The sequence below is a fragment of the Podarcis tiliguerta genome (genome assembly GCF_965153285.1).
Source record: "Podarcis tiliguerta genome assembly, chromosome: 13".
In the NCBI taxonomy this organism is placed as follows: domain Eukaryota; kingdom Metazoa; phylum Chordata; class Lepidosauria; order Squamata; family Lacertidae; genus Podarcis; species Podarcis tiliguerta.
In genome coordinates, this window is record NC_139546.1 from 42,078,999 (window position 1) to 42,223,177 (window position 144,179).

Genomic DNA, 144,179 nt, shown 5'->3' on the forward strand with positions numbered 1-144,179 from the left:
GGTCAAGTCTTTATTATGGTAGCCCAGATGGACTTCTCATCAGTTGGACATCAAAGTAGATGGAACGTAAACTTCATTGATGGCTCTTTATCCTTTGCAGTTCATTCCCGAGAGTTGTTAGGATTCCAGAAATTCCTTCAGATGAGAAATCCAGTTGTAGACTCAGAAGATGGCTTTATCAGGGATATCTGGCAATATGCATTCAAATGCATTCTCCCTGACTCTGATATAGGTGATCAAGATATGGAAGCATGCACTGGAAACGAGAAGCAGGAGACTCTTTCTGAGCCTCTTTTTGACCCAAACGTGAGTGGCAACAGCTATAGCATCTACAATGCTGTCTATGCTTTGGCCCATGCTTTGCATGCCCTGCATTCATCCCAAGTTAAACACAGACCAATGGTGGGTGACAGTAACTGGAAGCTTCTGAATCACCATCCATGGCAGGTAACCTTTTGAACAGGTGAAAACAAGAGAGCTCACTTTATCTATTGGTATAACTGTGTCTGTCTTATATTACTGTTTCTCTCTGTCAAATTTGCATGTTATGATGGAAAACTGTTGCCTTTGGTTTATCATCCATTTTACGAGTTTAGATTTTCTCCAGCTAATATCATTGTGGATTTGATTAGCTTGTCATTCCGGAAGGGCATAACTAATGGCGAAGTTGTATGTCATTTCAAACATTTACAATTAGCTATCTTGTTTTGGCAAATTATCAAAAGTTTGGGATCAGGTTGGGATTTGCAGCGTGTGGAGTGGGCTTAATCCTAAATTTGTTCCTAAGTATTCCCTGCCTTCTTGTGCATAAAAAGATCCCTGCTGCATCAGAACAGAGGCACATGGAAATCAGCATCCCAGATCCCACAGTAGCCAATCAGATGCCTACTAAAAATCCACAAGTAGATCAGTAGTTCACTCCTATTGCTGCCTATGATATTCTGAGTCACTGTGACTCTGGACCCCAAAGTAGTCTTGTCCCCTTTTCAAGCTTTTTCAGTTGTGTCAATTCCCAAAACATATGATTATGAATTCCTTTGTATTCGCGGAGGAAATACTTCTGTTTATCTGTCCTGAATACAACAACATTCAACATCATTAGTTGACCTAGGGTTTTAATGATATTAGAGAGGAAAGGAAAAAAGTATCTCTAATTGTTTTCACATCTGTGTAATTTTAAAATTTTATTACTACCTTTTCTGTTGTCCAAGATTCTCAAGGAAGTTGATTACAAAAAAAAAAAAAAAAAAAAAAAAAATGACAGCACTGTGACTAGTCAAAGTGTACTCACACCACTTGGTACGCATGGGTTTTTTTTTTCCTTTTAATTTTTTTAAAGGTCCACCAGTATCTCAGGAGAATTTCATTTAACAACAGTGTGAATGAAGAAGTTTATTTTGACCAAAATGGGGAAATAGGAGCTGGATTTGATATTATAAACTGGATTGTATTCCCCAACCAGTCCTTTCTTAAAGTCAAAATTGGAAGGATAGATCCACAGGCTGCTCCTGATAAAGTGTTCAACATTTGTGAAGATACTATTGTGTGGTCTAAGAGTTTCAACCAGGTAGGGTCTATGTGTCTTTTGGGGTGCATTGAACCATTGAATATTCAAAAAAATATGTATCTGCTACCAAATATTGCCCACAAAAGTAATCATTGCAAAATTGGGTAAATAGATTATGTAAGATTCTCTTTCCCTGTATAATACACCCAGAGAAAGGGAGAAACACATGGTTGTTTCCAGCTACAGACATCTATTCTGCCTTCAGTCCTAGCTTGTTTATTACCTTGTGGCTATGCAATAGAAAGCTATGTCATTCTGCAAACTTGATCAAGCCTACTTTTTTTCTGGAAATGGTTGTGATTTGCCAAATTGCTTCAACCAAAAAAGAGGCTGTGTGTTTTCCCACTTTTAAGACTGAAGTACAGCATGGAGAGGGAAGATCTGTCATTGCACTGGCTGAGAAAGTGCTACTACACATGTCCTTCCACCGATGGATACAATCAGAGACACTCTGCCCAACACATGGAGCATCACTAGAAGGGTAGTGGTGGTAACAAATGAGGCTGTTAAATTTCTGAGTTGATTGCAACTCAGATACATCAAGACATTCTTGAGACCCAAGAATGTTAAGACTTGTCAAGACTTAGTCAGGCCCTGACCTTCCTCTCTATGCATAGAACAATTCCTAATATATATATTCTGAATCCTTACATATTTATCTCTTTCCTCTATGGCCAGGCAGTACCTCTTTCTACATGTAATGACAATTGCCATTTGGGCTATCGTAAGACCAAGAAAGAAGGTGAACAATTTTGCTGCTACGATTGCCTCCCGTGTCCAGAAGGAAAGATCTCCAATGAAAAGGGTAAGGGATGCCTTTACTAAGATTATCAGCTTATATTCCTTTCCCTTTTGTCATAAAAGTGGTTTAGAATCCTAAAGGGGTAGAGTTTACTGATATAAGGTTATAGTTTGATACACCTAGGCTGGATCTACACTGATATGTAAAAAAGCTACAAAAAGCAAACCACCGTAATATAGCTCTGAATGCAATTTTCCATTGAGGATGGATTGGTGCTCTACAGCACCCTCTAGTGTCACATTTTTATAACACATTTTTAACATTTTAACTGCCCAGTGTAGATGAGTCCCTAGTGATATGTTCATGTTTAACTATTAGTGGTCAATTCAACAGCTTGGTGGAAATAATGAAAAATATTATACTCAGTATTATTTTTCCAGAAAAAAGGTGCCATAACTCACCATGAATACCTCCCTTGTTCTCTTAGAATTGCAATGATGCCCACCATTGGTTGCTTTTGGAACACACTTGCTTGTAGAGCCCTATTGAGATGGCACACGTCTCTTGCAGATTTTGACCAGCCAGGTTGATTAGTATAGTAAGCTACAATTTGGGGTTCTATGTACAATAAAGATTTCTATCTTTTTCAGACATGGAGGACTGCATTCAATGTCCAGAAGGACAATATCCAAATATCAACAAAGATTCCTGCATTCCCAAAAGTATAAGCTTCTTGTCTTATGAAGAACCTTTGGGGACCAGTTTGGCCATTCTGGCACTTTCCTTTTCTTTCATCACAACTTTGGTGCTTTGGGTCTTCATTCAGCATAAGGACACTCCCATAGTCAAAGCCAACAACCGGGACCTCACCTACACTCTCCTCATCTCCCTCCTGCTCTGTTTCCTTTGCCCTCTGTTTTTCATTGGGAAACCTCAGATGGTGATGTGTCTGCTTCGACAAACCATGTTTGGTGTCATCTTCTCAGTTGCTGTCTCTTCCGTTTTGGCCAAAACCATCATAGTGTTTCTGGCTTTCATGGCCACCAAGCCTGGGTCCAGGATGAGGAAGTGGGTGGGCAATAGACTGGCTTTTTCCATTGTTCTTTCCTGCACTCTTAATCAAGCCACAATGTGCAGTGTATGGCTTGCAACCTCTCCTCCATTCCCAGAATCTGACATGAACTCCATGCCTGAAGAAATTATAGTGGAATGCAATGAAGGGTCTGTCACCATGTTTTACTCCGTCCTGGGTTTCATGGGTTTACTTGCCTTTGTCAGCTTCACTGTGGCTTTCCTAGCCAGGAAATTGCCAGACAGTTTCAATGAAGCCAAGTTCATCACCTTCAGCATGTTGGTCTTCTGCAGTGTTTGGCTGTCCTTCATTCCAACCTACTTGAGCACAAAGGGAAAATACATGGTGGCAGTTGAGATCTTCTCCATCTTGACCTCCAGTGCTGGGTTACTGGGCTGCATCTTTTCTCCCAAATGCTATATCATTATCCTGAGGCCTGAGCTGAACAGCAAAGATAAGTTAATAAGAAGAAAGTAGCATATGCTAAACAAATTCTAGTAGTTGACTTTACCTATGATATAAAAACCTGCCCAATTTCTTTGTAAGTTTCCCAGAAGCTGAGGGGTTGAAGAGGATTCCACAGAAGGTGGATTCTACAGTGGATTCATCTGACTCAATTGGATCCTGAGTCCACTTCAGAAATCAGAGCCCTGTGGATCCATTTATGAGATATCTGTGGCCTGCCACACTGCCTGTGCCTGATAGTGCTTCTTTTCTTTACGTTGCAAATTTCTAGATTCAGGTAGATAGCTGTGTTGGTGCAATGCAGTCAAAAGAAAGAAAGAAAGAAAGAAAGAAAGAAAGAAAGAAAGAAAGAAAGAAAGTCCAGTAGCACCTTAGAGACCAACTAAGTTTGTTCTGGGTATAAGCTTTCATGTGCATGCACACTTCACCAGGCCCTTATACACTATATAGTGGGAGGGTGGGGTGGGGTTTTTCTCAGAAGGGTAGTTGGAGATGGGTGATTGACTCAATAGGTATGGTAAACCTGTTGACAACTGTTCATGACTGTAATTAGTCCTATGGGAAAAAGCATGAGATAGTATGCAGATAACCAAAATTAGTTTTAGCATATGTAATGAGACAAGAATCCAAAACCTCTATTGAGACCAGGTCTCTCCATAGTTTTCAGTTTAGTAATAAGTTGTGATTCAGCAACTTCTCTTCCAAGTCTATTTCTGAAATTCTTTTGTAACAAGACAGCTGCTTTGAGATCCTGTATTGAATGTCCTGGGAGACTGAAGTTTTCTCCTACTGGCTTCTCTGTCTTGTGATTTCTGATGTTAGATTTATGTCCATTTATCCTTTGGCGTAGGGTTTGGCCTGTTTGTCCAATATAGAGGGCACTGCTGGCATTTGATGGCATACACAAGGTTAGAAGATGAGCGATTAAATAAGCCTGAGATGGTATGTTTTGGGGCCCAGTGATGCTTTTGGGCCAGTGATGGGTGTATGTGGCAGCAAAGTTGGCATCTGGATTTATTGCAGGCCAGTCTCCATGTTAAGTCTGGTTGCTGTATTATTGTGGGTGAGGAGTTGTTTGTAGGCAATGAAAGGTCTTCCTCCCAGAGCTTTTTCTCATTTGGGTCTGTCTTACAGCAAGTTATGACAGACTCCAAAGAGAAAGTAACAGAACACCACTAGAAATCACATACATCTCCCCAGTTAAAACAGTTCAACACAACATCAGAGATTTACATCCTCTCCTAGCCAATGCCAGTTCTCTTTCTCAAGCTCTTTTATTGCCTACAGACAGCCACATTCAGATGATCACATTCAACATTTTGATAGCTATGTTCTACATATGCAATTGCTGGGCCTGGCACAATCACATGGAATGCTGGGTCTGTGCTGCTTGTGCATTGGAGGAGACCATTGCCCCAGTGTCCTTCTCTAGTCCTATTTGCTGAATGGGTTTTTTGCCTCCAAAATCTCCACTTTCCAAAAATGCATTGCAAACAATATTCTGGTTCTGATGCAATCTGGGTAAAAAGAAGTTAGCAATGCAAGTTCCTGTATCACTTGCTGCCCCAATGAGGAAAATGGGAAGCAACGTCCGCTGGGATGTGATAAGCATGTTTTCCTCTGCCATGTCTCAGAGAACCTGCAATTCTGAGTAAGATGTTATCTTCTCCGTAATGATCAAGTTCACCACAATTTATTCCACTTCATTTTCAAATCTCAGAGGACCTCTGATAACCACAGGAAAACAACTAGCAGGACATAACACAACCATTAATACAGACTTTTCCATGAAGAACCAGGGCTAGTGCGAATCAGCATTCTGTAAGACAGACTATCCCTGATACTTTTCACGGAATAAGCCTTCACTGCAATAAGTCCAATGGATCTCCATTCAAATCAGACTGTGCTGCTCAAGGGCATGTGAATGTTGATATGGAAATAGAGAAGATGACATTCATTAAGACATTTTCATGGGTGAAGATACTGTTCTTTGTGTGGCTGTCAGTTTTGCTGCCTCTGTTGTCATGCAATACTCCTGTTAATAAATGCAACATCAACAACCCTCCCTCTGTTCGTCACAAGTATTATCAGTCAGGAGACTTCATCATTACAGGCATCGTTTCTCAGTTCTATATTTTTTCTGATGAAATAACCTTTGAACAACATCCTTCTGATGAACGCTTTAATGATTATTTGTAAGAATTTCATTTCTTCTTCTTTTTTAAAAACCAGATATACGTCTGTAAAAATAATTCTTTTTTTACAATTCCACCTTTCCACGGATGCAATCTAGGTTCCCAGTATATCAGCTCTGCCATCTCCCTTATGAATGGTCACTTTACCACCCCCCCCCTTGTTAAAATCAAACAGGAGCATCCGATTCTGATATTTTGTAAAGCAGCAAAAGCATTTTTAATTGTATTTATATATTTGTAAGAATACTTATAAACTGCCAACTCATAAAAATATAAAATGTAAAATTGTACACTGTAAAATTTGGATATTATCAAAATTCAAATTATGTCGAGTTTTCAGTCCATATACTGTTTTGGAAACTGCAGATTAGGTTTAAAAATAAGAACAGAATTGAATTCATTCCCATTCCTTATAAGTGTTTCTTCACATCTGAACTGTGGCCATATAATATTTTTGTGCCGTACACTAATTAAACGTATTGTTATAGATTTAGGGGGGACCCCCCACTAAACCCTAAAATTATTAACTGGTATGTTTATTATTATTTGGGATGTGAAGCAAGAAATACAAGCTGCAGAGGAATTCCTAAACCAGCCTATGCAAAACGACCTGGCCAAGTTAGGGTCATTAAGGAAGAATACAGGGTCATTGGCAATACAAGAGAACTGTGTCCCCATCTCCCCACCCTGAGGTGTGAACAAAGACAGGCTGTGTGTGTTGGAAGGTTGTCCGGGTAACTGGGTGTGAGGTGACAGGAAAAGAGAGCTTTTAGCAAGGTGTGCTGTGAAGAAGAAGGCAGAAAAAAGGACTGGGGTCCATCTTGGGGAGGCTGGCTGAAGGCCGGCTTGGAAAGATGCCTTGGACTCCAAGGCTGCAGTGTTGTGGGGGACAATCCCCTCTGCAAATGACCATGCTGTAAGATCTGGACTCCTCAGTGCACACTGAAGGTTTAAATAGGGGAGAATAAACCATATTTATGAAAGCTATGACATTCTCCTCCATATTTCAGTTCTCCAAAGGAACACAGACCGTGGGTGAGGGCATGTTGTTGTTGTTTAGTCGTTCAGTCATGTCCGACTCTTCGTGACCCCATGGACCAGAGCACGCCAGGCACTCCTGTCTTCCACTGCCACCCACAGTTTGGTCAGATTCATGTTTGTAGCTTCGAGAACACTGTCTAACCATCTCATCCTCTGTCGTCCCCTTCTCCTTGTGCCCTCCATCTTTCCCAACATCAGGGTCTTTTCCAGTGAGTCTTCTCTTCTCATGAGGTGGCCAAAATATTGGAGCCTCGGCTTCACGATCTGTCCTTCCAGTGAGCACTCAGGGCTGATTTCCTTAAGAATGGATGCGTTTGATCTTCTTGCAGTCCATGGGACTCTCAAGAGTTTCCTCCAGCACCATAATTCAAAAGCGTCAATTCTTCGGCGATCAGCCTTCTTTATGGTCCAGCTCTCACTTCCATACATCACTACTGGGAAAACCATAGCTTTAACTATACGGCCTTTGTTGGCAAGGTGATGTCTCTACTTTTTAAAATGCTGTCTAGGTTTGTCATTGCTTTCCTCCCAAGAAGCAGGCGTCTCTTAATTTCGTGGCTGCTGTCACCATCTGCAGTGATCATGGAGCCCAAGAAAGTAAAATCTCTCACTGCCTCCATTTCCTCCCCTTCTATTTGCCAGGAGGTGATGGGACCAGTGGCCATGATCTTCGTGGGTGAGGGCATGGAACCCCCTTTAATCTTCCTACCGCTTGGCAGAGAAAGAGGGAGGCACCCAACGTTTGTAACAAGAAATAGATATGATACATACTTTTGAATGCCTTATTCTGGACAAGATGATCTATGACGTACACTTTGCCTTTCTTTCCAGAATGTTGCTTCAGAGCTACCAGCACATTGTAGCCTTGGTATTTGCTGTAAAAGAGATTAATGACAATCCACAGCTCTTATCTAATATAACCCTGGGATTCCACATCTACAATAGCTATTTCAGTGCAAGCTGGACTTACCATGCCTCAATGCAACTTCTTTCTGCACATGGAAAATGCATCCCTAACTTCAAGTGTGACCCCCAGTACAATCCCGTAGCAGTCATTGGGGGACCGAGTTTTGATGTTGGTGTTCACATGGCAGCTAATCTGTGTATTTACAAGATTCCCCAGGTAAGATGTGCTCATGGATCATGGGAGCTTATTAATACATCTCTTTTTATGGTTTGCGGATACAAAATTGTATTATACAAACAGAAAGGCAGAGCTTTCCAAATTTTCCATGTTGGAAAGTTCATCATTTTGCAACAAAATAATTCAGTTTTACTAGGAAACCGGAGGTAAAACCAACCTCTTATAAGAGATATGGACACATATCATGCAACACACCTACACCATGCAGCCAACTCACTAAGCTATTGTGACACACAGTTTGGAAAGCTCTGCAGAAAGGCATAACTTGCATGCTGCAGTTAATCATGAAATAGGGGGAAAGGTTTATTGATTCATATGATTTTATTATTTAAAAAATATCCTGTATACATATGCTACTGTTTAACAATGGTCAAACAGTTCTGTCTACAACCTTGGGTCATCTTACTGTCATATGAACATCCCCATTCACTGACTTATTTGGAGGAACCCCTCCTGGTGGTTACATGTTCTGCAATTGTCTATCTTCATGTTCTCCATAGTAGAACCTTTGTTATGGAATCTATTTCATTAAGGTAAAAACATATGGGTAACTTTTTACACAGTGTATGATCCGGAATCATTGTTGATATGGGACATGTGCAGCCAACCATAATTTTTTTCTGCTTTTGCTGTTATCAAGAAATCATATCTGTATAATTTAATGTGGAAATAAATGCACACGCTTTCCTTTTCGGCCACACTTTTTCTTTTACTTAGCTTACCTATGGTGCTACTCCAGAAATAAATGATGTAACTGAAGCTGTTTTCTTCCACCGGATGTTTCCAAATAAAAACCATCAATATAGGGGAATCCTCCAACTGCTGCTGTTTTTTAGGTGGACCTGGATTGGAGTGATTTGCTCTCAGGATGATGAGACTGGAGAAAGATTTGTAAATGTCATACTTCCCCTCTTTTCCTTGAATGGGATCTGCTTTGACTTCATAGTAAGATTCCCCAACCTATCCTTTTCCAGTGGCATTATAAATATGTTGAAAGAGGTGAATAAGGGTAATCAAGTTATAATGGAAAGCACTGCCAATGTGTTTATCTTGCATGGTGATGTCAAGAATATTATCATGTTGACAACACTACTTTACATGTTTGAATTGAATATACCAGTGAAGTTAAGTGGTCAAGTCTGGATTATGCTAGCCCAGATGGACTTCTCATCAGTTGGGCATCAAAGCAGATGGAAAGCAAACTTCATTGATGGTTCTTTATCCTTTGCAATTCATTCTCAAGAGTTGTTAGGATTCCAGAAATTTCTTCAGATGAGAAATCCAGTTGTAGATTCAGAAGATGGCTTTATCAGGGATATCTGGCAATATGCATTCAAATGCCTTTTCCCCAACTCTGAGACAGATGGTCAAGATATGGAATTATGCACTGGATACGAGAAGCCGGAGACTCTTTCTGAGCCTCTTTTTGACCCAAACATAAGTGGCAACAGCTATAGCATCTACAATGCTGTCTATGCTTTGGCCCATGCTTTGCATGCCATGCATTCATCCCAAGTTAAACCCAGACCAATGGTGGGTGGAAGTAACTGGAAGCTTCTGAATAACCATCCATGGCAGGTAACCGTTTGAACAGGTGAAAACAAGAGCAGTCACTATTATATTGATAGAACTCAGTATGTCTGTCTTACATATATCACTCTTCCTCTCTGTTAAACCTGCATGTTATGGCTGAAAACTGTTACCTTTGATTTATCACCCATTTTACAACAGTTTGTATCGTTGTGGATTTGATTAGCTGGTCATTCTGGAAGGGTAGAACTTAATGGCAAAGTTGCATGTTATTACAAACACATGATAACATTTACAATTAGTGTTTGTTTGTTTGTTTGTTTGTTTGTTTGTTTTAAGCAAGTTATCAAAACATTGGGATCAAGTTGGGAGTTGCAGCATGTGGAATGGGTTTAATGCTAAATTTGTTCCTAAGTATTTCTAGTCTTCTAAATGCAAAAAATGAACTTTGCTGGTGTATGTAGTTCAGCATCCATTATCCTACAATAGCCAATCAGATACCTACTGAAAGTCTGCCAGTAGATCAGCAGTCCACTCCTACTGCTGCCCATGATATTCTGAAGCACTGTGACTCTGAACCCCAAAGTAGTATATAGCCATTATGAGAAGACTTATTTGAAACCTTATGCACCGCAAATTTGCTGTGTCCCCTTTTAAAGCTTTTCCAGTGGTGTCAATAACCAAAATTTAAGATTATGAATTCTTTTGTATTTGCAGAGGAAATACTTGTGCTTATCTGTCCTGAATATCACAACATTCAACTTTATTTGTTGAGTCGGGCTTTTAATGATATGAATGAGGAGGGGGGGGGGAGAAATAACTCTATCTTTTAAAAAAAAATACACTACTGTTTCTGTTGTCTGAGATCCTCAATAAAGGCTGATTACAAATACTAATAAAAATATTAAAAGACAACACAGTTAGTGGTCAAGGTATATCACTTGGATCATAATTATGCATGTGTTTTTTTAAGGTCCACCAGTATGTCAGGAGAGTCTCATTTAATAACAGTGTGAATGAAAAGGTTTATTTTGACCAAAATGGGGAAATAGAAGCTGGATTTGATATTAGAAACTGGATTGTATTCCCCAATCAGTCCTTTCTTAGCGTCAAAATTGGAAGGATAGACCCACAGGCTGCTCCTGATAAAGTGTTCAACATTTGTGAGGATTCCATTGTGTGGTCTAAAAGTTTCAACCAGGTAGGGTCTATGTTTCTTTTGGGGTGCATTGGACCATTATTTAAATATTCAACAGGATCTGGTTGTTGTTGTTGCATTTTCAAAACAGAAAGGCAGATACATACTTTCTGAATCCTTAAACCTTTATCTCTTTCATCTATGAACAGGCAGTGCCCCTTTCCACATGTAATGACAATTGCCATTTGGGCTATCATAAGACCAAGAAAGAAGGTGAACAAGTTTGCTGCTACGATTGCCTCCCGTGTCCAGAAGGAAAGATCTCCAATGAAAAGGGTAAGAGAAACCTTTTCCAAAACTTATCAGCTTATAGTCACCTGTCTTCTATCAAAAAGGTTGTTCAGAATCCTAAAGGGGTAGTGTGTGCTGACAAAAGGTTACAATAGGATACTCCTAGTGATATGTTCATGCTTAACAAATAGTGGTCAGTTCAACAGCTTGGAGGAAATAATGAAAAATATCATACTCTAACCAAACTAAGTGGAAATTTATCTCTTCAAATCCCTATATGAAATTATCTGACACAGGGTTTCAAACTAATGAACAACTATGCATAGATTCTGGGTGTTAATTTTATTTATTTTATTTGCATATTTATAACTACACTTTCAAAGAAAATATAACAAATCAGTGTGCAGCATACAACACATTAATAAACACCAGAAACATATTAATAAGAGATGGTTGGATTGAAAAATAATAATAATATAACAATAATAATTTATAAATTATATCCCACCCATCTGGCTGGGTTTCCCCAGAAACTCTGGGTGGCTTCCACCAAGAGATTAAAAATACATTAAAACATCAGTCATTAAAAACTTCCCTAAACAGGACTGCCTTCAGATGTCTTCTAAATGTCAGATAGTTGTTTATTTCCTTGACATCTGCTGGGAGGGTGTTCCACAGGGTGGGCGCCACTACCAAGAAAGCCCTCTGCCTGGTTCCCTGTAACTTTGCTTCTCGCAGTGAGGGAGCCGCTAGAAGGTTAGTCTGAAACATATTTGTTGGTGTAAGATAACTCAGTGAGCTTCAAGGCTGATAGGACATTTCTTTTAGGATAGCCACAGTTCTAAACACCTCTAGTCTAGCACGTCTACAGTGCATTTGCTCTCCAATAAGAAAGGCAGCTTCAGTGCTTGGTTGAATTTCCTTTGATTGAAGGAGATCTACACCATTGGTTGCTTTTGGAACACACTTGCTTATAGAGCCCTATTGAGATGGCACATCTCTCTTGCAGATTTTGACCAACCAGGTTGATTAGTACAGTAAGCTACAATTTGGGATTCTATGTACAATAAAGATTTCTATCTTTTTCAGACATGGCGGACTGCTTTCTATGTCCAGAAGGACAGTATCCAAATATCAACAAAGATTTCTGCATTCCCAAAAGTATTAGCTTCTTGTCTTATGAAGAACCTTTGGGGACCAGTTTGGCCATTATGGCACTTTCCTTTTCTTCCATCACAGCTTTGGTGCTTTGGGTCTTCATTCAGCATAAGGACACTCCTATAGTCAAAGCCAACAACCGGGACCTCACCTACACTCTCCTCATCTCCCTCCTGCTGTGTTTCCTTTGCCCTCTGTTTTTCATTGGGCAACCTCAGATGGTGACGTGTCTCCTTCGACAAACCATGTTTGGTGTCATCTTCTCAGTTGCTGTCTCTTCTGTTTTGGCCAAAACCATCATAGTGTTTCTGGCTTTCATGGCCACCAAGCCTGGGTCCAGGATGAGGAAGTGGGTGGGCAATAGACTGGCTTTTTCCATTGTTCTTTCCTGCACTCTTAATCAAGCCACAATGTGCAGTGTATGGCTTGCAACTTCTCCTCCATTCCCAGAATCTGACATGAACTCCATGCCTGAAGAAATTATAGTGGAATGCAATGAAGGGTCTGTCACCATGTTTTACTCCGTCCTGGGTTTCATGGGTTTACTTGCCTTTGTCAGCTTCACTGTGGCTTTCCTAGCCAGGAAATTGCCAGACAGTTTCAATGAAGCCAAGTTCATCACCTTCAGCATGTTGGTCTTCTGCAGTGTTTGGCTGTCCTTCATTCCAACCTACTTGAGCACAAAGGGAAAATACATGGTGGCAGTTGAGATCTTCTCCATCTTGACCTCCAGTGCTGGGTTACTGGGCTGCATCTTTTCCCCCAAATGCTATATCATTATCCTGAGGCCTGAGCTGAACAGCAAAGATATGTTAGTAAGAAGAAACTGGCACACAATAAACAAATTCTAGTAGTTGACTTTGCCTATGATATAAAAACCTGCCCAATTTCTTTCTAAGTTTCCCAGAAGCCGAGGGGTGGAAGAGGATTCCACAGAAGGTGGATTCTGCAGTGGATTCATCTGACTCAATTGGATCCTGAGTCCACTTCAGAAATCAGAGCCCTGTGGATCCATTTATGAGATATCTGTGGACTGCCACATTACCCCTGCCTTGTAGTGTTTGTCAGATTTAGTACATCTCCCCCACACAAGACACAGCACACTGACAGCTTTATTACTTTCAGATTTGTTCAGCAATTACAGGATTCAGCAGTCAGAGCATCCTTAACTCATCTGTCACTGTCAGAGTCAGTTGACTCGGCTACCTTCTGTTTCCTGCCAAGGCAGGGTACTTTCCTCTTGCTACTCCACCTTCTTCCAGTCTTACGCTGTCCTCCTCCTGGTCTTAGGATGGCCAGTCCTGGAGTGCAGTCTACCCCCACCTGTTCTCCTCCAACCAGTTCTGTTATCTTCGTCAGCTCTCTGTTGCTTTGAGAACTGACAGGCAACATTTCAGAGCAAGAGAGGCTTATTTCGATCTTGCTGAGTGAAAGGCTCAAGTTTCTACTCCCCTCAGCTTGCCCTTCCTCCTCTTTAGAGCCCTCACTGTTTGTCAGAATGGGAACGTCCCTGACATGTTTTTTCTTGTGTGTGTTTTTTTTATTTAAAAGATGCCGAAACAGGTCATCTAGACATTCATAGCCTGAATCAGTTAGTGCACAGAGGTCCATGCCTTTATGCCCAGGCCGGAGCAATTTTTCACTGTGGAGGAGAGAACAGAGTGACACCTCTTGTGCTTCCCCACCTGAGGCAAGTGCTTCACCCGGCCTCATGGGCTCTGGTCATCAGCATACTGATTTAATAAAACCCCGTGAGGTACGTTAATTTGATAGGAAGTGGCTCCCCAAAGTCACACAGTGAGCTTCATGGCTGAATGGAGATTTGAATCCTGAACTCTCCCAGGTTGTGTTCCAAATGTACACCACACTGGCTTTATTAAAATAAAATAAGATAGTTTGATGTGTTTGAAAGCTTGCTTCTCTGTCTGTTATATTAGCTTGTGCAGGGATGGTTAACCAGAAAGGCAAACTAAGCATGCATTGGGTCCCAGGGTGGGGTATCTGTGTTGGGCTTGGGCAGTGCACACCCTTGAGTAGCCCCCCCCCAAAAAAAAGCACAGGGGATGGGGATTCTGCCTGCAGTTTTGGATAAAGTGCCTAGGAAATCCAGGGATTAGGTCAAGCCATATAAAACTGGTCCTGAGACCTGCATTGGCTCCCAGTATGCTTCCGAGCATAATTCAAAGTGTTGGTGCTGGCCTTTAAAGCCCTAAATAGCCTCAGCCTGAAGGAGCGTCTCTACCCTGACATTGAGGTCTTCTGGCGGTTCTGAGACCTGCATTGGCTCCCAGTATGCTTCCGAGCATAATTCAAAGTGTTGGTGCTGGCCTTTAAAGCCCTAAATAGCCTCAGCCTGAAGGAGCGTCTCTACCCTGACATTGAGGTCTTCTGGCGGTTCTGAGACCTGCATTGGCTCCCAGTATGCTTCCGAGCATAATTCAAAGTGTTGGTGCTGGCCTTTAAAGCCCTAAATAGCCTCAGCCTGAAGGAGCGTCTCTACCCTGACATTGAGGTCTTCTGGCGGTTCCCTCACTGCGAGAAGTGAGGTTACAGGGAACCAGGCAGAGGGCCTTCTCGGTAGTGGCGCCCGCCCTGTGGAATGGCCTCCCATCAGATGTCAAGGAAATAAACAACTACCTGACTTTTAGAAGACATCTGAAGGCAGCCCTGTTTAGGGAAGTTTTTAATGTTTGATACTTTATTGTGTTTTTAATATTCTTTGGAAGCTGCCCAGAGTGGCTGTGGAAACCCAGCCAGATGAGGGAGGAATTATTATTATTATTATTATTATTATTATTATTATTATTATTATTATTATTATTTACAGTTGGGTGAAAGCTGCCATCATAAATTAAGAAGTAGGAAAAATATATCCTAGTTAATTCCGTATTTCTTTATTTGTTATTATTAAAGTTGCATCATATAAGAGCTAAGATGGTTTTTGCCTAGGTCATCAAAATAGAGTATGCCATAGATATGCAGATTTAAGCATATACAATTTATTATGCTCCAGAGTCTGGCCAGATATGTATTTCGGTTTTGGTTAACAAAACTTGTATCTCTACTATTCTATTGACTCCTTCCCACCATATGCTGATTTTCAGAGCTTTCCTATTTTGGGGCCAATAGTGGCTCTTCCAGGATGATGGTGATAATTGTTGTTGTTGTTCTACTACTACTATTGCTACTGCTACTACTGTAACAGAGTTGAATGCTGTGCAGTTCTTGAAATGGCTGTACAGCATGAAAAACCTTCAGTATGACATAGAATCATTGAATTGTAGAGTTGGAAGGGATAAGGGAGATCATCTGTTCCAACCCCTCTGCAATGGAATCTTTTCCCAACCTGGAGCTTTTTCCAGCCTGGAGCTTGAACCCACAACACTGAGATGCTGTACCATCTGAGCTACCCCAGATATCCCATGACAATTAAAATTGATGACTGAATGCAGAAGCATTCTAGATTTGAAAAGCTGAATGACAATCTGGAATGTGGGACCACTGCTGGGTTGTTGTTTTTTAAAATGTACATTCATTTGCTAGTTTTATTAGATTTTTATGTTACCTGATTATATAGTTGTGACCTGCCCTGTGAACCTAAGGTCAAGGGCAGCCAAGAAATTTCATAAATTAATAAATAAATGTTTTACGCCACCCCCAGAAATATAGCTCTTGCACACTGTTTTCTATTTTGGTCTCTCTGCATACTGTTTCTGTTCCTCTAGGTGGAGACCAGAGGAGAATTTTAATGAACTATGAAAAACATGTTTTGTCTGGCAACGTCTATACAACTGGGTGGGTCTAGCTGTCCTTTTCATTTCCTACAATCCTCTTACGCAGTGTTTCTCTGAGGCCTTGTAGGTTAAAATGGTGTCCCATGAGATGGGTTGTAACAGTGTAGGACGATAGGCCCTGCCCAACGATAGGCCCTGCCAGAGGGCTGTTTGCCAAGGAACCTTCCAACCCAACCACACCCTTCCACCACAGGGATGAGATCAGCATCCTGTTGAGATATGAGAGTTCTGTGTTGTCTACAATGGCTCATAGAGCATGCTATAGCCAAGAGATGATTATCCTCCCTGTAATTATTCAATCAACTAGGATTGTGCCTAATCTTCTCCTTAGATAATTCCACTAGCAACTAGCAAACTATAAGTAATGAACTGATGCCTAGAGGCAAGATTTTCATGCAAGATGGTGGGGCTTGTGATGGTTGCGTTAGTGCTGATGCCTCAGGTATCATGCAATATTCATCTTGCTAACTGTACCATCAGCAGCCTTCCTATACTTCACAAGTATTATCTGCCAGGAGAGTTCCTCATTGCCGGCATCCTTTCTCAGATCTACGTTTTCTCCAACCCGATAAGCTTCACTATGCATCCCTCTGAGGAACTGCTTGATCAGACTGTGTAAGCACTTATTTTGATTCTTTCACCATGTCATCCTTCCAGATACTATTATCTAGCAAGCGAATACTGGCTTTACTTTCAATGTGATGCAAAAACACTTTAAATGCAATGCTGCAGCTCATTGTCTCCTCTTACCAGTAAAACAGTGCCTTATAGCCAACTAAGTCATAGAGCAGAGCATCTGAAACCAATAGAGTGAAGTCTACTCTTATTATGACTAATGTTGGCTATTAACTTATTCCATCCACCCTGAAGCTATATCACTGTTATTATTACAATTGCTGCTAGTAGCAGGAGTACTAGTGCCACCAGTAGAAGTAGTGGTAGTAGTAGTAGATTTAGCTAGCATCCTGCAATCATAGATCAATTTACCCCATTGATTCCCTTGAAACCCTGCAGTCCATAATTACATTCCATGGTAGTGTTCTTGCTCAGTGCAGGTATGAGGTTTCCTATAATAAATGATATATACTGAGTTCTAACTATCGCACCAAAACATGCCGGACACACACACACACACACACACACACACACACTTAGCCTTGGATAGTAATATTTATTTATATATTGAATTGAAATGCGGCAAGTAGCATATTCTAAAAGTGATGCGGCCTGCAACTCTTCATTCTAGGATCTTGATGCAGAACTACCAGCACATCTTGGCCTTGTTATTTGCTATAAATGAGATCAATGAAAATCCCTTGATTTTACCAAATGTCACATTAGGCTTGAACATCTTCAATAGCCATTTCAGTCCAAGCTGGACCTATCTTGCCTCACTGGAGCTGCTCTCCACACAAGACAGGTCAGTCCCCAACTATAAATGTGATGGTCGGGACAATACAATAGCAGTCATTGGTGGACCTGAGGCTGAGATAGGTTTCCATATGGCAACCATCCTGAGCAACTACAAGATCCCCCAGGTAAGATATGAAATGTGGGAGCTGAACAAGCCATTGACTTTTCTCTTTCCTTTTAGTTATGGCTCTGTAACACTGAGCTGGTTAGCTTTGCTGGTTAGAGTGTGATGTTACATGTTCAGTCTCATTAGGAGCCAACTGAATCTTAGGGGAAGGATGCCAGCTTAGTATCTGTTTTCAGGCAGAAGGTTTCAGCCATATCCAGGTAGGGATGGAAAAGGACTTATGCCTGAAACCCTGGAGAGTTGCTGTCAGTCAGTGTGGACAATACTGTCTATTACATTATTGGGCACTGAGTTGTAAATTAATTCCAAGCAAGCAGCTCTGGTTTTATCTATACTGTCATTTAACGTGGATAGTAAGCTTTCTGTACCTTCATTAATTCTCTGTTGTCCATATCACATTCTCCTCCAAATCACTGCTTTCCCTACATTCATATTTTCTCATGCCCTCTCCTTTTGGAGTACACCTTGTGTGAGAAAATATGGACTAAAGGAGGGGAATGTGTTGCAAGGAGAAAGTCATATGGACAGCAGAGGTTTATTGGAGGTACAGGAAGTTTGCTATCCACAATAAATGACAGTATGGATGAGCCCTCAGTGGTGTTAGGAAATTATTTTGACTTTGTGTCTGTGGAAAGCTGGCTGAAGAAGTTCCATGATGATACAGGATTCAATCCCCTTGGGTCTGTACCATCTCATCAAGCAGACCCTGAATGCAAGTATTCTCAGAATCTCCTACTGTAAACTTGTAAGAACCACACAGAGATTTTATGAAAGGCAGTACAGAAATGTTTTAAGATAAATAAAATAGTCAATCAACACCTGGTGAGCACTGATTTGGGGATGACTGTTCTGTGGAGTAAAGGACATATTTGCCAAAAGTGTAGTTTTGGGATCTCATCACAATAAGAGAGATGAAGAAATGTTTGAATTCTCCTTATTGCATAAGTTGTTATTAACCCAAAGAAAATATAGCCACGTTCCCTGCTGTGGCCATCAAAACAAGGGAACAATTACTGAAGGCAGTATGAGTGCTGAATCAAAATAGTATGCACTTCTTAACTATAGTTGTTCATGGATTTTGTTATAATCCCATTTTAAAAGGCACAACGTGTGTGCTTGTACCTTATATTTTTTCTCTTCTGTGTTCATTGAAATGTGGATTGTAGCTTTGCTGGCGTGTGGGGACAAACACTGCATTACTGTTTGGCAATTTTATTGGTTAGTATGCATTCACAGAGAAACTTCAGTATGGAAATAAGCTTGTCATCTTTCCCACCCTCTGTTATTTTCTATAGTTCACATATGGTTCTGCTCCTGCGATAAATGACCAGAATCAAGGAGCTTTCTTTCACTGGATGTTTCCAGATGGGTCCTATCAATATTGGGGCATTCTCCAGGTACTGCAGCATTTCCAATGGACATGGGTTGGAGTGCTTTTTCAGGATGATGACAATGGAAATAAGTTTGTACAGAATGTGCTTCCCGTGTTTTCTCAGAGTGGTATATGCTTTGACTTTATAGAAAGATTCCCAGCAATACCTTTTTACTGTGATTTTTCTCAATTGGTAGATGAAACAGTTGGAACACTTAAGGTCATCATGAGAGCAACAGCCAATGTATTGGTCTTACACAGTGAAATCCAGGGCATGATGACTTTGAGGATGTTGCTCCAGTTTTCAGAATATGAAGAGCTGCCAACAAAGACCAAAGTCTGGATCATGACAGCCCCAATGGATTTCACATCAGTCAACATACAAAGACTGTGGAATATAGACTTCCTCCATGGTGCTATGTCCTTTGCAGTTCACTCAAATGAGGTGTTGGGCTTCCAGAAATTTATTCAGAACCAAAGCCCCACCTCAAGAAAGCAAGATGGATTCATCCAAATCTTCTGGGAGCAGACATTTAGCTGTTTGTTCCCCAACTCGAGGACAGATAAGCAGTATGAGAAAAATTGCACTGGGGAGGAGCAGCTGGAAACCCTTCCTGCATCGGTTTTTGAAATAGGCATGACTGTCCACAGCTATGGTATCTACAATGCTGCCTATGCTCTGGCTCACGCTTTTCATGCCATGCAGTTATCCGAATTTAGACATAGAAGACAAGGAAAGCAAAAGCTTCTGAATCAACAGCTGTGGCAGGTAACATCATGGACAGATGAATGCAAATGAGCTCATAATGTTTGTGGGTTCATGGACAGTCAAAGCCAAAGTAGTGCCCTGAAGGTGTGGTTGAACTCTAGCTTCCATCAGCCCCAGCCAGCATGTCCAATACTCAGGGATGGTTTGTTAGAGTCCAACACCATCTGGAGGGGCACAACATTGGCTACCTTTGTCTTGTAATGTTGTCTACCAAAATGTACTTTTGTCATGAGATCCCTTTCTCATCAGTTTATTGGCATTCCTCTTCACAGTAAGACGACAGTGATGATCATGGTTGTTTTGGTTATCATCCCTAATCAGTATATGCAAATATTATAAAACTCACAATTTTGGGAAGATTTCAAAATTGTGCTATGTTGATTGTTCTGTCCGGGCAATCATTTTGGCTTGCCAAATGGGACTATCATCCATCTCCTCTCCCCTTGCACTGCTCTGAGGGTTCTCCTGCCCTCTAGAGAAAATTTGGGGACATGGAAGAGGAAAGCCCTGTTACGCAAGCAAAAGTCCTTGTGTCAGCTTCTGATGATGGAACTCATTAGTTGAATCCCACCCATTATTTATTGGTAAGAGATATAACATTATGTGATTAGTTAATGAATATGTATTGCATGAAGGGAACCACACTGTTCTTACAACTCACTAAAAGTGGTCTCAATGGTAGAGCATCTGCTGGTGAAGATTTAAGATTCAATGCCCAGCATCTCCAGGTAGGGTTAGGAGACACCCAAATCTGAAACTTTGGAAAGCCATTGCCAGCCAGTGTAAAAATGCTGAACTAGATGAAGCAATGCTCTGATACAGGCAGTTTCCTGTGTTCTTATACGCTCAGCTCCTGAGCCTCCATTCATTTCTATATTGCCTCTTTTTGATGAGAGAAAGAATTCTGTGCTTCTTTACTGACTCTGGATTTATTGATTTTTTTTTTAAAAAGAACTCTTTCTGTGTGTTTAAGTTTAGAAGCCAGCTTTTTTAGGATAGCTGTGCCATGTTTTATCTTTTGAAGCCATTTTTTTATGCTATGGTAGCCCTTTAATTCAAAAATGGAATCTCACTACTTCAAAGATCAAATTGTTCTTCTGGTGTACTAAAGAGTGTGCCGGTATGTATGTTATGCCATTGTTGTATATTGGAACTGAGTATGTAACTATTACTACTAGTAGCAGCCTACATATAACTTTTAAAAAGATCAGAAATAAATGTATTCTCTCTAATTTTGTGTCCTGCTCCCATGGCAGCCATTTTGTGACTGGCACTCATAGTAAATCCTCAAAATTAGAAATGTGTGCTAGTCCAAAAAAGGTTGGTTGAGAAAAGTTGCTGAGTTGAGTTAAGCACCCCTTTTAAAAACCTAATATATTGCATAAGCAAACCTAAAAGTCAAATCAATCTTTATTCCGGTCCAGAGACCCAACAAATCATTACAAAGCAATGCACAATTCATACAGCCTACCTCCAGGTTTTCAAGATGGCGTCATTAGTGGTAGCATCAACTTGAGCTCTGCATCAGTTGATGTGGTTTTTATTATTTTTATTAGTCTTTTATTAGCTTTTAACAGCCGTAGTATTTTATCTCTGTCATTTGGCAGCTATTATATTCACAAAGCTTGAGTTAAGGGCTTGAGTTAAAAGTCCTAGAGAAAGTCTCGGAGAAAGCCTTAATTAGCTCCAGCTCAACTAAAAGAGTAAGCCTGAGCATTATCTTGTTATGGCAATGGTTTACACACACACACACACACACACACACACACACACACAAAGGCTTCTCCTTTCAAGAAACCCATTTGGTATTCTGCCTTTTCTATTTCTGTTCTTTAAGAAGTGAGCTTAGTTGGAAAAGCTGTTTCCCTCATTCTGCTATGCTAAGGGTAGCCAATGTCATGCCCTTCAGATACACACATAGATTCATTTTAAAAAATGAAATTAGAACTTACGGAAACTTTCCTAGAGTATTTCCAGAATGATATTTTAAAAATATTGTTATATCACCAGTGCCAGGGACAGAAGTGGCTTGTCGGGTGAAGTGGAGCTGCTACTCTAGATTCCCAGCAAATAGGTCACTGCTGCTTACCATGTGAGAGGGTGAGAAGGTTGGTGTGGTTCAAACACATCAGCAGGAGCAGTTTGTACCATAATGACCTCTCTGCTGCCTTCTGTCCCCACCTCCTGCTGAGCAAGTGTTTTCACCTGCCAGGAAGCAGGTAGAAGCTCTGTCCCAGCTGATGAGTCAATTCCAGGTTAAGTAGATTTGAACAGAACTGAAGTTTATCCACTACCAATTGGTAGGCTATCAGGTGATCATAGGTACTTATTTGACATGCTATCAAAGGAGCAGATAGGACTAAAATATGTGGTGCAATAGCACGATTGTATAGTGAAATGTATTTTATGTATTTATTTGTTTTCATCATAGAACGTCATGAAGTTGAGAACTGTGTAATACTCTTTTTCTTTTTTAGCTCCACCACTTTCTGAAAGGTGTCTCATTTAACAACAGCGCAGGGGAAACAGTGTCCTTCAACCAAAAAGGGGAATTAGTAGCGGGATTTGATGTTATAAACTGGATCACTTTCATAAATAAGTCTTTCCTTAGAGTGAAAGTGGGTAGAATAGACCCGAAGGTTCCCCCTGCCAAAGTCCTCATTCTTCAAGATGATGACATTGTATGGCCCAGTAGCTTCAATCAGGTAATGACTGTGCATATTTCAACTTGAAAATATGTTTTCAGTAATAGAGCTCAACTGCCTATTGCCTGCTAAATGCTTTCAAGCATTATACCATTACAGGAATTAGGAATCTACAAACCTCCAACTTCCCGGGGCTGTTGGTAGCTGAAATTCAGAAATATCTGGACATTGATAGGTTCCCAATCCATAGCACCCACCTATTTTTAATCAATCAATCAATTAATCAATTAATTTTGTGAACTTCATCCAAAGATCATTGGGAGGTTCACAACATGAAAAATACAAAACGAAAAGTCAAAATACATAATAAAACAAAGCACAAGCAAAACAAGCCATTAACCCCACTAACCACTAACATTTAAAAGTCCATTGAATGATAATCAGCCAAAGGCCTGGTTAAAGAGGAACGTTCTCAACTGGTGTCTAAAGATATGTAATGAAGGCACCAGGCGAGCATCCCTTGGGAGAGCATTCCACAAATGGGGAGCCACTGTAGAAAAGCCCTGTTCCTCTGTTGCTATTCTCTGGACCTCTTGTGGAAGATACACACAAATAAGGGCCTTAGGTGATGATTGCAGGGTCCAGGTTGGCTTATATGGGGGGACGTATTGTAGTCCTAAGATGTTTAAGACTTTATATGTCAAAGCCAGTATGAATGGGGCCTGGAAACTAATTGGCAGTCAATACAGTCAGGCCAGGATCAGTGTAATATGCTCAAAGCACTTTGCGTGTCAATACCCCCCAGCCACCCCAGGAGAATAAAGACACAAGGACACATAATTTTAGGTTAAATGCTAATGGGCAAAATTTAGGCCACAACTTTATTGGTTACAGAATGTGAGTGGTATTGGCTTAGGCATTGGCATCAACAGACTACCGTATTTTTTGCTCTATAAGACTCACTTTTTCCTTCCTAAAAATAAGGGGAAATGCGTGTGCATCTTATGGAGTGAATGCAGGCTGTGCAGCTATCCCAGAAGCCAGAACAGCAAGAGGGATTGCTGCTTTCACTGTGCAGCGATCCCTCTTGCTATTCTGGCTTCTGAGATTCAGAATATTTTTTTTCTTGTTTTCCTTCTCCAAAAACTAGGTGGGTCTTGTGGTCTGGTGCGTCTTATAGAGCGAAAAATATGGTATATCTGACTCCTGCCCAACTTGCAGGAAGTCTGGAAGGGTAAACCACCAACAGGGGGAGCCCTGCCAATGCGGATCAACTCGAGCCCCCCTGGGTTCCCGCTGGGGTTGTGGCATGGCCTTAGCCCCTCCCCGGGCTTCAGATGAGATCCACACACCCCGGATTCCTTTAACGGAATACCCTTAATCAAGCCCGATTGAAATGGATCAAGAAAATTAGTTTCTTCCTAGTGCCTGATCTGCAAACACCTGCTCAAGAACCCTGCCCAAGACCTGCAGTTACCATATTGGCCCGAATATAAGCCATCCTCTCTTTTTTTCCAAATTCTGATTGTGAAATGTTAAAGTGTAGCTTATATTCGCAACCATACACCACTGGCAAAGTGGTGCTGTTCCTCCCAGAAAGCAGCCCTGGAGCATGGGGCAACAGCACCCATCCCGTCCAGGGCTCCCAAGCCTCCCCCAAGCCACCAAATTTTAAAGGTGCAGCTTATTTGTGGGTGCGGTTTATATTTGGGCCAATACGGTACTTATATTTTCTGAATCTAAAGATGATTTCGATGATTTCTTGAGGAGTGGTTTAGATATTGCAATGCAAACCCCATAGAAGTATTGTATTATAAATTACTCTCTCCTCTTTTATGCACAGACACAGCCGCTTTCTTTGTGTAATGACAATTGTCGTTCAGGTTACAGAAGAAAAAAGAAGGAAGGGAAACAATTTTGCTGCTATGATTGCATTCCATGCCCGGAAGGGAAGATCTCAAACGAGAAGGGTAAGATTAGTCGTGTATAAAGCTTTTGAACTTTGTTGACAGTGATCCTACATGTGCGTATTGCACATCATGCTGTACTGTAACTTTTCCCAAGCTGGTGTCCTCAGCATATTTTGTACTACAACTTCCTTCAGTCACCTCTCAGTCTCCCAGCTCTCACCCAGGACTCCTCCCATGGAACCTGGCTTTCACTCAAGGCACAAACAAATCCAGATATAATCCCCAGAGTTCACAGTGACAGGCAACAGGGTTGATGGAGCTCCATCAGAATGCCCACATCTGAATCCCATTCAGCTTCTCTACACACACCCTCTTTCAAAGTACAGCAAGTTTAGATTGGCAGGGTTCCCAGGGGCAAATAGGATGGCAAATAGGACACCCCTCAACTCATATTGCCCTCATAATTTCCTGTTCTTTGTCAGGCTAGATGCACAGCTACCTACACACCCATACCTAATCAACAAGATGGGGAACAGGAACTACACATTCTAACCAGATGGCCCATGTTAGAATTCCCAGTTAGTGATAGTGAGCGGAAAACATATTTCTTCAGTTATGGGATTCTGTTTCCTATAGTCACTGTGGGCCATCAATATGGCTTGTTTGAAATACAACTGAATGTGAATGACTCACTAACATATTTCAGATTTTAACCGGGGGAACAATAATGCAGGGCTTTCAAATAAGAATCCTTGATTATGCTTGTTTAAGAATTGTACAATATACAAGGCTGTAGAGAAATATTTTTTCAGATATGGATGACTGCATACTGTGCCATGGTGGACAATACCCAAATAATGACCGGGATTTATGCCTTCCAAAAGATATAAGCTTCTTGTCTTACGAAGAACCATTAGGGATGAGCACCTCCATTTTTGCTCTTATCTTTTCTTCCATCACAGTCTCGGTGCTTGGAATTTTCATAAAGCACAAAGACACTCCTATAGTCAAAGCCAACAACATAGACCTCACCTACACCCTCCTCATCTCTCTCCTGTTCTCCTTCCTTTGTGTATTCCTATTCATTGGCCAGCCAGAGAAGTTGACGTGTCTTCTTCGACAACCTGCTTTTGGCATAATCTTCTCCATGGCTGTTTCTTGTATTTTGGCCAAAACTATCACTGTGGTGCTGGCTTTCATGGCCACAAAGCCGGGATCGAGTATGAGGAAATGGGTGGGGAAAGGATTGGCCATCTCCATTGTTCTGTGCTGCTTCATGATTCAAGCCACTATCTGCACTGTGTGGCTGGCAACTTCTCCTCCATTTCCAGATTCAGACATGCACTCAATGGCTAAAGAAATTATACTGGAATGTAATGAAGGCTCAGCCACCATGTTTTACTATGTTCTTGGTTTTATGGGTTTACTTGCCTTCGTCAGCTTCACAGTGGCTTTCCTAGCCAAGAAGTTACCCGACAGTTTTAATGAAGCCAAATTTATCACCTTCAGCATGTTGGTCTTCTGCAGTGTTTGGTTGTCCTTTGTTCCAACTTACTTGAGCACAAAAGGAAAATACATGGTGGCGGTGGAGATCTTCTCCATCTTGGCCTCTAGTGCTGGATTACTAGGTTGCATCTTTTCCCCCAAATGCTACATCATAGTTTTGAGGCCTGATCTGAACAGCAAGGCACAGCTCATTAGAATAAAGCATTAAGGAACATAAAGGTCCGTGATCCTCATCTAGATAAAGTTATCTGTGACTATGTTGTTCCCCATATTGTTGGCGAGAGGGTCCCCTAACCCCTATGAATAATGGGGCATTTGGTAATAGTTATATTACTTACATTTCTTGGTAGAGAATTGGCATGATGCAGCCACACCTCCTCTTAATCTGGCATTTCAAGATTGCAAAACTCTGCCCAACCTTTCCCCCCCTAGCTGTGGAAATAGAGCTGTTGTTGTTGTCATTCCTAAATTTGCCACTGGAAGGGAGATTGTTCACACATTCTGAAGCATCATAGTGGTTAATGCAGAATTAGCCAAGCCAAAGTCTCAGTGATTTTTTTTCATCCAAGGTGAAGCAGAACAGAGAGTCTCCCACTCCTTTAGCCTTAACAGTCTCAATGGCTGTTAAGTTTAACAGCTGAAGAGTTTATGGAACTGACAGGGCCCCTCTGTACACTGTTCATGAGAGCAAACATGGTGCACATAGTTAATTTTAGGCACTTTATGTATTGAACTTAAACACACCCACCCCTTCAGATGTTAATCTATTGTATACTACTTTACCCATTTCAAATACCAACTGTATCTGAAGGCTGTTTGCTTATTTGGCTGAGTGGGGGTCTACCAGCACCACTGATGTCACCAATCTGATGCATAAAGTCACAGGTGAGGTCACCAACACATTAGTAGCAGGAGATATTATCATGAGTTTGGGTGATTGACTTCAGCTAGTTAAGCATGTTACAGATGTAAATAAATAAATATTATGGCTCATAGTTCAACCCATTCATTGTCTCATGTCTTTCTTCATTTTGCTGGTGTGTGTGTGTGTGTGTGAGAGAGAGAGAGAGAGAGAGAGAGAGAGAGAGAGTGCACAGTAAACACCAGGAGAAAACTAGACTCTACAGAGATAGAGTGGGAGATCCCATTGTAAATGTTGGGAGTTCATTATTAAGTATAACTTGTTCCATGGTTTTAAGTGAATTGAGGCATGCCTGACTTGTGCTTAACAGAAGCTTGTTTACGGTGTGGGTTTATATTCTCAAATGCCATGAAACAGTGTACTGATGCTAGGAGAGAACCCAACTTAACACAGCGGAGATACATTCATGTCTTCTCACCAAAATAAAACCTATGGAACAAGGTTTCTGTGGCCATTTCCCAAAGCAAATCTATCCATTCCATTACCCAGCTGATTTGCACATCTCAAATCATTATTACTTAGGCTTGAAATCATACAGTAATACAAGTAAATTGGTGCACTGCTCAAATATAACTTACAACAACAATAACTATAAATCAACACTAACAACAGAGTCAATTGTCTTCTGTATTGCAAATATTATTTGAGTATTAATCGCTGCCAGTAACCGGAAAACAACATAAATTCAAGGTATGCTTTGTATGTTTTTGAGGAGGGGGTTTGGCCTCCTTAGGACAGATGTTTAAAATATTGATTGCATACTTTTACAAACCCTGGGGTGGCCTTGAGCATGATACCTCTCTCTTGTTTATCAGGGGCCCTGCTTTCATTACAGTCCTTTTGGCTGTCACAACTGAGTTTTGATAGCAGAAGTTCATAACTTATTCAAGACTTCATGCCACTTTTAAAAAGGCAGACCTTGCAAACTACTCCCTCTTTACTGTTGGTATTCATTTTTGAATACATTACTTCAAGTTTGTTATTCCTTACTACGGGTCATTACAAACCAGCTGGGTCCCACTGAGCATTTCCAAAGGAGACTCCTCTCCAGTTGTGTTAAATAATTTTTCTTCTGCAATATCTCACAGAACCAAACTGAGCTGGTTCCACTGAACAGGACTGGGGGAGACTTCTCTCAAGTTGTGATAAACATGTTTTCTGCTGCTATGTCACACAGATCCAGCAATGCTACATAGGCGACTGTCTCCCTTGTAATTTTCAATGAGCCATGATTACATCTAGTTATTCTGCTAGTCCCCAGAGAATTCAATGACCATTCCCACAATTGTGAACCGAGACTAAGGATGCTGTTAAAATCCCATCTGTCACACAGAGCTGTGAATAGAGATGGTTTCATGTCTGTTTTCTGATACCTTCCGTTGTGTGTGTTGTTGTTGTTTTTGGCTTCAACTGCATGCAAACTCAAGTCAAGTTGTCCGAGTCAAAGACACTCAGATGGCAATATACGTAGAAGCCAATGAGCTGATATTTAAAAGGCAGAGTTTTCATGCAAGATGGTGATATTTGTGATACTGGTGTTAGTGTTGCTAACCCAAATGATGTCTATTTCTCCAGTGGTTAAACACACCATCACTCGCCCTATTCTTACTCATCACAAGTGCTATCATGTAGGAGATTTCATCATTGCTGGCATTATTTCTCAGATATACGTATTGCCTAATCCAATCAAATTTAAAGAACATCCTTCTCACGAAGCATTTGACAATATTATGTAAGGAATCATATTATTGTTGTGTTGTTTTCGTTCTGTTCTGTTGTTTTGCAAAATGTACATTCTCAGGCAAGCCAATATAATCAACTTTATTTTCAGTGCATTACAAATGGTTATTGTCTCTACATCATCGTATAGATTTGTATCATACTACCCTACCCTGTTTCTATGTAGACGGTGATTTTCAGCAGTGCAAATTCAGGGAGAGAGTCCATCTCCTTATCCTCTTCCTGTATAATATATTTAAGGATTTTTTCAAGAGCAGTCTTCCCTATCCTTCTACTCCACCTAACTAGCCTTTTGGCCTATAACTTCCATCATTATACACCATCACAGCCAATGGTGGGAGCTATGGGTGTTCTAGTTCAAAGCATCTGTTTCACGCAGGGTTGGGAATTCTGCTATAGAGTGGCAACTTTCTTCATTGTGCTGAATAGGAATAATAATAGACCAGGTAAACTACCAAAAGGTCAAACAAGGTGAGAAACCATTACTAACTGCATGAATAGCTCTCAGGCTGTTTAGCTCTCAGGCTGTAATCCAAATCACAGTGTTTCATAAGCACACAATGCTTGAAACCACAACATCTCATTAAAACCTGCATGTCAGCAGTTAGATGTTCACTTCCAATTCTTTTCACTCAATATGCACAGTGCTAAACTTAGATTTACTTTACCATCCATTTTTAACTTCTTTATCTCTTTTTTCCCATCAGCTGTTCTCTGCTGTTCAGTTCAGGCCTCAGTAAAATAATATAGCATTTGGGGGAAAAGATGCAGCCTAATAAACCAGCAGTGGAGCCTAAAATGGAGAAGATCTCCACAGCCACCATGTATTTACCCTTGGTACTCAAGTAAGTTGGAACAAATGACAACCACACACTGCAAAAGACCAGCATGCTGAAGGTGATAAACTTGGCTTCATTAAAGCTGTCAGGCAACTTCCTGGCTAAGAAGGCCACAGTGAAGCTGACAATGGCCAGGAGACCCATATAGCCCAGGACGCAATAAAACATACTGACTGACCCTTGATTACATTCCAGTACAATTTCTTTAGTCATAGAGTGCATGTCCAAATCTGGGAATGGGGGAAAGGTTGAGAGCCACACAATGCAAAGAGTGGTTTGAATCATGGAGCAGGAAAGAACAATGGAGGTGGCCAGTTGTTTCCCCATCCATTTTCTCATGCTGGATCCTGGTTTGGTAGCCATGAAAGCTAGGACCACTATTGTTGTTTTAGACAACACACAAGAAACTGCAATGGAGAAAATGACACCAAAAACAGATTGTCGAAGGAGACATACTACTTTGTTAGGTCGACCTATGAATAATAAAGTACAAAGGAAAGAGAGCAAGAGGGAGAAAAGGAGAGTATAAGTGAGGCTCCGGTTGTTGGCTTTGACTATGGGAGTGTCCTGGTGCTTAATGAAAATCTGAAGTACCCAAACTGTGATGGAAGCAAAAGAGAGAGCAGCAATTGTCAAACTGATCCCCAATGGTTCTTCATAAGACAAATAACTTATGTATTTCAGAATGCATGAATCCTGGAGGTTATTTGGATACTGGTCTTCTGGGCATTGTAAACAGTCATTCATATCTGTAAAAGAAACATCTTTTAAATGTCTTTCATATTTAATAACAAGGGTGCACATTGGCTGTATGTGGGGGCCAAATAATGAAGAAAGGTTCTGTCCCTCCCTTTTAAATCAAATGTAATGTCAATATCCCACCCCAAATGCACACTGGCCCTTATCATCTTTTGGTTTTCCTAATTGCCTATCTTTCAGTAGATCCATGGGTTTTGCTAGAAAACAAAAACAACAAAATCCTCCTCATCCTATTTGTCTGCAAACTGACAGGCTAAATGCACTCTGAAGGGGCTGCTGTGCCTGTATCCACTTTGGCAAAATAGGGGGAAGGTATAGCTATTTTTATCTCCTCCATTATCATGAATGGGAAACCACAGATATGCTTTTTAAACAAAACAGCTCAGAACTCAAATCACAGATCAAATTGAAGAGAGCAGAGAATGGCTCAGGAACAGAACGGAGAAAATGCACACACTTGCAGAAAACCATATGGAGGAAGCAATTCATCTCCTAGAAAACCATTTCAATCACAACCAGATTCTTGGAGTTGTTGTCTCTCCAAGAATTTAGAAACATACACAAACAAAGTACTGATGAGACCCTCCTAAGCTTTTTCTTGAGAGCTGTCCAAAATATTTGATTGCCCTGGCAGGTGCATTATGTGACCCATAAGAGCAGCAAAATAACCAAACTGTACAATGGTGATAGGATAAAACCAGGCCAAATATTTATTGACAGCAGCAGGCAGGGCATGGGCTGGCATGGCATTGGGTCCCAGGATCCATTCATCATTCCACAAGCCCCATGTTGATGGAATAGATCCACCAGGTTTTGATTGCTCCAAACCTGTACGACAGGAGTCAGCAATTGTTGAACCTTGCTGTGGTGTAAGCCAAGCAAGCAAAGTCTCACTGGGGGACCAGGGTGCAGATTCCAACCAGGCAGATGCCGAACCCACGCTTGGGTTTGCCGTGGTCAATCCTCCCCTCCTGCCCTTTATGCCACCCCATACTATGTTGATCCTGACAAATGCCATTTCTGTCCTCATACAATGTTCTTCTGCCTAACAAAGGAAAGCCATAATTTCACTGAGGGAAAGGCAAAATAAAACCACCACCACCACAACAACAACAACAAAACCAACGAAGTGCCAGTCAGGTTGAGGGGGAGGAGAAATCCTTTCCAGCCCTGTCAACCAATGACCCAAAATTGCTAGTGAATGCTCTGTGGAGGTGGGCGAATTGGAAACTCTCAAAACAAAATGGCTGTGAGCTCCAAGGGAAGCAGTCTTATATAGGCTTTCCCCTCCCCTCTTCAGCAAGGGCTCATGGGACAGCTTTTTCCCCATGAGCACATCACACAGAGAAGATACTGGCCAAACCTTGCCCTCTATTTTGCTGCAATCTATGGGTCACAGTGCCACCGGGCAAAGGCGTCCCATGCTTATCCGGCATGGAACAGGGCTAAATGCTATGTCCTGCATTTCTTACCTGACTGGTTTGAAATTTTCCCAGCTGGACAGGGAAAGCAATCATAGCAGCAAAATGGCTCCCCTTCCTTCATTGCTTTACTATAACCCAAATGACATTTGTCATTACACAGAGAAATGGGAAGTGCCTGTGCATAAATAGAAGAGGCAGAACATTAAGTCTTTGGACTTTGTACAGTGGTACCTCACAAGACGAATGCCTCTCAAGACGAAAAACTCGCAAGACGAAAGAGTTTTTCGTTTTCTGAGTTGCTTCGCAAGACGGATTTCCCTATGGGCTTGCTTCGCAAGATGAAAACGTCTTGCACCTTTTTAAAAAAATCGCCAATGCATTCCTATGGGAAACCGTCAATACACAGTGGTGCTTCGCAAGACGAAAAAATTCACAAGACGAAAAAACTCGCAGAACAAATTAATTTCATTTTGCGAGGCACCACTGTATATTACTAGTGAGCTAAAAAATAATAATGGGTTGTTGGTATCACAGCATAAAAGATAATTGGTTCTAGAGCAGTACAGTGGTACCTCGGGTTAAGAACTTAATTCGTTCTAGAGGTCCATTCTTAACCTGAAACTGTTCTTAACCTGAGGTACAACTTTAGCTAAAGGGACCTCCTACTGTCGCTGCACCGCCACCATGCGATTTCTGTTCTCATCCTGAAGCAAAATTCTTAACCCGAGGTAGTATTTCTGGGTTTAGGTAAAGAGTAAAGGGACCCCTGACCATTAGGTCCAGTCACAGACGCCTCTGGGGTTGCTGCACTCATCTTGCTTTACTGGCCAAGGGAGCTGGCATACAACTTCTGGGTCATGTGACCAGTATGACTAAGCCGCTTCTGGCGAACCAGAGCAGCTCATGGAAATGCCGTTTACCTTCCTGCCGGAGCGGTACCTATTTATCTACTTGCACTTCATGCTTTCGAACTGCTAGGTTGGCAGGTTAGCAGAGTCTGTAACCTGAAGCATCTGTAACCCGAGGTACCACTGTATTCTTCAACCCTGCGTCTCCAGATGTTGTTGAGTTGCACCTCACCTCATCACTGACCATTGGCTCAGTTGGCTGTGGATGACATCTGGGGGCTCAAGGTTAAATGATACTATTCTAGAGAACACCTTCTTTCAGTGGACTTTTGGAACAGCTCCAACCCACAAGAAGAGTCATGCATTGCAGGAGGTTGGGCTGGATTCCCTCAGGGATCCTTCTATTATTCTATGTATCAGCAGGTTTAGGAAAAGGCCAACAATTGCAGAAGTACCAAAAAGTACCCTTTTCCGAAGGGAGGAGGGAGAGTTGAACCTAGGGAATAAAATTATGAGTTCCAAGACAACAGAATTTTAAAGATAGGTTTTATAGCATTTCTAACATGTAGTTAAACTTCAAGTAATTACATACTGACTTTTTAAACTGCAATAGCAGATGTCTTACGTGGAATCATTGGCATTTTGTTCCTTTTGAAATCTATGGGACCTGAGGACCATTAACTTTATGCACTTTGTTAGATTTTGGAAGAATTGTTGAAGAATTATCTGCCAGTATCAAGGCATATAATAAAGGCTGGAATAACTTTTCATTAAGCTGAAACTGAAATATTAATCAAAAATGGTTCAGAAGATGAACCAATTATTCTGTGATTAACATTTTTGCTTCCTTGGATCCATGGGACATTTATTTCTTTTTTGGTCTATTGAAATGTTATTTGTTTATTGTTTCTTATATGAAATCTTAACTGCAACTGATTACTTACATTGAATTCCCATGCAAGTCCAAGGTTAGTTCAACTGAAAGAAAGGGATGCAAAGTTTATAGGATTCTAGTATTCTGAGATCTGAGATCTTGATACTGAAAATTGTAGTCTGAATTGCTTTTACCAGAGATAAAAACAATTTGGGCCTCTGAGCACTGAACCCTTTCACAACTAGTGTTTATACCACCATCTGTGTGCCCAAGAACTTACCTGATTGAATGTGCTGGGCCACACAATCACATCTTCATGGATGGTGAATACTTTATCTGGGAGAGTCTTTCCAACCTTGACTCTGTGGAAGGACTGGTTTGGGAATGTGACCCAGTTGATAATATCAAATCCAGCTTCTAAATTCCCATCTTGGTCAAAAGAAACCTTTTCTCCAGCGCCGTTGTTAAAAGAGACAGATCTCAGAAAGGAATGAAGCTGAAGAGGCAGAGAATGATAAGGATGCAACTATACGACAGGATGGTGATATTTTTCACTACAGGAATGTAGTTAACAGCTTTGCTAGAAGCTATTGGAAGGCTTATCTGTCTAGACAAATGGTGGCCAAACTTGGCCCTTCAGTTGTTTTTGGACTACAACTCCCATCATCCCTAGCTAACAGGACCAGTGGTCAGGGATGATGGGAATTGTAGTCCCAAAACAGCTGGAGGGCCACGTTTGGCCACCACTGGTCTAGACAGAAGATGTGGTTGAAGGGGCATTAGCTGTGATAATGAAGCACCTAAAGATTATACAAAGTCTATGAGGGAAATGAAACCACTGAGTCTGGGGTTCCTCTGCTGTTCTTAACTTCTGATGTAATATGTAGGGAAGGTGACAATCTTTCAAATATTGAAGGATTATATCATTTAGAGGTTTAAACACTAACACGGACACTTTAAACCAGGTCCAGAGATGAACTAGCGATCCATTCATTTTTTGAAACAAGGGTTATATGAATTCTAAATAGAACTCATGACAGTAACCTAGCCAATGCATTAGGTAATGGTTCAAAAATGGAAATTATAAAAGAACTAGAACTGAGATGGAATGGATGGCCTTAATAGCGGATTAGACAAATCAATGGAAAATAAGCTGTCAGTGGCTGCTAAACAAGATGACTGTTCTACCACTGTCAGAGGCAGCCTTTTAAATGTTATTAGAATGATATTAGATATATTGCTCTATGTTTAACATGCAGTTTCCCTATTGTCCTATTGCTGCTCTGCAGAACCCTTTGTAGTCACATTTTAATAATGCATTATTAACGTTATAAACTACAGGTGTAGATCTGCCCTCTGTCTCTGAATACCAGTGAGATTGCCCTATAACCTGATGCAGCAGAGCCCTTCTTATGTGAAACCCAGATCCTGGGCATAGTATAAACCGAAGTTTTGAGGTGGTATTTGGACTGTTGGTGAGCCTTAATCTGTATTAGTCTGTTCCAGACATTACCTTCCATGGCTTTTGAGTCAGGAGCATCCACTTCGTTTTATCTGCCCTTGCTCTATGTTTGTATTTGGATGTGTACATGTTATGTAAAGCATGTGCCACAACATATACTGAAGTGTACATGTTGTAGCTGTGACCAGTCATGCTCATTTCAAAGACAGAAGAAGGAAGAGTCTCCAGTTTCTCCTCCCCAGTGCAGATTTGCCCATCCATTATTTCTATATCGGATGTGGGGAAGAAGCAGCCAAATGCATGTCCCCAGAAATGCTTGACAAAGCCATCTCCTTTTTCTGAGAGGTGGTTTCTGATCTGAAGAAATGTCTGGAATTCCAATATGTCCTTTGAAGGAATGGCAAAGGATAAAGAGCCATGAATGAAATCTATGCCCCACCCTGCTTGAAAGGGAAGAGATGAGAAATCCATTTGGGCTGTCATAATCCAGACTTTTCTTTTGACTGGTATATCTTCAAATTGCGGTAGCTGGATCAAGCTTCTCAAACTGATCATCGTGTGGATTTCACCATATACGACCACAGCTGTTACGCTGCTTCCCATAATGCGACGAGACACTGGAAACCAGTCTGAGAGTACTTCACCAGTGTCAGCAGAAAAAGCTTTCTTGGAGCATCTTTCTATGAACTCAAAGCAGATACCATTCTGGGAATAACTGGGAAGCACATTCTGTACAAACAACTCTCCATTTTCATCTTCTAGGGAAATGACCCCAATCCAGATCCAACTGAAATGCAACAGCAGCTTGAGGATGCCCATATACTGATGATTGCTATGAGGGAACAATTGGTGGAAGAAAACATCTTCGTTGTTGTGTTTCATCATTGAATGTGAACCATATCTGAGCTATAGAAAATAAATGAAAAGGGAGACATGACATTGCCATGATAAATCTCTGGACAGTATTTTCCTTGTAACACTGTTCTAATAATTTGTTCATAACATTCTCTGAAATTCATCAGGTTATTGGCAAATAAGGTCTAGTTGTCTTCTGTCCTGCCCCCTAGCACAGTTATTATATGGGGCTCAGATTTCGGCAGGCACTCACCTTGGATCTATGGAAGCTGTCCAATCAAAGTTCTTAAGGCAAATGTTCTCGGTACCTCCCTGTGTCCCAAACGCATCATTGCACCTAGAGGCTAATCTTTTCTCAGTAGAATTACAGATCTGGCATAGGACACTTAACTATCGGCTTCACCTTCATGCCAAAACAGCAAAGCACATCTTATAGGAAAGAAACTTTTGAAGAGCTTCTTAATGTTACAGATGCAACTCTTACCTGTGGCATCTTGTATGTGGACAGTGTAGCTGCCATATGCAAGCACGTTTCAGAGTCTGGACCCCCAATGACTGCTACTGGGTTGTTCTTGTTGCCACATTTATAGTTAGGGGTGAATCTACCTTGTGTGGAGAGAAGCTCCATTGAAGCAAGGTAAGTCCATCGTGCCCTGAACTCACTATTATAGATGTCGAAGCCCAGGCTGACATTGGGCAATATCCAGGGATTTGCATTGATCTCCTTTACAGCAAATACCAAAGCCAGGATGTGCTGGTAGCCCTGAGTCAGTACCCTGTAGTGAAATCATCATGCAGTGTCACAGTGCATTAGTTCAGAATATTTTATTCGCAAAAGCCCTCCTCAAACATTCAGTCTGAACACACAAGGGCACAAAGTGTGCAACTGGGGAGAGTGGCATCTCCAACACCCACAAGAACCACCCATGACTCCTCCGCTCCTAGTTTTCATGGCTGTACTATAATGGTCTGAGTGATGTTTCTAAATGCATGCAGCAGAACATGCTTAGCTTTGGAGTCAGGAATTCTGCCTCATCACCAAACACACTTAGAAGTTAACCCTCCTCACTCTGTACACACAGAGTAGCTGGGGTGGGAGCATACAGTCCCTGGTTCGCTACAGAGTTTTCACCTTCACCTCTTCCGGCTGAATATGATATTCACAAAGAAATTTAATCTTCACCAGACCCCTCTTCAGATGTTCAGCCTGATCATTATGAATTAGGTTTAGATAGCCCACTTCAAGACATGTTTGGGAAACAATGCACCAAATAGACCGTACAACTCCCGCCTCAGAAACTCTTAAGCACCTATCAATGGTCAAATAGGTAATCTTAACTCTCTCTCTCTCTCTCTCTCTCTCTCTCTCTCACACACACACACACACACATTCATGGGATTCAGAATGAAGCATACATTGATGTATTTACATTGGCTTGATGGTTAGGGACAAGTAAATTGTATTGCATTTATGTATTGGAAAATGAGGAATAAGAAGCAGAAAATGTGTTATCTGCAGGGCTTTTTTTCCTAAAAAAAATGTTTAGGGGTGTTCTCATTTTCCTACTCATATTGAAGCCAAACTTAGATTCACAAAATGTTTAGGGGTATGCATCTCCCTGCGTCCCCCAAAGGAAAAAAAGCACTGATTATTTTCATATTAGAAAAGAACAAAGAAAGAGAATTATTTACTACCGGCGATCTGCTTGATAACATTATCTGTAGTGAGATACAGTTTTTTTTAAAAAAACAAAAACAAAATCTATTTACAGGAGATCATCAACGTCTTCATCAAATGGTGGTTTCTGAAAGGATAAAGTACTTGAAAGGATGTAGATCTGAGGAAGGATGCCGGCAGTGATGAGGTCTCCTGGCTGTTGGTACCTGTGAAGATGATGAACACGTTCCCTGGCAGTGCACTGAGGAAAAGGAGCATTGCACTCCATCTGAAGGACCACTGAGAGCACCATAATGAGAACCATATTCCATGGAGATCTTTCTATCAGCAACCAGCTCATTTCTTCCAAAATAAAGATTTGAATTAAATGGAGACTCATCAGACATATTCAAAGACAGGAGTGTACAATGTAAAGAAACAGCACTCTCAATGCTGCGGCTCTCTACTTCTAAATGGCGCATGGAATATAAACGCAATGCTTCAGGCTTGGTTCATTGTTTTAGTGGTCACTGGAATTCCCTGAAGACTATATGAAGAGACAGAAATAATCCTATTTCATTTGGTAATTAGAGAGGAGATAATCACCTACTCAGAGATAAAGGTTCCCTGAGACATTTCAGGAAGGACTATATGAAGAGACAGAAATAATCCTATTTCATTTGGTAATTAGAGAGGAGATAATCACCTACTCAGAGATAAAGGATCCCTGAGACATTTCAGGAAGGAGGAAAAATAGCATGTTTTTCCCTATCTCAGCAGAAATCTTATTTGGCCATCCTCGACAGGCATGTACACAGTGCCAAACGGCTTTCAAAAAAATGAGGCCTTAAGAATAAGACAAAAGAAGAATCACATTTTAAGTTATTTATCTCTAGAGGGGGAATGCAATTTAATATCTTTACAGTGGTGCCTCGCAAGACAACATTAATCCGTTCCGCGAGTCTCTTTGTCTTGCGGTTTTTCTGTCTTGCGAAGCACGGCTATTAGCGGCTTAGCGGCTATTAACAGCTTAGCGGCTTTAAGAAAAAGGAAACAAACTCACAAGAACTTGCAAGACGTTTCATCTTGCGAAGCAAGCCCATAGGGAAATTCGTCTTGCAGAACGACTCAAAAAACGGAAAACTCTTTCGTCTAGCGAGTTTTTCGTCTTGTGAGGCATTCGTCTTACGGGGCACCACTGTATATCCAACAAAATATCAAATACAGTGCCATTCACCAGACACATTTGAAACTTTTGAATAATGTTTTCCAATATCTTTATTATTCCTATTATTATTTCTTAAATTTGTTTACCACCCTTCATCCAAAGATCCCAGGGCGGTTCACAAAAGAAAAGTACAAAATTTGAATACAAAATACATAATAAAGCACAAACCAAACAAACCAATAACCACCCCTCCAACAAACACATTAAAAAGTCATAGAGTGTTAATTGGCCGAAAGTCTAGTTGAAGGCAAACATTTTCGCCTGGTGCCTAAATATATCTTCTTCTTTGGTGATCCTTCATAGCCGATTAAGATTGTCTTCCATAAACACGGTTTGAAGAATGAGTTCGTAAGTGACTGTGGAGGCCAATTCTGGATCCACACTTCTTTCCACAGTGGGGACATTGGTTCCCGGGTGGGAGTTGATCACGGTGTGGATTTGCCAAGTGTGCCTTCCTCTTAGCACGTTTCTCCCTTGTGTTCTGATTGTCTTCAAAGTCCATGACACCTGGAGAACATCCTAAATATATATAATGAATGTGTCAGGTGGGCCTCCACAACTGGGTAGCACCACAGAAGAGGCCCATTCTTGTGGACCTCTCATGGAGGAAGCACTCAAAGAAGGGTCTCAGATGATGATTGTCACATCCAGGTCACTTCATATACAGTAGAGAGAGGCAGTCCTTGATGCATTGTGGTCCTGAGCTGTTTAAGGCAATATAGGTCAAGACTAGCACTTTCAACTGGGCCCAGAACATAATTGGCAGCCAGTGCAGTCAGGCTAGTATAGGTGCAATATGCTCAAATCATCTGGCCCCAGTGAGCAACCTGGGCACTGAATTCTGCATCATCTTCAGAACCGAATTCAGAGGCAACCCTGTGTATAATGCATTTGTCACCTACGTTCCTTCACTGACAGGGAATGAGAACACTGGCATAGAGAGAGAGAGCAGATAAGAATGGAATGCGGAGGGAAGGGAGAAGTGGCAGGGAGCAGCCGCAACTTGATCTCTGGGCACAGGGATAACGGAAGAGAGAACCAGAGTGAAAGAATGCAGCTTGTCAGCCCAGACAGTGACTCAGACCCAGGAATACCGGCAGTGCCCTCTCCAAAATCTTGTACAATCACGAGACTTTATGAGAAGCCCCTTTTCCTGTTGGGGGAAAAGGGGACGGAGCTTAGTTCTGACAACTGTGCTACCTGAGAATGAAGAAGATTAGATGAACTGCGACCGGGGCTTGTTATTTGGCTAATAAATCCAAAATAATTAACTGACAGAGTTGTCTTGCGTGTGTAGGAGAGACCCAAGCCATTACAGCATTACAGTAATCTAACATATAGGTTGCCAGAGCACAGGCAATCTTAGTTAGGCTATCTCTGTCCAGAAAGAGGAGCAACTGCCCACCAACCTAAGTTTATGTAAGGCACTCTGTGCCACTAAGGCCACCTGAGCAAAGGATCCAGAAGTACCCCAAGCTACATATTCTCTCCTTCTTATGGAGTGTAACCCCATCAAGAGCATGTAACCTCCCATACATCTAGTCTAGGGACACACTCACTAGCAGTTCCTCAGTTTTATCTGGATTGTGTTTATTGGATCTCATCCAGTCCATTACTCAAACAAGACTTTGGTCCAGCACTTCCACTGCCTCACCTGCAGACGTAAAGGAAAAGTAGAGTTGTGGGTCATCAGCATATTGCTGAAAATGTACTCCAAAATTCTGGATGACCCCACTCAGTGGTTTCATGTAGATGTTAAACAGTCTGGGAGATAAAATTGAACCCTGAGGAACCCCACATGGAAGGCTCCACAGGGCTGAAGAGTAGTCCTCAAGCATCGGCCTATGGAAATGACCCTCCAAGTAGGCCCAGAACAACTGCAAAGTGGCACCACCTGCTCCTAACTCGGACAGCTGCTCCAGAAGGATACCAAGGTCACTGTTATCAGAAGCTACTAAGAGGTCAAGGGGTATTAACAGGGACACATTTTCCCTGTCTGTCTCTGGACAGAGGTCATCATGCAGGGCAACCAAAGATGTTTCTGTGACAAAATCAGAGATTGATCTGGAAAACCAGTTTCCTCCAAGTCACCTGGATCTGGTCCATGACCACCGACTCAAGAACCTTACCCAAGAAATGGAGATTGGCAACTGTCTGGTAGTTACTTAGATTTTCTGACTCCATGGCCACAGATTGTACACCCCTGGCCTGGAAGTATGCCCTGCAATCCTGTACCTCACTATGCCCTGAAATAAGTACCATCAGGCTGTGACCTAAACCAGTCAATGGATATACTTTTCTTTTCTTTTATTAAATCCCAAACCTTATTCAGATCCACCTGGAGGAGGAAGAGGAGGAGTTTGGATTTGATACCCTGGTTTATCACTACCCTGAGGAATCTCAAAGCGGCTAACAATCTCCTTTTCCCTTTCTCCCCCACAACAAACACTCTGTGAGGTGAGTGAGGCTGAGAGTCTTCAAAGAAGTGTGACTAGCCCAATGTCACCCAGCAGCTGCATGTGGATGAGCAGGGAATCAAACCCGGTTCAGCAGATTACAAGTCCACTGCTCTTAATCACTACACCACACTGGAGAGTTCCTTGACCAAACAAAAACTATTTGACAGAAGTCCCTCTTCTCATATTCATGCAGATCATTTGCAGAAGATTATTAATCCCTCTCCATTCATCAAATGACTGACCAGATGACTGGGGAGGGAGAAGCTGAACCCCCAACGGATTGAAAACCTGTGTGCATCCCAGGGTTGTCTTATTTAAGCTGGTGTCAAAATGGTGGGTTCTTGGAAGAAAGGGGATTAAAACACTGTGGGCTGGGTAGGCAGGTACTGTGCTAACAATGAAAGAAAGATCAGGAAGAAAGGGCCATGCTTGTAAGTCACTCTGTTCATCACCCTCTTCTCCCGTATTATGAGCTCCCAGGACCAGTTCCTCTATGAGACACTGTGAAGTGGTTGCCTCAGGGCAGCAGGCTCCCAAATATGCCAGGTGCTTTGTTCCTCTGCTAGTGCAGTGGTGCCCCACTACCATGGCCTTGCCATGTCTTCTATTGCAACTTGCCTGTTGCTTGTCTGTTGCCTGTAGCAAACTGGCGACAGCAGGCAGGCCATGGTGAAGCCTGCAGGAATGATAGGGCCTAGAAGCAGTGGGTGTGGGGGTCCACAATGGCCGAAGAGCAGAAAGAGGTGGCAAGTACTAGGTAGAGGCAAACACCCAGTAGTGGTGAGTGTTGGATGCTCAGAAGCAGGTGTCTGGTGGAGGCAAGAAAGAAGACATGGCAGCAGGATCAGGGGTTGGGGGCACTGCCACAAGTTTTGTCTCAAGTGGCAAAATGCCCCTGCCTAACTCTGCATACTCCCATACAAGGGGACATGGCAATTGAAGTTCCCATTTGGATTTGGATTCTTTCTCACTTTTTAAATTCAGCCCAAGTTTGAAAAAACTAACAATCTTTCTTTCTTTCTTTCCCTCCCTCCCTTCCTTCTTGCCTTATTTTTCTGTTGGCCTCATCTTGCTTTTTCTTAGCTCACCTGCCTCTTGCAGTCCCATAAATGACCACAGGTGGCTTCTATTAATAACTACATTTTCCTCTGTACTAACACAGAGAAACCACAACAGTATTGACTCATGCAGCCCATAATCATCAAAATTGCCATGGTTAATTCTACTTCTTCTCAAGTCCCTATAGATTTCCTGTGAACACGGAAAAACAATGAAGTCTGAATAATGTTGTATATAATATTTCTTGCTCACTTTGGAGCTGGGTCTTGAGACAGATTTATAGCCTTCCACCCACCTGATTTTTTTAACTGACAGGTGCTTCCAAGTCAACCTATGGTGTGATTGTTCCTGCCACTTCAGTAATCATGTTAGAAGAATCAGATTGGTGTCTGGAAGGTAGATTTTCATTCAGTGTGGTACTATTTGTGCTCTCTGTATTTATATTCCTCCCCGATTTGGTATGTGACACTCCTATTGCCACATGTACCATTGGTACTCCTCTTTCTATTACGCACAAGTATTATCATTCAGGAGATCTCATCATTGCTGGAATTATTTCTCAGATCTACATGACATTTTCTTCATCGAATTTCAAAAAACATCCATCTCAGACACTGATTGATGAGATCATGTATGAAGTAGCTGCTTTTAATCCTATCATAATATCCACAGGCATGGTGATCTGAGGTCTTTGGGTTTATATGGGTGGAAAGTGATTGTTGAAAAGACAGCCAATCTGCTCTTAGAGTCTTCTTGGATGAGGCTGTATCTCAGTTTTTTATGTTTGCTCTTTCCATGCAATTTCATTGTAGGGCTCAGGATTTCCATGCCACATGTTATAGTTGATGGAGGTTGACTGGAATGAAACATTAGTGAGGTGTAGATAGGCAAAACTTTGATCAGGTTTTATTGCTGTTTGAAGTATTTAATTTAACAATGGAATTCTGTTGTTGTTGTTGTTAAATTAATTTATACACCGCCCTATACCCAGCGGTATTAGTAGTAGTAGTAATAGGAGTAGAAGTAGTTCAGCAGCAGCAACAGCTGATATAATATTCAATTTGATAGCAAAAGCAAAAGCAAAAATTCTTACTAGCCATCTACCCTTACCCCATGGCTCTTCCCAGCACAGGAACTCTGACGGCTCATCATTCCATTACCAATGACAGTTTTCTTGCTTTCTGCTGGAGTGCTGTCCTTTGCTGCACAATATGCTATAAATCCTTCTCAAACTTTTAGAAAAATCTGGATGCAATAAGCTACTCTTGTACCAAATATTTAAAGTAAAAAAAGTAAAGGTGCTAGCGAATTAAAATCATTAAAACATTACCTGTTCCAGTAAACTGGAATTTTCAGGCTTGTTTGCATTTTACCCAATATTTTTCACAGAGGCCTAAAGAGTGTACTCCGTTCCTTATATTTAATGAATTGTGTGATATACTGCATATGTAAACAATATATCTACAGTAGGTAGGCAACTATATAAACATATATGTATATATGAATAGCACTTTCTAAAATTACAGCAAGATGAATCTCCAATACAGGATTGATCACGAATGGTATCTTCACAATTCTCTTCACTGGAAATATATTATCTTTGTTTGTGTTTCTTTGTGTCTGAACATGCAAGCAATGTTATTAGCAAGCATATATTGAAACTGAATGTTACACGTTTCATATTCAGAAGCAGACTCCCTTTGACACAGAATACCAATCTCATTGCAGACCCCTCTTCCAAAACTATCAGCATATCTTGGCTTTGGTATATGCTGTAAAGGAGATCAATGAAAATCCACAAATGTTGCCTAATATTACCCTGGGCACGCACATCTATAATAGCTATTTCAGAGCAAGCTGGACCTACCTTGCTTCAATGGACCTTCTCTCCACACAGGGAAGATTTATCCCTAACTTCAAGTGTGATGCCCAGGACAATGCAATAGCTGTTATCACAGGACCAAATTCTCACATCTGTCATTTCATGGCGCACATTCTTAACATCTACAAGACGCCACAGGTAGGATGTGCATATCTAACTTGGATTTATGAATAATTTACTCCTCAATGCTCTTGTATGTGGATTTTTGTGTTTGCAGATAGAAAGCACCAGGATTGAAGGGAACAAAGACATAACCTTGAAATATGCTCATAGGTCAAAAATGAATGTAATCAAGGAAAATAATTCTTCTCTTTTTTTCATTTGGGTGGGGATATTATAATAGATGAATATGTATTCCTCTTGAGTGAGTAGATCCCAACAGGCTTCAGATGCTCTTCGATATGATTCATTTTCTAGATCTTCATTTAGGGTTCAGGTGCAGTTGTGATACTGAAACCCTCCTATCTCCTCTTTATGTGTCTTAGCTTGTATATGGCTCTGCTCCAATGACCATTGGCAACCCTGAAGCTGTTTTCTTCAACCGAATGTTCCCAAATGAGGACCATCAAACCTGGGGGATTCTTCAGTTGCTGCTGCATTTTAACTGGACATGGATTGGGGTGGTTTATATAAGTAATGACAGTGGAGAGAAATTTATGCAGAATGTGCTTTCCATGTTTTCACAAAGAGGTATATGCTTCGATTTCATACAACAACTGCCGAAAGAATCCTTTTCCAGTGACTTCAATGAAATAGTGAATGGCTTTTCTCGAGTAAACCGAATAATTCTGAGGAGCAGTGCCAGCACTGTGATCATACATGGTGATATTCAGCTCACAGTAATTCTTAGAATGAGTCCAATGTTTGCTGAATTACAGGGCATAAAAATGAACAGTAAAGGTAAAGTGTGGATTATGACAGCCCAGATGGAGTTCACATCAATTCCCTCTCAAAGAATGTTGGGTTTAGAGGCCTTCCATGGAGCTTTATCCTTTGCAGTTCCTTCCAAGCAGGTAATAGGATTCCTGGAATATCTTCAGATGAAAAACCCTACCTTGGAAAAGGAAGATGGTTTTATCAGGGTCTTTTGGGAAAATGCATTTGAATGTGCCTTCCTCATGAATGACACCACAGATAAAGAAATGTGTACTGGAGAAGAGAAGTTGGAGACTCTTCCTACCTCTGTTTTTGAAATGAGCATGACTGGGCATAGCTACAGTGTCTACAATGCTGTCTATGCTGTGGCGCATGCTTTGCAAGCCATGCATACATCCAAATTCAGACACAAAGAAATGGCAAATGATGGGAGAGGGATTCTTCTGAATCAGCAGCAGTGGCAGGTAATATTCTGAGGGCCTTAATGCAGAATAGGACATCATACCTATCTAACAACAAGCCAGGATAGTGCCATAGGTCAATGATAGAGCATCTGCTTTGCACATAGAACATTTCAAGGTCAATTTTTGACAACCTCAGTTAGAATGGTAGGATCTCCTTTATGAAATTCGCGGAAGAAGCTGCAAGTTCATGTCAATAGTACACAGAGGAAGATGGTACAGTGGTCTGACTCAGTCTAAGTCAGCATCATTATAGAAACCCTGCCTCATAAAACTTTATCTGTTTGGAACAGCATTTCATTGTCCCTTAACGCAACAATCTATGTAAAAAAATAGGTAAGTCAGCAGTAGTAAGGAGAAGCTAGAGATTCGGCCTACTGTTAGAAATGAGCATGACTGGACAAAACCACAATGTCCGCAATGCTGTCTACACCCGGGCACATGATTTGACAGCCATACCTTTATTTATCAAAATTCTAAAGAGCAGTAATGGATTGGAAGAGGTGGATATTTCGGACTCTACAGCCATGGCAGCTAATGTCCTGAGTACATTACTACAGAGGAATCCATCATAAATCCATGTTCAACAGAAGGCCATTAAATGTCTATCTATGTCTTAAAGCTAGAGTGTTGACATCTAAATGCTATTTTTGACATAGTTTTCCTTCTGAGCCAATTTGATACTGCTCCCCGGAATTGAGTTCCCAGTGAAGACTATGAAACAACTCACCATTGTCAGACTTCTAAACTTATTTACCAGTGATGTGTAAAAGAGAGCTGTATTTTCCATTCTTCCAATTCACTTTGCTTGTTCCTTAGATTTGTTTTCAATTGGCAAGACCACTAACCATAGTTTCCGAAAGGTCATCTGCCATTGGTACATCTGCCTATTGTTGTGCATTCTTGATGGTGTTCCCTTGCCTCCATTTAGATCCACCACTATCTGAGAAGTGCCTCGTTTAACAACAGTGCTGGGGAACAAGTTGCTTTTTATCAAAGTGGACAAGCTGTCGCTGGGTTTGATATTGTAAACTGGGTCACATTCCCAAACCAGTCCTTTCTCAGAGTCAAAGTGGGAAAAGTAGACTCCTTGTCTGCCAAGGACAAAGGGTTCACAATTTCTGCAGATGACATTGTTTGGCCAAGCATGTTTAACCAGGTACGTCTTGTGCACATTTGAGTACTCAGAAACATTTCCTCAACCTGGGGGAAAGAACCAGAATCATGTTTTGGGGGGGGAAATACATGGGTCTAACTGTGGCTTTAACAGTGGAGACAAAGCACAGGAATCATGGCTAGTAGTCGCTGCTAGCTTTATCCTCCATTAATTTGTCTTACCCTCTTTGAAAGCCATCAGCATGTCCTGTACGAATGAGTGTCACATGTTTAGCTAGCAATGCAGATAGACAGACTTCCTTCTCTGTGTCCTGAATGTTTCAACATTCAGCTCCATTGAATATTCCTGAGCTCTAGTGTTATGAGAGCAATGGATTTGAAAATTATTTGAAATGGTAATTTTATTTATACAACTCTCTTGCTTTTATTATAGATCCAGTTGTTCTTGATCTGTTTTTATAGTATAGCAAATTTCTCCATGAACCCTCATGAGAAGCAATTCATAAATAAAAAAGATAAATAAATAATGACAATTCGTTGTGTCTTTATCTGCACTGGTGCGTATTAAGAGGTGTTAGCTGTCATGGGATGAGAAATAGTGAGAAACAGGATGCAGAACTTCTTTAGTAAAGCAAATCAGTAATAAAATATTTGGTCAAACCATTTGTAACTGTGAAGAAACCACCGAAATATAAAACTCCCAAAATAGAATTTCTGGACGTGAGAACATTTCTGCTTTTATTTATTGACAGGCACAACCCCTTTCTGTGTGTAATGACAATTGCCATCCAGGGTATAGTAAGATAAAGTTGGAAGGGAAGCCATTTTGCTGCTATGGTTGCCTCCCATGTCCTGAAGGGAAGATTTCAAATCAGAGTGGTAAGAAATGCAATGTAGAGCATTTGTTCAAATGTAATGGGCAGTATCCAACTATTCAGATGTGCCAGGACAATGACTTTTAACCTAACCCTGCCTCGTCTCTCTATTATTATTATTATTATTATTATTATTATTATTATTATTATTTCTATACTGCCCTATACCCGTAGATCTGTTCAAGAACAGCCCTGGAACCTTCTAAATCTACTCTGGGTTTTCCCCTCTGCTCTCCAGAGCAGGTAAGAGGTAGATGTGGAGAGAACACAGAGCGAGAAGAGATCCTTGGATTTCATTGCACAACCAGAAATTCTTGTGCCACTGCATCTAGTTTGTTGCTGACTGCCCATTGGAATTAATGCAAAATACTGATGTGTATATCAGGCTCCATTGGTATTGATTGATTATTTATTTAATTAATTTTTGCTAATTCAAAGGTGATATAACCATTGCTGATATAAAAAGTCACGGCACTGTACCTTTTTCTAACAATTTTTGTAAGGGCTTTATGTGGGTGGGTGGGTGTGTTTTTTTAAAAAAACGTTGTTAACTTTTAAAAACGTTTTTAAATGTAGTACTTTATTTTGTTGTAAGGCACCTGAAAGCTTAGGGGGAAGAGTTGATAATAAAGTGAAATAAAACTAATCAAATCTAATATAGCACATGATTTCAGAGAAATATGGTGGATTTCATTATATCCAATCTGGTGATTGTTTTTTTTTTAAAAAAAAAGATATTTATTAAAGGTTTTATAATTACAGAAAAAAGTGTAACAGAAAAAAGAAACAATGAAAAATTTAACAAACAATACATCAAAAATAAGAAAAAAAGAAAGAAAAAAAAATACATAGTAAAAAGGAAAAAAATAAACACATCCAAATTCCATATCATTATCTTTCATTTACTTGTTTCCTCGACTTCCTCACACCTCCCTTTTTTGTATTCTTGTTCAAATGCTAATTCAGCAAATCCTTTCCCTCTTTCTCAATTTTTGTTCTATAAATTATCTTAACTCAATCTAACTTTAAATTTTCCACTTTAGCCCATTAACAATCAGTTTTTACTTAATTCTTTACAACATTTCTACTAAAACCATATAGCTTCATTCCAGCATTCTTCTAACATTCATTAATTTTACAGTGTTTCTGTATATATACTTTAAATTTTTTCCAATCTTCTTCCATCGACTCTTCTCCCTGATTTCGGATTCTGCCAGTCATTTCTGCCAATTCCATATAATCCATCAACTTCATCTGCCATTCTTCCCTGGTGGGTAGATCTTGTGTCTTCCAATACTTTGCGATGAGTATTCTTGCTGCTGTTGTAGCATACATAAAAAAAGTTCTGTCCTTCTTTGGCACCAATTGGCTGACCATGCCCAGGAGAAAGGCCTCTGGTTTCTTCAGAAAGGTATATTTAAATACCTTTTTCATTTCATTATATATCATCTCACAGAAAGTCTTAATCCTTGGGCACGTCCACCAAAGGTGAAAGAATGTACCTTCAGTCTCTTTACATTTCCAACATTTATTATCGGGCAAATGATAGATTTTTGCAAGCTTGACTGGTGTTATGTACCACCTGTAAATCATTTTCATTAAATTCTCTTTTAAGGCATTACATGCCGTAAACTTCATACCTGTGGTCCATAACTGTTCCCAGTCAGCCATCATAATGTTATGTCCAACATCTTGTGCCCATTTAATCATAGCAGATTTCACCGTTTCATCTTGAGTATTCCATTTCAGCAGCAAGTTATACATTCTTGACAAATTCTTAACTTTGGGTTCTAACAATTCTATTTCTAATTTTGATTTTTCCACCTGGAAGCCTAATTTTTTGTCCAAATTATATGCCTCCATTATTTGATAATAATGGAGCCAATCTCGCACTCTGTTTTTCAATTTTTCAAAGCTCTGCAATTTTAGCCTGTCTCCTTCTTGCTCCAGAATTTCCCAATACTTTGGCCATTTGGCCTCCATACTGAGTTTTTTCAATGCCTTCACTTCCATTGGTGATAACCATTTGGGGTTTTATTTTCTAACAAATCCTTATATCTTATCCAAACATTAAACAATGCTTTCCTAATAATATGATTTTTAAAGGCTCTGTGAACTTTAACCTTGTCATACCACAAATATGCATGCCAACCAAATACATTGTTAAATCCTTCCAGATCTAAAAGATCAGTATTTTCAAGAAGCATCCATTTTTTCAGCCAGCAAAATGTGGCTGATTCATAATAAAGTTTAAGGCCTGGCAGGGCAAATCAACCTCTTTCTTTCGCATCTGTTAATATCTTAAATTGTATTCGAGGTTTCTTGCCCTGCCAGACAAATCTAGAAATATATTTCTGCCACTTCTTGAAACAGTCCATTTTGTCCACGATTTGCAATGTTTGAAACAAAAACAACAACCTTGGCAATACATTCATCTTTATAACAGCAATTCGGCCTAACAGTGATAATTTCAAATTTGACCATATTTCTAAATCCTTTTTCACTTCAGACCAGCATTTTTCATAATTATCCTTGAACAAGCTCACATTTTTCACCGTCATATTAACACCCAAATATTTCACTTTCTTAGCCAATATTAATCCTGTCTCCTTCTTAAACTTTTTTCTCTCTATCGCAGTTAAGTTTTTCTCTAAGACCTTGGTTTTCATCTTATTTAACTTAAAACCTGCTACCTGACCAAAATCTTGAATTAATTCCAATGCTCTTTTAGTACTAGATTCTGGCTCCTGTAAAGTCAATACCAAATCATCCGCAAATGCTTTCAATTTGTACTGTTTAGCTCCAACTTGAATACCTTTAACCAATTGGTCCCTTCTTATCATGTTTAACAAAACCTCTAGGACCGATATAAAAAGCAATGGAGAGATTGGGCACCCTTGTCGTGTTCCTTTTTCTATCTTAAATTCTTCCGTCACCACATTATTCACAATTAATTTAGCCTTCTGTTCTGAATAAATTGCACCTATACCATTTCCAAAACCTTCACCCACCCCCATCCCCTGTAAATTCTTTTTCATAAAACTCCAAGAAATGTTGTCAAAGGCTTTCTCCGCATCCACAAATATCAAAGCTGCTTTAGTATTGATCTTCTCTTGTAGTTTTTCAATAATATTAATTATGTTCCTCATATTATCAGATAAGTGTCTACCCGGGAGAAAGCCCGTTTGATCTTTATGAATTACTTCTACTAATTTTTTTTTAAATCTTTTGGCTAATATATCTGCAAAAATTTTGTAGTCCACATTGAGCAGTGATATGGGGCGGTAATTCTTAAGTTGTGTCTTTTCAGTCTCTGTTTTCAGTATAAGTGTAATATAAGCTTCTTTCCACGACTCTGGTGCCCTTTTCCCCTCCAATATTTCATTACAGACTTCCTTTAAAGGTTGCATTAACCATTCTTTCAGAGATCTGTAATATCTTGAAGTCAGTCCATCCGGTCCTGGAGATTTACCCAGTTGCATGTTCTGAATGGCCACTTCTACTTCCTGCACTGTAATTTTATGGTTCAACATTAACTTATTTTCCTGAGAGATTTTTTGTAGTCCATTAATTTCCAGAAATCTATCAATATCCATTTCTTTCTGCTTCTCCTGTGAATAGAGTTGTTTAAAGTACCTCTGGAAGCACTTTCTAATTTCCACTGGATTCTGTATATTCTTTCCTTCCACTTCCAAGTTCGTAACTGTGTTGAGTTTTTGTCTTTTTTTCAGTTGCCAAGCCAGAAGTTTTCCACATTTATTTGCTGATTCAAATTTTTTTTGTCTCATCTGTCTAATCTTCCATTCTATTTCCTCATTCATCATTTTCATATATTGTACTTGATATAACTTTATCTCTTTCAGAATCTCTTGCGACTTTGGCTTCGCCCTCAGTTTTTTCTCTCCTTCCTTTATTTTTTCCAGGATTTTATCTTTTTTCTCATTTTGTGTTCTCTTCTTGATTGCATTTTGTTGTATCAAAAAACCTCTCATGACCGCCTTACTTGCATCCCAAATTACTCTTTTTTCCACTGTGGTATTCATATTTATCTCAAAATAGTCTCTCAGAGTTTTTTGGGCCTTCTTGGTCACTTCTTCATTCCTAAACAGGGCATCATTCATCCTCCATCTAAAGGAACCAGTTGGCAACAGTTTCATTTCCATCTTCACGGCATTGTGGTCGGAGCAAGTTTTAGGGCTGATTTCCACTTTATTGATCTTCGGGACCAGTCCTCTGGTTACCCAGATTTGGTCAATTCTTGTCCATGTCATCTTAGCCTCAGAAAAGATAGTTCCCTCTCTTCCTAAAGGATTCTTTGTTCTCCAAATATCAACTAAATCCATATTTTGAGTTATGTCAAAAAATGTTTTTGGTAGTCTACCATCCTTGGTGACTACCTGTCTCTGTGCCTCGTCCATATTTGTAGAAACTACTCCATTCATATCTCCCATCAAAATCATATTGTAATACATATTGTCCATCAGGATCTCATGTAACTTCTTGAAGAATTCTGATTTTCCTTCATTTGGTGCATAAATGCCTACTATCAAGAATTTCTCTCCTTGTGATTGGATTTCAATTGCAACAAATATTCCTTGTTCATCTTTAAACATGAATTTTGGTGATAAGCTCTCTTTTGCATATAGGACTACTCCTCTTTTTTTAACTTTATCTGATGAAATAAATTCTTGGCCCAATCTTTTATTTATTAATATCTTCCTGTGTAGCCTTATCACATGTGTTTCCTGTAAGCAAATCAAGTCCAATTGTTCTTTTTTAAGTAGATGAAAGACCATTTTCCTTTTCTCAGGGGAGTTAAAGCCATTAATATTCCAGCTTAATATTTGCAATGCCATAATGTAGTTACTGTATTTTCCCTCCAACTGCACCAAGTGCTTGCTCTTCTTCCATCGGTGGTGTGCTCGTTAAATCCAGACCAAAGTTTAGTGTTGCTACGTCCAGAATTCCTGGTGCTCCTCTGTCTGACGTTTTGGGCCCTTTTCCAAGTTCCTTCTGCAGATCTTCCTCGTGTTTGTTCAAAAACTTAGCTTTGTCTTCTTCTGATCTAATTTTTATTTTTCTTCCTTTAAAAGTGAAAGATAAACCTTGAGGAAATTCCCACCTGAAAATGATTTGATTCCTTCTCAACAGGGCAGCCAGTCCACCGTAGTTAAATCTGAGATCCAAAAGATGTTTCGGAATATCTTTAAATATTTCCACTCTTGACTGTTTTATTACTAAGGTCTTCTGGTAATGCCGACTCAAGATTAAATCTCTCTCTTCTTTGGTTCTGAGGGTAATCAGACAGTCTCTTACTCTGTTCTTCTCTTTCTTCCCTCCTCTTCCAAGCCTGAAGGCCCTCACGATTCTAAATTCCTCTTGTTTCAACTCCCAAAATTCTGCAAATTCTTGCGTGAGGAAGTCTGCCAGGCTATCCTTTTCCACTTCAGGTACGGCCCTGATCCTCAGATTTACCTGTTTTTCCTTGAGCTCAATCATAGAAAGCTTCAACTTATGATCCTCAAGTTGTCTCACCAGGTCTGGAACACTTTCTGTTTCCAATTGAGTTAACTTAGCTTCAACGACAGCAGCTTTTTCCTTGGCCTCCTCTGCGGTCTGTCGTGTCAAATTAGATTCTTTAATCAATTTTTGAATAGATTCTGTATTACTATTAACTTTTTGTTCCAGATTATTTAAACTTTCTGTATTCTTATCAATTTTTTATTTGCATCATCTACTTTTTTATTTGTATCGTCTACCTTTTTAGTAAGTTGTTCCAATGAGTCATTTATCTTCTTTAATGCAATTGCCAGAGCTTTGTCTGTTGCCATTCCTTTTGATTTAGGCTGAGATGGGACAGCCGCAGGTAGAGTAGAAGGCCCAGATACAGAGGCTCTTCGCTGCCACGGCTTCCCAGACCTTGTTGTTGATGGATTTAATTTTTCTTTCCCATCTGCCATAACACTTCAACAGCTCAAGGTTAAATCTCACAGTCCCACAGTCAAGGTTAAATATCACAGTCCCAGAGTCAAAACACACAGTTGGAAAATTCCAGCACTTATGGCACTTGTAGCAGTTTCAGAAACTTCCTCTAGAGGGACAAAGTTACTAATTGAATTTATATTGAATCAAAATGTCTCTTTTTAAAAAACATAACTGCAACAATAAGACTGGTTTTGCAATTGTTTCTAGTCCCTTTGCCTTTTTTTATAGCAGAGAAAGATAGTTGAATCAATGTATCACTTTTGCTTGGATAGCTGTCAGGGAACATTTCAAGTACAGCCGATGCGCATTCCAATGGGAGCCCGATTTCAGGGTCTGAGTGATGGAGCTTTAGCCCCTTCCTCTTCGCAGGCAGGCAAATTCAGTCCCAAAAAAGCCTCCCCCCCCCTCTTCTCCTGCTTCCAAGGGGGGGATTCACTATTTTCAATACTAGAAATGTATATTTTACTGTTAATTTTCCAAAGCTTTAGCTCAGTCTCTTTGCTTCCATCTATTTACAAGAGGGGAAGGCGGACTTCCTGTTTCTAACCTCCCCCCGTTCGTTGCTGAATTCAATAATTTTTCTCCTTTTAAATAGTTCCAAATTCCACTTTACTCACGGGTTGTTGTTTAATGTCCCAAATTCTCCAAGAAAAAGTCAGCGCTCTCTGGCGATGGCTTAGCGGCTTCACTCCACAGAAGTAGCGGTCGATTCACAGCACCGCGCCACACACCCCCTCTAAAAAAAAGGGGGTTCCTTGCGTTTGGGGGGGCGCTGATGGTGCCTGCCGAATCCCAGGCTCACAGGCTTCACCCGCCTGTGATTTCTAAAGGGTCTCTGCCTTCGCCGCGGCAGCCAGACCCGATTCCTGTGGAGCGGGTTCCTCCTTGTCAGAGGAATTCCTCCATCGCCGATGGTGCTAACCCAGAAGTCCCATATCCAATCTGGTGATACTTACCTGACAGGGGAGACACCTTGATCATATCCAATCTGGTGATTGATGGCATTCCTGGATCACTACTAATTTGAAGTTTTTCTCAGACATAATACTAGGTAATGAGATAATCCATAACTCAGTGTTAGGGCACCTGATCTGCATGCAGAAGATCCTAGATTTAATCACAGCAACATCTGTCTGAAATGCTGGAGAGCCATGGACAGTCTGCAGAGAGAATTATGAGCCAGAGAGATCAATTGTCTAATCTGGTATAAGGCAGCTTCCTGTGTTCCTATGAGATGATTTCCCCAAGAGAAAGACACTACTTAGTTATAATGAAACAGCTTCCTCCAAGGGAGAACAGTGAATGTTTGATAGAAACTCCACTGAATTAAATACTTAATATTTTGAAGAAAAAAGCATGGCTTGTACATTTATGTGAGCTTCCTTGATTCAGGACTTTATTGTTTAAATACTTTAGTGCACTATGTATTGCTGTTTTTATTTTAAAGAAAACCATGTTTTCCTTTCCAGACATGGATGAGTGTTTTCAATGTCCAGAAGACCAGTATCCAAATGACCAACGTGATTCCTGCATTCCAAAATATATAAGTTACTTATCTTATGAAGAACCTCTGGGAATATGTTTTGCTGTTTCTGCTCATTCTTTATCTGTTATCACGTTCTTTGTACTCGTAGTCTTCATTAAGTACTGGCACACTCCCATAGTCAAAGCCAACAACAGGGACCTCACCTTTGCACTCCTAATATCCCTCCTGCTCTCTTTCCTTTGCGCTCTGCTCTTCATTGGCAAGCCTAATAAGGTGACCTGCCTCCTTCGACAAATTACTTTTGGTCTCATCTTCTCAGTGGCGGTTTCTTGCATATTGGCCAAAACCACCATAGTGATTTTAGCTTTCATGGCTACCAGGCCAGAGTCCAGTATCAGGAGATGGGTGGGGAATAAATTGGCCATTACCATTGTTCTTTCCTGCTCCCTAATTCAGGCCAGTCTTTGTTGTGTTTGGCTGGCAACATCTCCCCCTTTCCCAGATCTAGACATGCACACGATGACTGAAGAGATTGTGCTTGTATGCAACGAAGGTTCCGTCACCATGTTCTACTGTGTCCTGGGCTTCATGGGCTTCCAGGCCATAATCTGCTTCATTGTAGCTTTCCTGGCTAGGAGGTTGCCTGACACATTCAATGAAGCCAAGTTCATCACCTTCAGCATGTTGGTCTTCTGCAGTGTATGGTTGACCTTTATCCCAACCTACCTGAGCACAAAAGGGAAATACATGGTGGCTGTGGAGATCTTCTCTATTTTGACTTCTGGTGCTGGGTTACTGATCTGCATCTTTTCCCCCAAATGCTACATTATTCTGATGAGGCCTGACTTGAACAAAAGAGAACAGCTGATAAAGAGGCCAAACTGAATTCTTTACTCATTCCAAACCTGTGTCTCCATAAACATATTCTAAACACTAAATCATGTTTAAATGAAAAGCCCATCTGGGGCATGTTGATTAGTCGGGTACCTTCACTCTCTTGAGTTTAGTGACTGGTAAACAATGTTTTGTTTCCTGGAGCTTACCCAGACATGGAATTTTAAGGATGTATGTGTATTTTAAAAATATTGTTTTTGTTCATAAAGTGATAAATTTCATGTCAATTGGCTCTTAATGTGGTTTTTGGGGGGAGTGTTTATGCAAACTGCATAGAGGTTTTAGTTGATTAAGTAGTATATACATTTTGTTAAATTAATGAATGATTGACGGGTAACATCTGAACTCAAGGGACCTATTCCAATCATGGTCCGGGTTCTTTCTTCCAGAGGACAGGCTGTTTTCATTCTGTAATAATGTTTTATCAAAATACGCAGCAGCACATTGCTCTTCATAGAATATCATCCCCAAACTTTAATTTGGTGTGCGCTTTCCACACCCCAGGAGGATTAAGTAACTGATTCAAGTCAAGTGACTTGCAAGAACCAGTAGGATCTTAAAAGTGGGTTACCAGGAAAAGACTTCCCCACTCTTTGTCTGGTGCCAAACAGGGAGAAGATCTGGTCAAAAAGAAAGATTTGCAATGCAAAAGTAACTCAAAAGCAATATATTCCATTTGGAGCAAAGCAGCAAAATAAAGTGCACAAATGTCCTATTATTGGCCTGGTCCTTATGTGAAAATTCAGTTTTCTGAACATAAATAATTATGCCTAAACCTTGGTATACGCACTAAAGTTCCAGATATCCACACAGGTGGATTTTGTCTGTTTCAATTCTTGTTTTTGTTTTGTTGGTTGGTGGCAGAAACCATGAAGAGAGGGAGGGGAAGGGAGAGCTGGATATCAGGCAAATCAGGGAGCAGAAGACAACAGACAAATCCGTTGTTTCTTTGTCTCTTTTTTGCTGGTTGGCTGCTGCCATTTTAAGAAGAAACCATGGTAGGGTTAGATGGACATCACATGTTAGAAATGCTCTCATAGGAAAGAATAAACTTGTTATGTGAACACTCATCTAACAAATGATTACCTTGGAACTCATGTGTTCAGAAAGTGGGTCCTGTATGTAGAATAAAACACCATTCACTTTCCTCGGATTAACCAGTCCCTCATCTCACCACACTTTCAGGACAGTTTTACTCTCAAGGAACAACCCTTTTGTCTTTCTTTGCCTCTCAAACATTTCTGTCCATCCTTGGACTTTAATGTGGCTGCAGAGCAGAATGTCTGATAATTCACTAGCTGAATTCATTGAGATACTTGTTCCATTTGAAGGAGCAGCTTGTATTCTTTGAAATCCCACTTGATTAGAAAATGCATTCATTCATTTATGTGTGCAATTCAAAAGTTGGTTTGTATTCTTATTAGTACACCCATTGGGAGTGTTACTCTTGGTTTGCTCCTATATTCTTCATGTAAACACCATATAGTTTTTAGGTGGATATTAGAGAAAGATCAAGGTTAAAACATATTTTTGTACTGTGATATGTCAGGAAATGTTCTGTGTTTGAATTTTGCTTTGAAAATTTGTAGATATACATTGGTTGTTTTGAGCAGAATTTCAGCTTTCAAATTTATTAATCATATTTTGAAACCATCACTTTCTATCCCTCTTTTCATGGCTTCATTTTGTGGCAATTTATTTCCTTTGTTGCTGGTGCATTTCCACTAATTTGAACTCCCCACCTCCCCAAAAAATAAAAACCCTACGGTGCCAGATAGTCTCAGTTTTTCTCCACATTTTCTGAATCCTGGCTGCTAGAAATGGAAAAGAAACACAGAGTTGAAATACAATAGATATTCAGGCAAGGATTAAGTTTCCTGCAATAGAGAACTTCAGTGTTGAAGAGTGAGCAGCCATCAAAAAGGTCTATTTCATTCTTCTCCGGGCCAAACTTGGTGTACAAACAACATTGTAAAAAAGTTTATCAAAGTATTATTAATACTTAAGAAGCAGGATGAAAACTTGGATGGATGTTGTTGGTATCACCTGTGTCCCCCTACCATGACAAATGAATTGTACCGGCTCAGGCGGCCCATAATCATCAAAATTGCCATGGTTAATTCTACTTCTTCTCAATTCCCTATAGATTTCCTGTGAACACAGAAAAACAATGAAGTCTGAATGATGTTGTTAATATTCCTTGCTCCATTTGGAGCTGGGTCTAGAGCATTTCTAACCTTCCACCCACATGATTATTTTCATTGTCAGGTCTTCCAAATCAACCTATGGTGTGATTGTTTCTGCCACTTCAGTAATCATGTTAGAAGAGTCAAATTGTTGGCTGGAAGGTAGATTTTCATTCAATGTGGTACTGTTTGTGCTCTCAGTATTTGTGTTCCTGCCCGATTTGGTATGTGACACTCCTATTGCCACATGCACTGTTGGTACTCCTCTTTCTATTACGCACAAGTATTATCATTCTGGAGATCTCATCATTGCTGGAATTATTTCTCAGATCTACATGACATTTGATGAAATGGATTTCACAGGACATCCATCTGAGACACTGATTGCTGCTCTCTTGTATGAAGTAGCTGTTTTTAATCCTATTGTAATATCCACAGGCATGGTGATCTGATGTCTTTGGGTTAAATGGGTGGAAAGTGATTGTTGAAAAGACAGCCGATCTGCTCTTAGAGTCTTCTTGGATGAGGCTGTATCTCAGTTTTTTATGTTAGCTCTTTCCATGCAATTTCATTGTAGGGCTCAGGATTTCCATGCCACATGTTATAGTTGATGGAGGTTGACTGGAATGAAACATTAGTGAGGTGTAGATAGGCAAAACTTTGATCAGATTTTACTGCTGTTTGAAGTATTTAATTTAACAATGGAATTCTGTTGTTGTTAAATTAATTTATACACCGCCCTATACCCAGCGGTATTAGTAGTAGTAGTAATAGGAGTAGCAGTAGTTCAGCAGCAGCAACAGCTGATATAATATTCAATTTGATAGCAAAAGCAAAAGCAAAAATTCTTACTAGCCATCTACCCTTACCCCAAGGCTCTTCCCAGCACAGGAACTCTGACGGCTCATCATTCCATTACCAATGACAGTTTTCTTGCTTTCTGCTGGAGTGCTGTCCTTTGCTGCACAATATGCTATAAATCCTTCTCAAACTTTTAGAAAAATCTGGGTGCAATAAGCTACCCTTGTACCAAATTAAATATTTAAAGTAAAAAAAAGTACAGGTGCTAGCGAATTAAAATTATTAAAACATTACCTGTTCCAGTAAACTGGAATTTTCTAAGCTTGTTTGCATTTTACCCAATATTTTTCACAGAGGCCTAAAGAGTGTACTGCGTTCCTTATATTTAATGAATTGTGTGATATACAGCATATGTAAACCCTATATGTACAGTAGGTAGGCAACTATATAAATATATATGTATATAAGAATAGCACTTTCTAAAATTACAGCAAGATGAATCTCCAATACAGGATTGATCATGAATGGGATCTTCACAATTCTCTTCACTGGAAATATATTGTCTTTGTTTGTGCTTCTTTGTGTCTGAACATGCAAGCAATGTTATTAGCAAGCATATATTGAAACTGAATGTTACACGTTTCATATTCAGAAGCAGACTCCCTTTGTCACAGCATACCAATCTCATTGCAGACCTTTCTTCCAAAACTATCAGCATATCTTGGCTTTGGTATATGCTGTAAAGGAGATCAATGAAAATCCACAAATGTTGCCTAATATTACCCTGGGCACGCACATCTATAATAGCTATTTCAGAGCAAGCTGGACCTACCTTGCTTCAATGGACCTTCTCTCCACACAGGGAAGATTTATCCCTAACTTCAAGTGCGATGCCCAAGACAATGCAATAGCTGTTATCACAGGACCAAATTCTCACATCTGTCATTTCATGGCACACATTCTTAACATCTACAAGATGCCACAGGTATGATATGCATATAAAACTAGGATTTAGGAATAATTTACTCCTCAATGCTCTTGTACATGAATTTTTGTGTTTGGAGATAGAAAGCACCAGGACTGAAGGGAATAAAGACATAACCTTGCCAGCTGTTCAGAGGTCAAAATGAATGTAATCAAGGAAAATGATTCTTCTCATTATTTCATTGGGGGGGTGTGTGTGTTGATATTATAATTGATGAATATTTATTCCTCTTGATTAGGTAGTTCCTAACCAGCTCCAGACACTCATGGATATGATTAATTTTCTAGATTTTAGTTAAGGGTTCAGATGCAGTTGTGTTACTGAAATTGTATATTAGACACAAACGCTCTTATCTCCGAATTTTCTTTATTGTTCTAAGCTTGTATATGGCTCTGCTCCAATGACCAATGGCAACCCTGAAGCTGTTTTCTTCAACCGGATGTTCCCAAATGAGGACCAACAAACCAGGGGAATTCTTCAGTTGCTGCTGCATTTTAAGTGGACATGGATTGGGGTGGTTTATATAAGCACTGACAGTGGACAGAAATTTATACAGAGTGTGCTCCCTGTGTTTTCACAAAGAGGTATATGCTTTGATTTCATAGAAGAATTGCCAAAAGAATCCTTTTCCAGTGAGTTTGATGAAATAATGACTGGCTTTTCTCGAGTATTCAGAATTATGCTGAGGAGCAGTGCCAGCATTGTAATCGTACATGGTGATATTCAGCTCACAGTAATTCTTAGACCAAGTCTAATGTTTGCTGAATGTGAGGGTATACAAATGAATAGTAAAGGTAAAGTGTGGATTATGACAGCCCAGATGGAATTCACATCAGTTCCCTTTGAAAAAATGATGGGTTTAGAGGCCTTCCATGGAGCTTTATCCTTTGCAGTTCCTTCCAAGCAGGTAATAGGATTCCTGGAATATCTTCAGATGAAAAACCCTACCTTGGAAAAGGAAGATGGTTTTATCAGGGTCTTTTGGGAAAATGCATTTGAATGTGCTTTCCCCATGAATGACACCACAGATGAAGAAATGTGTACTGGAGAAGAGAAGTTGGAGACTCTTCCTACCTCTGTTTTTGAAATGAGCATGACTGGGCATAGCTACAGTGTCTACAATGCTGTCTATGCTGTGGCGCATGCTTTGCAAGCCATGCATTCATCCAAATTTGGACACAGAGCAATGGCATATGATGGGAGAGGGATTCATCTGAAGCAGCAGTTGGGGCAGGTAATATTCTGAGAGCCTTTCAGTGTTGTTCCCCAACACCACAATATTTGTTTAAAAAATACAGAAATCAGCACTGGGAAGGTTAAGCTTGAGAATCGGCATACTGTTTGAAATGAGGATGACTGGGCAAAACCACAATGTCAGTAATGCTGTCTACACCCTGGCGTATGATTTGACAGCCATACATTTATTTATCAAAATTCTAAAGAGCAGTAATGGATTGGAAGAGGTGGATACTTCTGACTCTACAGCCATGGCAGCTAATGTCCTGAGTACATTACTACAGAGGAATCCATCATAAATCCATCTTCAACAGAAGGCCATTAAATGTCTATCTATGTCTTAAAGCTAGAGTGTTGACATCTAAATGCTATTTTTGACATAGTTTTCCTTCTGAGCCAATTTGATACTGCTCCCCGGAATTGAGTTCCCAGTGAAGACTATGAAACAACTCACCATTGTCAGACTTCTAAACTTATTTACCAGTGATGTGTAAAAGAGAGCTGTATTTTCCATTCTTCCAATTCACGTTGCTTGTTCCTTAGATTTGTTTTCTATTGGCAAGACCACTAACCATAGTTTCCAAAAGGTCATCTGTCATCAGTATATTTGCCTATCATTGTGCATTCTTGATGGTGTTCCTGTGCTTCCATTTAGATCCACTGCTATCTGAGAAGTGCCTCGTTTAACAACAGTGCTGGGGAACAAGTTACTTTTGATCAAAGTGGGCAAGCTGTCGCTGGGTTTGATATTGTAAACTGGATCACATTCCCAAACCAGTCCTTTCTCAGAGTCAAAGTTGGAAAAGTAGACTCATTGTCTGCCAAGGACAAAGGGTTCACAATTTCTGCAGATGACATTGTTTGGCCAAGCATGTTTAACCAGGTACGTCAGAAATATTTCCTCAACCTGGGGGAAAAGAACCAGGATCACTTTTTTGGGGAAAAAATACATGGGTCTAACTGTGGCTTTAACAGTGGAGTCAAAGCACAGGAATCATGGCTAGTAGTCACTGCTAGCTTTATCCTCCATTAATTTGTCTTATCCTCTTTTAAAGCCATCATTGTGTCCTGTACAAATGAGTGTCACATGTTTAGCTAGCAATGCAGATAGACAGACTTCCTTCTCTGTGTCCTGAATGTTTCAACATTCAGCTCCATTGAATATTCCTGAGCTCTAGTGTTATGAGAGCAATGGATTTGAGAATTATTTGAAATGGTAATTTGTTATTTTATTTATACAACTCTCTTGCTTTTATTATAGATCCAGTTGTTCTTGATCAGTTTTTATAGTATAGCAAATTTCTCCATGAAGCCTCATGAGAAGCAATTCATAAATAAAAAAGATAAATAAATAATGACAATTCATTGTGTCTTTATCTGCACTGGTGCGTATTAAGAGGTGTTAGCTGTCGTGGGATGAGAAATAGTGAGAAACAGGATGCAGAACTTCTTTAGTAAAGCAAATCAGTAATAAAATATTTGGTCAAACCATTTGTAACTGTGAAGAAACCACCGAAATATAAAACTCCCAAAATAGAATTTCTGGACATGAGAACAATTCTGCTTTTCTTTATTAACAGGCACAACCCCTTTCTATGTGTAATGACAATTGCCTTCCAGGGTATAGTAAGATAAAGTTGGAAGGGAAACCATTTTGCTGCTATGGTTGCCTCCCATGTCCTGAAGGGAAGATTTCGAATCAGAGTGGTAAGAAATGCAATGTAGAGCATTTGTTCAAATGTAATAGGCAATATCCAACTATTTAGATGTGCCAGGACAATGACTTTTAACCTAACCCTGCCTCGTCTCTCTATTATTATTATTATTATTATTATTATTATTATTATTATTATTATTTCTATACTGCCCTATACCCGTAGATCTGTTCAAGAACAGCCCTGGAACCTTCTAAATCTACTCTGGGTTTTCCCCTCTGCTCTCCAGAGCAGGTAAGAGGTAGATGTGGAGAGAACACAGAGCGAGAAGAGATCCTTGGATTTCATTGCACAACCAGAAATTCTTGTGCAACTGCATCTAATTTGACACTGACTGCCCATTGGAATTAATCCAAAATATTGATGTATATATCAGGCTCCTTTGGCATTGATTGATTATTTATTTATTTGTTTATTTATTTATTTATTTATTTTTGCTAATTCAAAGGTGATATAACCATTGCTGATATAACAAGTCCCGGAACTGTATCTTTTTCTAACAATTTTTGTAAGGGCTTTATGTGGGTGGGCTTTTTTTAATAAAAAGTTGTTAACTTTTAAAAACGTTTTTAAATGTAGTACTTTATTTAGTTGTATGGCATCTGAAACTTAGGGGGAAGAGTTGGTAATAAAGTGAAATAAAACTAATCAAATCTAATATAGCACATGATTTTAGATAAATATGGTGGATTTAATCATATCCAATCTGGTGACAGAGGGCATTCCTGGATCACTGCTAATTTGAGGTTTTTGGCAGACATAATTCTGGGTAATGCGATCATCCATAACTCAGCGTTATGGCAACTGATCTGCATACAGAAGGTCCCAGATTTAATCACAGCAACATCTGTCTGAAATGCTGGAGAGCCATGGACAGTCTGCAGAGAGAATTATGAGCCAGAAAGATCAATAGTCTAATCTGGTGTAAGGCAGCCTCCTGTGTTCCTTTGAGAAGATTTCCCCAATATAAAGACACTTTCTTAGTATAAGGAAAATGCTTCTTCCACCAAATTAAACAGCTTCCTCCAAGGTAGATAGTGGGGCTGTTTGGAGGAAACTCCACTCAATGTAACACTTAATTTTTTTGAAGAAAAAAGCATGGCTTTTAGATTTATGTGAGCTTCCTTGATTCAGGATTTATACTATTACTGCTTAAATACATTAGTGCACTATGTATTGCTGTTTTTATTTTAAAGAAAACCATGTTTTCCTTTCCAGACATGGATGAGTGTTTTCAATGTCCAGAAGACCAGTATCCAAATGACCAACGTGATTCCTGCATTCCAAAATATATAAGTTACTTATCTTATGAAGAACCTTTGGGAATATGTTTTGCTGTTTCTGCTCATTCTTTATCTGTTATCACGTTCTTTGTACTCATAGTCTTCATTAAGTACTGGCACACACCCATAGTCAAAGCCAACAACAGGGACCTCACCTTTGCACTCCTAATATCCCTCCTGCTCTCTTTCCTTTGTGCTCTGCTCTTCATTGGCAAGCCTAATAAGGTGACTTGCCTCCTTCGACAAATTACTTTTGGTCTCATCTTCTCAGTGGCGGTTTCTTGCATATTGGCCAAAACCACCATAGTGATTTTAGCTTTCATGGCTACCAGGCCAGAGTCCAGTATCAGGAGATGGGTGGGGAATAAATTGGCCATTACCATTGTTCTTTCCTGCTCCCTAATTCAGGCCAGTCTTTGTTGTGTTTGGCTGGCAACATCTCCCCCTTTCCCAGATCTAGACATGCACACGATGACTGAAGAGATTGTGCTTGTATGCAACGAAGGTTCCGTCACCATGTTCTACTGTGTCCTGGGCTTCATGGGCTTCCAGGCCATAATCTGCTTCATTGTGGCTTTCCTGGCTAGGAGGTTGCCTGACACATTCAATGAAGCCAAGTTCATCACCTTCAGCATGTTGGTCTTCTGCAGTGTATGGTTGACCTTTATCCCAACCTACCTGAGCACAAAAGGGAAATACATGGTGGCTGTGGAGATCTTCTCTATTTTGACTTCTGGTGCTGGGTTACTGATCTGCATCTTTTCCCCCAAATGCTACATTATTCTGATGAGGCCTGACTTGAACAAAAGAGAACAGCTAATAAAGAGGCCAAACTGAAGGAACTTAATTTTTCTTTCCAAACCTGTGTCTCCATCAACCTCTGAAAATAGTAAATCATGTTTAGATAATAAGCCCATCTGGGGCATGTTGATTAGTCAGGCATCTTCACTGTCTTGAGTTCGGTGACCAGTAAACAATGTTTTGTATGCTGAAGCCTACTCAGACATGGAATTTTAAGGTTTTATGTTTATTCTAAAAATGCTGTTTTTGTTCATATCTTGATAAATTTCCTGTCAATTGGCTTTTAATGTGGGTTTTTTGGTGTAGTTTTTAATGCATATTTTATATTATACGCAAACTGCTTAGAAATGTTAGTGAACAATCAATAAATACATTTTTGCTAAATGAATGGTTTACTGATTGATTGGTAGCATCTGAACTCTAATGATAAAGGGTACTTATTCATAGCATAGTCATAGTGCGTGTTTTTTCAGAGGATCGGGTATTTTCATTCTGCAGAGGTAGCCTCAATACAAGAATGTTTTACCAAGATATGCAGCAGCAGAATGCTCTTCAGTGAATATTGTCACCAAACTTTAGTTAGGTGTATATTTTCCACGACCCAAGAGCAGGGAGTTAGAGCAGCACAAGACGTGTCATGCAACAAGCAATGGACTCGTGAAAGTGGATTGCCAGGAAAAGACTTCCCCACCCTTTGTCTGGTGCCAAACAGGGAGAAGATCTGGCCAAACAGAACGAACCCCTCAGCATGTACACCCTCCACCCCTGTTAATGAATTTACAGCAATCAGATAAAGTGGAGACATTAAATGAAATTTATTGCTTCTAGGTATGAGAGTGTTAATCCAGAATGCGGCAGCTAGACGGATGACTGTGAGTGGCCACCAAGACCATATAACAACCTTCCTGAAAGACCTACGTTGTCTCCCAGTATGTTTTCAACCACAAATCAAAGTGTTGGTGCTGGCCTTTAAAGCCCTAAACGGCCTCAGCTCAGTATACCTGAAGGAGTGTCTCCACTCACATTGTTCAGCCTAGACATTGAGGTCCAGCGCCGAGGGCCTTCTGGTGGTTCCCTCCCTACGAGAAGTGAGGGAACCAGGCAAAGGGCCTTCTTGGTAGTGGTGCCCAACGTGTGGAACGCCCTCCCATCAGATATCAAGAAATAAACAACTATCTGACTTTTAGAACACATCTGAAGGCAACCCTGTTTAGGGAAGTTTTTAATATTTGATGTTTTTGTGTTTTTCATATTCTGTTGGGAGCCACTCTGTTGGGTATAAATAATTTTTTTAAAATTTTTATTTTATTAGACTACAGAGGATAAAAAAGCAAGTACAGAGTTTACCGGGGGGGGGGGGAATGGCATTTTAAGAGAAAGATCTGCAATGGTTGGAGTCAAAGAGGGAAAGAAACAGCTCACTAAACTATCTTTCGCTTGATGGTCAACTTTCGCTTGATGTCAACTTTACATCCAAAAGTGCTGAATCATCCTGATAGCACATGACAACTCCATGAAATTCATATTTAGCTTTGATTACCACTTTGCAACTGAAGTTTTCATTTGGATCGTGAAGTATTCTAGCTTCGGAGGAAACAACACCTATTCTCCTTTTAGAAGTTGTGCAAAATATATTCCACCTCTACAAGCCTTTGGCTAATTAAGCTATCTAAGGCCTTTAAACTGGGGTGGGGCGGTATTGTTTTTGCTTGCTACTATGTTATGTATTTTGGTGTTTTTATATTGTAAACTGGCCTCTGTGGTGTAGAAATTTAATAATAAAAATAATAATGGAACATCAAAACTTTTCTGTTATTTTCTGAGAGGTGTGTATTTAAAAGAAGGTAGCAATATGAAACACATGTTTTTTCCCTTTTGAAGTGTTGTTGAAAACTTAAACCCAAAGCAGTCAATTATCTCACATGTAATTACCAAATTAACCGCAATCTCTTCTGCTTCTGCTTCCCATCCTTGGGGGTGGGCAGTGTTCCAGAAGGGGCCACTTGCAAAATGATGAACCAAGTTTGGAAGATGTTGTTAACATCCCCTGTGATATTCAGAGCTTGGGCTATACATAACAGAGAACTCTGCCCATCTGGATCAATGATTCCTTTTGTGTTACAAATCTGGTGTTGAATGAGTTGTCATTCAGGTTAGGCAGTAGAAATTAGGAATTCTTGAATGGCAATGTTTGAAGATCTGAACTGTGGTCTGAACTTCAGAATTTCCTGCAAGATGGCAGTATTTGCAATGTTGGTATTAGTGCTGTTGCCCTGGACTGTATGCAAGGTTCCTATTGCTCAATGTTCCATCAGAGACCCTCTTCCCTTTCTTCACAAATATGATCGGTCAGGAGACGTCATCATTGCTGGCATTATGTCACAGGTGTATATAACTTCTAATATACTAACTTTCCATAGACTTCCCTCTTCTGACCTCTTTGGAGAAATTCTGTAAGGAGCTGTATTTCTTTGAATCATAATGTGCATCTGTACTGAATGTATAGCTATATTTGGTGTATCATTGTCACCATCACCCTTTACCTTCTCAAAATTCTCTTTTTCTAGGGAAGCAGATCTAATTCTGAAACCCATTTTTCTGTCTTCTAAGTCATTGTTTTCTATTGCCCCTTGTTCAAAGAGACATTAACAGCATTTTTGTTTGTTTTCGCATTATTATTATTATTCCACTGTTCTTCTTTTGAGTCGATATGTTTATGGGGGACTGGGAGATCTGATGAATTACATTGCTTTCTGAAGGAAGTGTCATTTATACTATCAGTATTTATTGTTATAAGGTGCGGTGTATTCCATGGTTTTCAGTTAAATTTAATATTTAATAATTACATTTAATGGTTTACCATTTAGCACACCCATTTCCAGTTTCTTTTGCTTCAGAATATTTTATCAACTCCTGTAGCTCATAGTAACAAGTATTCTACAATATGCATGACTTGAGATTCTAGCAACAGTTTAAGCAGGATGTTCATATTCAACCCCAGTTCTCCAGAAGTTATATATGAGAAAGTAGATGTTTCAGACTTCTGTTCATAGGAATGAAGTCTGATCTACTGCTAGTGACTGATCTTTCCACTGTAGTTTTAATCAGCATTAACCAACATATAGTCACGACAAAACCATTATGAGGCAAAGTATGATTACAAATAAATAAATAAATAAATAAATCACAATTAATAAATCACAATTAATAAATGGCCAAGGGGGGCAGGGGTGGTTTCTGTTAAACTCATCATTATAAAAGTAGAAAAGCATGGGGGTTTTTTTCCTTTGTAAGAAAATAATTTCCCTAGCATTATTGACAACTTGTAGCTTCTGTACAAAATCATTATTCCACATATTTACACAAAGGAACCATTAATTCTCATGTACCCCAGACTTCTCAAGAGGGACCTAGATGAAATTATGCCTACATGAAAGATACTTGTGTGATTTTAGAAAAATCTGGACAATGGGGTCCACCATTGTCAAAATAGCGTTGAAATAATACTGTCTTGGGCAACTGATGATCTTCTCTACGACACTTAGAATTCCTTATGATTATGACACAGAACTAGCATTTTATTATCTTTAACCTGGAGACAGCTCTTAATACATTTAAATTTTAATAGATTATATTATTCTTATGTGCAGTTCAAACTTCACTATTTTATTTATATTTTATTTTTACCTGTACCATTTTTCTCTTTTGATAATTCTGTTTCTTATATGGCGGACACCAGATTGATATCTAGCAACACACATCTAAAGCCATAGGAGCATCACTTTGTATCGGTAGCTCTCTTCTTCTCTTAAACTAAAATGCCATCACTTAGTACAACTGAGATTGTGTAGCAAACTTTTTAACTAGAGAGCTGAGTGTTGCATTCAAGTAAAGTTAAATTGAATAATACTAAATCTTGCATACAGAAACCCTTGCATATAATAACAACCTTATTGTTTCTTAGATTTGTCTTTCCACAAGAATTGTTTTTTGCTTTTGATTTCTCTTTAATAAAGCAAAATGGTTTCACTTGCCTTATACCAATGTATTTAAAATAAATAGGTCCAATTGATTGTAGTCTCTTGGGTCTTATCTGATCACTCGAATCTCAATCACTGGAAGAAATTAGGAGCCTCAACTTTACATGGAACTTCTATATACATTCTACATGTATCTGTGCGTAAATGGTATTAGTTAATAACATCATTCAGAACCAAGGGACACAGGATATGCCAAGGCAAAGCCTAGGAAAGGTTTGGATTATGACAGCCCAGATGGATTTCACTTCATATCCCTTTCAAAGCTGTTGGGACATAGGTTTCCTCCATGGTGCTCTATCTTTTGCCATTTACTCAGAGGGTATCCTAGGATTCCAGAAATTTATTCAGAGAAGACGCCCTGCCTCAGAAAAAGAAGATGGCTTCATCAGAGTTTTCTGGGAAGAGGCATTTAACTGTTCTTTTCACAAACCATCTTTAGATAGGAGACATGAGGAGTCCTGCACTGGGGAGGAGAGGGTTGACACGCTTCCTGCGTCTGTTTTTGAAATAAGCATGACGGCCCACAGCTATAGCATCTACAATGCTCTATATGCTGTGGCATATGCTGTGCATTCCATGCATTCCTCCAAATTCAAACATGGGACTATGGAAGATGGAATAAGATCAGCCGACGTGGACCAACAGCCATGGCAGGTAATGTTCTAATCCAGGCACGTTCGCCTCCCAAGAGACTGTGATCTACTCCCTGTATGAAAAAAAACTGGCAGTGATCTACCCATTGCCGTTGGAGGGAGGAGAAGCGTTGTGGGGTGGGTGGGTGGGTGGAAGGGGAGAATTCCCCAGAGTTGTTGAGTTCTAATGCAGAAGTTTGCAATAAACTCTGAAACTGAGTGAAAGGGGAATAGCTCCTGACAACACAGAAAAAACACACCTTTCTTCTTTGATTGATTTTTTTGGAGGAAATATGATTATCCAGTGGGGTTCAGAGCAGGGGAGATCACAAAACAGCAAATTAAAATAAATGGTGGACCATAGTCAGAGAAACATCTACGAAACAGTCTTTCATTTCTCTAGGCCTTTCTATGTCCTTTTAAATGTGTTTGTGGGAGGGGGATTACTGATTTGTTTTTGTTCTTGTTTTTATTATGTCTTTTGTGTTCTCATTTTGAATTTTGTATAATTATTTTGTAAATAATAATAATAATAATAATAATAATAATAATAATAATAATACAGGGTATGTAATAGCAGAGCAGGCAGCAACAGCAGCAGGAGTAGGTATGTTGTGGTGGCAGAGTTGGCAGCAGCAGCAGCCGCAGCAGCAACAACAGGACATGGTGGCATTCTCATTTCTCCTCAAACAGCAAAATGGGATGTGCCATCCCTGACAAGAACCATGCCGACTTCCTGCCCTTTTCTCACGTGAGCCACTCCACCAGCACCAGCCATCTCACTAGTGCAACTTGAACGCCACTAAGGGGCTTTAACCTACTGTGACATTCTCCATAAGTATTAAAAGCAACAATTCCTCACTATGATACACTATCACCCTGTCCCATATTTGCATTTCTTTATTCATCCTTAGGGGAAAAGATAATATTTGGTTCTAACCAGTACGTGTCGGTTTGCAAGCCCCCTCCATAGAGGCTGGCCCCTCTCACTGTCCTCAGAGCTTGCTTACAGGTAACCTCCTCTGGCTGATATCCAGACAGACCAGGGAGATTTTGATAGGCGACATTTTCCCAAGCATGGGTAAAATGCACAACCCCTCCCTCCTGCTTCTGCAGGGGAAAGAAAATAAGTCAGAAATCTATTTACATGATGTTTATTTCTGACATTACAGCACTAGAGAAAAACACGTCCTTTCAGTTCAGTTCTTCTAGCAAGTCAGATAAACTTCCTGAACATGCGCACACAGAAGGTTTCAAGTTACACTCTTCACAAAGACTTATCCAGCCTGTGAACGTCTTGGGAAACTCTTCTTTCCCACAGATAGGCGCGTCATGTGATGTCAACAATCTGTGTGTCTGCAGCGGTGATGTTTCCATATACTGACAGTACCTAATTCAAAAAGGACAAAAATAAAACTTCATACTGTTATGAAGGAGTGATTCTGTAAGCAAGTATCACTGGGTAAGGCCCCTCAGGCAGATGTTATTTAGTCCTCAAAGTGGGAGCAAGTGATTGAGCTGACAGCATTTCTCAGCCTCTATAAATCTTTGAGTTAACCTGCTAAGAGGGGGAGAGAACATGCCATAGATTAGACTGCTGTTTGATGTCTGTAGCTGGTGCCAGAGAAGACACCAATAAAGCCTGATAACCCATTCAGTGCTTACGTGTGAGTTATTAGAAGCTTGGAGGGAGGACTTTGGAAAGTGACCTCCTCCTTGGCACATACTGCTTTTAAGTACCGTAGGTGATAATCCAAAACCTTCAAATGTAACCAACAACCACCATTTTGTAATATTTCAATTCTTTGGATACTATATTAATTCCTTCCCTCCTCCCACAATTTAGCTCCACGAATTTCTGAGAAGGGTCTCCTTTAACAATAGTGCTGGGAAAGAGGTTTCTTTTGACCAGAATGGGGAATTAAAAACTGAATTTGATATTATCAACTGGGTCACCTTCCCAAATGAGTCATTTCTTAGAGTCAAAGTTGGAATGATGGACCCACTGGCTCCTCTCAAAAAAGGGTTGTCCATTTATGATAATGCCATTGTGTGGCCTAGCAGGTTCAACCAGGTAAGGTCTGCTTCATGTGAACTTCAGACGTGTATGCAAAACTGCTTCAGTGATTATATATATATATATATATATATATATATATGCAGGTTTTGGTGTCCTCGGGTGTCTTCCCGTGTAAAAGTTGGGGTGTCTAGGCGACGTTTCGACGAGGTCTCACTCGTCATCTTCAGGCTGGTGCTTTCGGCTTCTTGTTACTGGAACAGAGCAGGATCTCAGTGTTTGAGTTCCTATAAATACTGTTGAGGAGGTGTGGTGTATAGCCTCCAATGTTCTGGGCAGAGAGGAGGTTCCCAGGCTAGTGTGCCTTTTCTTCTTTTGTTCCTTAATTACTTGAGGGATATCTTGAGTGATTTCTTGAGTGATTTCCTGAATCCCACTTAGGTGGGTCATTAGGTGTGGATTAGTTGCTAAAGCCTTCGTGTCTTGAACTCTTGAACTTTGTGAAGAGTTTTTCTGAGAAGATTGAACTAAATTGAAAAATATAAAGATAGTAAAGCAGAGGCTAATTCTGCAAGGATGCAATATGGAGAGATTGCATGAAAGGCAGAGAATTTTGGAAAATATCATTGAGATGTGATTGATAATACACTGTGGTAGCTTTGAGGGAGTTGTTGTATAATCAATATGATTATGATAAAGGTTTTTATGAGGGCACAGTTGCTGGAGAAATGACAAAGATTCCAATATGGCAGCTTTTACTGGAGGTGAAAGGGATCACAGGGCAGTCTACAACAAAACACACAAAAGCAATAACTCTAGCCTTCACAAACAAAAGCAATAACTCTAGCCTTCACAGTATCAACCAATAAACTATAGTTATCTAAAGATGGGTCAGTGAGTGACACACTTCAACATTATTTCCTCTTTCATTTATGGACAGGTACAACCTCTTTCTGTGTGTAATGAGAATTGCCTTTTAGGTTATAGTCGGACCAAAAAGGAAGGAGAGCCATTTTGCTGCTATGGTTGCCTTCCATGTCCAGAAGGGAGAATTTCTAACCAGAAGGGTAAGATTTGTTGTGTACACTATTTATAAATTATGCCAGATATGATCTAGTAAATTTACACCAGAAACTAGTTTCCTTGATGTTTTAAGTGTAAGAACAGGGGAGATAAGATGTTGTTGTCTCATATTACTGTTGACGTGGGTCCACTTTGGTGCAGAAGTTTTCAATTTCATGATAGGTCTGGGGGAAGGATTTCAGCAAAACTAGAGATGAGAAAGGAATTGATACCTTTTGTTTAGTTATATCTTGGGAAAGAATCTTTATTGTAAGACCAGTAGGTCTCAATAGGTGTATTACTGTAAGGGCTGCAGCTTGTTATGGTTCTCTTGAACACAATGTCCTGAGAAGAAATCAGTCGTGTAGTTCAATAGCACTATAGAAGCAGTCATTTAAAGCTATCATAATGTTATGCTTGCTTTTAACCAGAGTTTCCATGCATAAAAACGACTCTTTTCTTTTCCAGATATAGATGACTGTTTTGAATGCCCAGAAGATCAATATCCAAACAATGGCCAGTATGAATGCATTGTGAAAGCAATAACCTTCTTGTCTTATGGAGAACCTTTGGGGGTTAGTTTGGCTGTTTGTACTCTACTCTTGTCATTCGTCACTGCTTGGGTGCTCTGGATCTTCATTAAGCACAAAGAAACTCCCATAGTCAAAGCCAATAACCGGAACCTCACCCATACTCTCCTCATCTCACTCCTGCTCTCATTCCTTTGCCCTTTGCTTTTCATAGGCCAGCCTGAGAAGTTTACATGCCTCTTTCGACAAATTGCTTTTGGCATGATCTTCTCAGTGGCCGTTTCTTCTATTCTGGCCAAAACAACCACAGTGGTTCTAGCTTTCATGGCCAACAAACCAGGATCTAGGGTAAGGAAATTGGTGGGAAAACAATTGGCTACCTCCATTGTTCTTTCCTGCTCGCTTATTCAAGCTACAATTTGTAGTGTGTGGCTGACAACCTCTCCTCCGTTTCCAGTCCTTGACATGCACTCGATGACTGAAGAAATTGTGCTTGAATGTAATGAGGGTTCAACTATCATGTTTTACTGTGTCTTGGGATTTATGGGTGTCCTTGCCGCTGTCAGTTTCACAGTGGCCTTTTTAGCTAGGAAGCTGCCGGACAGTTTTAATGAAGCCAAGTTCATCACCTTCAGCATGTTGGTCTTTTGCAGTGTGTGGTTATCATTTGTTCCAACCTACTTGAGCACAAAGGGAAAATACATGGTGGCAGTGGAGATCTTCTCCATCTTGTCCTCCAGTTTTGGGTTACTGGGCTGCATATTTTCTCCTAAATGCTATGTCATTTTGATGAGACCTGAGTTAAACAACAAGGGGCAGCTAATTAGAAGAAATGACTAGAGAATCAATGGGTCCAATGTTAACTAAATATTTTTCCACTCAAAAGAATGCAATTAATAATGAGTGATACATATAAGGAGATCACACACATACTGTTCTGTAGAAAATAAACAATTTATTATTAAATAAACAAATAAATAAATAATCATAAGAGCTTGTCTGTCCATTTATGTCAACATCCTCCCCGAAAGTATTATATTCTCTCTGATTACAAGCCTAACCTGTGAGCTACATTGCAGTTTTCCTACCCTGGCATTTTCTATATTTTCTCCAACATGAGAGGCAATATGTCCTCCTTGAGGGCTTTTGAGGAGCAGGACCAGTTTTCAGGGATGATGGGAATTGTAGTTCAGAAACAGATGGAGACTCAAGTTTGAGAAGCACTGGGCTAAATGATTCTCAGGGTCCCTTCCAACTCTACAATTCTACGATTCGTGAAGATGTGCTGTTGTTTAATATGTAGTTCTCATTACAGGCCAATGACACATCTCTACCAGCATATCCTGGCCATGGCATTTGCTGTAAAAGAGATCAGTGGAAATCCCCAAATCTTACCCAACGTCACTCTAGGATTTCACATTTATAATAGCCATTTCAGTGCAAGCTGGACCCATCAAGCCTCTCTTTCTTCTTTAAAAAGTCCTCTATTTTCTTTTTATTGCATCTTTCCTTTTTCTTATACAAATCTCTATAAAAGTCCACAGATCCCCTTCTTATTTCTCTCGGGTTTACAATCTCTTGATCATCAATTTTAATCTTATTTATTGTACTCTGTTCTTTCCTTTTTTTTGATTTGCCGAGCTAGCCACTTCCCTGATTTGTTCGCCCATTCAAAGTTCTTTTGTGTCAATCTTTTTATATTCCATTCCACTTCTTTATTAATCATCATTGTGAACTGTGTCTGAAGCATTTTTACACTCTGTTTAACTTTTTCATCTCCAGGTCTAGTAATCAATTTTCTTTCATTTTCCATAATTTGTTTCAAGATTTCTTTTTTCCCTTTTTCTCTTAATCTGTTTTTAATAGCATTTTGTTGTATAAAGAAACCTCTAATTACCGCTTTACTAGCGTCCCAGACAGTGCTCATCTTGGTTCCTTTATTTACATTATTTACAAAATAGTCAGTTGGACATTTCTGAGCTCTTTCAACAGTCTTTTGGTCATTAAAAAGATTTTCATTTATTCTCCACCAGAAAGATTTTTCTTCATAACCCTTTAATATACCTTTAATCGGATTATGATCTGATAAAACTTTTGGTTGAATCTCTATTTTTGTAAACCTCAGAGATAATTCATTAGATATCCACATTTGATCTATTCTTGACAATGATTGATTTACTTCTGAGTGAAAAGTAAATTGTTTTTCTAATGGGTGTTTCAGCCTCCAAATGTCAATCAGATTGCAATTTTCCACCATGTCAAAGAAAGTTTTTGGTAGCTTCCCCTCTTTTGTTTTACTTTTGACACGAAGTCTATCCATTTCCATTGAGACCACCCCATTCATATCTCCCATTATTATAATTTTTTGATCCAGGTATTCAAACAGCCTTTCCTCTAAGTCTTTGAAAAATGCAGTTTTGTTTCTATTCGGTGCATATACTCCAATAATTATCGGTTTTTCCCCTTGCCAATTGATTTGGACTGCGATTAGTCTTCCTTCTTCATCTTTAAATAATTGTTTTGCCTCTATCTTACTTTTAATATATAGTACCACTCCTCTCTTTTTGCTTTTATCAGATGAGATGAATTCATTTCCTAATTTCTTGTTCATTAAAATTTTTCTGTGTGTTTTTTTAACATGAGTCTCTTGTAAACAAATAATGTCCAAATTCTTTTGTTTCAAATATTGTCCAATTTTATTTTGGGTTTTTTTTATCATTCATTCCATTCACATTCCAAGTCAATAATTTCAATGCCATATTGTCTGTCAATTAAATATTCTTTATTTTATATTAATTTACTTCTCTTCTTCTTCTTTATCTTCTTCTGTCTTTTCCTCTTCTTCTCGTTCTTCTTCTTTTTTCCCTTCCCCCTTCTTTTTCCTACTCCTTTCTTCTTTCTCATCCTTTTTCCTTTGAAAACGAAAGTGAACAACACTGCAATCTCCTTCGCCTTCACCTTCACGCTCCGTTCTTTCTCTAACTTTCCCAGCAAAATCCCAGCAACTTCACCGATAAACTGCCAAAATTATTGCTCTCCAATATATCCACAAAAACAAAGGCTCCCCGTCAGGGACAACTTACAGTTTTTCCGCTCTGCAAATTCTTCTTGTGTATAAATAAAATTCCAGGCAAGGCAGACCTCCTTTTTCCCACCTTGCCTCCTCGAATTAGTTCTAATTATACCTTAATTTCGATCTTTAAAGTCCAATTCGATTTCTTTTTGTTTGAGAATGGATCGCTCTGTGCGCAAGCTCGGAGCTTTGCTATTGAGAGACAGCAATGGCTTCCCACTGTCGGCTTTTCTCAACCCCGCCACACTCGTCGCCCCCAAAAAGGGGGTTACCTGATGACTGGGGAGTTGCAAATCGACAGCGCCGGGTTCTCTGCCTCTTGAATTCCCTTCCAAGAGTGTTTGGGGGCTGCGGCGCTCTTGCAGAACCCCCGTTTTCCCTCAATAGCTAGATGCCCTCCGGAGTGAGCAATCTCGCTTGCTTCCACTTCGCGATCCGCCGGAAGTCTCCCAGAAAAGATTCAAAAACTATTATAGTAGTTTTGCCTAAGTTTTGTCTGGTCCGCTTCCTGAGACTAATTGCATAGATGTCACAATTGCAAAATATAGCTTGCTGGTTCTGTGAGATTCAAACAAGACAGTTGATTAGAATATTTATAAAATGCTTTTTAAAAAATTCAGAAGATCCTTCTCACTGTTACCCTGTGTTACGACCAACATTCAAGTCTCATTCCTTTACATCAGTCTCTCAGTTACCGTGATCCAAAGCCAGTGTTTAAAGAAGCCTCAGTTGAAAAGTCAAGTGTTTTCTAAGAGAATGCATAAAGGGCAATGAATGTAAACAAAACAAACCTTAATGGTTTCTCTATATATAATACGATGAACTCAGTGCTTTTCTTCTAGAAAAAAATGGTTCTGGTACTGCGTACCCTTGAATACCCCCAGGAAAAAAAGCATTAGCTGAACTATTAAGCTTTCACTTGAATGTTTTCTAGTTCATAAGACTCTGAACTTATAAAAGTTGGTGCTTTTGAAACATTTACCAAAATGGTTTTCATGAAAACAAAGGTGTAGGAGAAATGGTAGAGGTACTGATTCCAGTACTGGAGTTTGTTGCAAATGAAGCACTCTCACATTGCCATATGGCAAGCTACCTATGGCAGAAATGTAGATTTCCTAGTATGGGGTTGTTATATGAGCTGCAGATTACCAACCCTTCTTTTCTTTCATTAATGGACAGGTAAAGCCCCTTTCTGAGTGCAATGAGAAGTGCCTTTCAGGTTATAGTAGAACCAAGAAGGAAGGGCAGCCATCTTGCTGCTATGATTGCCTCCCATGTCCAAAAGATAAGATCTCAAACCAGACGGGTAGGAGATTTATTTTATGCTATGTAGCTATGTTACTATTTCTTAGGTGCACACCAGAACTTAATTTCCATAATGTGTACAGTGTATGGAGGTGGATTATATACTGCCTGATATTACCATTGAGAAGTATGTCATTTACTTCTTAAGTCAAAGTTTGCTGGGTGGGCACTTACTTGTATAGAAAACAACATTTTCCTTTTCAGACATGGATGACTGTTTTGAATGCCCTGGAGACCAGTATTCAAACATTTACCAGAATGGATGCCTTCCGAAACAAATAACCTTCTTGTCTTATGAAGAACCTCTGGGGAGCAGTTTGGCTACTCTTGATCTCACCTTTGCTTTCATCACAGCTTTGGTGCTTCAAATCTTCATTAAGTACAGGGATACTCCCATAGTCAAGGCCAACAACTGGAACCTCACCTATGCTCTCCTCATCTCCCTCTTGCTCGCTTTCTCTTCTGCTTTGTTGTTCATTGGCCAGCCTGTACAGCTAACGTGCCTCCTTCAACAAACTGCTTTTGCCATGATTTTCTCAGTGGCAGTTTCTTGCATATTGGCCAAAACCACCACTGTGGTTCTAGCATTCATGGACAGCAAGCCAGGGTCTAGGATGAGGAAATGGGTAGGCAATAGACTATCTAGCTGCATTGTCTTTTGCTGCTCCCTTATTCAGGCTGGTATTTGTATGATTTGGCTGATAACTTCTCCCCCATTCCCAGATTTTGACATGCATTCAATGACTGAAGAAATTGTACTAAAATGTAACGAAGCTTCAACTATAATGTTTTGCTGTGCCCTGGGATTCATGGGTTTCCTTGCCATTGTCAGCTTCACTGTGGCTTTTCTGGCTAGGAAGTTACCTGACAGCTTTAATGAAGCCAAGTTCACCACCTTCAGCATGTTGGTCTTTTGCAGTGTTTGGTTGTCCTTTATTCCAACCTACTTGAGTACCAAGGGGAAATATATGGTGGCAGTGGAGGTCTTCTCCATCTTGTCCTCTAGTTTTGGATTACTGGGCTGCATCTTTTTCCCTAAATGCTTTGTTATTTTGCTGAGGCCAGAGTTGAACAGCAAAGAGAAACTGATAAGAAGAAAGAATTGAAGAATCAACATGTCTCTGTCATGCTGAGGTGTTATGTACTGTTGTTATTCCCAGTAAAGAATCATATATAACCATGATATGGAACATCAGTTTGGGGACCAAAACAATCCTCCAGGATTCTTTCCCTGCCTTGTGGATCTCTGCCCAGACTATACCTGTGTCCTGCCACACACCACTCAGTGACCTTGTTTAACCCTCCTTGACTTTTTTGCTAGGTTGCAGTGTGTCCTTGAGGTCTAATAATGCTTCTCAGTTTTCTAGATAGAGGAAAGAAAGGGTTGCGTGAACATGTGTATAAACCACAGTTCTGTAGAAAAGTAAAATTTAGATTTGCAGCTCTTCCCTCTTCCCACTTTTTTGAAAATTTTATTTATTTATTTTTATCATTCAAACCGTTTGTATAATCATTTTGTGAGTTTCTCTGAATCTCATGACCCCCCCCCCCATCCCCTACATGGGTTGGGAACTTAAAACAGAATTTAAAACTACATATCAGTACATTCTCCACAATTTCCATTTTTCCAAATTATCCATAATCTTCATTACTTTACAAGTGTTCCTTAGAGTCCAATTAGGGTTTTAATTTGCTTACAGTGGTCTCCTAGGCAAGCTATAAATAGTTCTTCCCACTTTTGCCCGTGGCCCTGTCCACAACTGCAATTTGGCTCCCAGGAGGTTGTCCAATGGTTATGTGGCCTATCCCTGCTTTACAACTTTAAAACAACAACAACTGCATTTGATGAAATTGGCTGTAAGATTGGCTGCAGTGCTTTTCCTGTTTGACGGGAGGGAGGTTGACTGCTGTTTGAGGAGGTTTTCCTATTCTGTTCAAATGAAAATATATTTTAATAAAAGGTAAAGGTACACCTGACCATTAGGCACAGTCGTGAACAACTCTGGGGTTGCACACTCATCTCACTTTAATGGCCAAGGGAGCCGGCGTTTGTCCACAGACAGCTTCCGGGTCATGTAGCCAGCATGACTAATATGCTTCTGGCGAACCAGAGCAGTGCATGGAAACGCTGTTTACCTTCCTGCCGGAGCGGTACCTATTTATCTACTTGCACTTTGACATGCATTCAAACTGTTAGGTGGGCAGAAGCTGGGACTGAACAATGGAAGCTCACCCCATCTCGGGGATTTGAACCACTGACCATCTGATTGGCAAGCCCTAGGCTCTGTGGTTTAGACCACAGCTCCACCCGTGTCCCTATTTTCCCTCATACTGACTACCAAAGATCCTTTAAAGAACCTGCAGAGTTAATTGGCAAAACAGCTGGCTAAAAGTAAGCATGTGTAAATCTAAAACCCATTTATTAGCATTGCTACTGCTCTGGCTATCCCTGGAGGAGGGAAAACAGGCCTTTGAAATAAAGTTGGAATAGATTACCCTTGTTGGTTCCTTCCAACTCTACAATTCCATGATTCTAAGTTTTACACAGAGTTCCCAGATCACCAAACCAAGCTGAGCAGGCTACCCATGCAGGCTAATTACCCTTTATTCAGTCCCACAAATAACAACAAATAGAGAAAACCAAGAATGCCCTTGTATAACAGATACATTTAATTTCATAGAACAGAGCGGGGAAGGGGAATCTTTTACAGCTCAGGGCCAGATGAAAAACCATCTGATCTTCCATAGGAAATTTTTGATATGAGGCAGTTTTGAGAAATTGGCCCCGTTTTGGAATGTTTGCAAAACTTTATCCAGCCATTTTTAATAACATCTGACACATTTTATTTAAGGCCTGTTATCTGGAACATGACACACACATGTTCATGCATGTGCAATACTCTGTAGTTCATTGTTATTGTATTGCTCTTTCACTAAGAATTACCAAGACAAGTTTAGCTCAGGTGTGATAAACATCTTTTGTTTTTCGTCTGCAATATTGTCAAGAACCAAGAACTAATAGTAGGTGGTGATCTCTCGTGTAATTGTCCAATTAACCATAATAATAACTTCAATACATTCTCCCCATCCCTAGGGTGTTCCAGTACCTACATGCAAAACTATGAAGAGAAAAAATTGCTACTAAAACCTGTTGCTAATATATTCTATTCAGAGCCTGTAGGTTAACAGAACTCTGTCAGTCTAAACAGTGATTCTTTACGTTTAATATTTCTGACTTTACATCTGCTGAATGAGCAGTCATCCCACTGCAGCTTTGCTAATCGTGGTCCCTCTAACCAACAGTATGGAAACAATGATTTTTTTCGAAAAATGAAGACTTTCTGCAAGATGGTACTATTTGTTATCTTGGTATTAGCGTTGCTGCCACAGGCTATGTGCAAGGCTTCTACTGCTCTGTGCTCCATCTTAAACCCTCTTCCTATTCTTCACCAATATTATCAATCAGGAGACCTCATAATTGCTGGCATTACATCTCAGGTTTTTATATTATCAAACAGCATCAGCTTTAAAATCCACCCATCTCAGAAACTTTCTGATGACCGTATGTATGTAACTGGGTTTTAAAACAAATTGAAACTGTAATCAATATATTCCCCATCTTTGCATCATTCATTTTATTGATTACTGCTTCTATACTTTTTCTTCCTATTGTTCTGAATTTGTTGTTTTTAGGTGTGTGTGGGGGGGGGATATGTTCTTGGTTACTTCCTGTGAGGAGTTGTATCCATCCTTAAAGGGTTTATTGGTTTTATAGCTTTCCCCACTCTATTGAATAGGAACAATTGCAACATAGTCTCCTATTTGCATTACTTTTTCCAGGCTGGTTTTGACATATTACAAAGTGATATTTAAAACCTATGGCTTGGTTGTGTCACTTAGTCATTCATTCCCTTTGTTCTCCAACACAAAACTCTAAATACCAGGATATTTGTAACAATTGCTTGGGAATGCACACTCAGTTGGCAGTTCCTTCTGCAACATTATTGGATAATCATTTAAAACCATGGTTAAATCAAACTATGGTTTTAATGTGAATGTACAGTGCGATAGTACATGCTACTGAAATGGTGGGTTCTAGAACAACTCCCATAGGCATCTGGCTGTTTACTGTGTAAACCATGGGTAGGCAAACTAAGGCCGGGGGCTGGATCTGGCCCAATCGCCTTCTCAATCCAGCCCGTGGACAGTCCGGGAATCAACATGTTATTACATGAGTAGAATGTGTCCTTTTATTTAAAATGCATCTCTGGGTTATCCGTGGGGCCTGCCTGGTGTTTTTACATGAGTAGAATGTGTCCTTTTATTTAAAATTAATCTCTGGGTTATTCGTGGGGCATAGGAGTTCATTCATGCCCCCCCCCAAAAAATATATAGTCTAGCCCCCCCCCCCAAGGTCTGAGGGACAGTGGACTGGCCCCCTACTGAAAAAGTTTGCTGACCCCTCGTGTAAACTGAAATTTTGTCTGGATGGGACTGTGGCTTTAGTCCTATTTTATTCCTGCTGCTGCCACAATGCTGGGAGCTAAGTAATAGCCTGGCTTTGCTTTACTTCTGAACTTGGGTTGCTCCCAATTGAGCTATGAATGGTAGGGATTGCTCTTTGTTTCTCTTAAACTACCAGGCAGGTTCAGAAAGAAGCCACACCTGTCCAGATCACGATTTCACTCTCAGCAGCATAGCAATAGCTGGAGCAGGAAAGAAGCAAATAGCCCACCAGCAGCTGTGCATCCATAGTTTAGTTTAAGTATTATATGTATCTTGCCTGTACCTGGCAAGATATCCTGTATCTGAGAGGGCAAATGTCATTCACTGGCTGGGGGAGGTACCAGCTGGGGAATCCCCAAGGGAACCTCCAGGCGAAGAAGGCTCAGAGCTAGGAGACTGGTGGTGGGGCGACAATGAGTGGTCAGAGGGAGAAGAGGGAGCAGACTGGGAGGAGGAGGTGTAGGAAACGGAAGAGGTAACAGGGTTTAGTGAGCACGAAGACGTCGTGGTAGAGAGCAGTCCAGAATCAGGGGTAGAAGTGGAAGCTGGAGAGGAGAGGAACCAAGAGACAGAGATCAGGGGGGCTGCTGAAGAAGCCAGAGGGTCTCCCCCTCCTGTGACCAGTTCCTCTCCCTCCTGGTCTCCCAGAACTGGAAAAGGTATGAGGAGGGAACAGCAATAAGAGATGAGAAATAGGAGATTGAGATTGCTTGGGAAGGAAGGAAGGAAGGAAGGAGGGAAGGAGGGAAGGAGGGAAGGAAGGAAGGAAGGAAGGAAGGAAGGGGAGGAGTAGTCTTGGAGAGCGTTGGGAAGGCAGGGACCACCAGTCCTTACAACTGCCTCATTTGGACAAGGCCTATTGGGAAGAGTTACTGTGAGCACTAGGCCTGAGCTGTTTTGTTTCTTTGAATAAAGACTTAACTTCACTGACATCTTGTGAGTTATTGCTGAGCTGCTCCCGACTCCCACCTTGGCAACGGGGAAGTCAGCATTTGCATTTCTGTGGGATGCCCTCACCAGGAAGATGTACCTAGTGTCATCCCTGTCAGTCTTTTCATTTACATAGACCTTTGCCATCATTAATGCTGCCTCCTATTCTTGTGCTCATATTTTAGTGGGGTTAGTAGGCCTTGCCCTTATTAATATGTTGCTGGATGAGCATTTTATGCCTTTTGTACAGTTAATTTTCTATGGCTTTAAATTGCTTTTATGTGTTGCATTTTGCCTTGTCAAGTCACTTTGAGACTTTTTATTGTATAAAGAGAATGATAAATGTAAATACTTCTAAGAATGATAAATGGTTAGCATTACTAAGTACATTATTACCATTTTCTGCTATTGTGGAGAAGTTAATATTTCTTTATACTTTGTGGACTGCAAGCATAAATACAAGCCATTTTAGTGTTATACCTTATCTTTTATATATCTATATACATAATAAACATCCTAATCTGAATATCATGAATATTTTGCACCATGTAACCCTTACTGCAGTGTTCTACCTCAGACCTACCAGCACATCCTGGCCTTGGCATTTGCTGTAAAACAGATAAATGAAAATGGGCAGATCTTACCCAATGTCACCTTGGGCTTCCATGTCTATAATACCCAGTTCAGTGAAACATGGACCTATCTGGCATCAATGGAACTTCTCTCCAGGAGAGGCAGATTCATCCCCAACTACAAGTGTGATGCTGAGAACACTCCAGTCGCAGTTATTGGGGGACCAAACTCAAATGTCTGTCTCCACATGGCAACCATCCTCTGTATGTACAAGATGCCTCAAGTAAGGGCAAACTCTAGGGAAAGAATCCTTAAGATTCATGTGACATTTTGAAGGGACATTGCAGGGTGCATATGGTGGTATGCATATTTTCCATGGCTGGTCAGACTAAGGCCCGGGGGCCAGATCCAGCCCTTCTAAATCCAGCCCATGGACGGTCCGGGAATCAGCATGTTTTTACATGAGTGGAATGTGCACTTTTATTTAAAATGCATCTCTGGGTTATTTGTGGGGCATAGGAATTTGTTCTATTTCCCCCCTCCAAAATATAATCCAGCCCGCCACAAGGTCTGCGGGACAGTGGAATGGCCCCCTGATGAAAAAGTTTGCTGACCCCTGATTTTTGTCACTCCCAACCTTTAGTTGCAGGTAGGTTTACTCACCCCTATGAAAGAGGAACTCCTGTATTGCCTTCTCCTGAGGAGAGGAGCATTTTCTCACCATCATACAGCCTGTTGTAGTAAATAGGCTTAAAGTAGGAGGTTGCCTACAATAGGCTGCCCCTCACCCAAGTCCTCCTTCTGCTTTTTAATAGCATCTCACCCTCTCACCATTGAGTAGTGTGGGATTAGCCATTTGCCAATTCAGGGCTGAACAGGAATTTTAGTTGGCTTTTGAGTGCTCCCTTTTTCACCTACTTCACACTGTTTTGACTTATGGCTTGCAGTCCATTTGGTTTAGCTGGTTTTTAGTGTGCACAGATAAGGGGTTCAGATAATGGCCTTCACTGAGCATGTTAGGTGTAGGATACCCCAGTAACTATCCCCGATTGCCATCTGGTTTGAGGAGCTGCTTGGATTGACGATATCTTAGGTTCTTAATCTTAAATGATTATTTTAGAACTATCTCTTTCCTCCTACCCCTCCCCTTATTTTCCTTAGTTCATATATGGCTCTGCTCCAGTAATGAATGAGAAAACTCAAGCTTTTTTCTTCCACCGGATGTTCCCAAATGGGACACATCATTTCATGGGTATTCTCCGTTTACTGCTGCACTTCAGGTGGATGTGGATTGGAGTGGTTTCTCAGAATGAGGAGAATACAGAGAAATTTGTTGAAAAGGTGCTTCCCATTTTTACCGAAAGAGGGATATGCTTTGACTTCATAGAAAGATTCCCCAAACTTAAATTTTCAAATGAATTTGAGGATGCAGTGAGGGAGGGCTTTGAATCATTCATTGTTGCGATGCGAAGCACTGCCAATGTTGTGGTTGTACATGGAGAAATTCAGGACATGATAACATTGAGAATTATACCTCAGGCTGCAGAATTTGAAGAAATACCGATACAAGCTGCGGCAAAAGTTTGGGTGATGACAGCCCAGATGGAATTCACATCACTTCCCTTACAAAGAAATTGGAGCCTACAGTTCATCCATGGTGCTCTATCCTTCACTACTCATTCAAAGGAGGTGTTGGGATTCCACACCTTTCTTCAGAGGAAGAGTCCTTCAGAAAAGGAAGATGGCTTCATTGAGGACTTCTGGGAAGAGGCATTTAACTGTTCATTCCACAGGTTTGTGGTGGATGAGGTGGAAAGGAAAATCTGCACAGGGACAGAGAGTCTGGAGACCCTTCCTACATCTGTTTTTCAAATGAGCATGACTGGCCACAGTTACAGCATTTACAATGCAGTCTATGCTATAGCTCATGCATTGCATGCTATGCAGTCATTCCAGTTTAAACAACAAACATGGGCCAGTAGGGAGAGGCAGACATTTCTGAATCAACAACAGCATAAGGTAATATCTGGAATGGTATTATAAATGAGAATGCATTATAACTGTTTAGAAAATGCTCTCTCCTAGAGCTTTTTACCCCCCAAGATTTAAGTCAGGAACAGCCAATGTTGTGCCTTCATGATGTTTTGTCCGTGTGATGTTCAGTCCTAGTGAGCATGGTCAATGGATAGATATGATGGAGTTGTACTTCACATCAGCTTTAATTATAATAGTATTTTATATGTGTTATTGTTGCTGCTTCAAATACTACAGCTAATATATTTAATCTGCATTAAGCTTTTAAATGGAACCACAGCCCTCAAGTGTGAAAGATGCCATGTTGAATCCATTTGTGCATATTTATGAATTGCTTTGTTCCTCCCCTCAATCTAGCTACAACACTTTCTAAGAAGTGTCTCATTTAACAACAGTGCAGGTGAAAAGGTTACATTTGATCAAAATGGTGAAATCGTAGCCGGCTTCGATATTATGAACTGGATTGTATTCCCAAACCAGTCCTTTCAGAGAGTCAAAGTTGGAAAGATGGATGCCCATTCTCTGGGTTCTCCAGAAAATGTGTTCTCCATCCAAGAGGATATCATCATGTGGCCTACGAGGTTTAACCAGGTAGGAGCCAAGAATATTTAGGGTGTGTCCAATCATTTTCTCAGTGTTTAAAAGCTGGCACATTGTTGGACTACAGAAGTGACTCTGTCTGAAGGAATGTTCTACAATGTTATCACATGTGATCACAATGTTATCTGTGATCAGTGGCTGCGTAAAAAAATGACCTCTGTAAATGATATCATGATTCCACTATGGCATTGGCCAGTTTCTTAACTTCATATTCCTTAATTGTTGATTGATTAGTTACCAACTAATAAAACTATTTTTTTTCTGAATTGTAGTATATTGTCCTCTTTCATTTATGGACAGGCACTTCCCCATTCACTGTGTAATGACAATTGTCGACCTGGTTATAGGAGAGCCAAGAAGGAAGGGGAACCATTCTGCTGCTATGATTGCCTTCCATGTTCAGAAGGGAAAATCTCCAACCAGAAGGGTAATAAATGTCATGTACAAGCCAATACCGTTCACATTTCTGTAACTCAATGTGGCCTAAAATTTTGCTCAGTAACCTTAATCTAAAAATTCTACGTCCATGTGAATTTATTTTAACGAGGGCTGGTCTGGGGGTCTTACCATGTAACTATATAAAATTATACCTGGAGAGAGTCCAAAGAAGATTAGACAATTCATAGAGAAGATTAGACAATTCATAGAGAATATAGCTATCAATGGCTTTTAACTCTCATGGCTGTGGTCTGCCTTCACTGTCAGAGGCTTTTAACTGCAGCAGAGGAGAGTGCCATTGCACTTATGTCCTGTTTTTAAGATTTCCATGGGCTTCTGCTTGGCCACTGTTAGAACAGGATGCTGGGCTAGATGGGCCAGAGGCCTGATCAAGCATTCTCTTCATATGTTCTTAAAATTATCGAATCCCTCTTTTAAAATTGTTTTGGTTAGTCTTGTGGCAGGTGATTCCATACTCTAGGGTTATGCTGCATGAGGAACTGATTCCTTTCATATGCCCTTAATATCCTACCATTCGCTTCATTGTATGACTTAAAGTTGTACTATTACTATCGAAGGAAGAACACTTCTCTCTATCAACGTGCCTCATTTTATTTTACAGCTCTATCATCTACCTCTCCCATTAGTCAAATTGATTTTCTAACCTTCTCCAAATGTTTATTTACCCAGAGAAGGTTGTGGTTTCATTTTAGAAACCATTGCTGCAAGGGTGTTGTATATATGTCACCCAAGGCAAATGAAACAAAAAGAAACAGGATTTCATCATATCCAGATAATGTGGAAGTAGGGATGATGCCTACTTTGTGATTTCTCAGCTGAAAAGTCAACTTCAGTTGTTTAGGTTGAGACTATCATCCCTGACAATGATATCTTAAAATAGGATGATATTAGAAGGGTCCAATTGTCTCTTTTAGATACAGTGGTACCTCAGGTTAAGTACTTAATTTGTTCCGGAGGTCCGTTCTTAACCTGAAACTGTTCTTAACCTGAAGCACTACTTTAGCTAATGGGGCCTCCTGCTTCCGCTGCGCTGCCGGAGTACAATTTCTGTTCTCATCCTGAAGCAAAGTTCTTAACCTGAGGTAATATTTCTGGGTTAGCGGAGTCTGTAACCTGAAGCGTACGTAACCTGAAGCGTATGTAACCCGAGGTACCACTGTACTGACTTGCAGCTCCCATTCAGAAAATGTAACTGTACTGGGAAGTATTCAATAATAGTCCTACTCAGAGTACACCAGTTGAAGACATGACTACTTCAGACTCATTACTTTTAATAGGCCTTCTCTGAGTAGGACTTAGCTGAACACAATGTGTTATATCTACCAGGGGTTTTATATGTACAGAGAACCATGTTTTACTTTTACAGATATGGATGACTGTTTCCAATGTCCAGAAGCTCAGTTTCCAAATCACAACAAGGATGCATGCATTCCAAAACGTATAAGCTTCCTGTCTTATGAAGAGCCTTTGGGGATCACTTTAGCTATATTTGCAGTATTCTTTTCTTTCATCACAGCTCTAGTGTTTGGGATCTTCCTTAAGCACCGGGACACACCCATTGTCAAAGCCAACAACCGGGACCTCACCTACACTCTTCTCGTCTCCCTCCTGCTCTGCTTCCTTTGCACTTTGCTATTTATTGGTCGACCTGAGAAAATGATGTGTCTTCTTCAACAAACTGCTTTTGGCATCATTTTCTCAATGGCTGTTTCTTGTGTTTTGGCCAAAACCACCATTGTGGTTCTCGCTTTTATGGCAACAAAGCCAGGGTCGATCATGAGGAAATGGGTCGGGAAAAGACTGTCAGCCTTCATTCTTCTTTCCTGCTCGTTTATTCAAAGTACTATTTGTACTGCTTGGCTAGCAACCTCTCCCCCTTTCCCAGATTTTGATGTGTACTCAATGACTGAAGAAATTGTACTACAATGCAATGAAAGGTCCAGTGTCATGTTCTACTGTGTCTTGGGGTTTATGTGTTTCCTGGCTGTTGTTAGTTTCACTGTAGCTTTCCTAGCTAGGAAGTTACCAGACAGTTTTAATGAAGCCAAATTCATCACCTTCAGCATGTTGGTTTTTTGCAGTGTGTGGTTGTCTTTTGTTCCTACCTACCTGAGTACTAAGGGCAAATACATGGTAGCTGTGGAGATCTTTTCCATTTTATCCTCCAGTGTTGGTTTACTGGGCTGCATCTTTTCCCCCAAATGCTATGTCATTTTGTTGAGGCCTGACTTGAACAATAGAGATCAGCTTGCAAGAAGAAATTTTAAATAACGAACTCACTAATGATCAAGTTTATAATTCTGGTCCAGGTTAATTTAGCTGCAAGTCTTATTGTTTGCAAGGGGACTTGCTGGTCTGTTTTCAAATTTTCTGCTATCCCAAAAGATAATTTGGGACTGATGTATTTATTTGGAACAGCATGGTTTTTTTTATTTGATTTTTTTAGGATGCTTTCAAAATGACGGTCATAGGGGCATGCCCATTCCCAGATTCGTAGCTTTTTCAATTGCTCAGTCACAAAACAACCCAAGCTGGTTCCTCTGTATTCAGATAAACATGATTTCTTCAAAATCTTTAGTAATTGAAATGAAATCTATACAAAAAACATTGTAATGCAGCAATTACTCTCTTCTTCATTCTACATTCATTATAAGGTAGCAATTTCTCTCATTTTTTAGTAGTAACTCTGTCACGCAGTGGTGAATTAATCAACACAGAGTTTTCTTCATAAACAAAATAAAAGTTTACTGAAGAAAATAAACTTGTTCAGAAACAGCATAGTTAAAGAGCATACACAGAGTGCTCATAACAGCTTTCTTAGTCTTCACAGAGGCACAGTTACTGATTAACTGTCGTCCTGGAGCTGCTCTTGTCTGCAACAACACAACATACTGGCTGAGACACACACACTATACACTGTGGCCCACAGAGACAGCTGGTTACATTTATAGGGAACCCAAGATGAGTCACGAGTCACAGTGACACAGCATTTTACTGCTAACAGTTAGGGTTGAAAGATTTGTGTAGGCCTCATAGGCCGCACTGCCTAGGCCTTGCCTGCTTCTGTTCTCAAGAACCTTTGTCTCATGACAAACTCAGCACTACTACATCCTGGCCTTGGTATTTGTTCTAAAAGAGATAAATGTGCTGAACTGTCCAGTATGATGGCTCATCCTTGAATGGGCGCCATATAAAGAGTGAGGTGAAACAGGGCTGTGTTCTCATTCCAACTCTATTTGGCATATTCTTCTCCCTATTGCTCTCACAGGCTAGTGTGTACATCAACTCAAGGAGTACTTGGGTTCTAGTCAACCTGGCATGACTCCAGACAAGGCAAAAGTGTGTGGGGTCCTTTTCTGAGAGGTGTTTTTTGAAGATAATGCAGCCTTGACCTCACACTCTGAGGAAGCTCTATAGAGACACATCAACCATTTCATGCAAGCCTGCATGGAGTTCAGTGTTACCAGCAGCCTGGTGAAGACCAACATCCTGGGTCACCAGCACTCCATGCCTCAGCATTAGTGATCACACACTTGAGGTGGTAGACAATTTTGTATACCTGGGTTCCACTATAATCCTAACCACTCCATCAATACTGAGCTGCACAATTCATTGGGGAAGTATTCCATTGCTGAAAACCTAAGCACTGCCTTAGTTTGTACCTTCTGCAAAACATGATGCCACTTTGACAAATAAAGATCATACAAACTGTCCATTCCTTTGTGTTCCATTTTCTCCATTATCTGGGACTTGCTATGGGTCATTGGAAGCCTTTGTGTCTCTTGTTGACCTGCTGCAGATAAACATTGAAACTTTCTGAAGATGTGTAATAAACATGTTTTCTTCTGCAATGTTCCACACAACCCCTAACTCTGAGTATGCAATTTTCTCCCCTGCAATTATTTCAAATTCACCATTGTTCGTTCAACTTCTTCATCATGTCCCAAAGGATTCCTGGTAGCTAAAAGCACAACTATAAACCACGAATGAAGGACTAATTCAGAGCTGAGACTTGGTAAAATTGGGATTCCATTATTCTGGTCACTAAAGCTAAATCCTGACTTCAGATCATGAAATGATGCACTAAATGTGTGGTCATGCAAGTTGAGATGTGTTATACTCAAGGACAATTGAAGGACAATGTGTGAACAGTTGATAATTTCAAGAAGGAATGTTGGTGTGCAAAATGTTGGCTTTAATGGTGCTGCAATTTCTGCTGCTGCTTCAGACAGTGAGCAGCATTCCTACAGCCAAATGTGTGATCGGTAACCCTTCTCCTATTCTTCACAGGTATTATCAGTCAGGGGAGCTCACCATTGGTGTTATAATGTCTCAAATCTTCGTCATTTACGACCTTATAACATTCAGAAGACATCCCTCTCAGGAGTTGATTGATGACTTTATGTAAGGAGCTGAGTATGTTAACCATACCATACTTCTGTCCGAGTATTTTTGGATAGGGTGGGTTTGTTTAGTTACAAATATATATATAAATGGTGTGTGTGTGTTTAATAGTATAAGGTAATTATATATATTTTTTAAAATGAGCACATTATATATAAATAACTTATGATGTCTATATAGGTTATTTTTAAAAAAGAAAAAATGCTTTCTAGCAAGCATCATCATCATCATCAACAACAACAACAACATATGCCACCCGTCTGCCTGAGTTGCCCAGTCACTCTGGGTGGCTCACAACACAAAATAATAAAAACATGGCACAACATCACACACTAAAAACTTTACTGAACAGGCCTTCAGAAGACTGTTAGAAATCATGTACCTGTTTTATCTTCTTGACATCTGCTGGGAGGGTGTTCCATAGGGCAGGTGCAACTACTGAAAAGGCCCTCTGCCTGCACATTGAGGTGGCCTGCTTAATGTAAATAAGGGAGTTCCAAAGTATAGCTGCTGCCGGACTGACTCCTCACAAAAGTGACATTTGTAAATGTGCATGTTCAGTAGTAGTTGATATATGTATCGTGGAACTAAAGAAACAGGCAATTCACCATTTACTCCAAAACCATAAAATAACACTCCTACCCAGAATCTACACACAAGTAGGCAATAGATTATCCACAGCCAAGCACTTTATCTCTGGAGGTAGTTTTGCTAGATTGCCTTTGCTTCACAAATAAAATGTTATATTGCAAGTTTTCTATGGGATGGAGGGCTACTCCCATAAGGAGTAAACAAAATTACAGGATGTCTATGCATCCATGTCTGCAGAATGAATTGACCATGAACTTTGTGCAACATCTAAAAACAAGAATTTCCTGTTTTTCATTCTTTGAAAAATCAGCTTCATGTGCACCAAAACAGTCTTATATGTCACATGGAGGGAACCTAGCTATGCTATTAACACAACTGAGTCAGTGAGTATGAGTTGTTTTGAACATTGAGCATGTGTGCCCATGTGCTATTGACTTCTAAACAAGCTATGTCATTGAGCTAATATTTCTAGAAGTCGAATGGCCAGATCTGTGGATCAAGGTTCCATCACATAAACTGGAGGATACAATTTGCCTTAATGTAACATACTTAGGAAACACATCTTGAACCAAAAAATAATAAGTATTGGTCTCTGAAACTGCTGCATTCTAATATTTCACATGATTCACATTGCAGGATAGTGACACAAAACTACCAGCACATCTCGGCCTTAGTATTTGCAGTGAAGGAGATTAATGGAAACCCCCAAATCTTACCCAACATCACTCTGGGTTTTGATGTCTATAATAATCATTTTAATACAAAATTCACATACGAGGCCTCATTGAAAGTTCTTTCCACACATGACACATTCATCCCTAACTACAAATGTGATAACCAGAACAAACTGGTAATGCTTATTGGAGGCCCTAGTTCCAACATCATTGGACAGGCCGCAACAATACTGGGCATCTACAAGATTCCACAGGTAAATTGTGTTTATGGAAACTATTTTTAAGATGCAGGTTTTGAGTTGGGAAGTGGAATGTGATATGACTGAAATTAAGAAAAGCACTATGCATGCTGCTTAAAGGTCAAATTCTGAGTGAGGCATCTCAATTTGAGTGTGATTTCTTTCACACATACATATGAAATGAGAGACCATATCTGAACAGCATGATGAACAATCTTCATTTTGCTGGACACCAAAATGACAAAATACAAAATGCAGCAAAATACAATTGTAGTTTACTCAGTGCAGACCCACTGTAGTTAATGGATATGACTAATGTAGATCCATTTCTCATAGTGGCTCTGCTTTAACTTAAATGTTAGGATTAGGGGTTCCTTCTGCAGAATCACCCCAACATAAATAGTCAAGTAGCCAATTTACCTAAGATCTCCCCATGTTCTTCCATTTAGGCTTGCCAGTGTCAACTTCCTCATCTTTCTCCTTGCTGTGCTTAACAAACTCCCTATAGAGCAGGGAGAAGGCATCGACATACCCCCCTTTCCAAATTCTCTCTTTAGTGGCCTGTAGAAGGTGAAAACCCAGACGTTTCTGCAAAAGAAAGTGCCTCTCTCCTAAATAACCCATGGGGCTTAGAGGGAGTGCAGATGGTCCTGCATCAATGACCCTAAGGTGGTGGGCAGGGCAGCCAGGAAGGGCCTGACAGCTGAGGCTTGGTCTGATGCAGTGTAAGGCAGCTTTCAGTATTCCTAAATACAGCTTTACTTCATACCCACTGCTGTTTTGCTTTATTCTTTTTAGATCGCGTATGCTCCTGCTCCAGATACAAATAGCAAGCCCCAAGATGCTTTCTTCCACTGGATGTTCCCAAATGGGGCCCAGCAGCATAGGGGGATCCTCAAGTTGTTGCTGCACTTCAGATGGACCTGGATTGGAGTGCTTTACCTCAATGTGCACAGTTCAAAGATTTTTGTACACAATCTGCTTTCCATGTTTTCCCACAATGGCGTTTGCTTGGACTTCGTCAAAACCATACCAGATGTAGGATTTTCTAATCAACTCCATGAAATGGCAGAGGAGGCATGTGGGATTATACATATCACCATGGAAAGCACAGCCAATGCAGTGATCTTTCATGGTGACTATCAGGCCATAATGAACTTAAGAATTTTGCTTGAGCTCTCGAAGTTCGAAGGTCAATCAGTGAGAACAAAGGTCTGGATTATGACAGCAGATGTGGATTTCACATCAATTCCCGTTCAAAGAAGCTGGGACATTCATTTCATCCATGGATCTGTATCCCTTGCAATCTCCTCAAAGGAGGTGGCAGGATTCCAGGAATTTCTGCAAATGAGGAACCCAACACTGGAAAAAGAGGATGGTTTCCTGTGGGACTTCTGGCAAAAGGTATTTGATTGCTCGCTCCCTAGCTCTGATGAAGATGAGAGGGATGGAAATATCTGCACTGGGGAAGAGAAACTGGAGTCTCTTCCTGGATCTGTTTTTGAAATGAGCATGACTGCCCACAGCTACAGCGTCTACAATGCCATCTATGCTGTGGCACATGCTTTGCATGCCATGTATTCTTCCATATCAAAGAGTAGGACAGTGTTGAATGGAGACAGATGGAAGGACCAGAATAAGAAGCCACAACAGGTAATCCAACTCACTGAGTTCTGGCAACTTGAGATTCCAATTCCTATGGCATTTCCCTCATCAGACAAAACAGGGATGTGCAACCCATTTTGTCACATAGATCTCAGACACAAACAATTAGCATCCAAAGATGCCAGTTTATATCTCTTTCTCTTTTTCAGCTCCCTCACTTTCTGAGAAGCACCCTGTTTAACAACAGTGCTGGAGATGAGGTTTCCTTTGACCATAATGGGGAATTAGTCACTGGATTTGATATTATCAACTGGGTGACATTCACAAACCAGTCCTTCCTTAGAGCAAAAGTTGGGAGGATAGATACTCAGGCACACTCAGGGAATCTGTTCACCATTTCTGAAGATGCCATCATATGGCCCAGCAGGTTCAACCAGGTAGGACCCATTTGCATTTAAACATATATTTAATTCCCTTCCCAATATCATGAGTGGTTCAGTCTTTAGAAAGTGAAAACTGTTGGCCCTGCCTGCTTCGATCAAATTTGGGATCCTTTGGGAGGTAATGTATGATGTTTAGAATGAATGAACAATCGAGCCTCAATTTCCAATTCAAGATTTGATTTCACATTTGAGTCATCTATCTTCACAAGAATACCATGCGAAATTGTTAAGCTTAGCAACCACCAAACCAAAAGGTCAATCAGAAAACAAAAGTTAAAGTAGCCTTCATCGTCTGCTGTTCTCCAGATGGCTTGGTCTACAACTCCTGTGAAGTCCCAGGCAACAAGATTGCACTGGTGCTCTGAGTGAGATGCAGTCCAAAAAACCTGGTGGGCAACAGGTTGGCAAATGCTATTGTAAAGCATAAGGCCATAGTAAAGGAAACCAATTACAAAGAGGTAGAAACATTGAAAAATGACTCAATGTTGAGGTGCTGAAATAAAAGGGGAAAGAATTATATTTATTCTCACTTTTTTGTGTATGATAAACATTATATTCTTTCATTTGTTGACAGGCATACCCTCTTTCAGTGTGTAATGAAAATTGCCTTCCTGGTTATCACAAGACAAAGAAGGGAGGGAAACCATTTTGCTGTTATGATTGTCATCCCTGTCCAGAGGGGAAGGTTGCAAACCAGAAGGGTAAGAAATGCTGTGTAAACATTATATCCGGCATTTATATGTCATGGTGCATAGACAAGTTAGCATAACATTTCAAATTATTCATACTTCTGGTGATGACAAATGCCACATATTGTTAAAAAGGATGTGTTCCATTCTGAGTTGTATAAGGACCATTTGACTTTTGAGAAATCTTAAGGCTCACAGGCTAGTGGTGGGCATGGCTAGAAGGAATTGTGGGGTGGAAGAAGTGTATGAAGAAAAGTTATTGTAGCACATCCAGACAAAATAGAGCATGATAACTCTGACTATGTGAAAGCTACTGCTGACACAGGAATGGAGTTATTAGTGCTCTGAATCTATTATGATCACATTAAAAGCTTAACTGCATGAAAATAATGGAGCATTATATTTCAGCTTTTGGTTCAAACTATGTACAGCTGAGCATTGATTACTGAGATTATCTATCATCTATCTATCTATCTATCTATCTATCTATCTATCTATCTATCTATCATCTATCTATCTATCATCTATCTATCTATCTATCTATCTATCTGGAATTTCATATGTATTTCTTCCAGATATGGATGGCTGCTTCCTGTGTCCAGAGGGCCATTATCCAAATATTAACAGGGATTTCTGCCTCCCCAAAACGATAACCTTCTTGTCTTATGAAGAACCTTTGGGAATAGGTTTGGCCATTGCTGCTCTCTCCCTTTCTTTCATTACAGCTCTGGTTCTGGGAACCTTTATGAAACACCATGAGACGCCCATTGTCAAAGCCAATAACCGGAGCCTTTCCTACACTCTCCTCGTCTCCCTCCTGCTTTCTTTCCTTTGTGCTTTTTTATTCTTTGGTCGACCCAATGCAGTGACGTGCCTCCTTCGACAAACCGCTTTTGGTATCATCTTCTCAGTGGCTGTTTCTTGCATGTTGGCTAAAACCATCACCGTGATTCTAGCTTTCATGGCCACCAAGCCAGGATCCAGAATGAGGAAATGGATGGGGTGGAAAGTGGCTGCCTCTATTGTTCTTTCATGCTCCCTTATTCAAGCCACTCTTTGCACTGGCTGGCTGGCAACCTCTCCACCGTTCCCAGAATTGGACATGCATTCAGCTATCAGTGAGACCATTGCACAATGTAATGAAGGGTCAGATGTAATGTTTTATTGTGTATTGGGCTTCATGGGTTTCTTGGCTACTGTCAGTTTCACTGTGGCTTTCCTAGCCAGGAACTTACCAGACACTTTCCAGGAAACTAAGTCAATCACCTTCAGCATGTTATTGTTTTGCAGTGTTTGGTTATCCTTCTTCCCTACCCACCTGAGCACCAAAGGCAAATACATGGTGGCTGTTGAGATCTTCTCCATCTTGGCTTCCAGTGCAGGATTACTGGGTTGTATCTTTTTCCCAAAATGCTACATTATTTTGCTGAGACCTGATTTGAACAAAAAGGCACATCTAATAAAGAGAATGATTTGACCATCTATTTCTGCAGGGGTGGTCATAAGTATTAGGAATTCAGTAGCAGACCTCCACAGGATATTTTAGGAGTTCATTGGAGAGAAGAAAATGGTCAATTGTTATATTTTCATAATGATAATAATGACAATGGTTAATATATTTATGATGATGACGAAGATTGTGTTGATTTGGCGCTGTCTGCAACTGCCTCAGGCAAAGCAAGAATCCCACCAAACTGGCATAATTTAGATTCTGTGGCTGAATCCTATGCACAGCCCTGTCAGTTTACACCTTGGGTAAAACATTATGCCATTTCAACACGAGGGCATTTCCAACCTTCCACATCTTTTCTGGTATTTTACCTTGCATCTTTGTTTTCTGGCATTGTTTATGGGTCATTGCAAGCCTTCGTGTCTCTTGCTATTCCACTGCAGTTAATCAGTGAAACTTTCTATGGACACACAGTAAACATATTTTGTTCTGCTTTGTTCCATACAGCATCTAACTCTGAGCATGCAGTTATCTCCCCTGTAATTATTCCAAATTAACCATTATTGATTTGACTTCGCCCTCATGTCCCAAAGGAGTTACGGTTGCCAGCTGTAAAAAAAAATAATGAAGCAAGATAGAAGAATGTCATTAACACACCCTGGTGTATTCAGAACCTGGTCTTAGTGAAGTCAGGACTCCATTATTCTGATAACTGATACTTCATCCCAACTTCAAACCATAGCATAAAACACTGGTTTTGTGGTTGTTAGTGAGGACTATGCTCAGGGGCACTCGAAGGACAATGTGGGAACAGGTGAAGGATTGCCATTGTACAAGATGCTGACATTTGTGGTGTTGGGATTACTGCTCCTCCCTCAAACAGTAAGCTGGATATCTGCTGTTAAATGTGCAACAAGTGAGCCTATTCCTATTCTTCACAAGTATTTTCAGTCAGGGGAGCTTACTATTGCTGGCATAATTTCTCAGATCTACATCCTTTATGATCCAATCACATTTGAAAGACATCCCTATCAGGAGCTGATTGATGATTTCATGTAAGGAACTGAGTCTGTTAGCCTTCCCATACCTTTTTCCAAGTAATATTTTAGACTAGTGTGGTTTGGCATATACTGCAGTAGAGTGGAGGTTTACTTAAACAAATTCATTTATGCGTTGCAGCTTTAAACTACTTAATGAAAAGTTCTGTAATACTGTACATAATAAAAATCAGCATAACTAAATAATATTGTGAGGGCCATATGCAAGAGCTGTGATGACCTTGCTATCTCTGAATAAGCAGAAAGAATATATTTTGTAAGCATATAAAACAGTGCAATGAAGATGTCTGCCTAATATTAAAAGGCAGCACATTCTAAAGCACAGTTGCTATCATATGGAAGATAAACTCCTACTCAGAAACACAGAACAAATATTATATGACATTTGTAAATTTGCAGGTTACTACCAATGCATCCTTCTTTGTTCAAAAAGGTTTCCAAACTCTGCTTATGCTACATGTCATTGCAATAATAATAATAATAATAATAATAATAATAATAATAATGTAGTTGAGGTAGATGTAGCACCATTATCAAAGAAACAGTCAGTACACCTAGCACCCCACACTTACAGATGCATATATCTACCTGATATTGACACATAATCTTGTGTGAGCAGAACGAGAATATCCACAACCACTGTGTGCTCATTAATGAAACTCACCCACTTCACAGAGAAAGTGCCATGTCAGTTGTGAACACATCCCTGTTTGTCACTCAACCCAAAATCAGCTGCATCTGCTTTCTATATAATAAGTAAGAACCGTATCTATGCCAGTACCCCTGTGAGTTAGTGAGTAGTAATTGTATTGAACATATGGGTCAATATGCTTCCAAACTAGTGGCTCTGGGCCAATGTTATTTCCATTGAGCTGAGGCCTACAATCTCTCTTAATGCAATTATGCTTAGCAAACGTATGTTGAATAGAGATTCAGCTACTATTCCCCCCCTGAAATTGCAGCACTCTTGCATTTCATGTGATCTTCATTTCAGGCTACTGTCACAGAACTACCAGCACATTTTGGCCTTGGTATTTGCAGTGAAGGAGATCAACGACAACCCCCAAATCTTACCCAACATCACTCTTGGCTTTGACATCTATAATCATTACTTTAATCCACAATTCACAAGTCAGGCAGCATTAAAAGTTCTCTCCACACATGACAAATTCATCCCTAACTACAAATGTGATGTCGAGAACAATCTGGTAACTGTCATTGGGGGACCCAATTCCAACATCATTGGACATATTGCAACCATACTGGGCATCTACAAGTTTCCGCAAGTAAGGCATGTATATGGGGATTATTTTAAGATGAAGGTTTTGAATTTGGAAGTGGAAAACGATGTGATTGAAATTAAGAAAGACACTATGCATGCTGCTTAAACATCAAATTCTGAGTGAGGAATCTCAATTTGGCAATTTGATTTCTTTCTCATATGTATAGCCTCTGGTACAAAATGTGAAATCATCTCAGAACACATGGTAAATAGACTAGTTGGCTGGATTCTAAAAACTTCCAACAGTAACATAGTAGAGCAATATGATAGATTGTGATTCCACAAAATGCAAAGGATGAATACAATTCAAGTTTACACAGAGTAGATTCATCATAATTAATGAAAGTCACTAATGAAGATTTATTTATTTCTATGGAACTGCCCTGAGTAAAACATAACTGCATACAACTCTAGTTACTTATTTACAAATGAATTGTCAGAACAACAGGCTTGGGGTGAGAATGGCGGAAGAGAGAAATAAATTCTACCTGACAGAAACTGCTGGGAGCCAGACTGATAGCCTTTGGATCTGTGAGCAGTTGCCCCACCTAATAAGTCACAGGACTGCAGTTTACAGGATCTACTTTGTCAGTGACTTCTCTCAGTCTGTGGAATGAATCTGTCCACCATGACTGTCTAGTGAACCAGTCTGTGGCCACAAGTGCTTTGAGCAAAAAGAGTATCGATCAGCTTCACTGTGTTCCTGTACCTCTCACAGTCATGAGTTACATTCGTTTCAGGGATAGATTGAGATAATTAGAGAAAGAAAGGTTTGCATACTCTATTTGTCCATTAAATAGACCCCATACACAATCTTGGTCTCCTTTTAAGTCACCCACACTCTTCCAGCAGCACATCAGTCTCCCAACAGAGGCAGTGAGTTTTTCAGAGCATCAAAGGTCAATACTCTTATTGCTAGAGTGAATTTTTATAGCTAAGATTTACGCCTTGGCTATAACCAAGCAACATGTAATCATCGTAGTCGGCGAGCTGCCAACAAAAGACGCTCAGTCTGCCATGATATCCTCTCCAGAACTATGACTTGCCCTCCAGTTGTGGCTTCCTTCCTCCACTTTGATCCCCAAGGATATCTCTTGGTTCTTTTTTCCTGCCCTGACTCAATCTTATTGACCCCAACCTGCCATGTCTCTAGCCTTTCCTCCTGTATCTCTATTTTGTATCTCTATATATCTATATCTCTATTCATACAACCAGCCTCAATGCTTCATGATGGCTTATGAAACCTTCCTGAGGAATACTTCAGTCAGTAGAGCAGGAAACTCTTGATCTCGGGGTTGTGGGTTCGAGCCCCACATTGGACAACATATTCCTGCATTACAGGGGGTTGGACTAGATGCTCCTTGTTGTCCCTTCCAACTATAAAATTCTAGGGTTCTTTGATTCTATGAATATATGCTGAAGACAGAAAAAAATCTTTGGGAACTGACCTGATGCTTTCAAGATAGTACAGTGGTACCTCGGGTTAAGAACTTTATTCGTTCTGGAGGTCCGTTCATAACCTGAAACTGTTCTTAACCTGAGGTACCACTTTAGCTAATGGGGCCTCACGCTGCTGCCACGCCGCCGCACGATTTCTGTTCTCATCCTGAAGCAAAGTTCTTAACCCAAGGTACTATTTCTGGGTTAGCGGAGTCTGTAACCTGAAGCGTCTGTAACACAAGATAGCACTGTACCAGATTTTGATAATACACATACACAGAAGAGCTGTGGCTCAGTCACAGAGCATCTTTGTTGCATGTGGAAGATCCCAGGCTCAATCCCCAGCTTCTCCCTGTAGGGCAGCGAGAGACCTTTGCCCATAGCCCTACACATCTGCTGCTGCTCATTGTAGATAAAGCTAAGTGAAATGGACCAATGGTATGATTCAACAGAATCATGTTCTGTTCCTAAATAACACCACTTCCTACCTGCTCCTTTTTTTATTTCTTTTCTTTAGCTGATATATGCCTCTGCTTCAGAGACAAATAACAATGCTGAAGATGCTTTCTTCCACTGGATGTTCCCAAACGGGGCCCATCAATACAGGGGGATCCTCCAGTTATTGTTGCATTTCAGGTGGACATGGATTGGGGTACTTTACCTTGATGTGGACAGTTCTAAGATATTTGTACAGAAGGTGCTTTCCATGTTTGCCGATAATGGTATTTGCTTTGACTTCATCAAAACCATACCAGATATAGGATTTTCTAATCAACTCCATGAAATGGCAGAGAAGGCATGTGAGATTATAAATATCACCATGGAAAGCACAGTCAATACCGTGATCTTCCATGGTGACTTTCAGGCAATGTTAAACTTAAGAATCCTGCTCAGGTTCTCACAATTTGGGGATGTACCAGTGAAGATGAAGGTCTGGATTATGACAGCAGATGTGGATTTCACATCAATTCCCGTTCAAAGAAGCTGGGACATTCATTTCATCCATGGATCTGTAACCCTTGCAGTCTCCTCAAAGGAGGTGGCAGGATTCCAGGAATTTCTGCAAATGAGGAACCCAACACTAGAAAAAGAGGATGGTTTCCTGTGGGACTTCTGGCAAAAGGTATTTGATTGCTCGCTCCCCAGCTCTGATGAAGACAAGAGGGATGGAAATATCTGCACTGGGGAAGAGAAATTGGAGTCTCTTCCTGGATCTGTTTTTGAAATGAGCATGACTGCTCACAGCTACAGCATCTACAATGCCATCTATGCTGTGGCACATGCTTTGCATGTCATGTATTCTTCCATATCAAAGTGCAGGGCAGTGTTGAATGGAGACAGATGGAAGGACCAGAATAAGAAGTCATGGCAGGTAATCCTATTCAGTGTGATCCAATAACCTGAGATTTCAACTTGCATGATATTTCCCTCCTCGGAACAGGGACATGCAAACATATCTTAAATGGCAACAATTTGCATCTAAATATGTATGTTTGCATCTCTTACTTTTCTTTTCAGCTCCCCCACTTTCTGAGAAGCACCCCATTTAACAACAGTGCTGGAGATGAGGTTTCCTTTGACCTTAATGGGGAATTAGTAGCTGGATTTGATATTATCAACTGGGTGACATTCACAAACCAGTCCTTCCTTAGAGCAAAAGTTGGGAGGATAGAGCCTCAGGCATACTCGGGGAATCTGTTCACCATTTCTGATGATGCCATCATATGGCCCAGCAGATTCAATCAGGTAGGACATGTGTACTTAAACACATAATTACATACCTGTGCAATATTCAAAAAATGTTCAGTCTTAAGACACGGAAATAGGTCTGTTTTGTGTATAGCGCTTCCTGCTTTCTATCACATGGGCTCATTTGGAAGGAAAAGGGAAATATTGATTAAATAAATAATTAAGCAAATCAACCCTAATTTCCATCTACAGATTCAATTTGGTATCTAAGGCACCTGTTTTTTCAGGAACACCATGTAAACAGGTACATATTTAGCAACCACCAATGTCAAAGAACAAATCTGAAAACAAAATGGTACAGCAGCCTTCACCAACTGATGCCTTCTCATGATGGTGCTGATGAAATGATGAGAATTGACATCTAAAGTATCTGGAGGCCACCGGGTTGGTGAAGGTTGCTGTAAAGCATAATATTATAATGCTGAGTAAGAAAAAACATAACCAATTAAAGATAAGTCAAAAGATTGGGGAAAATGGTTCATTTTTCATGTTCTGAAATAAATTTTAAAAATCAGTATCCTCAGTTTCATATATTTTGCCTTTGATAAACGTCATCTTAATTTATTGGCAGACACACCCTCTTTCAGTGTGTAATGACAATTGCCTTCCCGGTTATCACAAGACAAAGAAGGAAGGGAAACCATTTTGCTGTTATGATTGTCATCCCTGTCCAGAAGGGAAGATTGCAAATCAGAAGGGTAAGAAATGCCATTATATCCATCATTTATACTTCAAGGTGTATGGACAATTTTGCTCAGCAGTTCCATACTATGTACAACTTAGCCTTTATTTACTCAGATGCTATATACAGGATGTGTGAGTGTACACATAAATACATATTTATTCAGGAATTTCACATTAATTTCTTCCAGATATGGACAGCTGCTTTCAGTGTCCAGAGAGCCATTATCCAAATATTAACAGGGATTTCTGCCTCCCCAAAATGATAACCTTCTTGTCTTATGAAGAACCTTTGGGAATAGGCTTGGCCATTGCTGCTCTCTCCCTTTCTTTCATTACAGCTCTGGTGCTGGGAACCTTTCTGAAACACCATGGGACGCCCATTGTCAAAGCCAATAACCGGAGCCTTTCCTACACTCTCCTCATCTCCCTCCTGCTTTCTTTCCTTTGTGCTTTTTTATTCTTTGGTCGACCCAATGCAGTAACGTGCCTCCTTCGACAAACCACTTTTGGTATCATCTTCTCAGTGGCTGTTTCTTGCATGTTGGCCAAAACCATCACCGTGATTCTAGCTTTCATGGCCACCAAGCCAGGATCCAGAATGAGGAAATGGATGGGGTGGAAAGCGGCTGCCTCTATTGTTCTTTCATGCTCCCTTATTCAAGCCACTCTTTGCACTATCTGGCTGGCAACCTCTCCACCATTCCCAGAATTGGACATGCATTCAGCTATCAGTGAGACCATTGTACAATGTAATGAAGGGTCAGATGTAATGTTTTATTGTGTATTGGGCTTCATGGGTTTCTTGGCTACTGTCAGTTTCACTGTGGCTTTCCTAGCCAGGAGATTACCAGACACTTTCCAGGAAACTAAGTCAATCACCTTCAGCATGCTGTTATTTTGCAGTGTTTGGTTATCCTTCTTCCCCACCTACCTGAGCACCAAAGGCAAATACATGGTGGCTGTTGAGATCTTCTCCATCTTGGCTTCCAGTGCAGGATTACTGGGTTGTATCTTTTTCCCCAAATGCTACATTATTTTGCTGAGGCCTGATTTGAACAAAAAGGCACATCTAATAAAAAGAATATGTTAAAAAAACAACAACCTGTTGTCTTCTGTGATTGAAAGCTACTGTATATTATTTAAGCTTTTATAAGATTTCTCATACTGTGGGGGTAGCTGCACCATGAAGCAGATCTCCACATTCAGAAATTTGAGGGATAATTTGGGGGGGGGGGAGAGAGAAAGACAGGGTTTTTAGTTATGAAGTTTAAATGGTAGGGTTTCCCCTTCAAACAGCATATTGTGCCATCTTCGGTAGAACTGTGGTTCTGTAGAATCTGTGCCCATGGCAGATTCTAGAGTTTGCAAATGCATCCACAGTCCTCAAAAAGTTATCAAGGTTGAAATATCCCAATCTAATACGCATAATATATGTATCTGCTGATTGTGGAGAACATATCCTTGTGCTTAATTACTGGGTATATGCACCGTATATTTCTTTGGGAATGTGTGTGAGATTGGTCTCTTTCTATTCAAACATGTCTAGGATCAAAGAAGATGCTCACTATTATAGATGTCTATGCTAGACATGAATATCTGCTTCCACTTCTAAACCACCCTGAAGCCATTCCACTGAAGGTCGTTAAAGATTAATTTGAAATAAGTCAATAAACTAAAGTGAACCCTGAACTGTTAAATAATTTTATTATTTATTTATTAGATTTATATACCGCCTTTCATCATAAAATCTCACGGTGATTCACAATAGTAAACCACCTTTCCTTTCACAATAGTAAATATTAACAATGGAACCACAGTTGTGTCCAAATTAACAGATGACAATGCCATTTTGCTGGATAATGCTCCAAGAGTTCAGGAATAACCTTTTTCACATCTGCAGCACCTCTTGCAGCTGGTTTCCAGTCCATTGCCACCTTACTTCCTGTACAAGCCTTTTGGTCTATATACATATGTATGAAAGCTACATCATTAGTGGCACCCCTTTTGCAAAAAGATTGACATCAGGTATAATTGGCATGAACCTGGACATGTGTTGAACAACATGGGTGCAAGAATGTCCTAATGAAACCCATGTTTTCTAATTCTAAAACTAGGCCCCAAGCTTAGAAATAAACCCAAAATTGTTTGTTTTACACCCGTAATAAAAACTTTAAAAATAAAAATGGCATAGCTCTCATATCATTACGGATTAATTTAATAGTTGTGATCATATACACAACTATTCAGAAGTAAGTCCCACTGAGTTCAATTGTGCTTACTTTCGGGTAAGTGAAAATAGAATAGCAGTCTATGTGTGCTTTACTTTGGCTGGATCATGCCCATGTTTACTTCACAGTTCTGCTACACCTGATGCCTTACTGAACACAATACTTTGGGGAGTATGATTTCTCACTCTGCATAATTATCCAATGCCATAATTATTCACTTACTGCAGACACAGTCCAAATGACATTGGAGATTTTATTTTTAAAATCCTTTTATAATAGCCCCTGAACTGGACAGAAAAAGGCTGAGGTACACACAGTGCCGTGTCACCCTTTGGGCTGACCACTTTCCCCTATATATTAAGACAGAAGCCAACAGATCAGTTGAGCATCAGACTGTAAAACCATTGATACCAGGATGTGGTAAACAGATAGTCACTAGAAGATAATGATCAAGATAGGGACAGTGAATTCTTTGTCAAGGGACAGCAGTTTTGCCTTCTGGATGACAGGGTACTTTCAGTCCTTGCGACTCATGGTTTTGTTGCTATTGCCTCAAACTGATTGCAAGTTGGCTCCTGTTGTGTGCGCCATGAATGACCCCCTCCAGGTGCGATATCAATATTTTCAGCCAGGGGACCTCATCGTCGGTGGGATCACTTCCCAGCTCTTCTCCTTTTCTGAGGGCTCAGACTTCAACACACACCCCACACCAAAGTATGATGTTGAACCTGTGTAAGAAAATCGTATATTCGTCTCTAAATTATATACTTGGAGGTTATATACAATCCCTGTGCATATAACTGGTAACAAAGGGTAGATTATATAAATAAATGATAGAAACAATGGTTTATATAGAAAATATGCCCCTCACGTTTGTCCATGAGAGAGAATGGTGTTCATGTTTTTGAAGGAAAACACACTTGCAGTTTCCTTGTTCCGACAATTTCTATACAACAATTTGAGGAAGGGTTGTGGCTCAATGGTAGGGCATCTGCTTTGCATGGAGAAGTCCCTAGGTTCCATCCATGGAATTTCCAGGTAGAGCTGGTGGAAAATCCCAGTCTAAAACCTGGAGAGCTGCTGCCAGTCAGTTTTGACAATACCTGATCTCAATGGACCACTGCTCTAGCTTGGTATACGGCAGCAATCTATGTTCCTATGTACATAGCAGTACCTCCAGGATATATAGTATCCTCGAATTTCATCTTTGGTTTCATGCTCTATGACCTTGAATTCTCTTTTCTCTCTTTTTATCTGAGTTGTCAGACAGTATCTGAGCACTCACTAAGGGTGTTCATAGCAGAAAGTGAACATATGTGTTGCATGCAAAGGTCCCAGGTTCAGTCCCTAACATCTCCAGGTAGGTCAGGGAAAGATTCCTGCCTGAAACAGAGGCAGCTATGGATCTCTCCAGTGGGAAAGAAGTTTAAAATATATTCAGAAGTACAGGAACAGGATTCCCTGATAACAATACAAGCAAGCTGTTGGCATTGTCTTAGACGGAGGCAGATAACCACAAAATACCTCAAAATATCATAACCATGTTTTCCTTTTAATTTCCTTATGATCCCTAGCAATAATAAATATGGGTTGCTGCGGCACTTTATATAATATATTGCAAGAGACACTGAAGCAGACGTTCCCACAGAAGCAGCAAAGTGTGAGGAAGTAGTTCATCATGTAGACCATCACTTCTTACACATTACCTGTCTTTTACATTAGTGCAATGCTGAAAAAATACCAACATGCCCTGTCCTTTGTATTTGCTGTGAAAGAGATCAATGAGAACCACAAGATCTTACCCAACATCACCTTGGGGTTCCATGTTTATGACAGCCACTTTGATGCACAGGTAACTTACCAGAACACTTTGAATCTTCTATTTAATCAGAAGAGAACTGTTCTCAACTTCAACTGCGACATGAAGAAGAACCCTGTTGCTGTCATTGGGGGACTTGATTCAGAAACATCCCTCCACATAGCCACTATCTTAGGGCTTTACAAGATACCGCAGGTAAGAGACATCAACTTCACTCGTTTCCCATTTACCAGACTCAATGACTCTGCTGTGCTCATCATTCTTATGAGAAAATTGTCCTATTCTATCCTTTGTTTACATGAAGGAGAATTTGCACATAGGAAGGGCCATTGTTCAGTGATCGAGCAGCTGCTTTGCACGCAGAAGTTTCCAGGTTCAATCCCTGGCAACTCCAAGTAGGGCTGGAAGTGCTGCCTCCCTGAAATTCTGGACAGCCACAGCCAGCTTCTAAAGTTAATACTGAATAAATGGACCAGTGGTCTGAGACTCACTAGGAGGCCCGCTAGACTGCCAGTTTTCCTATGGACATGCCTACCTAAAAATTAATGTGAATAGTAGCATCCATTTCCTCAACAGATGTTGAAATATTTGATGTAAATTATGCAGGGAACATCTGATAAATGAAGATGGGGGGAGGAAGGGAATTGGCTATACATCTTGTGACTAGTGCAGCTTTGGCCATATATATGGTCATGGTGTCAGATTTCTTTCCATCACATGAGTGCTTCAGTCATTTTACAATAAATTCTACCAGATCCATTATAGGATACAGCATCCTGTACGCCAGGGCAAGGCAGACTTCAAGCTTGAGAGTAAGGATGAGGTAAATTCAATCCAATTTCCTTTTGAAGATGAATCCATTAACAATATGTTAAATGAAACTTTTTTTCACTTATCCAAATTGTGCAATGCAGTTTCTCAGCCGAGCAGTGTGTACAAAATTGCATATGAAGTCCTTGCGGAAATACATTAATATCTCAATGTGAATTTTTCCTAATAGGCATATTACTGTATACAATTTTGCCTAAAATCCACATTTTTTGCAAGCAGATTTCACTAGTATATCCCACTTTTGCATGTAGTTTTTCTCCAAATTGTTATGCACTCTTTCTCCCAATATGTGCTTCCTTGTACACATTTTGATGGGAGAACTGCATTGAAAAAAATCAGAGTTGTGTTTTGTCAGGCAGCTGCATTTCAGGAATAATTCCTGAAATAATAATTCAGGAATGATTAACCAATAATTCAGAACAAAGAAAGGTATGGCATTGTGGTTAGTGCGTTGGGAGTGAAGACCAGAAGATCCAGATTTGAGTCATACATAGAATTCAGGAGGTTATCTTCAACAATCACTGCCCCCCAGTCTGTTCCAATTCACTGGAGTCTTGTAGGGTTAAAATGTGAAATAAGCCCACAAATATATCCTTGGGTTGTTGTTTTTTAATGAGAAAAACTGAATTAATATTGTCAGTAAGCAAAGGTTTGACTATATACATTTATTACAGGAAAACTTATTTTTCTTGCTTAGGTTACCTACTGTATATATACTCCAGTTGTGAATGATGTAACCTATCACTTCTCCTTATACCGCATGGTCCCCAATGAAGAACATCAGTACAGTGGAATGGTCAAGCTGCTGCTATACTTTCAATGGAAGTGGGTCGGGATCATGGCCATGGGTGATGACAAAGGAGAAAAGTTTGTGCAGACGATGAAGCAAAGATTTTCTCAGAATGGTATCTGTACAGGCTTCACTGAGAGAATGCCGATCCAGAGCAACATTTTAGGTGTTATTAACTTTTATGACATTTTTATGAATATGGCAACATTGCTAAGCAAGACAAGTGTCAATGTAGCTATTGTAAGTGCTGACACTCATATGATATTAGATTTGCAGGTGGTTCTCAATCTGGGTGTTACTAATAGGATGCCTATTAACAAGGTGTGGATAATGACAGCCCACTGGGATTTTTCTGTTCATCCGTTATTCAAGAAACTGGACATTCAGATTTTCCACGGCGCCTTGTCCTTTGCAGCTCACTCCAGTGAGGTGCACGGGTTCCAACATTTCCTTCACGTCCATAGTTCCCACTCTGATGGAGATGGCTTTATCAAAGTCTTCTGGGAGCAAGCGTTCAGCTGCTTATTTCCAGATACTGGCATGGGTAAGGAGAGTAGCGGGAGTTGCAGTGGTAGGGAAAAGTTAGAGAGCCTTCCTGGACCTTTTTTTGAAATAAGTATGACCAGCCAAAGCTACAGCATCTATAATACTGTCTATGCTGTGGCACATGCGTTGCATGCCCTGTATTCATCCGGAAAGAGACATGGAGAAACGGTGGGTGGAAAACATCTGAAGACTTCTAAGCTGCAACATTTTAAGGTAATTTCTTACACAGAAAAAGTAGAATCATTGGGGTTGGGTGGGAAGTTACCATGTTCATCCATGTTGTCCCTTTTTGTGTTTATTTTTTTTTTTTAGAATATTTTTTATTAAGGTTTTTACATAAAAAGACAAAATAACAAAGAAATACAAAAATACAAAAATACAAGGCGACAGAAAAAACCACACAAAAGGAAAACAAAAACAAAAAAAACAAGTAAAAACAATTCCATTTCATAATATTCCTTGCATTTACTTATTTCCCAGACTTCCCCACGCCTCCCTTACACTGTATTCCGGTTCGTATATTTGATCAGCAAATCCCTTCCTTCTGTCTTACCTATCTTTTAACTTGATCTTAATATCTTAGTGTATCTTAATCTCCATAATAGCTTAACAAATTAAAGCCTTTTAATTTTACACCTTTTAACCTTTGGATTTTCTATACTCCTTCACCACTTTATTACTAATAACCTTTTACGTTCAATCCGATGACATTCTAACATTCATTAATCTTATAATAATTCTGTAGGTAGTCTTTAAATTTCTTCCAATCTTCTTCCACCGTCTCTTCTCTCTGGTCTCTGATTCTGCCGGTCATTTCTGCCAGTTCCATGTAGTCAATCACCTTCATCTGCCATTCTTCCAGAGTGGGTAGTTCTTGTGTCTTCCAAAGCTGTGCGATAAGTGTTCTTGCTGCTGTTGTAGCATACATAAAGAAAGTTCTATCCTTCTTTCGCACCTGTTGGTCGGCCATGCCCAGGAGAAAGGCCTCTGGTTTCTTTGGGAAGGTGTATTTAAACACCTTTTTCATTTCATTATATATCATTTCCCAGAAGGTCTTAATCCTTGGGCACGCCCACCACAGGTGAAAGAATGTACCTTCAGTTTCTTTACATTTCCAACATTTATTATCGGGCAAATGATAAATTTTTGCTAGCTTGACTGGTGTCATGTACCACCTGTATATCATTTTCATAACATTCTCTCTTAAGGCATTAGATGCCGTGAATTTCATACCAGTGGTCCATAACTGTTCCCAGTCAGCCATCATTATGTTATGTCCAACATCTTGTGCCCATTTTATCGCGGCAGATTTTACTGTTTCATCCTGGGTGTTCCATTTCAGCAGCAAGTTATACATTCTTGACAAAATCTTAGTTTTGGGTTCTAGCAATTCTGTTTCCAATTTTGATTTTTCCACCTGGAAGCCAATTTTTCTCCCTTTTTGTGTTTACTTATTTGTTTATATACTACCTAAAGTGGGAGATATTTGGGCACACATCAGGTAAAATGTCACATGAATACATAAGAACAGCCCTGTAGGATCAGATGAAGTGTCTATCGAATCTAGCATCATGTTCTCAAAGATGCCCATAGGATGAAGAATCAGAATGACATTGATCTGATCCACCAGGGCCAATCTTTCATATCTTTGCCATTCCCAATAATGGTTGAAATACTGTGATGATATGTTTAAAAAAGGTAACGGTAAAGGACCCCTGGACTGTTAAGTCCAGTCAAAGGTGAATATGCAGTGTGGCGATCATCTCACTTCAGTTCCTGCCAACCTAGCAGTTCAAAAGCATACCAGCGTGAGTAGATAAATAGGTACCACTTTGGCAGGAATGTAAACAACATTTCCGTGAACTCTGGCACTTGTCAGTACCATCGGTCCAGAAGCAGTTTAGTCATGCTGGCCACATGACCCAGAAAGTTGTCTGTGGACAAACGCCAGCTCCCTCGGCCTGAAGTAAGATGAGCGCAGCACCCCATAGTCACCTTTGACTGGACTTAACTGTCCAGGGGTCCTTTACCTTTCTTACCTAGGATGAGGGAAATAACTAATAGCTTCAGAAGCCAGATAAGTTTTACAAAAGGGATGGAAAGAGACAATACTAATTTAAACTTCTTTCATTCTAGCTATACCCTTTTCTGAGGAGTATCTCATTTAACAACACTGCTGGGGATAAGGTCTCCTTTGATGAGAAAGGTGAATTGATAGCTGGATTTGATATTATCAATTGGGTTACTTTCCAAAATAAATCCTTCCTAAAAGTGAAAGTAGGGAGGATGGATCCTCAGTCACCACTGGACAGAGAGTTCTCCATTAATAAGGCCATAATTACATGGCACAGCAGATTCCAAAAGGTAGGACCAGAATGGTGCTTCTAAGACATAAAGCTTAATGCCTTTCCCTCCATGTCATGTTGGCTCCAGTCTGTAGCATTGGATTTTACGTTTAGGGTTGTGTGCTAGAAATCGACCAAATCCTTCCCTACTTGACTCAGAACGGACCTCATATTTCCACATCATCTCCTGGCGCTGCACCCCTTTCAGCCCACATACTTCCTGAAACTAAACTTGCTATGGTGCAGGAGAGAAACTTTCATTAGAGACTGATATGGGTAGCAAAAGGACCCACTTTGAGATTTATTTATTTATAGTTTTATGGGAAACAATATCGAACTTCCATTTTGAAAATACTCCACCTGGTTAAATGGGAAGATACCATTTGATTTTAACCTCTTTTTTATTTTATTTGCGAACACAGTTTTTTGTAGCATTCTACAATACTACAATGCGGGACGGGGGTGGCGCTGTGGGTAAAAGCCTCAGTGCCTAGGGCTTGCCGATCGAAAGGTTGGCGGTTCGAATCCCCGCGGCGGGGTGCTCTCCCGCTGTTCGGTCCCAGCGCCTGCCAACCTAGCAGTTCGAAAGCACCCCCAGGTGCAAGTAGATAAATAGGGACCGCTTACTAGCGGGAAGGTAAACGGTGTTTCCGTGTGCGGCTCTGGCTCACCAGAGCAGCGATGTCACGCTGGCCACGTGACCCGGAAGTGTCTTCGGACAGCGCTGGCCCTTGGCCTCTTTGAGTGAGATGGGCGCACAACCCTAGAGTCTGTCAAGACTGGCCCGTACGGGCAAGGGTACCTTTACCTTTACCTTTACAAAACTCAAATGACTGAAGGCAAAGAAACCAAACTTAGAATAATAGCAATTGTTTAGTTTAAAGGGCAATCAAACAATGTTAGGGATCAATAAGGGGAAACAAGGCCAGTTCAGAGTAAGGGCAAAGATTCTTAAATGACTCAAAGTGTGAGTTCCTTTTTTAAATATTTAATACACACCCACACCGACCCACCCACCCAAAAAAGACTGGAAATAGGAAAGGGCAACTTTTAACTGTGCTGTAACCCTACCCTCTTCAAATGAGCTGTAGTCTGATCAGCATGCATAATCCTCTCAGTGATATACGATGCTCTTTGTTGACACCAGCAATTTCTTGATCATAGGAGGGTTTTTTAAAAAAATAAATGTTATATCTTCTTTTTCTGTGAATAGGCTGTGCCCCTTGCATTGTGCAATGCCCCTTGCCACCCAGGTTCCAGCAGAAAAAAGAAGGAGGGAGAACCATTTTGTTGCTATGACTGTGCTCAATGTCCAGAAGGGAAGATTTCGGACAAGAGAGGTTGTACACATTATTCTGTAAAGCCTATTAAGAGCAATCATATATACTGACATTAGAGGGGCTGTGTCATTGTTTCAGCAAGATAGATAGCACCCAAGAAATGTCTCAAGCTTCATGGGTAACTGGGTGAAAGAAATAAACACGATACTTCTACAAGAATTACAATTATGCTAAAGAGCACATGACATTACCTCCAATTCCCTGGAGACTAGTCTTTCTTTTAAGGAAAAACCTACAAAAACCTAGAATTATAAGTGGTAAAATGCTTTTGCACTTGTGCAATCCTTAGTTGAAGAGAAACATAGCAGAACTAAATGGTGATGTGCAGGGATATGCATAATCTCTAATAAAGAAGTCTCCTTAGTGGACTTCAGTGTTGTTTATCTCTGAGACACTGAAATACATTTCTATTTTATTTTATTAAAACAAGACATGGATGATTGTTTCCACTGTCCAGAAGATCAATATCCTAACAAAGAAAGAAACCAGTGTCTTCCCAAGGACCTAAACTTCCTGTCTTATGATGAACCTTTGGGCATCAGCTTGACTGCATTGGCTCTGGCTTTTTCTGTAGTCACTGCTTTTGTCCTTGGACTCTTCATCAAGCACTGGAAGACTCCAATTGTCAAAGCCAACAACCGGAACCTCACCTACACCCTGCTCATCTCCCTCTTGCTCTGCTTCCTCTGTTCCTTGCTATTCATTGGCCAGCCTCAGATCCCAACCTGCTATTTACGACAAACTGCTTTTGGTATCATCTTCTCAGTGGCTGTTTCTTCTGTCTTGGCAAAAACCCTCACTGTTGTTTTGGCTTTCATGGCAACTAAACCAGGATCCAAGATGAGGAAGTGGTTGGGGAAAAGATTTTCCACCTCTATTATTCTCTGTTGTTCATTTATCCAAGCAAGTATTTGCATGCTATGGCTGGGTACTGAGCCTCCATTCCCAGATCTTGACATGCATTCTCTGCCTGAGTATATCATAGTCGAATGCAATGAGGGCTCACCCAATATGTTCTACTATATTCTTGGTTACATGGGATTTCTGGCTCTTGTTAGCTTCGTTGTGGCTTTCTTTGCTCGGAAGCTTCCGGATACTTTTAATGAAGCCAAATTTATCACTTTTAGCATGCTGGTGTTTTGCAGTGTGTGGCTTTCATTTGTTCCAACTTATTTAAGCACCAAAGGGAAGTATATGGTGGCTGTGGAGATCTTCTCTATCTTGGCCTCTAGTGCTGGAATACTTGGTTGCATTTTCTCCCCTAAATGTTACATAATTATCCTGAGGCCAGACCTGAACAGTAAAGAGCAGCTAAAAAAGAGAAATAAGTAAAAATATTACAACTGAGATCATTATATTCAGGAGTAAACACAACTGTTTCTAATATGCTTTAGCCCCATTTATGTATACAGACTAAATATCTCAAATGTGCCCTATGATATTCCGAAACATGATGTTTACTTTGAATCAGATGTGGCATATTTAGGGATGCATCTCTGTCCCATTAAACTCCATTAAATTAAGTTGTCATAGTTTGGTTGAATTACTTAATCGATGCTAAATGTTTAGTTTTCTATTTCGTGTTCAATCCTAAATATGTTTTACTCTGTACACTTGCTTTCAGGGCTGACATTTTTACAAACTTAAAGTGGGTCTATTTTAGCTCTATGCCATATGTATCCCCCCCTTCTCTAGGCACCTTTGAAAGCAGAGGTTGGATGGCCACCAATAACATGTGAAAGAAGAAAGGCGCAACATAGCAAACACACACAGACACACACTGTGAAGTATGGTGAACAGATTAAAACGGAAAGTCGTGTTCACATTGTCACTCCAAAAGGTCAAAATAAAGCCCAGCTCCCAATAAATTTGTTTTCTTGATTATTATTTATTGCATTCTCCCTTATGTATGTTTTATCATTGAGATAGTTTGACAGCTTTTTCTTAACTAATTGTTATAGTAAGAGGATCTTTATTTTTCCTTTTTTGGGTATTGCACTGTTTTGTTTTCATTAGCCGTGTTTTAATCAGCTGCAAATCAGTATTAACGACTTCAGAATAAAGGAGAGTTATTGTAGGATTTCTTGGAAGATTGTAGCGTGTGCTTGTTTATATAATTATTTAGTACTTCTGTCCAGAAAAGTGTTTCTTTTTCACAACTCCAAAAGATATGTATTAAATCTGTGCTGGTTCTGCAGCTATTCATGTTTTGGCCATAAACTTTACTAATTCTGTGTGGAATTTAGTATCATTGGAAAATTGCCTTAAGATAATTCTCATTCATATACATTAATATATGTTTTTGGAATATTTTAAATGTCCATGTCCATTCTGCTTTGAGGATTGTTAACCCAATATTTGCTAAGTCCCATTCCTATTTCCTTTTATATGGAGTACAGAGAGATTGTTTGGTATATATTTAGAGTACTAAATATAGCTTTGTTATTATTTTGGTTTTATTATTTTGCTCAAGAATAATTTCAAATGAGGTTATTTGACATGGTAACCCTCCAAAATTCTCATTCTTACATTTAAAGCCCATAAAATCTTGGACCAAGCTATTGAAATATTGCCTTGCCATATACATCTCTAACTGATCGTGAAGTTCATTGATAGAGGCTCTGCTCCAATTTCCGTCACCAAATAAATTATATGTAAAATGGCTGGCTGGCTACTAGATATTTTGGTGGTGGCTTCTCAGTTCTAGAACAACCTTTAAGAGGGCCTTGTCAGATGCTATCCTCATGGCTTTTGCAACACTTGGCTGCACTCCACTCACAATCCAAGGACCCACAGCAGGCCTTCCAAACTTTGCTAACCTTGTCAGTTGTCCACTCTGTGAAACTCATCTCAAACTCATATCATTGAGTAGCAACATAGAGTTTCCAGCCTTTCCTGATCAGATCTGAACTCCAACCCTTCTGTGACCATGCTGGCCAATATGATCACCACCTATCAGATTTGGACCATATCTGACTTGGAGCCTACTGCAGCCTATCAGAAAACTAGGACCCAAGCCTAATACATAGGATTCATCCACACCTTCATTTGTCCCACCAATTTTCCCAATGAAAACCCATGGTTTACAGTTGAATTGGAAGAAACAGCACTTGTTCAGATTTAGGTCTAAAGAGTGGGTTTTCAAGATGAGGTGGCTTACCTAATTTAGAGAGCAAGGGTTTCTCTGTGGGGGAGTGTCTATTTTATACCTTGGGGGGGGGGGATCCTTGTCAGATGCTACCATCATTATTATAGTCACCTTGCACCAAAACTGAGACTGAAACGTGTATACGGCAATCAGTACCTGGCAAGTATTTTTTTTAAAAAAATATATTTTAAAAAGATGTTTCAAATCAATCAATCATCAATCAATCAGTCAATCAATGTTTATCTCTGAGACGCTGAAATACATTTCTATTTTATTTTATTAAGACAAGACAAAAGATGTTTCAAATAAACAAATTAACTAACTAACTAACAAATCTATTTTTTTAAAAAAAAAAATCTGAGCCACAAAAGCAGGGCAAACCCACCCTACCCAATTTCCTATAGATTTCTTCCACTCCTCTTGCCCAGGCATCAAAAACCTATGCTGTTTCCAGGGGGAACAAATGGTACTGCAATAACAGTGGAAGTTACAATTGTTCTAACATTGTAAAACTAATTAAGAACTGGAATGGTCTATATTTATTTTGCAGTCCTGCAACAGCTGGTGCCTTTCTGAATGCAATACATTGGGGAGATGCTTGTTCATCCTGTATAATTATCTAAGATCCCAATTATTCACTGTCCTTACTGCAACAGGCCATATTATTCTTTTAAATATGTATATATAATAGCCCTCGAACTAGTCAGAAAGGGGGGAGAGTTCATACAGTACTGCGTCGCCCTTTGTGGGGACCTTCCCCCCCTTTAAGTTTAGAGGGCAGGTAGCAGATCAGTTTATTAAAAGGCTTTAGATTCAATGAGACTATGCTTTTGTAACCAGGTTGGTGACAGATGAGAATGATCAAGAAAGGAACCGGGAGTTCTTTGTCAAAGGAAGACCATTTTTCCTTCTGGATGACAGGGTATTTCTTGTCCTTACAACTCCTGGTGTTGCTGCTGTTGCCTCAAACTGATTGCAATATGAATCCAGCTTTGTGTACCATGAATGATCCCCTCCGGGTGAGATACCAGTATTATCAGCCAGGGAGCTTTATCATTGGTGGGATCACTTCCCAGATCTTCTCATTTTCAGAGGGTGCAGACTTCAAAACACAGCCAAAACCAAAGTATGATGTTGAACCTGTGTAAGGAAGCCATTGTCTTGTTTTCCATTGCATACATTTGACTGTTTTGTGAACCTGGATCTATAATGTAGCTATAGTGACTAATAGTGATTGGCTGCCTCATTCTCCTTGGATAAATTATATAAAAAGGTCCTATTAGCAATGATTTGTTTTTTTAAAAAATAACCACTTGGGTTTCTATACTGGAGGGAATGGTGTTCAATTTTTTTGTGGCGGGGATGCACATGTAGTTTCCTTGTTAGACTTGATTCTATAATTTATCTCACACCACATACTTCTAGAATTTAAACCCAACCCTATGACTATGTATTTAGCTTTCCCCTCTCTGGCCCAATGCATACACCCCAATTATCATTGCTGTCAGACAGGATCAAAACAGCAAATAAGTTCCAATGACTATAATGGTTAGACTGACTGGAGAGAACTGTGAAGAACTTCTTGTTTAGTATTGCATTAGTTGTAGTGAGACCAAGAGATCGAATGATGATTATTAGCTTAGCTATTAAAAAGCAGGCCGTTAGGTGAATCTTAAGTGGTTATATTATAAGAGAGAGAGAGAGAGAGAGAATTTATAAGGAAAGCATTTAGAAAGATGTCCATGCAATATTCTGGAAATTTCTCAAGTTTTCCAAAAAGTATTGCCTTCACCAAAGGTTTCTGGACAAATTAATTAGTCATGGGATAATAAGACATCAACTGGTTGACAAACTGAAAACAGAGAGTAGGAAGAAGAAATGGACATCAGAGTGGTGATCTTCCAAAGATCTGTATTGGGAACAATGCTTTTTAACTTCTTCATGAATGACATATTTTGAAGTTAAGCAATGATATGGGTTGTAAAAAATAAAAAGGGATTGTGAGGAGTTGAGAAAGGATATTTCCCCAAAATTGAATTGGCATGCAAATGACAAACATAGCTCAGATGCACTCTGGGGCAAATTATCTATCTATGAACACACAGAGAGAGATGAGATCTGATATGACAGTGACATGACTATGTCATGATTCAATTAAAATGTCAGCCCTCTATGTGACAGTTTTGAAAAGGCTCTATTAACTATTATGGATTTGGAAATACCATAATGCCTTTGTACACTCTACCTTTGTACATTTGGGATGGTCTGCATACATTTGACTGTTTTGTGAACCTGGATGTATAATGTAGCTATAGTGACTAATAGTGATTGGCTGCCTCATTCTCCTTGGATAAAGGATATTGTAGAGTTATTAAAAAAATGCAGAAAAGAGCAACCGGAATCATATGAGACTGAAGCAATTCCATTATAAGGAAAAGGTTGTAACTTTTGAAAGCTTTTACTTTAGGGGAAAAAACGTTGAGGAAGGCAAGGGCATTACAGAGATTTCTAAAATTATTCATGGTTTGGATTAAATGAGGAGACATTTCTTTTCCTCCCTGTCTAACAATTTTAGAACTGAGGCTCATCCAATGAAGCAGAATGGTTAGATATTCTGGGCAGACAATATATAACCACTGCTTACCCAAACATAAACTATGGAACTAACTATCACAATATGTAGAGATGGCCACCAACAAAAATGTTCTCAAGAGGCTATTGAAACCTACTAGTCTATGATGACCAGGGCTTTCTTTTCAGCTGGAATTCACAGGAACTCAGTTCTCTCACCTCTCAGGTGGATGTCATTGCCATTATAAGAGAACAATGGAGGTATTTATAGCGAGTCCCAGCACCTCTTTTTCTAGAAAAATAGCAGCAATGATTACTGGGTGTTACACCCAGGTTTATAGCCAGCACGCAGCTGAATAATAATCTGCTGGGAAAGAGGCAGTGGGAAAGGGCTATTGCTCACATATTTTCTGTGTGGGTTTCCCATGGATATCTGCTTAGACACTGTAGAAAAAAAGATGCTGGACCAGATCAACCCACCAGGGCTTTGCTGATGTTGAGATGATGTAGGTACAGGAGGCAATGCTGAAAGCTGCTCCTACAAAAGCAGTCAAGTATAGAAAGGAGATATTGAGACAGAATGCCAGTTAATGCATTATGAGTCTAGTTTTTTCTTCTTCTCTACTCCAGTGTGATGGTGAAAAAATATCAGCATGTCTTGTCCTTGGTATATGCTGTAAAAGAGATCAATGAGAACTGCAAGATCTTACCCAACATCACTTTGGGGTTCCATATCTATGACAGTCACTTTGATGCACAGATAACTTACCAGAACACTTTGAGTCTTCTCTTTAATCAGAAGAGGATTGTTCTCAACTACAACTGTGATGTGCAGAAAAATCTAATTGCTGTCATTGGAGGCCTTGACTCTGAAACCTCATTCCACATAGCTACTGTCTTAGGCCTCTACAAGATTCCACAGGTAGGATGACAAAGGAAAGGTCCCAGATTTAATTCCTGGCATCTCCATGTAGGCACCAAATGTTAGCATTGGACAAGGTGCCGCTGATATTTCACAGCAATAACAGCAGCAGCAGCAGCAACAACAACAATTTTATTATTGATACTCCATCCATCTGATTGAGTTGCCCCAACCACTCTGGGTGGCATCCAACATAATAAAAACACAGTAACTGTCCAACATTAAAAACTTCCTGATACAGAGCTGCCACTGGCTCTGTCTGCAAGGAAGGAAGATTTGAGGGGTAGATGTTCTGAGATGTTGTGTGAAGTTAAAGTGGCGAGAGATCCCACATGCATAAGAACATAAGAAGAGCCTGCTAGGTCAGGCCAGTGTTCTGTCTGTTCCAGAATACTCTTTTCTCAGCAGCCAAACAGATTCCTGTAGGCAAACTAAAATACCAATGGGCAAACAAGGTGCCTAAGGGTTTAGCATGGACAATTTTGTGTAGCAAATATGAAAGAAACGATCACTATTATAATTAAGCGAACATTTCCCCCAATGGAAACAAACATTATTTTCCTTGCTTAGGTCACCTATTGTTTATATGCACCAGGTGTGAGCGATGTAACTCAGCGCTCTCCCTTATATCGCATGGTGCCAAATGAAGAGCATCAGTACACCGGAATTGTCAAGCTGCTGCTCCATTTTCAATGGAAGTGGGTTGGGATCCTGGCCATGGGTGATGATAAAGGAGAAAAATTCATCCAGACCATGGACCACATCTTTTCCCGGAATGGTATCTGTACAGCCTTCGCTAAAAGGATGCCAAAACAGAGCAACATTTTAGGTGTGATTAACTTTTACGACATTTATATGGATATAATAGCTTCACTAAATGAGACAAGTGTCAATGTCTGTGTTGCAAGTGCTGATCCTCACATGATGTTGATTTTGCAAGTAGTGCTCAATCTAATTGAAACGGATATTATGATTCCCATAAGCAAGGTGTGGGTTATGACAGCCCATTGGGACTTTTCATTGGAGCCATTTTTCCACAATCTGGATGTAAAGATTTTCCACGGTGCCTTGTCTTTTGCCATTCATTCTACTGAGGTGAAGGGGTTCAAAGATTTCCTTCAGATCCGGAATACCTCCATCTCTGATGAAGATGGCTTTATCAGGGCCTTCTGGGAACAAGCATTCAGCTGTTCATTAACTGCAGATACTGACATGGGTAATGGATGCTGCACAGGAAAGGAGACGCTGGAGAGACTTCCTGGACCTTTTTTCGAAATGAGTATGACCAGCCAAAGTTATAGCATTTATAATGCTGTATACACTGTTGCACATGCACTGAATGCCTTATATGCATCTAGAAACAGATACAGAACCATTGCGGATAGAGACCTTCTGGAGATTTCAAAGATAAGTCTTTTAAAGGTGATGTACCATATGTTATTGCCTATTTATATTTTTAGGAACTGACTATGAAATTGACAATATTTGTTTGTTTATATGGGACCATCAATGTACATTGAGTTTTATTATATGCAATTATTATTATTATTGTTGTTGTTGTTGTTGTTAATTTATTTATACCCCAGCCACTCTGGGTGGCTTCCAACAAAAGATAAAAAATACATTAAAACACCAGTCATTTAAAACTTCCCTAAATAGGGATGCCTTCAGATGTCTTCTAAACATCAGATAGAATTTTATTTCTTTGACATCTGATGGGAGGGCGTTCCACAGGGCGGGCACCACTACCGAGAAGGCCTTTTGCCTGGTTCCCTGTAACTTTGCTTTTCACAGTGAGGGAACCGCCAGAAGGCCCTTGGCGCTGAACCTCAGTGTCCGGGTTGGGTGATGGGTGTGGAAACGCTCCTTCAGGTATACTACCTGAAGACTAAAGCCAGGAGACTAAAGACTTTAGCCAGAAGACTAAAGGCCAATTTCTTAGATTGTTTGGAATGTACTTCCTGATAAGATGGTTTCTGCAGGAGCCCCTCCAAGAAGAGTGCAGTGATCAACTGAGTTTATAAGGCATGGGTAGGCAAACCCATGCCTTATATATCCGGGAGCTGGATCTGGCCCAGTTGCCTTCTAAATCCAGCCCGCGGATGGTCCAGGAATCAGTGTGTTTTTACATGAGTAGAATTTGTGCTTTTATTTAAAATGCATCTCTCGGTTATTTGTGGGGCATAGGAATTCATTCATGGTTGCTGTTTTTTTCAAAATATAGTCTGAGGGACAGTGGCCCGCTGCTGAAAAAAGGGGTTTGCTGACCCCTGATATAAGGGGTAAGAAAAAATTTTCAGGTATCATGGTCCCAAACCAGCACTTGAATTAGCTAATTGGCAGCCCATGAAATTCTTCAAAAAGTGGGGTAATATACAGTATAGGCAATACTCTGTCCCAGTGTATGGGATATTTTGCACCAGCTACAGCTTCCAAACCAATCTCAAGGGCAGTGCCACACAGAGCACATTGCATATAAAGCACATTCACACTTCAAAAATCTGACTTAAACATCTTTTACTCTAGCTTCATGCTTTTCTTAGGAGCATCTCATTCAACAACAGTGCTGGTGACAAAGTGTCCTTTGATGAGAAGGGTGAATTGTTAGCTGGATTTGATATTATCAATTGGGTCACTTTCCCAAACAAATCTTTCCTAAAAGTGAAAGTAGGAAGAATGGAGCCTCAAGAACCATTGGACGGACAGATCTCCATCAACGAGACAATGATTACATGGCACAACCAATTAAATCAGGTAGGGTCAGACTGGATAGTCTAGGGTACAAAGTTGATCAGTTAATCCTACTCTTGGAAGCCACTTGTGAAAATCTGGAATAGAACTGAAACATATGAATGAATAAGGGAGTAAATACTAAATATTGTTTGACCTTCCCCACCCCTTTTGTAAAATCAATTTTAGGTAGCACCTGTTTTTCCTAGAAAAAAAGGTGCTGGCACTCAAAAGCAGCTCCTGCCCTGACCATCATGAGTGCCACCATCTAGGCAACCAGAATGCATATGACCAGCAGCCGTGCACAGCGCACAGTGGGGGAAGCACATCACATGCTGCACCATCCATTCTCAGGCTTCTTGGGGAGCAAGATTTGTGTGCTCAAGCCAGCCCGGTGTGTGTGTGTGTGTGTGTGAGAGAGAGAGAGAGAGAGAGAGAGAGTGTATGGCAGCGACCAGACCCCAGCAGGCCTTTGCTCATGGCACAGCTCCCTACGCAGCTGAGCATTGATTGTAGGGGGAGGGTGCCAATACTGTGTACTGGTGAGTACCACCAGAAAAAAAGGATTGGTTTTAGGGGGAGAAGATAAATTGGAATGAGGACAAAGGATCATTTTCTGTGTGAAAGTCCCAAATCAGATATTACTTAGGGAATGCAAACCTAATTCCGTATGAGATCAATGTTTCTTTTTATTATTCTTAACATTTTTGTTCCATTTTTTTAAAAAAAAACAACAACCACAAAGCTATTTCATTCTGTTTTGTAGCAGTTCACTAACACACACACATACACAGCACTGTCTCTGTCAGTGCTTAAAACATTCCTCTTCTTTCCCGAGTTAGTATCAATAGCAGCCTGAACACAACCTCCCTGTGAAGCATATGATCTTTTGTTACAATTTAGCAACCTGTTCATTACAATATGAAATTGCACAAATGCTATATCTTTTTTCTGTAATGGTTTTACTCACCAAGGCTTCTCCTCCCCAATGTGATCCCAGCCTACCAGGTATTAAACGGTGCACATGCTGGCATTACAACTCTACAAAGTTCTGTAAGAGGACAATGGGTTAATTTAAAGGGTGCTCATATGAGGAAACCTCAACTTATTTAGAGTGAGGGCAAAGATTCCTGAATGACTCAAAACATAGACCCTATCTTTTCAGCAATTCATCCAGCATGACCCCACCAAGAAAACACCCTGCTAAAAGGAAGTGGTATCTTCTAAGACTGATGACCCCTCCCCCCTTCATGTTAACTCTGGTTGAATAAACATACAAAACCCTATCAGAGGCACATGATGATCTTTGTTAAATTCATCAACCTCACTGTTACGAGAGATTTTATAAATGTTATCTCTTCCCTTTTATGAACAGGCTATCCCCCTTGCCTTGTGTAATGACTACTGCTATCCAGGTTTCAGCAGAAAAAAGAAGGAGGGCAAGCCATTTTGTTGCTACGAGTGTCTTCCATGTCCAGAGGGGAAGATTTCAAATGTGAAGGGTAAGGAGACATCATTTTCTAAAGGATGTTCAGAACCATTTTGTATCTCATAGGGTTATGCCACAAAATAATAATAAATACTTCCATTTTTTAAAAAAACCCTTTGCTGATCCATTATGAGCAATTGCATTTGAAAATGATCAAAAGAGAGAAACTTTGCTGAAATTCTCATCTGCAAGGTTTATTCACATTCCATTTGTGATGGCCGAAGAGTGTTCGTGAGTGTATTTTATTTCATTTTGCCGGTAATCTAACCAGTTGCCTGCAGTCTGCAGGCTTCCCACATGCCTATGCTTCAATAAGGGGGGGGTGACATGGGGCTTTTTCAGATCAGGAAGCAAGAGAAGCTGGGAAGGCTATAGAGTGCTGGATAAAACTTACTTTGAGAGACAGAAAAACCACACATACACACACACCACCCTAGGCCATCCTACAACAATCACCATCAGGAATATTAGATAGAAATTTGCACAGCCCGCCCAATCCACCTTGAGGCTCCCACTCTTTCCTATCAAGTGCCAACTGAGGGACCACCTGCTCCACTTTGCATCCTCTGGTCAGATAGTTCGGGGGGGATGCTAAATAAGAGGGTTTTTCGTTTCCCCCTAAACCTAGATAAGCATATGGCCAGGAAGCAGGGGCAAGAAGGAGATGTATCTTCTAACCCCTTCTAATTGAAATTAGAGGGGTTAATTTTTCATGGTGCTGCTTTACAAGGGTCTTTCCTGCGTTTGAAACAAATGCACTTCTGGGCTAAGCATTTCCTCATCCTAGCCACAGGGAAACTAAATAGTTCTATGGTAATCTGCCAGCATGTTAGATAATCAACAATAACATCAGTCCATGCAATAACATCAGTCCATTCAATATCTCTATTATACTTCGGTAATACAGTATAATATGGAAGAACTGGTTGATTAAAATACTATTACCTTTTTCTTTTTCTTTTTAAAGATATGGATGATTGTTTCGAATGCCAAGAACATAAATATCCTAATAAAGAGAGAAACGAGTGCCTTCTGAAATATCTGAACTTTTTATCTTATGATGAACCTTTGGGCATCAGTTTGACTGTTTTGGCTCTGTCACTATCTTCAACGACAGTGTTGGTGTTTGGAATCTTTGTCAAGCACCGGAAGACTCCCATTGTCAAAGCCAACAACCAGAACCTCACCTACACTCTGCTCATCTCCCTCCTGCTCTGCTTCCTCTGCTCCTTGCTATTCATTGGCAAGCCTCAGACACTAACTTGTCAGTTACGACAAACTGCTTTCGGTATCATCTTTTCTGTAGCTGTTTCTTCTGTTTTGGCAAAAACCCTCACTGTGGTTTTGGCTTTCATGGCTACCAAGCCAGGATCCAAAATAAGGAAATGGGTGGGGAAAAGATTCTCAAACTCTATTATTTTCAGCTGTTCAGTTATCCAAGTAGGTATTTGCATACTATGGCTATGTACAGACCCTCCTTTTCCAGATTTAGACATGCATTCTCTTCCTGAAGAAATTGTAGTGGAATGCAATGAAGGATCAGCCCACATGTTCTACTATATTCTTGGTTACATGGGATTGCTGGCTCTTGTCAGCTTTGTTGTGGCTTTCTTTGCTCGAAGACTGCCAGACACTTTTAATGAAGCCAAATTCATCACTTTCAGCATGCTGGTGTTTTGCAGTGTCTGGCTTTCTTTTGTTCCAACGTTTCTGAGCACCAAAGGAAAATACATGGTGGCTGTGGAGATCTTCTCTATCTTGGCCTCCAGCGCAGGGATACTGGGTTGTATTTTCTCCCCTAAATGCTATATAATTGTCCTCAGACCTGAACTGAACAGTAAAGAGCAGCTAAAAAAGAGAAATAACTAAAAATCAAACAACTGAAATCATGATACTCAGAAGTAAATCCGGTTGACAGAAATACGCTTTATTTCCATTTAATTTTGCTGAGCAAATAGCTGGAATATGTCCAATGAGAGTCTGAAGATAGGATATTGACCATTAATCAGAGGTGGCATATTTACGAATACATCTCTGGTCCCCCCAAAAATGCTATGCTTTTCTCTACATAAAGATTCCTTGGTTTAAATGTTAGGTTAATGTTGTCCACCAGTTATGTTTGCTTAAAAGGTTTCCAGTTCAAAGAAACATGTTCCCTCTACAATTGTTCCGGTGCCATCATTAAAACTAATTTACAGTTGATCCATGTGGACACTGTGCCATGTCATATATAGATTATCACTATTTTTATTTATTAAATTTATATACACCCCTTCATCAAGAGACCACAGGATGGTTTAAAGAATAAAACACAAATTAAACAATTTTATAATAGTAAAGTGGGGGGAAGACAAAACTCATCCTGCTTTAAAAGGTCACAGAATCATTAACAGCCAAAGAGGAATGTTTTAACGTGGTGCCAAAATATATGCCGAGTAAATCATTCTGCAAACAGGGGCCCACCACAGAAAAGGCCTGTTATGATGTTGGCACCCTCCAAACCTCCCTTCTTCATATGCCTCCTCCTCCGTTTTCATATTTTTAGTGTCAGGTGTTTGATTCTGGATTGTTTTATTGAAGTTTAATGTGCGGTAAACCGCTTTAAGATTTTTCTTAAAAATATAAAGTGGTATGGAAATGAAAATAATAAACAAATAAAAACAGGCCTGTTCCAGGCCTTGGGCTCATTAAACAATCTATGGCCTCCTAGACTGTCCAAATTTCAGTGGCACCCTTGGTGACAGCAAAATCCAGCACCCCCCACCTCTCACCTTCTGTTGGACTTCGTGGTTGTGGTGTCTGCTACAGTGCCCCAGAAGCTTCACACCAAGTGTGACCAAACTGTGTGACCAAGCCAGTAGTTTGACCGCCCACTCAAGAAGAATATTAACAACAGATTACGCCACTGCATTAAGACTTACATTGGCTACCAATGAGCTAATAAGGTAAGCTGAAGGTGTTGCTGCTGGCATAGGTTTAAAAAGCACTTTGCAGCTTGGGACAGGGTTAAAGGTCATTTCACTTATCCTTATCCTTATTCTTATCCTTCATAATATATCCCACCTTTTCCCCAGTTTGGGACTCAATGTGTGGCTTACACACATAAAGTAGAACAAGCTAAAGACATAAAAAAGAGAACCATTAAAATGCAATTAAACCGCAATAGAATTAAAATAAGATTAAAAGATCCATTTGAAATTGACCCAGTACGTTTCCGAGCACAATTCAAAGTGTTGGTGCTGACCTTTAAAGCCCTAAACGGCCTCGGTCCTGTATACCTGAAGGAGCGTCTCCACCCCCATCATCCAGCCTGGACACTGAGGTCCAGCGCTGAGGGCCTTCTGGCAGTTCCCTCGCTGCAAGAAGTGAGGTTACAGGGAACCAGGCAGAGGGCCTTCTTGGTAGTGGTGCCTGCCCTGTGGAATGCCCTCCCAGCAGATGTCAAGGCAATAAACAACTATTTTACTTTTAAAAGACAATTGTTTAAGGAAGTTTTTAATGTCTGATGCTGTATTGTTTTTAATATTTGGTTGGAAACTGCCCAGAGTGGCTGAGGAAACCCAGCCAGATGGGCGGGGTATAAATAAATTATTATTATTATTATTATTATTATTATTATTATTATTATTATTATACATCGAACTAATTACTGCACTGTGCAGGAGAGGTTCTCCTACATCAACCATCTCATCAGGTGGTCCTTCCCTTTGAAATGGAGCTCTTACAAAATGGACATGGGCCATTCTGCAAGCAAAGCATGTTCATTATGGTCCATCTGTGGGTGTTAGATTTTCTCTCTAGTTTTGTGGAACGTAGGCATTTCTTGCCTGTCTCACAACAGAGGACAGAAGAGCTTTGTCAAGAGGAGTAAAACATGATTTGCTCAATGGTTCTATTACACATAATGCCAACTAGATTGCAATGCACCAGGGACGATGAACCATAAAATTATCTCAAGGCACTGTGATTCAGCCTTCCTCCGGCAATAGCCACATGGCACTTTGGTGTCAACAAGCATATGCCAGAGTGAAATTCAGAATGTTTATAAAGACTACCCAGTTCCAATGAGAACTGATCTACCACTTATACCAACAGCCTGAGCTGCTCATAGCAACAGATTTCAGTGGAGGTTGACAGTGGAGGATGATAATGAGTTTAGACTGAAACAGGCGCTTTAATGTTAAGAAGAGTAGACTTTCATCTCAGGATATTAGAGGTACTCTTGTTGCTGCTACCCATCATGTTCCCTCTATTTTCAGCACATCCTGCTTTGCATTGTGTGACTGACCCCATCCATGTCCAACACCAATATTATCAGCCTGGGCACTTCATCATCGGTGGTATCACTTCACAGCTATTCTTACCCTCCTTCACTCCACTATACTTCAAGGAGAAGCCAAATGAAATGCCTGCTGATGAATATGCGTAAGAAGATTTTTCATTCTCTGGGTAAAAAAGTCCCAAGTTGGGGAAATACTAGATAACAGAAGCAACGCTATGTTCAAGAAGCAATCTGCTCGTGGTGGCAGGTGCTCAATGAGACTTGTAAGATGGAAAGCAGGGAGACCAACAGTAGGTGGAGTTGGAGTCAGTAAGGAGAAGAGCCACCGCTGGGCGGGTTGTAAATAGAGATGGGGGAATACTTTGATTTCATTCACAATGAAAAACAGCCTATCTCTTTCACAATTGCTGGAACAATAGGGGAAGAGTCGGACACGACTAAACGACTAAACAGGGAAGTTTTTAATGTGTGATATTTTAGTGTTTTTTGGTTTCTATGGAAGCCACCCAGAGTGGCTGGGGAAACCCAGCCAGATGGGCGGGGTACAAATAATAAATTATTATTAGTATTATTATAAACAATAACAACAAAAGAGCTATCCCTTCAAATTCACACTTTACTGAATTCTGCAATGCAGTTTTCCATCTAAATAGTGTGTACAAAAATGCAAATAATAGGGTAAAGTGTCACTATAAATGCAAACTGTTTCTTGTTACAGACAGCATACAAAACTGTTGCAGAATTTCATAAAATCATGAGTATATTAGGCATAATTTACAATGAAACTGGTGAATTTTCATGTATAAGCGTCATGAACAGAAAAGGATGACAAGTGGGGAAATCTATGAACTAATCCCCATGGGTGCATTAGCAATTTTTTGAGCGGGTTTCCTCTTTATATACAGTACTGAACATCATCTTCTTGCATTCTTTATATATTTGCTATGGTGATTCTGTGCAGCACAGAGCAAATATTTAATGGAATTAAAACTCCCTTCTCTTCCATACAAAATAAATATACAGGTTTGATGATGGACAGTGTGGATTAGTCTGATTAGACTATACACCAGCGAAAGCAGGAAAACCCATTATACGCATCAACTTTTTTCTCTTGCTTCAGTGCAGTGCCAAAGAACTACCAGCATGCCCTATCCTTAGTCTTTGCTGTGAAGGAAGTCAATGAGAACACCAAGATTTTACTAAACAGCACTCTGGGATTCCAGATCTATGACAGCTACTTCAATGCAAGGATGACTTATCAGAATACTTTGAATCTTGTCTCTCGCCATGAGAAGACTGTTCCCAACTACAAGTGTGGTGCTGAGAAGAACCTGATAGCTGTCATTGGGGGTCTTGACTCTGAAACGTCAATCTACATGGATTCCATCTTAAGCTGCTACAAGATTCCACAGGTAACATGATTCTAAATGGGTTGAAGCATTCACAACTGGGACATGTTTTATTATTGTATATTCCCAGGCTTTGGGTGTGAGTGAAGGGAGAAATGTGTGAGAAGGGAGACAAGGATTCGTTACAAACACAAAGCAGATGACACTGGTGCACTCGCTTTAGAGTGGGGAAGAGTCACCAGTTACAGCAAATAGGATAATAGGTCACACACAAAAATATTTTGGCGTCACAGAAAAGCTTCTGATGAAAGCAGAGGGAGCTTGATGTCAAACATTTTTTTCAGTTGTTTCAATTAATCTCATGGTGAAATTGTTTATATGATTTATACTCCAGTATAAGGTCCAGTGGAAAACAGGAGAATGGGTGTAATATAAAACTCTCTGAGTGTCCCTGGACCTAGTATCAGCTCTATGTGCAACTTCTCATCACACTTGGAAGGTTCAGCAGAGGTTCTTAAGAATACAATTATCAGTTAGGATTGGGCGAAGCGATCCTGAGCCCCATTGCTTTGTAGGATACTGTTTCTCAAATCATACATGCCCTTAGCTTACAGGCCATATGTCAGAGTCCAAAAGTTAAAAAATAGGATGAAGGAGAAGGATAATCAGCAGTCTCTGGCACTAGGCCTTGATGTTAAAAGTTCCTAAAATGACCAGCTTGAACAGAAACAGAGACTTAAATTCGTCTTCTTCTTTGGCGATCACTCGTAGCCGAGTAAGATTGTCTTCCATAAACATGGTTTTAACAATGAGTCTGTAAGGGACTGTGGAGGCCAATTCTAGATCCACAAGTCCTTCCACAGTGGGGACATTGGTTTCCGGGCGGGAGCTGATCACGGTGTGGATTTGCCAAGTGTGCCTTCCTCCTAGCATGTTTCTCCCTTGCGTTCTGAATTTGAGTGTCTTCAAAGTCCATGACACCTTTGGTAAAGGCTGTTCTCCAACTGGAGCGCTCGCAGGCCAGTGTTTCCTAGTTGTCGGTGTTTATACTACTTTTTTTTTTTTTAGATTTGCCTTGAGACAGTTTTTAAACCTCTTTTGTTGACCACCAGCATTACGCTCTCCATTTTTAAATTCGGAATAGAGTAGTTGCTTTGGAAGACGATAATCAGTACGAGCTAAACAGAACTTCTTTCTCTGCTGGGCTAATCATATGACCTTGATCCCCTTCTCTCTCTCTCCTTTGTTCATGTCTAGATCACCTATTCTGTAGCACAGAGTGCAAAACAACATATTTCTTCCTTATACCAAATGACACCAAGTGAAGCAAATCAATACAATGGGATTGTTCAGCTTCTTGTGTATTTCCAATGGGTATGGGTTGGGATCTTTGTCACAGCTGACAATAAAGGAGAAATGTTTGTGAAGACACTGACACACCAGTTTTCCTTGAGTGAAATCTGTGCGGCCTGCATTGAAAGATGGCCAAGTGCCAGTCAATTTTTCAAAATTTATGAGATGATCGAGAAATGTTAGGAAGTGGTCATTTCCCTGAGCAAAACCAATGTCAATGTGTTTGTTGTAAATGCAGACACTTACACCATGAAGTTTTTGCAGTGGATGCTAATAACGGGTGTAATGTATGGTGTGAGGCCAATAAACAAGGTCTGGGTTATGACCGCCGACTGGGATTTCTCTTCAGAAACATTTCACAGAGATCTGGATATACAAAACTTCCATGGTGCCTTATCCTTTGCCATTCATTCCAGTGAGGTTAAGGGGTTCCACCGTTTCCTCCTGAACCTAAATCCCCACTTTGAGGCCGATGGCTTTATCAGGTTCTTCTGGCAACAGGCATTTGGCTGCCAGTTTCTAGATGTGGAGATGGAGGGGGAATCCTGCACTGGTGAGGAGAAGCTGGAGAGCCTTCCTGGGGCTTTTTTTGAAATGCAAATGACCAGCCAAAGCTACAGCATCTACAATGCCGTCTATGCTGTGGCACATGCTTTGCATGCCATGTTGGCCTCCAGAACCAAATATGGAGAGATGATGAATGGGGACTATGTGGGACTTCATAAGCCACAATATTTTCAGGTAATGTCTAACACAGAAAGCAGATCATTTTTTAATGAATAGCCCAATCATAAGACTAAAGCTTGGAGAGCACATACAGAGGCTTCCATATCCACAGAGAATGTTGCTTTTTCATTCAGTTCTTTGGAAAGTTGTAAGTACAGTATTTATTATTATAAGGGCACAGAAGTGCTCCTAATGAAGGTGAGAATCAAACACAAGGTTCCGTGAGTATAAGCTGCAAAAATCTATTGCTAATAAAAAGTTGTCTCTTCAGAAATTAAGGATATTTGTTACATATTTCTTTTTACTATCAATAGATGGTTCAGATTTTAATGAGATCTGATATAAAATACCACAATTAAGTTTAAAAGTGCTAACAAACACATTTGTAAACTCCCCTCCCCACACACAAACATGCCATATATTTCTATCAAATTGTGATAAAAACTACTGAAGTACTTTATTCTGGTTTGTCAAGGAAAACACACTTTCATTGGTTTGGTGAAATTCAATAAGCAGTTCAAGAGTCTTTGTTGTATTACTGTATTTTTCGCCCTATAAGACGCACTTTTCCCCCTCCCAAAATGAAGGGGAAATCTGTGTGCGTCCTATGGGGCGAATACAGGCTTTCGCTGAAGCTTGGAGAGCGAGAGGGGTCGGTGCGCACTTCAGGAAGCTATCAGCAAGCCTGGGGAGCCCGCAGGAGTTCCCGCAGAGTTCCCTAGGCTGCGGATAGCAGCCTGCTTCCCGGAGCGCAGGGCACGCTGGAAGCAGAGCGCCCGGCGCTTCGGGAAGACATCGGCCAGCCCCACAAGCTCGGGGGACAGTGAGGAGGCGCAGCGCCGCCATCCCACTGTTCCCCAACCTGGTTTTGGGGGGGAAATAAAGGGGAAATTGTTTTCCTTTATTTCCCCCCAAAAAAACTAGCTGCGTCCTATGGGACGGAGCGTCCTATGGGACGAAAAATACGGTAAGTTGTACGGAAGCATGCTGGCAAATTTAAGCCAAAAGTCTTGCCAATATTGCAATGCTTGTATGTTTTTAGCAGGTACTGAAAAATGTTGAATGGAAATGTTGATCTTAGGATTGATGGATATGGGTTGAGGATTAAATATGTAAATTAAAATTTAAAGCTCTTGTCCAAAATGTGTGGGGAAAATATGAGACCAAACAGGTTGTGAAGCCCGTTTTTTAGCAGAGTAAAACCACTTATCCAACTTGCACCGTCCCGGAAGCTAGGAATTAGGAAATTTCACAATTTATACCTGTTTATTTGTGCTCTGCTGATATTTCCTCACTTTCTACCTGTTGCTAAGAATAAACCACACAAATTTGAAAAAGTAAAAAGATTTACTTACATTCAATGAAGGCAGCTACTACTTCGAGGTAAAAAAATTTTCTTGGTTTCTAAAATGGAATTTAGACAGGCATGTCTCCCCTGAAAACTCAAGGGGAGTTTCAACAAATACTGTGAATTGATCCCAGCATGAGAAAACAGAATCTTTGTAGTGTGTTCTCTATTTCTACCCAATTTACCACTCTCTTTTTTCCACTGAAGCTTCAACCTTTCCTGAGGAATATCTTGTTTAACAACAGTGCTGGTGACACTGTCTTTTTTAATGAGAAACATGAGCTAGAAGGTGGATTTGATATTATCAACTGGGTAACTTTCCCAAATAAGTCCTTCTTAAGAGTGAAAGTTGGGAAGATGGATCCCCAAGCACCACTGGGCAGTGATTTCTCCATTGATGAGAAGATCATTACATGGCACCAGAGTTTTAACCAGGTGGGACCCAATTGCAGCTTCTGGAGTCTATAGGTAGACATTCACCAGATTTGTTTCATCATCATGTACACCCTGCTGAATTAGTTCCTTTTAGCTGCATTGATTCTTTGTATGGTTAGGGATGGGTTGTTTACATGTCACCGTAGTGATCTTGGTTTCCAGGGTTTAAAACCCTGCAGCTCTGCCCTCATTCACTGGTTGAAATGCCTAGACTATCTAGTTCAACCAAGATGTGTTGACCAGTGAAAGGTAGTTGGTGTAGTGTGTTTAGCAGCAAAGGGTTAGAGCCATTGCAATCATTCTGTGGAAGAACTTTTTAAGTTGAATATGCACAAATATTGGTGATTGAAACAACCATTGTAAAGTTGGTGGTGCTATTTGATTAAAACAAAAAACCTCTGGGTGCCTTATTTCAATTCAGAACCATGTTGATGAAAAGGCAAGCAACAAACACAAATAGAATAGAATACATGCAATGTCTTCTGTTTTATGGGCAGGTGGTGCCCCTTGCCTTGTGTAATGACCACTGCCATCCAGGTTGCAGCAGACAAAGGAAAGAGGGAGGACCATTTTGCTGCTATGATTGTACTCCATGTCCAGAAGGGAAGATTTCAAACCAGACAGGTAGGGGACTTTATGCTAGTATATCAACTATATTGAGAACGTGTTTTTTGTTTTCTATTTGTGAACAAATAGTCGCCCTACAAAAGATCTGAAGATAAACCTTTACTTGTCCGGTTGTCAACAAGTATAATACAACAAATATTATTCATTCATATTCTCTCTCTCTCTCTCTCTCTCTCTCTCTCTATCTATCTATCTATATATATATATATGAATGCAATGTGCTTCTGTCCCTTGAGCCCAAGAGAGGGTTTAGCCCTTTTTTGTTTTCAAATCTCCTTCATAGCAGAGCATAGGTTTATAATCAATATCTTACCCGTCCTCAAAAACTCCTCTAGACAGTGTTTGCTTGAAGTCACCAAACTCCCACGTTCTCAATCAAAGATGCAACTAACAGAAGAACCAACCAACCGGCAGCTACCAACTACCTTCTTTTCCCCCCAATACCATTTATTCTTTGTGAAATATATTTACTGTTATTAAACCGAGGTACCACTGTACAAGTGTTTTATCATAAGCAATATTATAAATTGCTAACCAGCATATCTTCTGCTTACCTCCACACCTGGAAACTTCATGGATTGCATGGAGAGCAACTTACTTATCACCAAAATTCTAGAAAGGTCAATTCAAGAGTATTTTTTTGACCATATTCCTAGGTGTGTTAACTGAATTATATTAGCACCTTTAGTCTTCCGTTGACATTAGGCTTCCTTTCTGGGATAGGAAATGCTCTGAATATTGGTAAATGAAACTTCCTATTTTACAACCATTTCTACTGGTAAGCTGTGAAACATTAATGTTTAATTATTATTTCTCCATTCAGATAGGTTGGAAAGCTCCTATTGCTAGAATGGGGACTTTTTTCTCTCTAAACACACCTTTCAATTCTATGCATGTGTAAACACAAACAAACATTTATGGAGCTTATTATTTAGATTTAATTCTCATTTAATTATCCACTGAAAATAATCTTCCAAAAATAGCTTACCTTAAAGACAAAACATGTTAACACTCTAAAAATTTCCTGAAAAAGATAATGTTTTGTATCATGTATACTATAAATTACATTCAATTATAGTACAGTGAAATTCAAGGTTTCCTGATACGATACCATAAATATTTGTATCTCAGTTAGACTGAAAATACTATAACTGTAATCTTGATTTCTTTATACTGCAAGATATGGATGATTGCTTCCAGTGCCAAGAAGATCGGTATCCTAACCAAGAGAGAAACCAGTGCATCAACAAGAAAGAAAACTTCTTATCTTATGAAGCACCTTTAGGCATCAGTTTGGCTCTTTTGGCTCTGGCTTTTTCTGCAACTACAGCATTGGTGTTTGGAATCTTCATCAAACATCAAAACACTCCCATTGTCAAAGCCAACAACCGGAATCTCACCTACACCCTGCTCATCTCCCTCCTGCTCTGCTTCCTCTGCTCCTTGCTATTCATTGGCCGCCCCCAGTTGCTGACCTGCAATCTACGACAAACTGCCTTTGGTATCATCTTCTCAGTGGCTGTTTCTTCTGTTTTGGCTAAAACCCTGACTGTGGTTCTGGCTTTCATGGCCACCAAACCAGGATCCAAGATGAGGAAATGGGTGGGGACAAGATTTTCAACCTCTATTATTCTCTTTTGCTCATTTATCCAAGCAAGTATTTGTATGCTATGGCTGGGTACTGACCATCCATTCCCAGATCTGGACATGCACTCTCTGCCTGAAGAAGTCATAGTGGAATGCAATGAAGGCTCAGCCAACATGTTCTACTCTGTTCTTGGTTACATGGGATTGCTGGCTCTTGTCAGCTTCGTTGTGGCTTTCTTTGCTCGGAAGCTGCCGGACACTTTTAATGAAGCCAAATTTATCACTTTCAGCATGCTGGTGTTTTGCAGTGTGTGGCTTTCTTTTGTTCCATCCTACTTAAGCACCAAAGGGAAGTACATAGTGGCTGTGGAGATCTTCTCCATCTTGGCCTCCAGTGCTGGAATCTTGGCTTGTATCTTCTCCCCAAAATGTTATATCATTGTTTTCAAGCCTGAACTCAACTCAAAAGAGCAGTTAAAAAAGAGAAATAAGTAACAATCTAACTATTAAAATCATTATAGTGGATAAGCTTTTAAATGTTTTAAGGTTTGTGTGTTTGGGAAGGCTTTAGCTTTCACGTTCTCTTGATATAGATGTTGCTTACACTTCCAACATATATTTGAACTAGTTTTGTACATTTCCGCTAACTGCACTGGTGTTATATACCATCTGTACATCATCTTCATTTAATTCTCCTTCAATAGGGAACAATCTGTAAATTTTAAATCACTTTTCCATAATTTCCCCCAGTTTTCCATCATAATGTAGTGACCTACATCTTATACCCATTTAATCATAAGTGATTTTACCTCTTCATCTTTCGTCTCCCATTCTAATAGTATACTGTATGCGGCCTTCAGTAATTTCACTTTCCCTTCTATCACTTCCGTTTGAGACCTAGATCTTGTATAACTAAATCCTTTCTTGCTGTCTTCTTTGTGTGTTTCATATAGTTGTTGATAATGCAACCAACTCTGAAAGTGGTCTTTGATCTCATCATAATCTCTTAATTTCCATTTTCCATCATGTTCCTTTAATAAATCAACATATGTGAGCCATTTTCCTTTCTTTCTAAGTGGTTTGAGCAGTAATAATTCATGGGGTGAAAGCCACCACGGGGTCTTTTGTTCCAATTAGTCTTTGTATCTCTCCCATACTCTCATTAGTGATTTCCTATTTATATGGTTGTAAAAACTTCTATGAACCTTCCCTTTCCTGTACCATAAGTATGCGTGCCAGCCAAATCTGTTGCCATGTCCTAGTTCTAATGCCTCTTGCTTATCTAATCTCATCCAGTCCCTGATCCATACCAAACAAGCAGATTCATAATACAAGGTCTGGGAGGGCAAACCCGCCTCTATCTTTTACATTTGTAATTATTTTATGTTTTATCCTTGGCCTTTTGCCCCCCCCCCCAGATAAATTTTAAAATCTCTTTCTGCCATTTTTTAAAACATTCATCTTTCAGGATGAATGACAGATCACTTTGATCTGTCAACTTAATCCCTATGGAGGCAAGAAAGAGGCCTTGTCCTGAACCCAGGCATCCTCTCAGGTAAGTCGTGATACTGCACACAGCGAGTGTCAGGATCTCGCAGGATGAGAAAGAGTAGTGGCAGCTAGTGGTCCAGGAGGCACCTGAAGGTGAAGGGGATTTTGAACCAAGTTCAGACTGGTGGGACAGGGAGGAATCACGAGCAGAGAGTGAGGGTGAAGGGGAGTAGCTTGAGGTAGCCACAGGTGCTGATAGAGAAGGAGCGAGGGCTATGTCTCCTGCTCTGCAATACAGTCCTGATTCAGCTCCTTCCCCTTCTCCACTCCCAGTGCTGGATAAGAAGGGACAGGCTAGAACGATTAAGAAGGCTGAGTCACAGTGAAAAAAATGCAAGGACAAAGGTATAAATAAGGGGGAGTGAGGACAGAATTTTAGCTTCTGTAACTGACGTGCTTATCTGATGGATGTACCGTGTGCTGACTACTTGATTACTGAGCAATAAAGTTGATTTCTGCAATCACAGTGCCTGGTTCTGCTTAGAGCATCAGACAACAAACTGAGGGGTTTTTCTGGCAGCCTGACGGTGAGCAACAAAGTACTCGATGCTAATAGATGCCATGCTTGCAGAACAGAAAAGCAATGTTAACATTGGCCAAGTTCTCAGTGAATGCTTTCTTCCTTCCTTTGTTAGTCAAGATGCTGGACCTGACCACTTTTTCATACAAGGCATTTTCTATACTTTGGAACATTCCCTTCTCTGGAGCATAATGGAACACAAGCCTTTCCATTTTCCCCCATGGCCTGGCTAATCCACTATTATTTTCACACCCACTCAGATCTTCCTGAAAGCAGGTGCTCTGCCCAATCTGCAATGAAACAGAAAAGATATTTTCAAGGGTGCAAAACATATTTTGTTCAATGCTTCTGCTGCACATGGTGCCACAGACCAAGCAACCCCGCTGGGGCTGTGTACCATGTTATTATCTTAAAACAAAGCAATTCATTCTTTCTCTAGCAGTATCCGTATGATAGTTTGAAGCCCATATGCCACAGAGAAACAGCAGAATGCTTATAAAAAACCACCCCAGTGCCAATGACAGCTATTCTACCATTTATTTATAAACATATAGAGCTGCTGAAGGGCAACAGAACAGAAGGTATGCTGACATTGGGTGATGATAAGCATTTTAGACTGAAACAGGTGCTTTATTTTTAAGAGGAGAACCTCCACATCTCAAGATGTTAAGTTTACCCTTCTGGACCCTACTCATACTGTTCCCTTTATTTTTGACACATTCTTCTTTGCATTGTGTCATTGACCTCTTCCATGTCCAACACCAGTATTATCAACCGGGGCACTTTGTAATTGGTGGCATCACTTCACAATTCTTTTTCCCCAGCTTTTCAATAGACTTTAGGGAGAAGCCAACGGAAACACCTGCTGATGAATATACGTAAGGAAATATTTTTATTTTTCTGGGGGGGGGGGGAAGCTCCTGGCTATGTAAGTAAATAATAAAAAACTAGATAATTTTCTTTATATAGAATAGTTTTTATTTGGTTTTAAAAATATATATACTTCTAACACAATCAATTACAAATTCATATAAAGAGATTACTCTGAATCTCACAACTCTCCCCATCCTCTCCATGGCTCCTAATGTCAACATTTACAACTGAATATCAATCAATTACTTTATAAATCAGATTAAAATCTTACTAATGTTTTCATCTGTTTACAATGGTCTCCTAAATAAATTATAATTTTCCCACATTCTTTTTTAAAGTTCTTGTCCTCTTGGTTCCTGAGCTTTGCAGTTAGTTTTCCATTTCAGCATACTCCATCAACTTGGTTTGCCATTCTTCCCTAGTCGGGATTTATTCTTATTTTCACCTCTGGGCTAATAACATCTGAGTGGCTATTGTCGCATACAAAAATAGTCTTTTCTGATCCTTTGGAATCTCAGTACTTATAATTGCTAATAAAAAAGCTTCCAGGTTTTCAACAAACATTCATAGACTCATAGAATCATAGAGTTGGAAGAGACCACAAGGGCCATCGAGTCCAACCCCCTGCCAGGCAGGAAACACCATCAGAGCACTCCTGACATATGGTTGTCAAGCCTCTGCTTAAAGACCTCCAAAGAAGGAGACTCCACCACACTCCTTGACAGCAAATTCCACTGTCGAACAGCTCTTACTGTCAGGAAGTTGTTTCAAACTTTTTCTCATTTCATTATATATCATATCCCAGAAAGTTTTTATTACCTTACATGACACCACATATGCCATACTTTTCACTCTGTTCTACACACAGAGGTCATAAGAACTAGCAAATGTAAGAAAGACCAAGGACCCATATAGCCCCATGCTATAATCTCACAGCAGCCAACCAGATGGCCACGATAAACCCACAAGTAAGTCCTGAGCATTACAGCAGTCTTCTCAGCTCCCATTACCAGGAACTGGGATTCAAAGGCATAGTGCCTCCAATGGTGGGGAGAGAACATAGCCACTGTGGTTAGCAGCTACCTCCCTTGTTGTTGTTGTTGTTGATGCTGCTGCTGCTGCTGCTGTTTTAATCTTCATTTAAAGCCATATAAGTTGTTGGCCATTGCTAACTCTTGTGGGAGTAAATTTCATCGTTTACCTAAGTGTTTACTTTCTTTTGTCTCCCCTGGATCTTTCAAAATTCAATTTCATTGCATGTGCTCAGATTATAATCTTATGGGATAATGTGTGTATTTGTGTGTGTTTATCCACTTTCAAAACATGAGGTCTGTCCAGCAGAAGCCGGAAGACCCACCACATGCATAATCCCTCTGTTGTTTCAGCATACTGCCAAAGAACTACCAGCATGTCCTTTCCTTAGTCTTTGCAGTGAATGAGGTCAACGAGAACCCCAACATTTTATCCAACATCACTTTGGGGTTCCAGATCTATGACAGCTACTGTGATGCAAAGATGACTTATCAGAATACTTTGAACCTCATCTTTCATCATAGGAAAACCATCCCCAACTACAAGTGTGGTGTTGAGAAGAACCTGGTAGCTGCCATTGGGGGCCTTGACTCTGAAACTTCAAGCCACATGGCCTCCATTTTGGAGCTTTATAAGATTCTACAGGTAGGAAGAGTGTGGCTGGAATGAAGACTCCACAACTGTTGTGTATGATTTAGTCTTAGTGTATATTCTCAGGGCATTGGGAGGGGAGAAGGAAAGGAGAATGTTTTTTTGGCAGGCTAAAACAAATATTTCTTGCTTATTTATTTATTAAATTAAATAATAATAATAAAACTACCCTGTTCTTTCAGCATTCAGTATGCCATGACTAGAAGAAATTAAGATCAATTCCCTTAGTAGGCCACTGAGGGTGTATGGTATGAAGAAATCAGAATTTTAAACTGTATGACAATTTTTTTCAAACATCAGGTTGGGATCCACCAGTGGATTGTCCTCAGTGCCAAAGCCAGACCAGTTCCCCCTCTCTTGCCATGACAACACCCTTAGGTTGGATCACTGTCAATGTGGTTTGGAGACAGGGCTGGTTTATGGGAAGAGATGTTAAAGTTGGATGGGTATTGGAATTAAAGGAAAATTGAAAGTGGGATAAAAGATTAATATTTATTAGTAAATAAATCTATTAGCAAATATATATTAAGCTCAGAACACAAAGGAAATGGATAAGTGAGTTTAAAAAAAATCATAAGCAAGAAGTGAGTGTAAAGTGATCAGGGAGGAGGGATGAAAGAAACTGAAAGTATATGGTTGAGTGGATGAAAAAGATATACCGTAGATTCCAGCATATAAGATGAATTTTTAACCCCAGAAAATTCTCTAAAAAGTCGGGGGTCATCTTATACGCCAGATATGGGTTCACTGGGCAGCAGCAGTGGGCGGCGGGCTCTGCGCTGGGAGGAAGCTGCCCAGCGATAATAAGCCGGCTTCGCTGGGCGGCTTCCTCCCAATGCGGAGCGGAACCCGCCGCCCACTGCTCCTGCTCAACGAAGCGGCTGAAGCTGCCAAAGCCAGCTTAGCATCGCTGGACAACTTCACCGGACAGCTTCCTCCCGGGGTGGAGACCACCGCCCACTGCCGCTGCCCAGCAAAGCTGCCACATATAAGCAGCTGCCAATTTGGGGGGTCGTCTTATATGCCCAGTCACCTAATACACCGGAATCTATGATAAGTGGTGTGTGAAAGGAGAATGTAATATGAAATGACATTGAGGAGCATGTGGAGCTGGGAATGGAAAAAATATAAAGTCATATGTTTTATCAACTTAAAACCCCTGGATCAGGAAATTCTCCCTAAAATAGATTAACTGAGTCACAAAATCTCCATAACAAATGTTTGTGCATAGTGTAGAGAAAAGCTGAGCTATGGAACCCATTTTTGAGAAAGAAAATACTGTGAAAAAGAATTCAAACATTTTCAGAGATGAATTAGTTATCTGTAGAAAATCATGTCAGGAATTTCCAGCTGATTATGCCAAACTCTGCCTCTGGCTAACTATCTTACGTCTAATGGGCCTCAATAATTTCCACCCATGTAAGTGGGCCCTGTGGTTAGGATAAATGAGAAAGTTTGACAAACCATGCTTTAGAAGATTCTACAAATCTTGCTCTGAAGTATCACATGGAAATCAGCTCTTTTTCCTGCAAGGCGGACCACCCAGCACCATTTTATGTGTGCTGTAAACAGAAGGAAAGGTGTAGAGGTGAAGAGCTAGGTTGGTGTGATGAAAACGCACCAGTATCCAATCCAGCACTCACCATAATGCATTTGCACTGTTCAAACCTCTCTCCCTTCCTTTTTGCCCTCAATGTACAAGAGGCCAATAATTTCCCCTGACCCACTCCACCAGCCACTACTGCCTATAAGACATGGTAAGAGTAGGAAAATGAGGAGCAGTGATGCGGAAAAGCAAATTCAAAAATAATCCTAAAACTCAGAAAGTTATTGAACTCAGCAAGAATAAAAAACCTCAAGACACATAAATATCCTACCTGGCGATTTAAAAATCCCTCTGTTCTTTGCTAGATCACCTATTCTTCATTTACTCCAGCGGTGAGTGAAAAAGACCATATTTCTTCCTTGTACCAAATGGCCCCCAGTGAAGAACATCAATACACTGGCATTGTTCAGCTTCTTCTCTATTTCCAGTGGAAGTGGGTTGGGATATTTGTCACAGCTGACGATAAAGGAGAAACGTTTGTGAAAATGTTGACACTCCAGCTTTCCCAGAATGGCATCTGTATAGCTGTCACTGAGAGAATGGTAACCAACAGGGGCTTTGATGATACAGGGTTGATAGAGAAATGTCAGAATATGGCCGAGTCCCTAAGCAAAACAAATGTCAATGTATTTGTTGTCAATGCAGACAAAAACACCAAGACAGGTTTGCAATGGCTGCTACTGATAGGTAGAATGATGAGTGTGAGTCCCATAAACAAAGTGTGGGTTATGACCGCCGACTGGGATTTCTCTTCAGAGCCATTCCACAAAGATCTGGATATACAAAACTTCCATGGTGCCTTATCCTTTGCCATTCATTCCAGTGAGGTGATGGGGTTCCACCGTTTCCTCCTGAACCTAAATCCCCACTCTGAGGCCAATGGCTTTATCAGGTTGTTCTGGCAACAGGCATTTGGTTGCCAATTTCTAGATGTGGAAACGGAGGAGGAATCCTGCACTGGTGAGGAGAAGCTGGAGAGCCTTCCTGGGGCTTTTTTTGAAATGCAAATGACCAGCCAAAGCTACAGCATCTACAATGCCGTCTATGCTGTGGCACATGCTTTGCATGCCATGTTGGCACCCAGAACCAAACAGGGAGAGATGGTGCTTGGTAACTATCTGAGATCTCAAAATCAATATTTCCAGGTAATGTCTAACATAGTTTGTCAAGGAATACACACATGCATTGGTTTGGTGAAATTCAATAAGCAGTTCAAAAGTTTTTCTTGTATTAAAATCTATGTAAAAAGAGTTGAATGGAAATGTTGAGCTTAGGTTGGATGGATATAGATTGAGGATTAAATCTGTAAATTAGAATTTAAGCCTCCTATCCAACATGTGTGGGAGAAAAAAGATGGCAAGGAGGCTGTGAAGCTAGGAATTATGAAATTACACATTTTATCCCTGTTTATTTGTGTTCTGCTGATCTTTCCTCAGTTTCTACCTGTTGCTCAGAATAAACCAGGCAAATTTGTAAAAGTAAATATGTTTACTTACATTGAATGAAGGCAGCTACTACCTCTAGGTAAAAAATGCTTCTTAATTACGAAATACAAAATTAGTTTCTGAAATGGAATCTAGGTAGGTATGTCTCCCCTGAAAACTCAAGTGGAGCTTCAACAAATAGTATGAATTGATCCCAGCATGAGAAAACAGAAGCTTTGTAGTGTCTTCTCTATTTTTACCAAATTTACCGTTCTCTTTCTTCCTCCGAAGCTTCAACCTTTCCTGAGGAATATCTTGTTTAACAACAGTGCAGGGGACACTGTCTTTTTTAATGAGAAACATGAGCTAGAAGGTGGATTTGATATTATCAACTGGGTGACTTTCCCAAATAAGTCCTTCTTAAGAGTGAAAGTTGGGAAACTGGATCCTCAAGCTCCGCTGGGCAGTGATTTCTCCATTGATGAGAAGATCATTACATGGCACCAGAGTTTTAACCAGGTAGGACCCAATTGCAGCTTCTGAGGTCTATAGGTAGACATGCACCAGATTTGTTTCATAATCATGTGCACCCTGCTGAATGAGTTCCTTTTAGCTGCATTGATTCTTTGTATGTTAGGGATGGGTTGTTTACATGTCACTGTAGTGATCTTGGCTTTCAGGGTTTAAAACCGTGTAGCTCTTCCCTGAAACACCATTTGAAATGCCTAGACTATTTAGTTGAACCAAGATTTGTTGACCAGTGGTAGGGGTGTTGGTGTAGTGTGGCTAGCAGCAAAGGGTTAGAACCTTTGGAGTCATTCTGTGGAAGAACTTTTTAGGTGTCAGGGAATTATAAATTAATAAAAATTATAATTAATTTTTGGTGTGTTCTATGGCTCCCATATACCTCTGCCAAGCACTGTATTTCTGCTGTTGCCATGTTTGAGATTTCATTTTTCTTAAGGTGGATTGTGAAATAATAATCCATTAATGAAATAAATGTTTTATAATGAGAACATCCACATGCAACAAGCACAGAAAGCATGCAATACAAAATTGTTCTTCGTGGGAATCTTTAGTTTCATTTCTGTGATTCATTTCTTTAAAGGAACCAAGTTGTCACTTCTCATCTTTAAAAACATATTATAAAATCTACACTTATCAGTAGATATTCACATTTTCTTCGCCTGAACCATTTACTGGCTGAGTGGCTCAGTTGATTAGAGCAAGGTGCTGATAATGCCAAGGTCACAGGTTTGATCCCTTTATAGGGCAGCTGTATATTCCTACATTACAGGGGGTTGGAATACATGATCCTCAGAGCCCCCTCTATTATCTTTGTTGGGTTGAATATGCACAAATATTGGTGATTGTCACAACCATTGTAAAGTTAGTGGCAT

At 40.2% G+C, this 144,179-nt stretch overlaps 6 protein-coding genes and 1 long non-coding RNA gene across 7 annotated transcripts in view; all 7 read left to right on the top strand.

The window, feature by feature from the left end:
* Window positions 1-21,215, top strand: part of LOC310662984 (vomeronasal type-2 receptor 26-like) — a 22,533-nt gene extending 1,318 nt beyond the window's left edge. Inside the window, exons 2-5 of the mRNA XM_083410443.1 lie at window positions 11,104-11,230; window positions 16,069-16,138; window positions 17,384-17,675; window positions 18,973-21,215. Of these exons, the coding sequence (XP_083266569.1) occupies window positions 11,104-11,230; window positions 16,069-16,138; window positions 17,384-17,675; window positions 18,973-19,848 (1,365 nt within the window). The 3' untranslated portion in view covers window positions 19,849-21,215. The remainder of the gene's footprint in view (window positions 1-11,103; window positions 11,231-16,068; window positions 16,139-17,383; window positions 17,676-18,972) is intronic.
* A 22,666-nt stretch (window positions 21,216-43,881) lies between these two features.
* LOC310662608 (vomeronasal type-2 receptor 26-like) lies at window positions 43,882-55,571 on the top strand (the record flags this gene model as incomplete). Its single annotated transcript, XM_083409553.1, has 5 exons — window positions 43,882-44,025; window positions 44,373-45,227; window positions 46,156-46,383; window positions 47,093-47,219; window positions 54,670-55,571. The coding sequence occupies 5 exons, from the start codon at window positions 43,882-43,884 to the stop codon at window positions 55,569-55,571; spliced, it is 2,256 nt and encodes a 751-aa protein (XP_083265679.1).
* A 2,326-nt stretch (window positions 55,572-57,897) lies between these two features.
* Window positions 57,898-64,623, top strand: LOC310662609 (vomeronasal type-2 receptor 26-like; the record flags this gene model as incomplete). The annotated part of the gene is made up of 6 exons (XM_083409554.1): window positions 57,898-58,191; window positions 59,430-59,552; window positions 59,932-60,786; window positions 61,444-61,671; window positions 62,369-62,495; window positions 63,722-64,623. The coding sequence occupies 6 exons, from the start codon at window positions 57,898-57,900 to the stop codon at window positions 64,621-64,623; spliced, it is 2,529 nt and encodes an 842-aa protein (XP_083265680.1).
* A 4,517-nt stretch (window positions 64,624-69,140) lies between these two features.
* Window positions 69,141-73,708, top strand: LOC310662610 (vomeronasal type-2 receptor 26-like; the record flags this gene model as incomplete). The annotated part of the gene is made up of 4 exons (XM_083409555.1): window positions 69,141-69,281; window positions 71,106-71,333; window positions 72,217-72,343; window positions 72,807-73,708. The coding sequence occupies 4 exons, from the start codon at window positions 69,141-69,143 to the stop codon at window positions 73,706-73,708; spliced, it is 1,398 nt and encodes a 465-aa protein (XP_083265681.1).
* A 3,744-nt stretch (window positions 73,709-77,452) lies between these two features.
* LOC310662611 (vomeronasal type-2 receptor 26-like) lies at window positions 77,453-78,352 on the top strand (the record flags this gene model as incomplete). Its single annotated transcript, XM_083409556.1, has 1 exon — window positions 77,453-78,352. One exon carries the CDS (start codon window positions 77,453-77,455, stop codon window positions 78,350-78,352), a length of 900 nt encoding a protein of 299 aa, XP_083265682.1.
* Window positions 78,353-116,704: 38,352 nt separating this feature from the next.
* Window positions 116,705-129,118, top strand: LOC310662612 (vomeronasal type-2 receptor 26-like; the record flags this gene model as incomplete). The annotated part of the gene is made up of 8 exons (XM_083409557.1): window positions 116,705-116,847; window positions 118,905-119,196; window positions 119,767-120,618; window positions 121,723-121,950; window positions 123,302-123,428; window positions 124,383-125,252; window positions 127,675-127,840; window positions 128,818-129,118. The coding sequence occupies 8 exons, from the start codon at window positions 116,705-116,707 to the stop codon at window positions 129,116-129,118; spliced, it is 2,979 nt and encodes a 992-aa protein (XP_083265683.1).
* A 14,075-nt stretch (window positions 129,119-143,193) lies between these two features.
* Window positions 143,194-144,179, top strand: part of LOC310662342 — an 8,227-nt gene continuing 7,241 nt past the window's right edge. The window contains exon 1 of the long non-coding RNA XR_014504265.1: window positions 143,194-143,298. This is a non-coding gene — a long non-coding RNA (uncharacterized lncRNA). The remainder of the gene's footprint in view (window positions 143,299-144,179) is intronic.